The sequence below is a fragment of the Trematomus bernacchii genome, unplaced genomic scaffold (assembly GCF_902827165.1).
Source record: "Trematomus bernacchii unplaced genomic scaffold, fTreBer1.1, whole genome shotgun sequence".
Lineage (NCBI taxonomy): Eukaryota > Metazoa > Chordata > Actinopteri > Perciformes > Nototheniidae > Trematomus > Trematomus bernacchii.
Genome location: NW_022987714.1, coordinates 668,656 through 791,829, shown reverse-complemented (window position 1 = coordinate 791,829; position 123,174 = coordinate 668,656). Strand labels below are relative to the sequence as shown.

At 41.4% G+C, this 123,174-nt stretch overlaps 4 protein-coding genes across 5 annotated transcripts; 1 reads left to right on the top strand and 3 right to left on the bottom strand.

The window, feature by feature from the left end:
* The first annotated feature begins 33,084 nt into the window (after positions 1-33,084).
* On the top strand, positions 33,085-67,938 carry tjp1b (tight junction protein 1b). Its single transcript, XM_034141320.1, is given in 29 exon segments — positions 33,085-33,292; positions 46,846-46,902; positions 47,442-47,566; positions 47,667-47,769; positions 48,599-48,914; positions 49,609-49,715; positions 50,341-50,509; positions 50,612-50,756; positions 53,124-53,260; positions 54,317-54,422; positions 55,039-55,189; positions 55,717-55,825; positions 55,917-56,136; positions 56,886-57,070; positions 57,156-57,251; positions 57,352-57,434; positions 57,520-57,730; positions 57,847-57,947; positions 58,051-58,401; positions 58,700-58,879; positions 59,945-60,802; positions 61,842-61,933; positions 62,873-63,091; positions 63,195-63,263; positions 63,265-63,332; positions 63,625-64,087; positions 64,264-64,481; positions 64,992-65,135; positions 66,221-67,938. Coding segments are annotated over 28 exon segments (5,169 nt in total). The 5' UTR covers positions 33,085-33,292; positions 46,846-46,854; the 3' UTR covers positions 66,316-67,938.
* A 1,347-nt stretch (positions 67,939-69,285) lies between these two features.
* Positions 69,286-78,633, bottom strand: LOC117491375 (very long-chain acyl-CoA synthetase-like). Its single transcript, XM_034141319.1, has 10 exons — positions 78,111-78,633; positions 76,413-76,622; positions 75,631-75,789; positions 75,429-75,553; positions 75,130-75,324; positions 74,344-74,434; positions 73,885-74,083; positions 72,055-72,152; positions 71,809-71,939; positions 69,286-70,792 (listed from the first exon to the last, which is right to left on the bottom strand). The coding sequence occupies exons 1-10, from the start codon at positions 78,586-78,588 to the stop codon at positions 70,616-70,618; spliced, it is 1,863 nt and encodes a 620-aa protein (XP_033997210.1). The 5' UTR covers positions 78,589-78,633; the 3' UTR covers positions 69,286-70,615.
* Positions 78,634-86,306: 7,673 nt separating this feature from the next.
* On the bottom strand, positions 86,307-102,329 carry LOC117491882 (very long-chain acyl-CoA synthetase-like). 2 transcript variants are annotated; one of them, XM_034141996.1, is made up of 12 exons: positions 102,139-102,329; positions 95,630-95,641; positions 95,176-95,495; positions 94,397-94,606; positions 93,748-93,903; positions 92,916-93,040; positions 92,637-92,831; positions 92,453-92,543; positions 91,808-92,006; positions 91,621-91,718; positions 86,925-87,055; positions 86,307-86,824 (listed from the first exon to the last, which is right to left on the bottom strand). In XM_034141996.1, exons 1-12 carry the CDS (start codon positions 102,288-102,290, stop codon positions 86,648-86,650), a joined length of 1,866 nt encoding a protein of 621 aa, XP_033997887.1. In that variant the 5' UTR covers positions 102,291-102,329; the 3' UTR covers positions 86,307-86,647. The 2 variants fall into 2 exon arrangements, with proteins under 2 accessions (XP_033997887.1, XP_033997886.1); XM_034141995.1 differs by lacking the exon at positions 102,139-102,329 and having other exon boundaries at positions 95,176-95,660.
* On the bottom strand, positions 97,095-104,126 carry LOC117491883 (centrosomal protein of 152 kDa-like). The gene is made up of 8 exons (XM_034141997.1): positions 104,070-104,126; positions 101,179-101,254; positions 100,914-101,081; positions 100,744-100,828; positions 99,747-99,826; positions 99,361-99,517; positions 99,171-99,274; positions 97,095-99,051 (listed from the first exon to the last, which is right to left on the bottom strand). The coding sequence occupies exons 2-8, from the start codon at positions 101,183-101,185 to the stop codon at positions 98,303-98,305; spliced, it is 1,350 nt and encodes a 449-aa protein (XP_033997888.1). The 5' UTR covers positions 101,186-101,254; positions 104,070-104,126; the 3' UTR covers positions 97,095-98,302.
* Between the last annotated feature and the right edge of the window lie 19,048 nt (positions 104,127-123,174).

The following is a 123,174-nucleotide window of genomic DNA, read 5'->3' as shown; positions in this document are numbered from 1 at the left end:
CTCCGCCTATATGGCCAACTCTCCACCAATCAGGGGAATGAGAGGTTGCCGTGGCATGGTAACAGCATGGTAACAGCATGGTAACATGACGCTCGTAACTCGGCCCCTCCTTTGCAGGTGGGCGTGGTCAGCTGCAGCGCATGCAAAGACAGGGTGAAGGAGAGCGAAATAGAGCGAAATGAGGCATGGCTAAAATGCATGATCTGTTTGGTATTTTGAAAAAGAAAACTTATAAATATACCTTATATAGGTATGGCCCTACAATATATTATTCAAATATAGCATGATAGGTCCACTTTAAGTTATGAATAACTATTAGTCATAATTTGAAGCTCTTGGCCATCATTTTCTAACAATATTCATTTTTCCTTTGCCGGAAGTAAACTGCGCAAGGGTTCCCTCAACAAAAAAGCAAAAAGGATTTTGGAACATTGTAAAAAATAAGATCTGTGGTAAACGAACCTCATACAGCATCTCTGTATAGTATGTGTATTCACTCTCTGTCCTAAACGGCTTGTTGGAGCTCCTGCCCCCCCTCCCCCCTATGAGCCCAGTGGCCGTCTGCGAGACAGCGAGACACAGCGAAACCATGCCCGAACACACACACCCGCAGCCTGGCTGGGAGTTTGTGTCACAGCCTCGCCGCGTCACGCCGTCTCAGGGAGGAGAAATCGGCGGAGCTGCAGCTGAGAAAAGATTGAGTGTGTGTTAACCTAACGGCTCCGCGGACGTACTGTAACGTAACGGCTCCACGGATTGGTCCATTTGGGTATGGGCACGTCACTGTACCCAGGAAGAAAACAATGGAAAAAGAAAAATCTCCAACGAGGCGTTCTCGGGCAGCATAGACAGGTCTTTTCTGTGTTAGAGTTTTACTCGCTACAGGGTGTACTTTGAGGGTTTGTGACTTTTCAGACCGTTTACATGCATAACAACCTTTATAACACACAAGGGGACGGGTAATAACCGGAAAAGCATGACATGGGCCCTTTAAGATCGTTTCAACTTGTATTTGAATTTCGCGCGCTTGCATATTTTAACAACGCTTTTCCTTTTAGCCACACTAAATTGAACTAGAAGTCATGGCTGTTTCAGTACCAGTCTGATATCGTTTTACAAAGATGACAAAAAGAGTGTAGATAGAGGAGAGAACCACTACAAGTCAGGACACGTACAGCAGTGCAGCCTAGATAAAGGTGTGCTTACCGGTGTTGTCAGGGCTGGCATGAGGGACAAGGTCTATCAAGTGTCGGTGAGTAGTGATAGCAAGAGAGGGAAGAGTACCATTAACCTAGAGTTCATTTATTCATAGGCGGCCTATTCATAATAGAACCTATGATAGGCCTATTAGTCACATGAAATCTTTATTACAAATATTACACACCAGAAAACACTTAGGCCGAACAGAAATATATATACATGAAATAAACAAACAGGATAAACAAGTAAAGGGATAATTGGGAAGGCAATAAAATGTAAATATATTTTAAATAATATAACAAACCCACCACCACACAGGTATCTGCCTCTACAGGAGAAGAAGGAATTATCTCCACAAAATGTCAATGCCCACGTGGAGAATGGAAATGCAGTCATGTGGCTGCATTAGCCATCTTTGCCATCCACAATTTCAGCTGCACTGACACGGTGACACCACCTGTCAGTGGAAGAAGCAAGAGGCAGCTGACAGTACGCATTCAGTGGAGGAGCCGTTTCCTCCAACCAATATGTCATTTAACCCGCTGGGCGCATGTTCTCAGGACTTCCTTGGCTTCTCTCCCCCGAGCCAGAAGAGGAACACCACACCTTGGAAACACTTACTGTTCCTGAAATTCTCTGAAGGTTTTAGGACTCGTTCCTGCACCACTCTATATTTCCTGTGCTGAAAAGTTAAAATGCCCAAGCCTTATACGTAACCTAGCGCAAAAATGCATCGCCATTACTGAAGCTCTACACAAACGTAAAGGAGACAAACGTAACCACCTACGCTACAAGCTTAATTGTCGCAAACGTTATATGCAACTAACTAACTATTTACTGCACTCTATCTTTGGACAATTTAAAAGCTGCAGTGATACATGCATATACTGTATGTGGTTTCTAGGTCGTTTAAAAAATGAATCCTTAATTTACCTACATTTAAGAAGCTTAAGTGCATGCAATTACCTGAATCCAGCAAATCCAGGGGCCGCAGAGACAGCATTTATTGCTACTCTGTTGAACTAGTCTTGTCAGCTTATAGTGGGAATAGTTTATCTCGTGATGTAGGCTACTGCCTGGCCATGTTATTATAGCCAAATGTCTTTATTTTTTTTTTTTAGATTGTTTTAATAAAAGACCTAGGCTACATGACATAAGGCAACATGCATTGTACAATCCAAAGCCATAAATCCTAAAGCAGTTACTGAGCTGCTCTTAAAAGTCTGATTTTAAATTAGCTTTATTGGCATGACATGTTATGGCATTTGTTACAGTGATAACACGGGTCTGCGGCTCTGAAGCCAAATGTTTGTACTGGTCAGTTAATGCACATAAAAACTGTCACCCTATGATTTACTGCATATGATGCTCACCGATCAAATGGCACCCTCTCCTGGTAAAGCGAGTAGACCATCCTCCATCATTTTATACAGAAGCTGGATAAAATGTGATTCAAGGTCATGCTGGGTTTTGCCGCATTACTTAATTTTTTCAGTTCATTGCATTAAGCTCCCCTTTAAATGCCCTTGCTCCATATTATGATATGTTAATGCTTCTCTTCAATGCAAGCCTGACATCTCAATTTAACGGGTCAATGCTCATGACAAAATACTTTAGTCTTGCTTTAATCAGGTGTCACACTCACAGCAATAACCAGAACTATGAGTTGTTGGAGAGCTGGTCAGTGGAGCCACTGGAGGTTAAAGAAATACTTGACCCACAAAATGACTATTTGTAAATTCAATTACTGGCCCTGTGTTACCTCAAATTTGTGATGAAGGCAGTTTTTCGGACATGCATCCACAATGAGTGAAGAATTAAAAATCAAAGAAAAGTCTAGATGAATCAAGTCGGGTATAGCCTGCAGGCACAGTTTTCCGTCTACTGATCATGCAAAAAGAATAGTAAGGTTATAGATACATGACAATTGGACCATACAGCACGATTTCACTGAGTGTGTAAACGGATCTAATTTAGAAAATATTGTAATTAAAGGTGGCGTATGGTGATTAAATGGCAATTTAAGTAGCTCAAAAATGATGTAAAATATGTTGTCTGCAGTGGTGAGCCGTTTGCATTGGTGTACTTAGGAGTCTGGTAATCTTCTTAGCGTCACTAAGTACCCAGCTAGAAATCAGCCACTGTCCAGATTGTCTCTTCCTGCCTCAGATAAACGACTCGGACAACAACAAAGCCAGGCTCCAGGAAATATGTGGCATGGTCGCTTCACTAGCATAAAATATGCACCTCCCCTCCTTTGGGAAGTGTGTTGACGGAGCCGTGGATGAAGTTTTGTTGGATCTCCTGAAGTCGAAGATGTTTGGCAGCGGCACCAAAAGATGGTTTGTGAAGAAGCAGAAGAGGCACTACCAGAGGCCTGGCAGGAGGCCATGCACCAGGAAGAAGAAGAGATGGGCGGCTAAGATCCTCAAGAAGCATCGACAAAAGATCCTGAGCGAGCTAGATGTCAACACAGTACTTCCCCACCTGGTGTATGACAAGGTGTTCTCACTTGGGGAATACAAGGAAATACTGGGACACAAGTCCAGGAGGAAACGGACGGAGATATTTTTGGACCATCTGTCTTCAAAGGGGCCTTCTGCATTCTGCTCATTCTGCTCTGTTCTGGAGGAAGTGTGTCCCCACCTGCTAACCTCCTTCCTGCTGGATGACAAAGGTACATCCATTGATAATCAACTAATGGCCAACACAAACAAAATAAGGCTCATAGAGGGAGGGCTGTGTCTGTTGTTGTGCTGTTGTTTTCTCTGGAAAAACCTTTCAGCGTGCATCAGAACAACACACATTTACAGCTTATCAATTTCTAGCCAGCCTTCCTCTTATTGTTAACAGTATTTTCACTTATCTTTTGCTGCATTTAATATTATGTGAGAAATTGATTAAATACAAACAATATCAAGGTAACAAAACGACTTTGCCGTAAACCCGCGCCACAGACTAAGAGCCAGCAAAAATAGCTTCTTAAATCTATATGGCTGAGGGGATTACTGAGCCGCCAGCGTCCCTAACCAGCCGCTGACAACATATGGCCTCAACGTGGCTGTAGTGCGCAGACCTGTCTGTGCTGCACTATTCAAAATCAATATGCTTCACTTACATTTACGTAAAAACTGAGTGCTCTACAGAAAATCCCTCTCAGTGTTATCTGTGGCTAATATTCTACTTACAAACCTGTGAATCCTTCTACTTACTCAAGCAGTCTCAGGGGAAGAAGTGTAAATTAGAATGGCAATTTAAAGTGATTAATATATTAATCTGTCTGTACAGAGGGGGACCCAGGACAGGGCAGGAATGGGGGCCTCCCTGTGCCCCCTAACGGTTCAGCAGAGCCACCTCTGTTCTCCCCTCCCATGTACACCGACGCTGTGTTCAAATCCAGGTGAGAGACATTTTACATTTCACTGAATAAAAGCCTCACATGCTTTAATGTGTTCTTGATCACCTAATGTTTTTTACGAGTTGTTGAAATCAGCCCTGTGATACTAAGTGTTGTTTTTCTTATGAATTGAGCTATCTATGTTTCCCCTGCAGTCCTCCAATTAAAGGAATGACTTTAATAAACGATAAGAAAGGCTGCATGAAACCATGCATGGCTTGAGGGTCACTGAATGCTTTAATGAAGGAGTATGAAAATGATTGCTTTGGCCTTTGCAGTCCCCCTTCTCAGCCCATCTGAGCTCCTATGGACGATTTTGACTGAATGTATATTTTAACCCATATGTCCTAATGCTTTGAATGGCTAATGTGTGCAGTGTGGTCAATCATTTGTGTTCTGTTGCTTTATGATGCTGTCACAAGCTGCATGTCCTGGATGATGGATGGTTTGTCGTATCAATGCATCAATGCTTTGCTGCATGATTTCTGCACGTCTTGTGCATGCTAATGTTGTTGATATTGCTGTCAAACTGTTTCTTGCTTTTCTTACTTTTCTTAACCTTACGTCATTGGTTTTGCAACAGTTTGCCAGTTAGCTGCACACACATTTACAGAAATGTTGATCTTGTGTGTTGTCATTATAAATGCATGAAGAAATTAAGAGATGAAAAGATGTGTTGGAAGAAACGGTATGAACTATTCATGCCAATAAGCACTGAGAGGATTCAAACCGCTTGAGGTGTCCTAACACCTTATGTGGTTTATCCTTAAATGTTTCAGGCCATCTGCAATTTGACAAATTTGGCAGAACTCGACTCAATTGCAGCATTTTATTCTTGTCTAAAAATGGTGGTACTTAACTGCATATATAAATGAACAGACAGAAAAGAGGCTCATAAAATGACATCTGCTGAGCTATTCCTTTGTATATGAGAGTGACTGGTACTGTGGTGCAGAGTCCTGCGAGGCTGCTTTTGCCACTGTGTGTCAGCTCCTGAGATTGTATATTGACTGAGTGTTGGTGTCGTTCTGATGTGTGTGTGTGGACCCCTGGAGAGTACCCTTGGCCGAGCAAACAGCAGGGGGAGGGGAGAGACAGGGAATGGTTGACCGTGTGTATATGTGTGTGTGCGTGTGTGTGTGTGTGTGTGTGTGTGTGTGTGTGTGTGTGTGTGTCTGTGTCTGTGTGTGTGTGTGTGTGTGTGTGTGTGTGTGTGTGTGTGTGTGTGTGTGTGTGTGTGTGTGTGTGTGTGTGTGTGTGTGTGTGTGTGTGTGTGTGTGTGTGAGGTAAAGTGCTTGCTTGGATGTGATGCCTGAAGTGACGGGACAGAGAGGCTGATATGCTCCCTAGACCGTTAAGAAGGCCTCTTTAATATATGACAGCGAAGTCAGCATAGAGACAGCTATCCCAGTGGTCTGGCCCTGGGCACTGACACACACAGAAACAGGCTGACAGAAACAGACCAACACACACAACACAGCATAGCAGCACACACAGCCAGAATAGTCACAGTGCCTCAACACGAGATGCAGAACGCTAACATGGCAATGTAAGTCCTCTTAAAATTGAATGTCAGAGTTATTTTATCTATAAATATACCGCTCTATGCTAACATCTGTTGGTGTTAGGAAAGGTAAAACTTACGGAGAATGTTTTGTTGCTCATGTTTTGTATGTATTAATGCAGCCTGTATATTTCATGTTCTTACAGTCAGTCAGATACAGTGTCTGGCAAGGTTGACAGCATGCATATTTAGACAAAAAACGACATAATCTTTTGTTTATTCACTCTTAGAAGAAGTAGGACAGAAACTGCCTCAAGTCGTGGATGCTTGGCTTCCAATTTGTGTGCCAGCATGTGTCCCCCTGTGACAGAGTGAAGCATGTCTGCAGCCGTGCCTGTTATAAATGAGAACCTGGGAATATCTTCCTCCTGGTGAACTGTATCTCCCCTTGAAGCCGTGCGTTTTTGTTTTTTTACCTTTCTGATCCGCACACTTTCTCTGATCCACAGCAGAAGAGCCGATTGATTGTCAGCTATGTGGGTTCAAAGAGACACTGTGTTTATTAGTTTGGCTTTTCTTGTCCGCCTCTGGTCAGTATCCTGCTGACTGAGAGTGAACATGCAGCATTTAATCACATCTCACAGGGCTTCTGTTTTAAAGGGCACAAAGGACCTGTGTATCGCTGTAAAGGAGCAGCGCCGGAACTGATGTGAAGCTGCAAGAATCAGTTTTAAGGGACAAAGACTGCAATAATGTTTCCATGGAAAATCAGCATATAAAACATCAAGCGCGGTCTCAGTCTGACCTCTGGAATTAAAATGCTGATTTCAGTGCATAAAATGCATGATAACGCAGGAATATTGATTGGATTGCTGGCAATGTCTTAGCTGCAGGGTATATCCCTGCAGAGAGCGTGTGAGTGTGATTCTCCAGGATGTGTTGGCCATGTGTTCGGATCTGTGGCCTTATATGTATATGTGAGGCTGCAGCTATGATGTAAGTCACCGTGCCTTCATCCATAAGTGGAGAAAATGAGATGCTGGCAGGTTGAGGAGGAGGAGGAGGAGGAGGAGAGAAGAGATTAGCTGGAGCTGTGAGGTTATGCTTCTCTGTGCTGATGACTCACCTCACAGCACATATAGAGAAAGCACTGCGACAGCACCGAGGTGTGACTGTGTGTGTGCGTGCGTGCGCGTTTCATTACTCTTGTTCTTCTTGGTGCAGTGCATTCATGTGAAGAGGACTTTCTCTGTGAACTTCTCTTTGTTTGGTGCAAAAGTAATAAATCACCGTGTTACAGCGGTAGTGGTTCTTAGGGCTTTCGTCCAGGTTTGTCTCCTCTGGGAGCAGCCGAGCTCGGAGTCCTACAAACCAGCTTTGATTTTGCTGTGCAGAATAAAGTGGACAAGAGAGTGTAAGGACACAGGAAAGAAGGGCAGCCCTGTCTGTCCTATTTACTCGCTGCAAAAAAAGGACTTTGGTGTGTTATTAGCCCCCATGCATGCTCGGTGTGGACGTGCTTGTGTGAGTCGGTGTGTGCGAGTGTGCGGTGTGCAATAGAAGATGTCAGCAGTGGTTTCTCATGTGAGAAGGGTAATGATGGGGCAGGCTGCTCCGAGCCATTATGCTGGAGATGCAGAGGGGGGGGATGCCAATGTGAAATCAAAGTGCTGCAGTGGAGTGTGCATGGTGTGCAGCGGGCTTCAGACTGCAGCACAAACACTGACCCACTGCTGTCTCAACGCTTCCCCACTGACACACTGCTACTGGTTCCCACTCTCCCATTGTCCTGTAATGTGTGTGTGAAAGAGAGAGAGTAGGCTTGGTGTGTTTCTGTAATCATGAGAGTGTGTGTCCATTGCAGTTTCTCCATCCACTAATGACTGCTGTGTCTTACATGCCTGATAATGACGATGCGTGGCGTCTGATTTATCAGCAGAGATTTCTGAATGGCGTCCTAGTCAATGGGAGGTGACAGAGTGCACTGCTGGTAGGTTTGCTGCTACTCTGATGATTCCATTAGTGGTGTTATTAGTTGAGTGTTGACTGGATTTAAGAGGCTACGAACAGGAAGCGTGCCAGCGTGCAGCAAAGACTCGATGGTGACGTTTCCTGTGTGTTAAAACTGAATTATCAATCCATCCATATCTTCAGGGCGGCACCATTATGCAATCTAAACTACGTCCTCCTAGAGACAACTTGTATGTCATTACTCACACTCCAATACACAACATCTAAATAAATGCAGGTTTTACTGTGATCCAAAACTATTGCCAGAAAACTGATGTCATTCTGTGTGGACTTTTCTTGCATATTGAGTTTGCTGTTTACGTATATTTTCTGTAAATTAAGTGGCTTTAATCGCTGCAGAGAATTAACAGTGGTGAACACAGTGCACCATTAAGAATGTTATTGGCCAGATTATTCCGTCAGGATTTGGTAGACACCAAAAACTAGCTAAAAAAGAACAAGTGATGGACTTGTATTCACCAACCTGAAAACAAATGATTGGCAATGGTGCTCTGTAACTGCTGGATCTGTGCCAAATAGTATAACCAGAAATATATTGATATATCAACGTTGTGTTTTTAACTTGTTTCTGCTTCCCCCAAGTGGCAAAGGGAAATCCTCTGTTAAAAAAACCTGCTTATTAACTTATCTGTGTAAACTCAACTTAACTATCTGAAGTCTCACAGGATAGTCTCTATTTCCAGTTCATTAGTACCAAATTGCACAGTTTTATTTAAATATTTATTAAACGAAAGTAGGGCTGCTCGATTATGGCAAAAATCATAATCTCGATTATTTGGGTCAATCATTGATATCACGATTATTAAAAACGATTATCCATTTACTTTGAAAACATCCATTTATTGAAAAAGAAAATGTGAACAGTATGTTTTTAACAGTTGATTACCCTGAACTTTAAGTATAATTCAACTGAAAAACCAATAAAAAAAATAGTTACAAATTAAAAAATTAAAATAAATAAAATTATGTTGTTTTCATAATCGTTGCAAGCCAAAATCGTAATTGCGATTAAAATACGATTAATTGAGCAGCCCTAAACGAAAGTGATACCATTTGATAAACAAACCTCTCTCGCTAAATTCCCCCCAAGAAGAAATGTTTCCCAAATGCCACAGACTTGCTTATGACATATAACATGATATTTTTCTATTTCTTTTTGATTATACTAATCCCTTAAAGCATATTCTGTTTCAAACCCAGACTTGTGTAGACTCCACTCACCAGCAGATACTGCATGGGAGAATTTGTTGGCATGTGAGCGCTGGATGAATGTAGGTTCCTTTAATGCCCTAAAGGGCTTCTGCGTCCAGTTACCCAGAAGTAACTAACTGGCAACCACAAAAAGAGCTGTTTTAAATCTCCAAGGATTATATAAGGCTTTGTTGTAAATGTGATTTCATAAAATAACTAAAGCCATATAAATGTGGGTATTTGTTTTAGAAATATTGACTTTAACCATTGATTTCATGTTACATAAACACACACTACAGCATATTTAAGCATGCAGTACTCTATGTTTACCCAACACTTGCCAAAGGGAGGTTTACACTGTCTGTACGGCAGGTTAGCATGACACACTGGGGAGGATACTGTCATCCTAAAGCACTAAAGTGTGATGGGTGCATACATTTTCATCAATAAAGGCCACAGGGGGATTCACTCCCCTGACACTGATGATGTCAAAGCCATGCTCAGTCAGTTCAGTAGGTATTGTGGAAATCTTCTGTAGGACACAAGTTAATTCTCAGCATATCCTTCAGTCAGATTTTTTCTAATTAAAGGGCCCATGTCATGGCCATTTCTACTGATCATAATTCCATTGTTGAGGTATACTAAAATAGATTTATATTGTGCAATTTTCCAAACTCACATTGGTTTCTCATACTTACTCAAAGTATGTGTATTCACTCTCTGTCCTAAATGGCTTGTTGGAGCTCCTGCCCCCCCTCCCTGCTCCTGCCCCCCCTCCCTGTGAGCCCAGTGTGCTCTGATTGGTCGGGAAGTTGCGAGGCTCGTTGCTGCGATCTGCTGCGAGGAGCGGACAGGCTTCCGGGTCGGCGATACAGCGAGAACAAGCGAAACTCATCCTGAGCACACACAAACACTCACAGCCGAAGTAAAAACAATAAGTGTGGCTTGATATTGAGTAAGAAAAAGGTTTATAACGCTGTGAGAATGGGTCTGCGGAGAGCATTTCTCCGCAATCCCAATTTAGCAGGCCGAAAAACGTTTACCCATTTAAACAGTCGTGGTAGGTATACCTTGTTTGTTTTAAACATCATAAATACACAAACAACAATGAATACTTACAGGTTGTGTACCCAAATCTCCCGCTGGTCCAAACAAAGTAGGAACAGCATCGTTCTTCAGTGCCCTACGCTGTACATATCCGGCATGAATCGCTGAAAGGTTTGGGAAGCTTTGTTTCTGATATGCTGGCAGAGGGTGTGGCCTCTGGGTATGCACACGTCACAGTACCCAGGAAGAAAATGAGAAATCTCCAACGAGGCGTTTTGGGGCAGCATAGACTGTGTTAAAGTTTTACTCGCTACAGGGTGTACTTTGAGGGTTTTTGACTCTGCAGACCGTTTACATGCATAAAAACCTTCATAACACACAAGGGGACGGGTAATAACCGGAAAAGCATGACATGGGACCTTTAATGCACCAGATAATCCCCTTATCACATAATGCGTATAATAGCTATTGTAGTATTGTATTATGGCAGATAGATATAAGATCCTCAGTTTCACTTTATCTGGCCTCACCACGACCTCGAGTGCTGTTCAGCATCTTTGTGTAAGTCCGTCTGGTCTAGTGAGAGTGAGAAGTGCACCTCTGCTCAGGTGAGCACTTCTGTACTCCTCTAAGACTTCAAAGTCTAGACTAATCGACTTACTCAGAAGCTTAGAAAGGCACCAGTGTGTCAGTCTATTGACTGGAAAACAACCCACGCCAGGCTCTGTTTGCTAATGACAGGTGGTGTGGGCACAGTCCACTGAGACAGACTGTACTGCACCGCTATGAATTTAACAAATACCAAGTCACTGTTTAATGTGAAGCAGGACTGAGAGGCATATTTAATGTGTCAAACATCATAAATATGTCACTTTAATAATATATTACTCATAGACAAGATAAACATATTCATTATGATTTAGGCAGAAATAAAACAGGCCTTGATTTATAACTTAGATCCACAACATCAAGAGTTCCCAAAATGGTCATAGCTCAAGTAGACAGGAAGTGAGAAACCATAGGGGGCAGTTACTATCTTTCAGGTGTGAATTAGTGCAAAAGCGGGAATAAAAAGTAGCAAAATGTATACAGTACAGTATATGACTGCAGGTAGAGCTTCAAAACACAAGGGGGTTATAATCCAATAAGGGAATTATTATAAATCCAGAATGAGTGTAATAAATCCATTAAAAGTAATTTGTTAAAATTCTTACAAGAGGTGTTTTAATTGGAAAAATTCAAATAAAATAAAAAGAAGGTAGAATAAGTTGAATAAAATGTCCAATAGTTGGCGTCAAGTAGTTATTTTGGCTATTACTTTTCTCACCCATTTGTCTTTAAAAGAGTTATACCTCCTCTTACGTGGATTCTCATCTCTTGAATTTTAAATGATTTTTGGTACTATTGGAAATCGATATTTGCTCTGCCCATTTCTTTGACAATCAAATTCATTATAAATGAATGGCAATGTTTGGACAGAAACATGATGGTGCAACTTGCAGTTTTATGTGATGGAAAATAAAGCAAGTGTAACAGATGTCTATGTGACAGTGAGATCTACTTACTTGGTCCAAATAGCATATTTTATTTTATAAAATGTTTTACTTTTCTGTGCGTTCCTGGCCAGAGTCAAATAAATACAACGTGAAGTGAAATCACACTATAGCATATGTAAACATGTAGTACTATATTTAGTTGTTAGTTATGCTTTAGTTTTTCATTTTAAGCTTTAATAGGCTCCATATGGTCAGTGTCAGTGTCAGGGTCACTGGATGTTTCATGTGTGTGATGTGCAGAGTTAAAACGCTCTCCGGCCACATCATTACATTACTGTCCACTTCAGGAAAATATGACGTATGAGATTAAGGATGGTCCCTGACTACTATCTATAGTCTGCCCCCCTATTTCATTATGTCTGACATTTTTTTAATCAACCACTAACTCCATCTTATTACCATCTGCCATTTTGTGTCACACATAAATAAAGCTAACAGAAATACAGGTTGTTTCCTTTGACATTGAGATGTGCTGACTTCATTTATTTAATATCAGACGGACACAGAAAAAAGGGAACTAACTGAGTCGGACTTTTAGGATTTAGATTAATCACTGAGGCCTATTATAAAAAAAACAACCTCATCATTACACTCAGAGTACACTTTGCATTGACATTGTTCAAATGGAGTAAATAGGGCTTCAAATGAGGTGAAGGTTCAATATTGACCTTGAGATTTGACAAAGAAAATGTTAGTGCGATGTTCTCTCACTGGAAATGTGCTGATGAAGGAGTTGATGAGATTTAACTGAAAGCTCATGAAAAATTCCCGTTGAGCTGTTTGTTACATTTTATGGCCGTCATCAGCAGATGTATAACCAAAGATATGAGATGTTCACGATTGATATTCCAAGTTTACCCAATTAACTGATGAAGGTCACAAAGTGTAAGTGAAAGCTCCTAAAATGTTGTGAATTTGTTTTTCTTGCAAGGCATTACTTTAAATATGTTTAAAGAGTCCCTATTACGCTTTCTGGGGTTTTCCCTTTTCTGTATTATGTTTCCCTCCAGAGGGAGTTTCTCTAACACACTCCACCTGCCTGAAACGCCTCCATTGGACTCCTTTGTATTCTTCCCTGACATGGTGACATCACTATGAAACACTCACGCTTTTATTGGCTAGCACTCCAACACATTGTACGTGATAGGCAAAGGCCCACCCCTTTGCTATCTCCAACTGGTTGACCAATCACAACCATGCCGGCCAGCTAACCATCAGTGCAGACTGGGCTCTGGTTTCAGACAGAGGGCAAAAAGAGGTGCTGCAGCACTGGCAGTATGAGGAAAATAAAGCTATGAAACCTGAAAATTAGCAGAATATGTCCTCTTTAGATGTTAGAGCAACTGCTTATATTTATTATTCACAGCAGTCTTTACCCGGAACGCACAGGTGTTACTAATGACAATGGCGTCGCTCTCCAGGAAGCTATCTATTTGTTATAACCTGAGGGAAAAATTTGAAATAAGCTTGATGGATCAAATTGTTAATTTATACGCATGACTGAGGGTGAAGTTTCTCTCCTACGTTTTTTAGAATCAATTCAAAATTTGCACTAAAAACACTGCAGAAAAACTGAATTCATGCATCGCTGCTTTTTTTTTTTTAACCACTGCGACATGCTTAAATGTATTTTGGGAAAAAACCACAGAAAACAGGAAATTACCACAAAAATATTCCCTACCTCCAAAAAACAGGGGTAATGGGAAGGGGGCTCCGACTTTCTAGTTCCGCCCCTGTTAGTCATCCCTTGTTCCAGGAAGTATTGTGTGACCCAAAAACAATTAACTTTCTAAATAAGCCCTCGTTGACAAGTAATTCAAGACAAACCGTAGACTTCCTAAACAGATGTGCCACAACTGAGTCCCTTTCAAAATGAATCGGTCCCTCCCTCCCTCCTCCTCCTCCTCCTCCTCCTCCTCCTCCTCCTCCTCCTCCTCCTCTTCCTCCTCCTCCTCCTCCTCCTCCTCTGCTCTCCCTCTGCTCTCCCTCCTCCCTTCTGACTACACTGTACACACATTCTCTCCCCTACCTCACACACACGGACGCCTGGACGCTGCAGCGTTTTTAAGAGAGTGTTTCCAGCCCTGGATAGGAGGGAGGAGGAGGCAGGAAGGGAAGGAGAATAATGTCCAAATCCTGACCGTATTTTCACACAATAGACAGAGAGACACGCGAAGAAACCCCCCCATCGGATGGATCAGCGCTAAAACACGGTGTCATTGCAGACATGGGTCGCAGCGGTACGGCACCTCTTCCTCTGCTCCTTGGGGAGTGTTTTCACTGTCAGTCCTTCAGCGCTGGAAATGGCGTTGTGATGCTGAGCATGGAAGACGCAGCGGAGGCGGATGCCAGGGAATAAAGAAATATATGATCACCTGTGCTTTTCTTTGGGTTGGATTTTTTGTAGCGGTGGACAGTACCATGGTGAATTACCAGAAATACATTACTGTTATGCAGCTGGCTCTGGGGGTGACCGCCTCCAACAAAGAACATTGTCTTCCACCCAGGAAGCATATGTGGTGAGTATGAATCTTGGTGCGGATGATGATGATGATAGCGATGATGATGATAATGCAGGTTGGGAGAAAAAATAAAAAAGGGGTGCTGCGATAAGCCGAGCTGTCGCCTCACACATCTCTTCTAAAAAATGAGCGGGTCACGGATCCACGGTTTGCACCCTCACTCTCCAACATGACATAATATCGCGTTCAACCACTGCGGCCGGTCTGCACCATGTTGATCACAAACCCCACTGAGGTCGATACACAATGTGAGGCAACTGCTGGGTGTTTGTGTGCATGCATGTGTGCGTGTGACACTTAGTCCAGTGGCTGTAGATGTGTCCTTCCTCTCCATCAGTTTGTAAAGTGGAATGCGTAGGGTGATGTCATAGCCTTTTCATTGTTTCTTTGCCTCCAACTTCATGTGCTTTGGATGTATTATTATATGGCTGCTGTCACTGGAAATGTCATCCTCAATAAGCTAACCATGGTAAACCATCACCCTTCCTTCTCTCTTCCTTACCCCCACTGCTGTGTTGTAACTAATGAATAAAATGTAAAGCATGAAACATGATCCTCTCCTGTTTTTATTTCCTGTGCTGCAGCCAGGCCTCTGTACACCTCTCATTGCCATGTCTATTAAACATTTTCCACCCATACTCTGCTCTCAGCATGTGTGTTTGTGTCTTGTGTTTCCACCTCTTCAGTGTCCTCATTACTCTGTGTGCCTCAGTATATCGCATTGACCACCTCTCATTGTCCCTCTTTCTCCTCCTGCGGCCTCGTACATTTGTTTACTTTAAGACAGGCCTCCTTTCATTCCTTCTCCTCGCTGTAAGCAGATTGCTGCTGAGGCTGCATCGTGTGTGACATATAGTATCCCTAATTACAGCCGGATTACCATCTTGTTTGAAAGCAAAGACGGTTAATTAGGAGTCAATAGGCTCAATGGCACTCTGATAGCAAGTGTTTCACACAAACTCAAAATGTATCGCACGGTGTGGATCATTTAACCACATAATACAGTTACACTGGCGTGGCTCCAGTGTGTCAGAGGCTTAACTATTATCATCACCTCTTTAAATCCTAACTAAACCATTTCCGTGTCTGAAGCAAGGACATAACACTGATGCTGAAAATCTCTTGAGGGTCATATTTTCTTTAGTGATATTATCATGATCAAAGGAGATTTACCGACACCCACACAGCCACAACCTGATTTATATATAACATGTGAATACCTCCAAGTTCAAATAATGTGTCTACAATGAGGTGTTTTAATGGCGTAATAAAGGGTTTTACTGTATCTTAACTGTATTTTGATTCTAGCATTCACAAGAACATGACCACCATCTGGTATAAACTCCAAGTGGTGTGATGTCACCAAAGTCAAAGCGTTGCTGTAATCTCACCAGGGGTCATATGCAGCTTTTTTTATCTCTTGGTCTGTTTTGCTAATTATATTGCTTAGTTATCTTATAGCCTAATTGCTCCCTGAGGAGAAGAAAGGGGATTTCACTGAGACAGAGGACTCCTTTCATGTTTCTTCTGTCATTGTTGATCTGATACTCTCATCTCCATATGCAAGTGGGTTTTCGCAGGAGCTCCTCTTAGCAGTGCGCTGATACAATAGGCTAACCTAATTATGTAATTCTTAGAGCAAGCTCTGACCTTAAATGGATTTGTTTTCACTAGTTAGATTTTAAAGCAGCATATCCACCAACTGACTGATCCATAATGTGTTCTATTTCATAAACATTTTAGTGTTATATGTAATTTAAAGGACCATAACAGGGATCTTTACATGTTTCACTTCATTTATGCGATGTGTGTTCCGCTAAATACAACCATTTTGTAAATTACGTTGCTGTGATTTTTATATTTTAATGTTAAATTAAACAGAACATAATTTAAAGAAAATGACACACAACTGGCGAAAATTGGTAAGGTAATTTAAACCCAATAATCAGCGCAAACCTTTTATAAATGGTGGTAGAAGAGGAAGACTGTTCAGATGTCTTTCTTAACTATATATTTAACAACAAAATATGACATTACACACAAGAAGTGTCCATCTAATGAAAGTGTTGGCATCTTATATAGTCAGCAGTTTCCTTATTTAATAGTTTTTGGGCATTTCTGTATGGATAGAGATTTGTAAAACAATGAGTGTCCACCTTGCTTAAATGCAGCTTGTCAACCTTATAGCAAGCCATTTAAATTTGTTGGATTCAGGTGAAATCAGCCGCATGTTTCGACACCTCATGAATCATTAAACACTCAACGAATGCTTCATTTTTTATCAAAGCCAATGTGCATGCGTCAAGTGTTTTTATAGTTATAAGACATGTAGAACCACATTTCTAACTATCTTTTGTACACTGTAGATCTTCATATTTGAGTTGTTATTCATATTCTTACATAAAACCTGGCATTGTTATGTGTTGTGAGAAACTAGTATGCCTCATTTTGCCTCTGCCCGGACTTAGGAGCAGGACGCTCTATTGGTTTAACCTTTTTCCACAAATGATATTGATAACTTAATTAAAGTGACCTTTAAGATCAATACCACTCGATCCACGTTAACAATCTGTGGCCATACACAAATTCAAAAAATAAATACTCAAGACACAGTGCTGCATCTGAGCAATGAAAAAAATACAAGTTTGCTATGTTAGCTCCATAAATACAATAATGATGTTGTATTTGTCCGCTCTACATTCCCCCAAGGATTTGGAAAGGCACTATGTATTTGCAGATTACATTTTGGTCATTCACAAACACAGTTAGCATAAAACAGGATTTGACATCACTGAAAGACACAGATTTAAACAGCGGAAAATGCTTTATGGCATTTTAATTAAGATTTTAAGCATCCTGTTTCTAAGGTTGCTCTTTACGTAATTGCAGCGTTAACTCTGTCCCAGTTCTGATCAAATGATCAGAGCTAGCTTCCTGTTTAGCTGATCTCTCAGCATGTGGCGGTGAGATTACACACGGCTCTGCCCGAACACTGACACCATCCACCCAGCAGAAACCTTGTGCGCCATGTGCATCAACATTCTCCCAAAATACGAGGAGGCACAGCTCCGTTTGCCTTTGATAAAGACTGAATAGCAGCAGCAGCTTTCTAAATTAGGATTAGTCTTTGCAAACAGATGTTCATCTTGCCTGGAGTCTTAAAAACGCATTCCCCGGTGAACACAGCCAAAGATTAGCATTAACCTGGCTTAATGAACTTTACACTCTGTTGCAAGCCTGCAGGGATATTACAACAAGTCTATTGTGTTTATGTAATGCTTCCTCTTATCTTTAACCTGCATCTTTACTACAAAAAAACAAAACACAAACAGCCCAGGTGGTTACAGAATAGAAGTAACTAATTTAGGCCGAGGAACAATGTTGAATTTGATTGTGAGTGTGTGTCTTTATGTGTTTTATTGTGTCTGTGTGTGTACCAGTCTCTGGTCAGGATTGCTCTTCTTGTTAAGTGTTATATTAGCAGCAGGAAAGATGGGGGGAATGAAGCGTCACATTGCCTATTGACCTGCTGATTAAGCAGTAGCAGTTATTGCCTCAACTAATCGTACTTGAATGCTCCTCCGGGCGAACGGGAAACAGAGGGACGGCATAAAGTCCTGCAACTGAGTAATGTGTGTGTGTCCCTCATCCTTTCTTTGTAATAGCATCATCAAATGCTTGACCTTACTTTATCTGTGAACTACATTACCACACTTCTTTATTTTCCTTTGAAGCAGATCTTTCTTTGTTCACAGAGGTCCAAGACATAATGCCATCATCAAACCAGGGTCAAACACACTCTTATTGTGTTGTAAACTCAAACATCAAGTGCCTACTCTGTTTGCTGAAACAAAACACCAAATAAAGGATCCACGCTCCTATTTAGCACATTACTAAACAATAAAATGTATCTTTAAGTCTTGACACTGTGAAATCAACCAAGCAGTACACCCTGCTTTTTCAAGTAGCTCAGTATTATTCTTAGTTATTGCCTCATTTCTCTCTGCCTAATAAATACTGGAAACAGCAGATAGCCTGGGTGTGCCGAGATTTAACAAAAACTGCTTACCAGCTCCTCCAACGCTCACTAATTTACACATTATATTGTGTTTGTTAAATCCGTACATTAATCAAAGTTTAAAAGCGTCAAGTTGTGATTTTATGGAGAGTAACTGCTGGGAATATTTCTTGGCTGGGAGCAGAGACAACAGTGATGACAAGACTCTCTGAAGTCACTGCACCGGGGCGAGAAATAGTCCAGCATATAACCCCCTGTGAAACTAAAACTAATTTATACTCTGTACAAATTAAACAAACAAGGTTTAGCTTTAATTAGTGGGCTTTTGAGGTGCTGTTAGGAGGATTTTGTTACCCTTCAGACCCATCTGTTTCCAGTCTTTATGCTCAAACTTAACCATTTCTTTTCTGTACCATTAATGACTAACATGAGTCTACTGTCTCCTGGCTATAGTTTTTTATAAAGCCGTCAGACATAAAGTGGACTCGAACTTCTAATCTACAGAATTTACAAAGGGAACTATCTTCTAAGATTATATCCTGTTTCTGGAAAATGTGTCATAAAAAGTTAACATTAAATTGTCTTTTGACGTTCCATAGCTCTGGCAATATGGTTTTGGGTCACCTGCCAAATGGCGCTCATCCATTATTGTGATAAAATGAAAAGATGATGTTAACATTCAGTCCCACAGTTTTATGTATTCTCCTGAACCTCAAGAGAAACACATTATACCTGAATATTTAATAGAGAAGAAGAATTCATCACAAAAGTGATGTGAAATCATTCACTGCACATTATATCTGAGTCGGCACAGTTGCTGGCACTACGTTACGTTCTGCCTTTGTGGCCTGAAGTGTTTTGGCTGAAATCCATTTCCGAAAATGAGCCTCTGAATGCGCAGGACTGCACCGGGCCAGTGAAACAGTCCAAGCTGCTTTCTCATTAGTCATGTTTGCTGTATTGTTTATGAGAACAAAGTCAGGTTGCTTGTAATTGACTGCATGTATTGCAGAAGGCTTTTTACCTTGCATTTCCAGCCAGTAAGCAACTTGCATCGCTTCAGGCAACTATTGACTTAATGCAAAGAGAAAGGGGAAGGTGGTGTGCTCTTTCCTCCCATCTTTGTTCATTCCTTTCTCTTGTAATTTACCCTCACTGAGTCTCCAAACCTCGGGAGCTCCTCTGGGCCCGCTGATGCGCACGCTAATGGATATCCACTGTCCCCGAGTCGAACTGTGTAGACAGGATTTTCCCTCATTGAATATTGTGTTAGGTAAATCCTCATTGAGACCGACTGTTCTCCATAATAGAAAAGACTGAAGAGAAGAGAATGAGTTAGTTAATTTGAACTACACTGTTGAATGAGCACTGTGTGTTTATGGGAAACAGCTTTTGCTGCATTACATTAAGAAAAAAGAGACCGTCAATTGGTTAACACAATTGTATTAAATGTATATTGGTGAGAAATACTCAATTTTCCTTAAGCCCAATGTGTCTTTTTTAATAGAACCAGTTTTGTCCATCCAACTCGGCTTAATATTTTAGTTATCAATGATATTAATTATCCTTAATCAGTTAAGGCAGTTAGTTACGCAATTCATAAATGGTGTGTTATCAAAGTCATACCACCATATTGTATATGTTTCGTTCTTATCAGATAGATAAGTCTTATAAATTAACCCTGCAGTAGTTGGATTGATAAACTAATTTATTCATATCATTCCCATTTTTTTCATGCCTATGGGGAGAATTCACTTTGTGGCAAACAGCAAATTACACAGAAATTAAGAAACGACCATGGAAAACACAAAGGAAATGAGGGGTGGAGAGTTCTGATGTGGTCAACAGGCTTCCTACAGTGCTGCTTAAGTATGTCATTTGTGAAGGGTGAAACATTTCCTGAGAGCATTCGTAATAGGTCAGCCAAGTGGGCCTCCTCCCCACATCTCAGCATGACCCAGCTTCAGTCTGGCTGCCGGGGCCACAGAGCAGCTCTGGCCCTCAGAGTCTGAAGCTGCAGTGCAACCTGCTCCCCTACAGGGCTCTCTGTGACATTAAATCCAATTATAGATTTCTTTAAATGCCATTTTATCCAGCGGGGGACTGTGGCCTTTTAAGAGGCAGAAACATAACCACTATGTTCTTCCTCCTCTTCTTCGGTCTTGCCAATGGCATTGTGTCCTGTTGTGATACATTCAACAAGATGTGACTTACTTGCCCTGATGTAGTGTTTTTTGTTTTTTTTATCATCCTCTTCCTCCCACCCCCTCCTCACTGACCTCAGGATACACCCCCAGCACCCCAGCCCGACCGCTGGCTCCATCACAGGAGCCTCCTCAGTGAGCACCATTCAGGGCAAACCATCACTCCGCCGCATCAAGGGCCGCATTCACAGGAGCAAGAGCCTGGACTCACTCGACCTCCTGGACTCCAACGTAAGTAAACTGACGTAAAGTAAAACGCAATGCATTTAAGATCTGTATCACCTAACCACAGACACTATAATGTATGATCAAAATGTACAGAAAAAAAAAGTCACAGTCCTGAGATGAAATAGATTTGGTTATAGTACTGACAGATACAAACATGTCCCGCGAGAATATCCTGCAGGATAAATAATTTGTCTCTGTATTTGATTATAAAAAGTGACTGAAAGAAACCACAGGATTATTGTTTAAATATATCAAACCATGCACCAAAGCTTACATCTCAATAGGTTGCAAAAAGCAACTATTTGTTCTTTTGTTTAGAGTAAAGGCATACACACAGTGAGATAAACAGGACACAATGACAACAAATTATCATTGAGGACCACATAAAGAAGAGATGCAGCAGATTTGGATTATAGAATCGATATAGGAATCAAGAATCGTCTCCTGCAAGTTGCACACATTGCTGACCGTTTAGCAAGTCCTATGGTTCCTTGCATTATCTGCCCTAGTATGGAGTTTGCTTTATTTATTGAAATGTGTCTTAAAGGAACATTTAAATAGTGTTTGTAGCCCTGAAATGGTAATATTGCATCACTCCACAGGATCTTCATTTACTGAACTTGTATGCATGTGCATTGCTAGTTGTTCCTGTGTCATGTCAATGTTTTACATAATTAAAGAAATGTTCGACATTTGTGGATGCGCTCGACTAAATATGAATTTACAGCCAATGACATATTGTATTTTTGGGGGTTTTACACTTTTTAATAAAACAATTAACTATTACGCATTTTTTGGGGAGCTGTAGAGGTGCTAAAGGGCAGATTTAGTTTTGTATAGTATTGAGTAAAGAGCCATGCTAGCTTTTCCCCACTGTTCTCCGCCTCTTTTCTAAGCTGAACCAGCTAACTACTGGCTGTTGCTTCATATTGACCACACATGAGAGTGGTGTCAATCATCTCATTTTTATATTTCCTTAAATGTCAAACTATTCCTCTACTGTGGGACAAAAATGTGTGTTTCCACATTTAACTGAAAAAGGAAACGCATATTTCACCCATGCTCAAATTCAGAAAACAGGTGTCTTGATGGTTACAAATGTTCCCAAATGCTCGAGGCAAACCTATTTATAGTCTTAATATTCACACTAAATGATCATGAAGTATCCTTTGATGAGTGCTTTTAGATTCAAAAGGCATACTAATTTACAAAGCAGTGTTTTAAATTCAGAGATCTGATGTGCATTGATCAAAGCAGACATGTTTGTAAAACACACGTACTTTGTTATTTCCAGACAGAGCAATAGACTGCTGGAGGGTATAAGACTCGGGGGAATAATCGTGTTGACAGCTCAACTATAACCTGACTGTGATTTCAGCTCAAACGTTCCATCTCATTTAAGATTATCGCAAAAATCACTGAGATGGTTGAGTCATTGATGCATTGGTCAGCAAGGTTAACATTACTTGTTAGACGCTTTTATCCAAAGCGACTTACATACTCAATACTGTGGACAATCCCCACAGGAGCAATTTGGGGTGAAGTGCCTTGCCCAGGGACACAACGACATGCTGACTGCAGTGGGGTTTGAACCTGTGACCCCCTGATCCCAACACCAAGGCTCTATCCACTGCGCCACACGCCTCCATAAGAGAACATTTGTCATTGCCTCGAACACATACATTTGTTTTCATAGATTCTATTGTTAAATTCTTTGAAATACCATTTAGCGTACCTCAAGGGTTTATCTTTAACTCGTGTGTAAGTAACGACTCTCAGCTTAGCGTTGCTGTGTGTCACAGCCACAGAGCTGGAAGCCACTCTCTGATTTATTAACGAGGCGGGGAGTCAGCAGACGCTCGTGGGGCTCTGTGAGGCTGCATGCTAACACGCTGATGTAAAGCTTTTGTAATGTTAACCATGTTTACCATCTTAGTTTAGCATGTTGCTTATATTTGCTACTCAGCACTAAATACAGCTAAGGCTGATGGGAATCTAGTTAATGTTTTGTACCAAATTGAGGTACTAGATGGAAAATCTGAGAAGTTATTGTTTAAGTTATTACAATTCATGTGTTATGGTCTGAATTTCCTTTTATTTAGTTGAGACACTTCCATCAAAGTCATAAATGTCAACCTTGCAGATAGTGAGGGGACCACATAATCTGTGCCAATCACTTCATTAGATGTTATTTATTTTACTAGGAATAACCAAATTCAGTAGGATATATCCTCTGGGCAATATAGTTAAATGTGTCAGATTTAAAAGCAGAAAATATACTAATCTAATTTTTCCAAATGCAAAAATGTCAACCAGGAGGGGATCACAAAAGTAATTACTGCTGGATTCATCCTCTGAAGAATATTAAGTCTGCTAAAAATGTAATGGCAAGACCTCCAATATTTGTTTAAACATTTCCGTTTCATGCAAATTAGTGAACCAACAGACTGACATTGCCATCCCTAAAGCCACTCAACTAGCAAGGCTAAAAACTCTGAAAATACTACGGCAAAGACTATTTGCATAAAATGGTTGATTGAACAAAAGACCTATAAGATTTATTACAAAGTCACCATTTACTTCCCATCTAGTAAACCCAACAGTGGATGCGTTTAGGCTGTAATTGACTGATTAATGGTGGCCTTGGTTTTGTGCCATACACAGCATCATAAACCTTCACCTGAGAGGAAAAAATGCAGTGTAGTGTCACTCACATCCTCTCCTCCCCGGTAAGTCATAGAGAGCGGCTCACCACATCGATGTCATTTGTCTTCATGGCATGCCACTCAGAGGCCACTATCTCACCAGAGACTGAGAGCCCAGCTCAGGGCTCCTGGCTTTCCACGGTATATTTCTTTTGTACAGGCTGTGTGTGCACTAGAGGAAAACTTGCTGACTTGCCCAAACTCAAATGCAGCTGATGGAAGTAACGGTCCGCCTTACAGTGAGTGATGAGACTGCAGGATGCTGAGCTGAGGAGCAGCTTCCATTGCATCCCACTAAAATGTCACAACAGACACAACACTGCCTCTGAGCCTCTGGGATCTGCGTTCATTTCCAACAGAACATGTCGCCTGATTGGTCATTTTAACAGAAAACTGAAGATATTAATCAACTGAGTGTATGAATTTAGGTCCATAGCTATCATTGCCCATCAGTGTAGAGCTATACAATCAATAGTAGTTAGGACTTTGTTTATATCGATTGCTTCTTTTGATTGCTTTTCTCTCTTGATAGTCAGGGGAGGACTTTGGCGCCTGTCCCACTCTCGCTGTCATTTGTGTTGGCAAGCATTGCACTTGTTCACAGAAAGCTTGAATCAGATTTTAGTGCTAAGGCTGCAGAAAGCACAACAGAGATGGAAAGGGGGGGAAACTAGAGTCTTTAATGCACCCGGTGCCTTTGTGTTTAGTGGGAGTTATTTTTCTCTGTTCATCAACAACACCGCATCCCATTGCGAAGCAGCAGTGTTTACAGCATTGCTTAAAGCTGTAGGGAGATGCATTAGTCCATCTGTTCTAACAAACAAATCCTATTATTATTCACACAACTAATCTCATACAACCAACCACTCTGTGACTTTTCTATGTTGTACTTAAAGACACAACCTTGGGCATTAATGATAATAAATATTACTTGTCACTGTCACCTTTCCCAGGGGATGCGCCGTCCTTGCCATCTGTGCTTTATATGGATCAATGTTGAGATGATCCTCAGTATGCAGCTTGTTTGTCATGTGCTTTTCACTCCATCATAAAAATGGGAAAAACATATTTTACACGCAGCGCTCATGGTGCAGCGGGGATGCTAAACTGAGGTTGCTGTTTCTGTTTCACGAGCCTTGATTTGGAAAAAGATCTGTTTTGAATGCAGTATTTTTCCTGCCCTCTCAGCTGTTTTGAAAAATGTTAAAGGAATGTTTGCTGCAGAGGCTATAACCAGGTGAGTTGCAGAGAAGCTAAGAGTATAACAGCAGGAGCAGATGCAACTAAGCCAAGATGAAAAGCGCAATTAAACAAATGACTCTATAACAGATCAGGATCGGTCCCCAACTGGGTGTTGAGCTTTGCCTTGGTCAAAGTCTTAATCTCTTATTTGTTCTGCTCGCCCCATCCCACATCTAAAATCCCATCCTTGGCTGCAGTCTGCCGTGGACAGAGGCACTCTCCCCCTAACCAGCACCAAAAAAAGCCCCAGCGTAAGCATTTATTCGCTGCTCAGTCTTCGGAAAGTGCTGCAGATGCATTTACGGAGAGAGCAACTGCAGCTGAATTAACCAATCTGCATATTCAGGGCCGGCTAGAGAGAGATGGCTCCCGTGTGTTGAAGGCGTGGAGGTGGAAGCCGGACCTGAGTGAGACACACCACAAGGCCTGTGGAAAGAGACGGAGGGGAGGGGGGAGCAGAGCGCGGGGGGTGGGTGCAGGAGATTTATCACGACTACAGTAGGAGGCCTTATTGGAAGGAGGGGGAGGGGGCAGCAGCTGATTTTCTTTTTGGTAAGACAGGTCTGTTATGTAACACAGTCGCGTGGATGATTTATTTATTTTTTTGTCCTGTAGGTTACAAGCTTGGGGGAGGGTTGGAGGTGATGGAGGGGGTTTGTGTGTGACACTGAGGTGGAGCTGGTCATGTGTGATGCATGTGAAGGTTGCGTGTTTGATCCCACAGGCTGCGAGGAGGGGGTGGCAGATGTTGAGTATATTTCTGGAGGCTCTGACTCAGGAGCATTGGCTGCCTATGTGTCCTCTGATGAGACATATGGCAGGTAACTGTAGGCACTCTGCTGTGTGTGTGTGTGTGTGTGTGTGTGTGTGTGTGTGTGTGTGTGTGTGTGTGTGTGTGTGTGTGTGTGTGTGTGTGCGTGTGCGTGTGCGTGTGCGTGTGCATGTGCGTGTGCGCAGGACAAATTATGTCACACATCTTGTAGCAAAATGTTGAGTTTGCAGCCACTGCAGCAGCAAAAGTAAATTCAATTGAAAGTGGGTAATTGCTATGTTAATATTTAATGCGTGATTATTCAGTGTGTTTAATGGTGACTGTTCAGTTTTACATTATATCCATAAGTCGGGACGCCCTCAAATGGATTTCCTGTTGCTCTCAGTAACAGAGTTGGATCAGAATACGCGCTCATTCATTTCTCAAAGGATGCCATAAACCGCAGAGACCTTGGTTGTCGAAGATCTGAAGAAAATGACTGGTGCTTCTGAATTGTTTTTATGGTCGGGCTTGTGTCCCCCATCTACAACAAATCATTTTGAAGAGAGAACACTCAAACCCACATAAATCTCAACAACTCTATTGACTTTCGGGCATGATTTATATCAGGAGAAGAGACCTGGGCGGTAAGCACCACCCGGAGCCGAGGATTAGTGACAATGTAGAACTAAACCAACTTCACATACAATATTTCCCAGTCCAATAATACAGTCTATTAATACCCTAATAACAAGCTTTCATTATAATGTGGGCTTATTTTTTAGGAGGGCTTGATGCTATCCCCCCATTTGAGCCCTTGAGTGTGGGGTCAAGTGAAGGACAAGCAGCATGATGATGTAATGTTTGTAGGAATCAAGATGGAGGCCTTGGTGGGGAAGTCAAGCATGAAGAATGAAACACCGGGAAGGTTGTCCCTTAAGACAAGTTAATCAATCGCAGGATCTGATGCCCGCAGTCGTGGTCGCTCTCTAGATTACTTTGTCCTGTGATGGATTTTCATGAGGTGACCATGAAGTGTTTTTGTGTGGGGTATATTTTGTATTCATTAAAATTACATTTTACAGGTAGCTATAGATTTACCTACGTTTATCTGCTGTCTCAAACAAATATATAACATTATATCCAGGATTGGACATCTCTTTATCCAAAATATGAACGTAGATTGTTAATTAGGGCTGCAACCAAAAATGTGTGATGATAATTTCCTTATTTATGTATTATTTGTTTCGTCTATACATTTTTAAAACATCTTTAAACACAATGCCCACTTTTTTCTGAATTGTTCAAAACCAAACATTTAATTTACAATAATATACATTTGATTAAACCAGGAAATTGTCCCATTTAAGAAGCTAGTAGCACAAAGATGAAGGTTTTGCTTGTGATTAAAACCATTAATCGATATCCAAATTATTGACGAGTAATTCTCTGTGAATTGACTCATGAATTCATTGAATTATTGTTTCAGTTCTCCTATTGCTATCAGAAATAAAATCGTAATGACCTTAATGAGCAACATGCAATGTGATGTAAAAGCTGATCATTTGAATGACGAATCAGACAATACTGGTTTACATGTTATTAGACTAAACATGTCACAACCCAACAGAGATCCATTAAGAGTCAAATGTATGAACACACAAACAAATTCAAAGCACATTTTATTCCCATGTGCTATATTTGGCTAACATGCTGTATTTGAAAATGAATAATGGAAGAAGTGTACATGTTGTGTATTGAGAAATGTGTGTGTCTGCTGTGTTAGTGTGTGAATCACGCAGCCTGCTGTGATGCTGGACATGTAGGATGTGTGCTGATGCCCAGAGAGGCGCCATATGCTGCTTAGACTCAGGAGCATCCCATCACGGCAGACCCGTGGGTGAACAACCTCGGCTCCTTCTTGTGTCTCTCTCCATCAGATCACGCGTGCACCATAAGCCAGCCAGGGTTGAAATCAAGCAGATTCACTTTCCTCACGCTTGTTTTACGCCACATGAATAATTCTTCTTATAGATTTCCTCTTGCACTGGGCTGCAGACATGCATCATGCTCGACACAGATACATAATGTTCATCTGGAGTCCTGCAGAGGGCAGAGTTTTACTACCTATATGTCCAGGAACACAGAGAAACATCCATGTCTGCATAGCTGATGCAATAACACAGAAAGGAGGGGTTGCATGTGCAGTTGGGTTTTATGAATGTTCAGCTTCATGTGTGAATACAAAAGGTGGGTCGTGCTGCTGCTTCAATGGGAAACACTGTGAAGACTCTTGATGCTCATCTGGTTGATGAAGTCCAGCAGGCATTCATTCAGTTTAACCTCACACTCCTCTGCTGTGCTGCACAGGGGGCAACCTTGCAGTGTTCCCCACATAATAGTGGTTTCCTATTGTATTCATCAATGGGCCCACCTGTAGTTGTGATGAAAAATTAATTTCCAGTTGAATTGAGAAGCGGTGGAGATTTATGGCATTGTCTGGCTTCCCTCCGCAGTGCGGTAAATTACCACTGGGTGATTTTTCTCCCTTTTTCATTCCTGTCTCCCTTACCCCCATCACCTGCCCTCCACAATGCCCCCTCGGCCCGGTCCGAAGAGAGCACCTGATCCCCCCCCCACCCCACCAACGCCTCTAATTGCTTTCCTCTCATCCCGACCAAAGGGGCTCTCTTGGGAAGAAGCAATGAATAGACAACCTCTTATTAATCCAAACTAATGTAGAGGTCTGCTTAATGGAAAATGAAAAAGTATACAGCCACTTCCTTAATAATTTAACTGGTAGGTTGCATCATTTTATATTGTGCTTTTTTAAACAACATTTGAGGTTTTGGAGATGATGTCTCCCTTGGCCTATGTGAAAGGAGCTGCAGAGTATTTATGGTTAATTAACATAGATGATTAATCTGCCGTCACGGTTTCCAGCTGTCTGTGAAATCACAATCGCATTGATCAGGATCCTGCTGCTCTAAAAAGCTTTTATTCCCTTCCCTTTTATTAGCTTCATGATTACTGCTGCAAAATGGTGTAGTCTTCAAAAGCAAAATGATTCCTAACTCACCATTTTGCAATAAAAGACCTCTCTGTCATACACGTGTCCACATTAACTGATTGGAATTGTTCATCTTTATTAGCATTAGTGCTTCCTCTCCTGGGATAAACATACTTAGGCAATTGCTTCTTTGCAACTGTACATGATGCTGTAGTTTGATCCAGGGAGGATTTGGCGGTTGGAGGCCTGTTGTCACATGATACGCGGCGCCGGGATGTGAGGTCATTTCATGTCACCTGCTATGTCTGAGCTCTCAGCTGTTGGTGGGAAAAAATGAGAGAATGGAGATTACAGGTTCATTTGGGAATTTTGGAAAATATGTAGTTCCTCCCTGTACATAGATTTAGATTGTATTTAAATATAAATTTTAGTTTGGGCAATGTCATCCTGTACACCTTTATTTGTAATCCTTTTTCCTACCTTATTGTAAAATACTAACCTTTTAAAGTGCTAGTGCTTTAAATGTTGCAAATTGATAGACAGATATTTTTTTATTTGGACACTTATACTAATTTAATAATTTAATTGCAGCATATCCCCTCCGGCAGGTGCATCACAAAAAATGACAAACATGCATCTCTTTGCACAAAATATATAAACTATTCATTCCATCTGAATTACAAGAAAGAAAATCACAAATAACTAAATTAGTCCTTTGCAAAAGCTGTTGTTTATTTGCTTTAGTTGGCCCTTACATAACATCTGAGTGCACAAAAGATGAAATTAAAGCCAGCTGCATTTAATTCAGAGTCTAAATGTTAAGCTCCAGATTAAAGATGAACTATTTTTTCTTTTGTGGGACAGGTGTTACAATCACATGCTGTAAAGTCAGCTGCTAATACACTGGACGGAGATCAGGAGGCTGCAGCCAAACTGTGCCTCCTGCATGCTGCAGCTGCATTTCACTGCTGTACATCCTCAACTCTGCTTCACCGAGGTCACACTTCATTCCTCTATAAAGCACCTTTTGATAAGTGCTGACTTTACAAGATATCTTGTACTTGCTGGATCACGGACCCTTGTCTCTATCCTTAGCTCGGAATGTGCTGCACATAATAAATGTAATGGTGAGATATTATGATGACACCTCGTGTAAGGAATTTCTGTCCTGAGTAAATGGGTTGGCTGTCAAGTGAGTGTGCTGCTTTCTCATGGTAGAGGTCAGTGATACTGACAGAGGACGACACAGAAATCTCAGAAATACAAGCCTCTGTACAGTAGCCAGCTCACTCCCTTATGAGATTACCTTGATGTACTCCAATTTGTAAAACCAAAGACTGGATAACAAGATAAGTTGCAAAAAGTATTGAGTCTCATCTTGCAGCTTTGGCAACACGGAGTCACATAACAAAATCTATTCTCTCAGATTGCTTTTAGACAAAAGCATTTAATTTCCTCTGCTGCAGTGCTATGTTTAACGTCTGTCACGTCATTTGATAGCTGCAGTCATTAAAGCTCATAGATAGCCACGCCAACCTTTGCTTAGTAGGCTGCTTTCCTGACCTGTGCAGCTGAGAGGTGACTCACTCGCCGTCAGGGGCAGAGCACTCTAAAAGCCAACCTGCTGTGAATTTCTAATTTGCTTTCCCACTCGTGTGATTTGTTCTTGCAGTTATACTCTGGTTTGGATCCTGTCTGTGAGTTGAAATGTGCTGATGGGGGGTGAGGGCCTGCATAATTCTGTTGCACGGCATGTGCAACTCCCTCTGTGCTGTTGGAGCCAGTGATGCAAACACTGCTGTAGCATTAACAGAGGGTATTTCAAGGGCTTCAACAGAGATACATTAAGCAGCATAAACTCACATCAGAGCCAGTTTAGTTTCATGCAGACTGTAAAAAACGTTACATTCATGCAGTTCAGGAGGGGGTGATTACATTATTCTGCTTCAGTACTTCAGCTAGTTTTAATACCGTGATGCATGATGATTAATGCTGTCGTCAAACCGTCATTCGTGCTTAGTGACATATACTGTCCTGACACACTGCCAAAGGTTTGCATGTTATCACTATCACTGAACACTCAACAAAAATGTGGAGGTGCAGGTCACATTCACTGGTTTCAGAGCAGTTTCCTTGTTCCTATATTTACAACTGCTATACATCATATTTTGTTTTTCCACAGGGTATATATGTTTTCCTTATTCTTATGACCTTGTACAACTCGCATTCTTCGATTCAAGAGGCCCCGGCCTCCCCCCTCTTCTCCTTCAGATCCTCCAATGAAATCTGCAGCAAGTCTCCCTACGTCAGCAACATTGCGGGACCTCTGTGCTCCTCCAGCATTACATTCAGCCCCTATCTTCTCCTGCGCTCATTAGTGCCAGAGGTAGAGGTGACAAGAACGGTCACACAATCTCAAAGTGATAAAATGCACAAGTAAAGGTTCTGCAAAGAATTAGGAACTTCTAGGAAAGGCCAGCACAAAAAAACTAAAGTGCATGCGATGGAGTCTTAAGAGTGGAGTTTGGTGCAGTGCACAATTTACATTCTACTGTATATTGATTAAATCCGTATACCCCATGGGAAGGAGTATTGAGCATCGTGACTGTACGGTGGATTTTAGTTCTATCTTCTGCATTTTAAATGGCTTTATGCAGCATGTCATTACTACTTAAGTAGCCTACCTCAGCTTTCCCTGTAAGGAGTTTTGCGGTAGTTAAAAGTGATATCCAAATAGATTATTTTTTTCGCAACGTCTTTCGCATTCAAAACAAAAAACATCAAAGTGAAATATCTTCCACATTAAGGGCCTCTAATCCTTATCCACCACAGCATATTTTGAAGGAAGTCATCATTTTGAAATGAATATAGCTCTCTTCTTTATGCACGTACCCACCCACACACACACACACACACACCCACCCACACCCACACACACACACACACACACACACACACACACACACACACACACACACACACACACACACACACACACACACACACACACACACACACACACACACACACACACACACACAAAAAGGTAAAGCAACTTGTCCTTGTCCAGCCTTTTGTCTCAGAGAATACTGAATCAATCAAACGCCTCAGTTTTGAAATTTGATCTGTGAAATCAATATTAAGGCTTTCCATACACGAGGAAGTTATTGTCTCAAATTAGTTTCTTTTTAATTGACAAATAGATTAAATGCTTCAGAATGTGAAGAAATAATCAGGATGTCTGCTGTATCTGCTGAAAGTTTTCATACCAGGTGTAAAATAAGTATGCTTCATCAAAGTTTGTTAAAGTATGCAGCGCTGTTCAGAACCTGGATGAAATGTATTGTTAAAACAAATGTTCAAAGATGATTAAATAACGCTAAAGTTATAATATAAAGAACTATTTCAAACACCCCTCTCTTATGGTGCATGAGGGTAATGTAGTTTCACTCTCACTGCAAACAAAGCTCTTGATAGCTCTCTGATCCTCAAACCGATTTATTAGCTCTCTGTTTGATCAGGATGTCTGTTAAAAGCTCTTTAAAGATAAATTATAACCCCTTACGTCACTTGCAGCAAAGGCAAAGCTTACAAGGCTTTGTGTCCACTTAGGACTGTTATAGGCCTTCTGCAGTCTAGCTTTAAAAAAATATACTGCAATATTGGGGCACTAGAGAAAATGTAACATGGAACAGGAAGTTATTTTAGTAGCTCATATACAGTTAAAATATAGATTATTAAATATTTTAGGATATATTGTTGAATCTAAATCAAATCAAAATATTTTTGGGTGATTAAGCTGTTAATTACTTTGCTGATCATCCAATTACCACCCACACTAAAAAAAAGTTGCTTATTGTTTTGCACAAAATTGGCCAATGAAAATACTTTTATTAACCAAAACACAATGCAAATCTATTTTTCATTTGCGTATAGCTATGTCAATCCTACATGCCTGACTCCTGTCATTAGTCCACAAATCAAAAATTGGTTGGTCGAATTATTTTTGTCACAACTCATAAACCTACCCTAGAATTAACGTGGTTGTAATATTCGTTTCACAATATTATGTCTAATATGTGAAACTGTGATATTCCGCAGTGAGGATGCCATCAATGTGGACGTTAAGCATGCATTGGGTCTTTACTGCAATGCAATGCAATAGACTTCTGCACTTTCATTTTTTAGATTTAGGCATTATTTTTGTTTCCCTTATTAATTTGTGTATTTCAAATATATGACACTATGATAACCGCCGCATCCATTCGTACATATAAATAGTGGGCTCCCCTGTGTTCTCGAAGAGCTGATAACGCTTCCTCGGTGTATTTTCATCCTCTCCGATGAACGCTTGTTCTCACGCTGGAATGGCGCTTGATGCTGCTGCTGCTGCTGCTGCTGCTGCGGTGCTGTGGACAGCCTCTTTCTGCAGCCTCTTTCTGCATCCCTACCCCTCCCCCCGCGGACAGATCGGAATGGTTTCTTCCAGGCGAACCTGTCACTGTCACCGCGGCGGTGACGGCAGCCGAAGTGTGAGAGCAGAGGGGGGGAGAAGCTTCATCCACTGCCTGCCATTGCAGTGCGGCGGCTGCTGCTCTGGAACCACACCAGGAAGACCTTTTAATTCCCGTTTTCTGTCAGATTATCACAAGCACGCCGTGAGGAGGAGCATTGCTTAAACAAAAGGTGAATGGGGTTTCTCGATCATTCCGTGAGTACGTTATTTGAGAGAGAGTGTTTCTCTGTAGCCGCAGGCGCTGACTGGATGTGTGTCTGCGGGAACAAGCGAGCAATAACTGAGGTAACTCCGCTCCCTCAGTGCTAGCGAACTGCATCTACGCGCAATGCTAGGTGGTTAGCTAGTTGCCCCAATATGCTAACGTTAACTTCTGGTTGAAAACGTGAATAACGGTGCCCTATTTCCGCGGAGCTTGCATAAGCGGCAATATGGAGTCACAACATGCCCTGCGGTGGAGCTGTCATCACCGGTTGTTCCCATGTCAAGTGCGCGGAGCGTCCAGGTGACGTTAACCGGGATGAGCTAGCCTAGCTGCGGGAACAAAATGTCGGCCAGCTAGGGGGTTGATTTGACCAAGAGGGTATAAAGGGGGCACAATATTAATAAAGTGTCAGACTGAGAGAGGGAGAGCAGGGAGTGGTGTCGTGAGGTCAGCTGCTACACATATGATATCCTGGTTTTTAAAGGAAAGGGAAGGTCAAGCGGTGGCTCACCTTTGTTTTGATGGTCCGTTTGTAAACCCAATGTGGGTCTTTGGTGAAGCTAGGTAGCAGTTGGCTAAAGTTAGCTTGTTAGTTTGGTGACACTGTACCAGCTGTCATAATAGCGTCATGTCAGCTGTGTTTTGGGGGTTTTCCCGTAGGCTTGCTTATAGCTCATCTATGCTAAACATCTCACTATTTACATAAGGGATGGATACTGTTAACTTGAACAAATAGCACCAGTCATCACCTGTTGAATATTGTCAACACTGGACAGTATTGTTTTGTAGATAGTTATCGTTTTTCGTTACATTTGCTGTTAACTAGTCATAACTACAACTGGTATGGTCAAACAACATACAACATTCATAGTCTTTTCCCATTTATCTGATTTGCAAAAGCATTATGAGCCTGGAGATGAATACCAGGTGTAAAGCAGATACTATCTAGCAGGTTTCAATATATTTACTCCTTTTAAAAGATACAAAAGAGATAAGTAAATACTGAAGTAATTTGAATGATGTGAGAAATAAACAATGAAAACCTTTGCCTGATTTGCATATATACATGAATATTAAACATATTTCACATCCTTGGATTGGATTAAATAATGTCAGAATCATGAATACTGTCAGGTATTAAATATGCTCTTAAAGTTGTCATTATGGCCTACCTCAACATTCATGTTTTATTCACTTACGTTGTGAATTGTATGAGGTAGATTGCTTGCTCATAGAATTGAGTTGTCTCTTGTTTTTCTTTTAGTTGTCTGGTTTCTATAATGGTGTGATGGCAGGTTTCAAATTGAATGGACGCCAAATGACTACTTAAAGCATAAAGAAACATTACATTTCTTCTCTAACAATAAGATACATTCATTACAAAGTATAATTGGTATATCTTTCAATTAAAGTATCATGAATTAGTGGAGGTTATCTCTGTATTGTACTCTGTAAGAGCTTGAGTCAATGACTTGAATATGTCATCACTCGCCTCATGATAGAAACAGGTTTATGAAATTGAAGCTGAGCAGGTCAACAGATCTTTCAAATGAAGTGAGGTTGGCTCACACACACACACATATATTTGTGGCAGCCATTAAGTGTTTCATTGCACAATTAAACTATTTAAAAAAAATTCAGATGGCAGTGTTAGACAGGGGATGGGTCTGAAAGCATGTCCCCTGAGACGAAGACAATATCTTGCAGCTCAAGGGCAGCCATACATGTTGGCCTGTAAATCATGTTGACCTAAGCTGTCATGGGATCAGCAGTCATCTGAGTCATCGTGCTTTTAAAGGACACATGTATTTGATATTTTGCCTACTTAAGTTCAAATTACAGTTTTGTAGTCCTGTTTATTTGTAGAAACGGAGTGAAATAAGAGGCTTATCTACTCTTGCTGGTTATATGGTTATAACAGACCTACATTACAGAAAAACTCACGAGACTGTATTAATGCATTATTATCAAATGTTGAGACTATTATATTGTTAAACCTTATCTATGCAAACACGTTCCAAACCACATGGCCTATTTTATGAATATAAAAGAGAATGTCCTCAGGTTTCTCTTTGAATAGATTAGTGGTCTAACTGTGAAAGGGAAAACAATGCCTACATATTGGTGTGAGGATGTGAAGATAGCATGGGATAGTGATAGCCTTGAGGTGCCACTAGAATAAAAATGAAAATGATTTAATGACTTAGCCTTCACTCTCCTAAAGCACTATATCTCTGCTTACACCAAGGATTATTATGTATAATTAGAATCACTCTGATATTTTCATCCAATGAGAGGTGTAACTTCGGAACGAAATGAACTTTTGACACTCCTTGTTTCGCCCTGCTTCAGCTAATAGATCTAATCCTTTTTTTTTCAATTTAGCTGGATTTCTGTTCTGCATTGCAGCCCAGTTTAATCCTGTCGTCCTCTTCAAGTCCACTTTGCATTCTCTATTGGCTCAAGATGAATTATCAGTTAACTGGTGCCATAGAGAGTTTAATAGAAAAATGCCAACAAAAAAGTCACACATCTCAGCATGTATACATCATATACTGACATTATATATTTTTGTGTTGCCTATGTTTTTTAAGCTTTACAAACAAACCATTGAAAAAATATAATTCAAAGTAGAGACACGTACTGATAGACCTGGTCAATTACATATTTTGGGTCTGGATTTGAATAGTTGATATCCATCGATTTATCTTCTTTGGCTCCTTACATATTTTATAATACCTTGTTTTAGGCTAGTTTTTGGAGATGGTTTGAGTTGTTGAAAGATTAATTGATAGTTGCTTCAGACATTGAAAGGTCATTGCTTTGGTACATGGCCAAGCTAAGACTTCCTAGCAAACACTTCTTTAAAAATATGACATTAACCTCCATGTCCTCAACGTACAGTAGGTCTCTGTGTTAACAAATGGCACATATACATTATGTTTATAGCTCCAGTAATACAGAAGCTTGCCTGTGTAAATCAAGTCCATCGTAAATTCCCTTTTGAAAGGGGTGTGGAATTATCAGGATAAGGAGGCTTGCACAATCTCTCATCAATCACATTTCAACGTGAACCTCCTTTCTGGTATAGTGCAGAAACATCCCTTATCATCATGGCTTTTCATGGGCTGCGTCATCCTCATTTCAATCACAGTGACGGGGAGGAGGCGGGCTGCAGGTCAGAGGCTCAGCTTATCAGCACATTCGTGCCCTCTTATGTGCTCTGTGTGGGGCACTGATAACTTCCACTGGGCTGATTGAGTTCAGGAGCTGATTTCCAGCTCCATGTGCTCTGGCTATGATCACTGACTACAGCATACAAATCAGTCCACAAATAGACTCAAGGTTTGAATTAGATTATTTTCTTTTGTGGGAAATTATCTGTGAAAATCCACACTGTTATAATGCCAAATAATAACACAACATGGATTGTAAAACGTGTTATAACAAATGAAAAGATGACCAGCGACATAATATGTGCCCTTCAAAAGGTGGGATTTTTCTTGTCTGAGGAACCTGTACCAGGTCTACACTGTTGGACAGAAAGTGTTAGCATCACTAATATGACAGCTATCTTTGTAATGAAAGCAAATGATCATACTGGCTAAACACAAATCTAATGTAAACATTAATTACATACTCAATGTTTAGCACATCAAGTAATGTTTGCATGCTGCTGCTGGCTTCCTCATTTTTGAAATTGAAACCTCATCCTTGCTGGCTCAAAGTAATGCGACGTTGTGTATTTTTCAAAGCAGCTTTGATTGTTTTTTTATTAGGTATCTGTGTTTTCAAGACAATTTCTGCAAGACAGTGTGTGCCGTTTGGTCAGATGGACTGCCTATTGGACTCATCCTGCACATATTTTGCCACTCCAGACAAACATTAGACCTTTACATAAACATTAACATGTGTGCAATGGTAGCAGAGCTTTGAAGCTTGGATAGAAACTCCAGTTGTCTGGACTACATTTATTTTTGAGGTTCTTGATAATTAAATAAATGTGCTGGAAAAGAGATGAGAAGGAATGAGCATATTTATTTATTTCACAGAGCGTAATCACACTTTAGCATTCGGTATTCAGGCATGTGGTATTAAAAAAAGACGTAGTAGAGGCTTAGCTTCTGACTTGAAGCGTTTAGCAGCTTGAGTTCCCTATATGCCACTTCAGGTTGATGTAGAAATAATTAATTTGGAGGCTGATAGGGAGAAGGTGGTGGAGAAAGCAAACTATGTGTGGAATCTGTCACAACTCTCAGGCTCCGCTCTGTGGGATGTAACTTGTTTCTTTAGCCAGCGGTGATTGGGTGTCTTTCAGGCTTGTCCAACTCAATCATTATCCTGACTGATAAGGGGATGTCATGACCCACTGGCCTTGATTTGGTGTTAGAGCCACGTTCTACCTTAATGATGAATCTGGGCTAAATGTTTGGAAAAAGACATTCTTATAACAGGTTGGCAGACTAGAATGGTTTATTTTGGGGTATTTCTTTTCTATTTATCTACCTTTCATTTCAATTTGTGTGTTTATTGCATATTTTCACTGTGATGCATTTTGTCTTTTACAAAAACATCTGTAACAACAACATGTAAACACCTTCTCAGCACACTGCGGTCTTGTTGGTGGTCCTTGCTGGTTTACCTCCATGCTGGAGAACTGAATGACAGGGTATGCAAATCATGCCCTTACATAAAGTTTTAATAAACTGTAATAACAGTCTCATAAATGTCAAGAATGTGATGAGGAGCAATCAGTGTATTACAGGCAGTAAGGGATGTTTAAGTGCATGAGGTTGAGTGGATAGTTTATAGTTTAATGTCAAACTAAGGCGCCCTGAGCGGCCTTGTAACCTTCTGATCATGTCGGGCATTAATATGAGGTGGGCAGTAAAATGTTGCTCACCGACAACGAAGTGCATTCGTTTTTCTTGTCTTGCTCTCACCGGTCTCAGCACGACCTGGGACACATTGTTAAGATATGGACGGCCCAGCCTTAAATATCAACTCATGTATTTTGTTATGCTGGTGAAGGAAAATGTAGTTCTTCATGGACAACAGGTGGCGCCTCAGCACGAATGCTGTTGGCACATACTGCAGATGCTTGGAGTTGCCACAGGATGAATTCACAATCCTGTGCAGCCATGCAGTATGCCACTGAGTCTATTGAAAACATACATCTTCACAGTAATGTGGTAAGATGATACCAATATAAACACTCCTGAAACTTTGTCTAAGTGTTTCCACTAAATACTGTTTGATAATAACCAATCTGTTTCCCACTGGAGGGAACAATAATCTTGGTTTGTTTTCTGTTTTGGTCTAAACTGCACTGCAGTAAGCTTTTTCCTAATAAAGCTGCTGAAGTTCACACAAAAAAACCCATTATACATTGGGAAGGGGTCTATAAAGTAGTGAACAATTGCTGGAGGGGATATTAAATGCAGGCTGTTGGGCTTATTCTCCTGTAGAACAGTTTAACATCTTGTACTAATTTGAAAGATAAAAGAACAAAATAACTATTAGTTCTGCTCACATTAAAGCTGTCCAACAAAGTGAAAATATAATCAATACATCTACTAAAATACTTGCTGAGAAACATACAGTATTGTGTTGCCCTACAGATTGTATAATCCTCAGAATGTCCTTCCTCATTGTACCTGGGATGTTACACAAGTCACATGTGCCTCTTTTTATCTCATCCTCAGTTTTCACTTTTTTTGTTAATTTAGCTTTTAATTGCTTTATTAGCAACCTGTTTGTGTTGGAGGTCATATTTATTAGGGTTTAAGAAAAATGTCCTTGTGTGTTGTATATGATTAACTGTCATTTTGACGGACAGTAATCCTCGATGGGATGTCACTGACATGCTGAGCATAATTTATGCATGCAATGCAGCACACCTGGGGTGGAGGGGCGTATTAATGTCCCACATGCAAAGAGGTTTGATGATTCCTGCTCCGGCTCAACGCGGCGCCTCAGGGGTTAAGTCCGATACAGCAGTTTACACTGCGGATGGATGCTAGTAGAGAGGAGTCCCATGCTGTAGCGGAACTGCAGATCCTACACAGACCGCTGCCAAGCCAGAGGGGATTTGCTCCGATCCCATGAGCGTTTAAGGAGAGAGTTGGAGCGAGGAACACATTTTGAAGAAAATGATGTTGGGAGAGGACACAGAGGTTTGCAGAGCAGAGGAAGCTTTAGGGTATAGCTTCGGGTTGTGTTTGTTAACCCCTCACCTGTGGTCGTAATTTCAGTTGTTTCCGAGCCAAGGAAAGAGAAAGGAAAGAAAGGCGGGGGCAGGTTCCTGCGAGCACTGATTGGTGCGGTTAAACACTGAGGCTGCTGATGTTCGTCTGCAGGAGTCTCCTGCTGGATTTACTGAGTAGTCGCTTCTGTTTGTGTTCTGTAGTCACCAGGATGAACTTGTGTAAGTACATCTGATCTTCAATGCATCAGGATTTATCTGATTATTTAAGCAACAAATCAAAAAGATGAAAGGAAATTAGGTAGAAGTCTGCTTTACTGATGCTGTTAAATAATGCACGTGTGTGTCTTTGATGGCTGTAATGGTTTGTAATTAAGTTTTATGTCAGAGTTAATAGGTTTCATCCGTTAACCTTCCTATCACGCATGCTTTGCTGCATCCCTCCCACTATCTGCTCTCCATTAGAGGATCCACAGCACAGTGTCTAACCATGTTGTATGTGCAGAGTGTCACTTCTCTCTCAGGGGACTGGTGCTAGGCATGGGCCCTCATTAGCATCTGAATATGTTCTCCGGAGCAGGGGAGTTTTAGCAGTTGTCAGCACATCGTTTTCAATTCCTGAAGTGATCAATCATCTCATTCTACTTGTTTGCTGCTTCACTGCCAGCAGCCACAGTGGAGTGTGATCCTGTTGTTTTCTGTATTTGGCCGCAGTGCCACTTCCATACTGTCCTAAAAGTATCCTTGTTTTGAGTAAGCAATGTGTTGCATAGTTGCATAATTTAAATGATACATTTAAGATTTTCTAGAGGGAATACGTGCACTAAAGTCTTTACTAACTTCTGGAAAACCCTGCCATTATCACGGTTTAAACTATCTACAAGTTATCTTCTTAAGTTGATTTTGTTTGAGCTAAACCGCAACATTGAGTACTTGAAATGTTGTTCAGTCCCACTGTTTGTAAAATACAGTTATCTATATAATATCCCAGCTTCCTCTATTGTCATGTTGTTTGAATAGCCATATTTGCCGTGCACTGGCACTGTAAAGGTTTTGTGAAAATGATCGACATCCCTTTGTTTTCCTCAGGCCTCAAATGTGCACTAAAGAGAAAGTAAATGTTTTCTCTATGCTGTACTGCATCATTTGTTTCAGTCAGTCTGTGGCATTTAATCCAACATGAGATTTATAAACGTACTCCAGTGTTCATGCTGCACATTTCCCTTAAATCACTCTGTTGCAGCATCACAACGGCAGAATTAATGAGAGCTATTTTTAGCTACTCTTGTCCCAGAGCGGTCAAAATTGAATAAGGTTCTGCCTCACCCCTAAACCATACTACAGCACAACATTTATTCTCTGTCAGAGAGTTGAGCACCCCACCATAGTGCCTCAGCTCCCTTTTCGGAAGAGAAAGATTTCGTTTTTCTGCTGAATAGAGAGTTGGTGAGCCAGCTCTCTTTAATTGTAATGATACTCCAAAGTGAATACAAAATGAAACACCATCTTAGCTTCCCTCTTCATGGGTCGTGTTAGGTATTGTGATGACTCACTGTATATAAAAGATTTTCCTCTCCAGGTTGAGATATCCTTCTACTTTCTTTTGGTGCAGATGTGTACCTTACACCACATATGCATTAATCCCTACTTGTAATATATCAAAGCAGTTGGATACATCAGTTAGTTTCTGAGGGTTAGGGTTTGTATTAGCGACAGTACAAAAATCTGGAGACGGATGAAAGAGATGTGAGGCTAGCTTTCAATGCGACCCCAAAGATCAGCTCCTTTTACTGTTTTAACAGGCAAATCTGCAATTGAAAAGAACTGTCAAAAGACAAGTATGCTGCCAAAGTGGCTGGTAGACTTGCCAATAGTCGCCAAACAGCAGGTATTATTTTATTGCACTTGATTGAAATGGTCCTGCCAGGTCACACAACTACTTGTTTTTGTCATTGCTTCATTTGAAATCAGTGCCTTATAGATTACTTTGAATAATTGACTGCCTATTACGAGGTACCAAATACCAGTTTGGCCATATTTGACAAAGATACAGTTGAAATGATCAGTATATGGATTAATTTAGGAGTAACCTTTTGTATTTTGCAGTGATCTATTATAGCACAATTAAATCATTTGTGTACTTTAGCCATTTTTGTGAAAAGAAAATGGCTAAGGTAATCCGGTTGCAGCTTTTCCAATGTGAATATTTGCTAATCTTCTCTGATTTGTGTACGGTAACTATAAACCGAATATTTTGGGGTTTTGGATTGTTGGTCGGACAAAACAATACTTTAGCCTATGTCAATGAGGACTTTGGGTAAATGTGATTTGCATTTGTTCACCATTAACATGTTATGGACTTAATGTTAAAGCAAGACAATGGTTTGCACATCTAAATATAATGAAAGTAACAGTCAATATACAGTACAATGTCGAACCAAGAGTGCAAAACCCATTCGAGAAAACAAAGAACTTACACTCGAAAAGCTTGAACCAGTGAGCTTTTGCAAGTTTTGCTAAAAACATAAAACTCAAGAGAAAATAAGTTATACTTTATCAGAGTAGTTTCTGATCAAATTTCAGTCTAGAAATAAATAGCCTAATCATCTCCACAATCATTTCTGCTCTACCATTATGGAACACAATCATTAGTTGCAGCCCTAATTTGATTCATGAGGTAATTAGTGGTTTAAACTGCTGATGTGAGAGAGTTTCTTCGACAGACATGCTTTAATAGTTTGTTCTGCTGAGCAATAAAGCCCATCTGTATGGGTTTATTGAGGAGTTGTGTCATTAACAGTCTGTGTATTGACTCCACACAGTCCATTTCTGACCACAGCTTTCCTGTCCTCTCTGTCCTCAGCTGTGTGATCCATCTGTGTTGTAGTGCTGGCTCCAAAGTTCCCTGGTTGTAATCCCCCAAGCATGACCCAACCAACATGGTGTGTCTCCGCTGAGCAGCGGCTGCCAGCCCTGGCTCTGGCTTGTGGCATGAAGCTTCTGTTGGCACCGGGACTTTGTGGCCATAAAGGGCGTACACAACAGGGCCACAAAAGCTCATCAATCTCTGGATGCTGACACGACTTCAGTACAAACTGTACACAGAGCAGTGCAGAGTGGACTCAAACGCTGGCTTTTATGTTGTTTACTTGACTTTTGAGATTAGTGTCCCTGGCTCTGAATAGGGCAATAAAGTGTTGGATTGGTTGTAGGGTTGAAGTCAAAATGTCATGTGTGTACAGTATTTGTATTTGATTGTACTGCCAGTCATGTATCTTTGTTAATTCCTACAGTACAGATATCAGTACTTTTGAGGCCATGGAGCCTTTTGTGTTGAATGTGTTAGGATACACATTTAGCAACTAATAAAGAGTGCTTATTTAAAATGTGAAACAAAAGTTTTGTTTCTAAATTAATTCAGCCGTCTTTTTTTAAACCTCCCACACACATTTGGGAGGAACCTTCAGACACGGCCTGAAAATGTCAGGCCACTAGAACAACACCACACTGTTCCCCCTCTGTTACCAGAGCAACGAGCTCTGCAGGAGGAGAAAGCAAAATTACATCCCTTCAAAGTGAAAGGTGTGTGTGTGGGTGTGTGTCTGTGTGTCTTCTGTTTTCCCTTCCTAAAATTCTGTTTAGTTTTAATTTATTTTCCACTTCCTTCTGTTTTGCCTCATTTGGGATTTAACATTCCATTAATTGTATGGAGATGTATTTGTATTGGATCAGACACGGTTTGCATTCTCTAATCATATTTCCCAGACACCAACACATTTCTCACAACCCGGCTGCAACACAGGGCGTAAAATGTATACGTTTGTGTGTGCGCTGCATAAATGCTAATAAAGAATTTCTGGAAGTAGGGATGTCAACTGGAAACGAGCACCTCCTATAACTTTGCAGTTCAGTGGCACACCATCTTTAAATGTAGAGGAAATGTGGGAGTTCTCTGCATCAGCGTTTCCACAGCGCTGATGAAGAAGATACGGGTATAAATCTTCTTCCCCCGAATAGAAAACTTTCTGCCCCTGTTTTCAGCCGTCTTGTTAATATTCAGATGTCTTTTTTTTCTCTCGGAAGTGGGGAAGTGTATTCAATATAAAAAGCCAGGGGGAGTTCCCCTGTGCAGACTTTTGTCCCCCCCCCCCTCCTTGTGTGAATCCAACCATAAGCCGATTGAGGAGTTTGAGACTGTTGCTGCCAAAGCTCCAAACGTCTGGGGCCACTTGTGGCGATGCATTCAGTCACCTGTATCCCCAGACACGGGCTAACACTTGGCACTTAGCCGACAGGTCGAGACAGACATGAGGACGACGTGCTGAAGGGCCTGGGGGTCAAACAATAAACAGGACGGCAGCAGCCAGCTAAATTACATCCTTAGACTTTTCTATCATACATTGACGTTGCTAAAAATAGCCCACATTGAAGACATTATCTCCCTGAAAAGTGTTTCCATTTGCCTGTGACTCATATTCACTTGAACTGGTTGGCCCTACTTTACCACATTTTTATGGTGATGTGCAGATTTATCTTCAACGTGAAGACGTTCGATGTTTGGGGTTTGAAGCTGCCAACAAGGCGTTTAATTAACAAATGTAAGAACAATGTTGATAATGGAATTGTAAACACACGACACGAGATATGTTTATCAATTTGTATGAAATGGCTGAAAAAGCTAATTCTTCTGTTGACCTAGTAGTGAAAGGGTTGCCCATTAGGAATATATTCTAAAAACCTTTAGCCTACTCCTTGTTGCCAATATTTATTGTTGTTTATAATCTTTTTATGCATTCATTTTGGAAAATAAGGAATAAAATAATCTCAGTAAGGACCAAAATAAATTACTACTACTACTAAAATGTTGTCAGCTGAGAGTTCGAGCACTAGAAGTAATGCTGCCTTTAATGTAACGTTCATCTCCCTCCACTCAACTCTCATTGCACTTTAATGTGCCGCAACATGAGATCACTCTTCCCAACGAGTCCTGTAAGTGTTGGAGGTGCCAGAGAAATTACCGGCAAAGCAGGAGGGAAATGTGCGACAGTCTCACCCATTAAGGTCACACTCGTCGGATCAATTTACATAACAAATGGGGGTTATTGCATTAAGTTGCTGTGATGTGGGTTGTAATTTCCCCCAAAGGAATGGACCTGCTAGTATTTTATACGCAGTCATTGAATGTCTAATGTGTCGTGAGATTGTGGTGGAGGTGAAATGATATAAAAGGAGAGATAAGATAAGAAGTGGGGCGCAGAGGACAGTGTTGACCCAACAGCTGAAGGAGGCGACCTTCATCTCATCCTCTGTGGTGTTCATGTAACGGAGGCTGTGCTTTAATTCAAAGACTTACTGTCAGTGTGACCTCATTGTACCTAGCAGGGTTTTATCAATCAGAATCAGAAACAGGTTTATTGCCAGGTAGGTTCACACATACGAGGAATTTGACTTGGTGCAGACATAAAATATAAAACAAGAAATCTAATATAAAACAAAAAATCTTTAAGGACACCGTAATAAAATATAGTTAAAGGTGGGGTAGGTAAGTTTGAGAAACCGGCTCGAGATACACTTTTTGTTATATTCCATGGAATGCTCTTAACATCCCGATAGCAATGAATATCTTAAGTGCTTTGGCAAAAAAATCCCTAAAAAAATGTCATCTGTGGAAGCAGTAGTACTGTAAAAAGCACGACCAATCATTTTAGTCGGTCCGGCTAAAATAACTGGATGGCCTACCTGCCTGTCAGCCTTCCATCTGTGCACAAACTTATCTCGTGCCCTCATTGGTCATGTGCGCGTTCGTGTGTGTTGGAGGAGGGGCTCTGTGAGGAAGTGGCAGATTTTTTCCGGCTGTGTATTTTCAAATTCTAGCGCACTCGAGCTGGTTTCTCCAAAATTACCTACCCCACCTTTAAATAGCAATAAAATAAACCAGTAATTTACATGGAAATAGAATGCTATGAATGAATTATAGGACATAAAATATGAAATATGAAACAAGAAATATGTGCAGTAAGCAGTATGAACATTGTGTGCATTAATGTAATGCATATAGAGTATGTATTGTTGTGTGATTGTATTCAGTGTAAACATGGCACCTCTCACTGTGGGTCTACTTTAGTGGAGAGGATGTTGACGGTGTGTGGTCTGTTTGGTAACGTGTGAGTGTACTGCAGATAAAAACCAAGCACAACACAGTGCTATCTGTATCACTGTAAATAGGTAAAAGTGTTAAACTTGAAACAAACTCAATAAGCTGCTGGGTGCAGCGCTGTATGTGTATAGTGGATGTGACAGTTCCCATCCTTATTAGATTTCGCATGTGAAGAGGCCAGAAACACTGAGACTGCCTCTCTCTTTTAATAGAAACTCTTAACTCAGTAAAGGGAATGAAGTGGAAATGGGCTTACCTGTCAAATTATATGATTGTCGTTTAAAATGTGTATGATACTAGTCCGTTTATTGTTTTCAGTGTGTGTTCTCTATATTTGACAGTGCAGGCTTTAATAGTATTCCTTCCATTCCTTTCTTTGCAGTGCAGGAGTGATGCAAATCATTTAAAAAAGCCTCTTCTCCCTCAATCCAAGATAAGATTAATTATACTGCAAAAGTGCACTTACTGTACATAGCGTATACATTATGGAGGCAATTAGCTAGATTGTGCTAATCACATCCACATTATTCACATGGAGAAGCTCCTGATGGACCATGCTGCAGACAGAGATAAAGGTTAAAGTCACAGTTGTGCTGCAATGCTGCTGTGAAGATCCATTAAGGAGCAGATGAGCTCGAACACTGAAATGTTACAATTCATCAGTTTGAATAATTATTTTTTGCATGGTACATGATTTATTGTTTTCTTGACGGGGGGAGGGTCTATAGATTAATCAATAATGAAAATCATTGTTAGTTCCGATACATTTAAAATGCAGTGTTTTGACAACCACTAGCCCAAATCCCAAAGATATTCAGCTTACCATGATAGAAGACTTACATTTGAGAAGCTTCAACCAATTATTTTTTGCCATTTTTGCTCAAAACATCATTACCAGTAATCAATAATATAATGGTTTCCAATGAACTCTCTGTCATTCAACCAATGTCTTGAGAGAAAACAATAGGTTTGTCCTTTGGATAAGTGTTAAATTGATATATTGTCGGCTGTATTGAAGATGTTGAATGACTTTGAACCTGTTTGGTGTTAACTCGAGGGAAGTGTCAGGTCACATGACCGACCCTCTGTGTCCCTTTGTCAGGAGACAAAAGGCCGTCTCTTGTTAATCACGCTGTGCTTTATCTCTGTCTTCCAGAGCGCCGCAATGGAGGAGACTGTCATTTGGGAACAGCACACAGTAACACTACACAGGGTACGTATCTGCCTTCCGCCCTCAGATGCTCTCTACATCTGTCTTTGTTCAAACTCCTCCTGCTCCCAGTATCTCTGTGCTCTGCCTGTTTCTGCTATCTGTGCTTTCTTTCTCAGCATCCTCTAAGTGTGCTTACTGTGTGAACAGATGCAGGTGGAACAGACGAATCAGAGCTTTTTCTGTTCATGTTTTTTGTCTATGAAGCGTACAGAAATACACCAAAACTGCATTTTGTGCATGTTTTTGCAGACAAAAGCTAGCTGGCTGTGAACAAATAATATTTGGAGTATGTTTCGTAATAATGTATATTTTTGTACCGTTTAAAAGAAAGTGGAATATGCCAGTCGACTATTTCACTTAGCTCTGTCTGTCTGTCTGTCTGTCTGTCTGTCTGTCTGTCTGTCTGTCTGTCTGTCTGTCTGTCTGTCGGTATTCAGACCTATTTATATCATGCATGCACCAATAAAGGTATTCTGATTCTGATTCATAGTATTTTGTTCCACACATCAACATCCTAATCTTTGTCTCTCTGCATGCAGGCACCAGGGTTTGGCTTCGGGATAGCCATATCAGGAGGTCGGGATAACCCTCATTTTCAGAGTGGCGAGACCTCCATTGTCATTTCGGATGTGCTGAAAGGAGGTCCAGCAGAAGGCCTGCTGCAGTAAGATGTTGTTCTATTATTGACATTTATTAGTATTGAATTACACTTCCTGCTACAGAAGGACTCCGGCATGATGCCTGTCTCTGTGTCCTCTCTCTAGGGAAAATGACAGAGTCGTTATGGTCAATGCTGTCTCCATGGACAACGTGGAGCATGCATACGCAGTCCAGCAGCTTCGCAAGAGTGGGAAAATTGCCAAAATTGTAAGTGTCAACATCCTACTTTGAATTCCTTTTGATTTGGTTAATGTATGTTACCATGCATGGTATAGAGTGCCACAGTGACACGTCCTAAAACCCGGAAGTAAGCTTCTTCCGGTTCCTTCGACAAAAAAGCAATGCAATTTCTCCATAGGATTTTGGAAAATAGCTCGAAATAAGGTCTGTGGTTTATACACATTTAAGAGACGGATCACATTTGGTTCAGTCGGATAATATTCACATGTCTACCCTACTTTTATAATTTTCTAATCGTAAATCTAATTGCCAGATTAGATTTATGCTATAAACGAACTACAGCAGGGTCGCTGCTTCAACGTCACGCCAACTTAAGATCCATATTCAAAAATACAGATTCAAAATTGCACAAGTTGAAGCGTTTGTTCTAACAGTTTGCAGGAGGCATGTACTTGCTTTCAAGTAGAACAGGGCAAACAAACTTAGCGGGAGTATTTACGTGTTCGGTGTAATGACGTACAACGGCCTCGCCAATTTCTGTAGTCCTATTCAGCCACTTGTTAACAACCATCGTTTTTCAGACACGTAAACTCTTCAAAAATCACCAGTGGGGTCACTGCCGATGTATTTAATGTCGTAGAACAAAACGTGATCCGTCTCTTAAATGTGTGTCAACCACCAGACCTTATTTCCAGCTATTTTCCAAAATCCTATGGAGAAATTGCATTGCTTTTTGGCGAAGGCGTCACTGTGGCACTCTATTAAGACATTTCCTATATATTCCAGAATTGCCTAGTAGGAGAAAGTGCATGATGAGTGATTGATTTCATATTCCTGTAACTGATCGTATTTCCAGACAATCAGGCGAAAGAGGAAGGTGCATGTCCCCATGGGCCGCCTGGGGGAGAGGGAAACGATGTCAGAGCATGACGAGGAGGAGGACAGCTACGATGAAGAGATATACGAGACGCGGAGCGGACGCAGCGGGGCTTACAGCGCTGTGGGCGGGGCTATTAGCAGGCGCAGCGGGCGTGGCAGCGGGCGGAGGGACAGGGAACGGGAACGCAGCGGCTCGCGGGAGAGGAGCATCTCCCCACGCTCAGACCGCCGCTCACACAACCTGCCCCCCCGCCCCGCGAAGGTCACACTTGTCAAATCCCGCAAAAATGAAGGTGAGGCTCACAAAGTCGGGGATGAAAAAGGAGGGCACAAAGAAGATTTTCTCTTTTGAAGATATCTTAATTGATTTCTCAGTTTTTTTCCACAAAAGCAAGTGATACAAGGCATGTACATTCATCTCAAATTCACAAAGTAATGATATATGCAGCACATTCCGAGCAATCAAAATGTGGCCACACCCCTTTAACAACCTATTGAGTTACAGGTTACAGAGCACATTAACAATAAATAAAAAGGGAGATTAATCCGATGGTATTGTTTGTTACTAAATAAGTGCAAGGGGGGGAAATAAAACAAGAACAAATAAAGAAATAAACTGAAATAAAGACAAAAATGTTAATAAAAAATAAACAAATAATTACAAATTAAAATACAAAGAAGATTTTCTGAAGTAATCAAGGAAGTCACCTTCCCTTTTATTAACCCCACTGTTAGAGCCCGGCTTTAAGGAGAGAATAAGACCTCCAAATCAGCCTTGGTCAACTGCCATGGTAAACACAACTTGCCAGACGCAGCAAAATCCAAGTTCACTAAAGTAAATCTAAGTAAAAGAGCAATTAATCTTCTTTAATCAGTACTGTTAATCCCAGCGGGAGCAGCGGCTTGACAGTGAAGTGCAGGCAGTGCGGTGTGGTCACGTGAACTCTGTGCTAACATGCTCTTTGTTGCTGTCGTTCACTTTGTAAGCAGAATATGGCCTCCGCCTGGCCAGCCACATCTTTGTCAAGGACATTTCCCCCGAGAGCCTGGCAGCCAGGGACGGCAACATCCAGGAGGGAGACGTGGTACTGAAGGTGAGGAAGACAGGAAGCATGATCAACATTTTGATATGGAGAGATCATAGGATGTTGAACATGAACAAAACAATTTAAAATAACATTATTTTATGGATTTTTCTATTGTTACTTGTACAGTTACTGCTGTTCTAGTCGCTGTGCTTTTTATTCCTTATATTTATTTTCACAATCTAATGTTGCATAACAGCACTATTAGTATAGCTGCAGCTTGACCTGCTTGATGTAGCTCAGTGCTTTCACATTTTGGAGAACGTATCAAGTGGATTTTTCTGTTCACTAGGTTCTTTTTGAACTGTAGCTGTCCTGAACCAATCGTTTCTCACATCCAGCCTTCTAACACATGTCATGTGATCTTATTTCATGTTAGCACTTAAGAGCTTAATCAAAAGATAAAAGTAAAGAATTACAAATGTTCTACAATACAGCCCATATTTGATCTTACACATTGATCTAATTCCGACAAATCAGTGTGCCTTTTACACAAAGCATTTGTAACTCAAGCTAAACTTCTTATATCACCATTTTATTGCATTCAAATGTGAGGAAGTCTTCATTTGATCTCTCTTATTTTGCATATCTTTGTCATGTCATGGCTAATAGCTTCTTTCTCTGACTCCCACAGATTAACGGCACAGTGACAGAGAACCTCTCCTTGATAGACGCCAAGAAGCTGATAGAAAGGTCAAAGGGCAAACTAAAAATGGTGGTTCAGAGGGACGACAGGGCGACCCTGCTGAACATCCCTGACCTCGATGACAGCCTCGCTTCAGCCAACGCCTCCGACAGAGACGGTGAGAGTGGCGTTAGCGTTCGGCAGGAATGAGGATCGGCTCAAAAGCCAGTTTTTCCGTGTGTATCTCAGTCGTTGAGCAGTGTCTCTTTTGTTTGATCAGACATTTCAGATATCCATTCGCTGGCATCCGACCATTCCAATCGATCGCATGACAGACATCGTAGCAGCCGCTCGCGCTCTCCAGACCGAAGATCTGAACCCTCAGACCACTCCCGACACTCGCCTCCACAGATCAGCAACGGCAGGTAAAATCCATACAAACATACATTAATATATATTTATATTTCAGTCTCTTAGCTGTAACGGAGGAAACAAAAACTGTGTTGAATCATAATCTGTCATTTTAGTTTTGCTTCTTTATTTTTGCTACTATCTATCTCTTGTTTGCGCAGAAAACAGTAGCATCACAGCAGCAACAATAATTAGGATTTCAACAAAAAAGAAATCACAAAAAGTGAAGAAAATGCATAATCTGGCATCAAAGTGTTAAGAAAACAAGCAATGTGATTTTTTACCACCAGAGATGTAATATTAACACAACTATATTAATAACAGCAAAGACCTATCGTGTGATCAAAACTAAACATTTTCATATTTTAAGGTAGAGCTGAAACACATTTCTGACACATTTGAAACTAAATGATTAGTTGAGGAAATAATTGGCTCATTAATTAATATTTTATTAATAATGAATGGTTTGTATAGTTATAGTAGTTATAGTCAGTTATATTATTATTTTAAAGAGCTATTCATATAACTGATTTTGTCATTGTGTTTGTGCTTTTACCTATCAACGTTTATTAAGAAGGCTTCTTTGTTTTTGTTGTGAAGGACCTTCGATTTTATGTTTGGGTTAATAAAAGCCATCAGCCCATTCAGCACTTCTGTGACTGTAACCTTGTTTAAAAGAACCTCATTAATTCTTCATTTAAACTCAATAGAGCACCAGAGTGGTTCCCCTTTCACACTGCTTATTGACCCGAGCAAAATAAAAGTCAACTGCTAAGCTGCAAAGAGAGACAACCTTGGTCAAAATGATGGTCAATGCTCTGCTCTACTTAGTGTAAAAGTACAGTGCTTAACCTAAATTACTTTGTGTTTAGATTTTAACATCCTCTGTGTAATGTGGTACCTGGAAAAGTCTTTCAGATGATGGTGTATGCCAAACAAAGGGAACGGCATTAGCAAAAGTACAGTCTCACCAACACTTACTAAATGAGATTTGTCTGCCCTTTTTATTCCCTTAACAGCTGGAGAATACCGTAAGTTTGTCACCATAACTCGTGTGAGTAGTTAGCTATAGTGTTGGTAGTAAATCCTGGATAGAATTAATGTAGATTAATAGACATGTAGATCTAGTTTTAGTTGAGGGGGTTTCAGAGTCACAGATTTCACAGATTTTCTTGGCAGAAATGTTTAGTAAAGATGTTACTTCATAATAATGCTGATAATTTTCATCATCAATTATTCAGGGAGGTGTCTTGTTTTGACTTGAGATGATAGAGTCCGGTGGAAGTGTCATAGGATCCTCGTGTCTCTTAATGTTTTGGTAGGCAAACCACACGTTTGGCACAAAGACAACATGGCTCCAACAGGAGAGGAACAAAGGCCCGTCAGCAGCTATTAGTGTCAACTGTCATCCCTTTTCCATGTGGCTGAGCTTTTGTAGGATTTTCTTTATATCTGTGGATGTCTGGCCACATTTGGTTGAAAAGATTGTATTTTTGGGCACTGTTCACATTTATGAATATTAGGGATGCCAGAAACTGACCATGATCAAATTCGAAAATCGGACAGCCCTGGCGAATATTAATCGATTATGTTAATGAACAGGAAGGATTAGTTAGGACAGGATGTTATTATTTATTTGAACGTGAATCAGTGACCTGTGACCTTTTCTTTCAGTTCAGGAAGTTGGCTGTTAAAAGTAGGGCCTCCTCCTGGAGGGGTTTAAAAAGGGATGTGTCGCTTTGCAGCCGGTTCAAACCGGATTGTTACCTAATCACAATTAAAGCAGTGTTTTGCCAGTGAAGTTGTGCCAGTGAGCAGGAGGTGAGAGCCTTAGATCCTGCTCTGCTTACTTCATTTCCCGTCTGATTTCTCATTTGAAACACATCGGGAAACTGCATTTATCAAAACACGGGGAAATTCTATCATCATTTACTCACACGCAATTGGCCGGGGTCACTGTGAGTTACAGTTTACGCAGCCTGACTGTTTTCTATTTTTTTTTTAACTGGCATCAAAGTCAAACCTGTGCTGGTTTACAGCCAAAGCCAAACAGTGAAATTCACCTGGAGGACAGAATCCCTCAGATAAGCTGCTGTAAAACAGAGCATAAAAGAGTGAACTGACAAAGTAGTGACCTTCAAGACTAAGATAATATTTTTCTTTCTCAGCTAGTGCGTGTCCACTGCAGTCAGGAGAGAATTGAACTCATCTCAGGTTTTGTGTTTGAGTGGTGTTCAGCTGTAGTTTTGTTGCTTGTAGTCGAGATGTAGCCTTAAAGTTCTCCTCCTGCCTCCGAGCTCTACATCTGCAGAATACACTATTTATAATCTCACATATTCCTTTTCTAAAGATAAATTGTACAAAAACATCTATTTCTGTAGCAGTCACAGAAGTCGTGATGACGAACGAATCTCGAAGCCGTCTTCAACCCCAGTGAAGCTCCCGGAGGAGGTTCCTCTGCCCAAACCCAAGGAGGCGGCCGCTGCTAGAGAGGAGAAACAACTTCCTCCACTCCCAGGTCCGTGAGAGAAGAATCTGCATTTAAATGTGATTCGTTTGTGTACTTGAACGAAATATGTTTGTCAATTACCTTTTTTTCAAGGAATGTGAAAGATCTTTTATTTTGTTGATAAAAAAACGAACAATTATAAACTGTTGTTTCCTGTACATCTTGCACCATATCATTAGAACTCACTCCAAGTAACTTATTCAAGTTAACAGAGATGATAAAAGGCCTTAGGATAAAGAAACAAGGGGATATTTTAGGCTAGTGATCTGATGACTTAAAATAGACAAAAATGTTTTAATTGACTAAAAATGTACAAAAATAGTGGTGGTTTTCTTTGACTAAGATAACACTGAAATGCTCATACTTTTGGTCAGCTGACCTTGGCAAAAAGAGAATAAGGTAGACTTAATATGGTTAAAACTAACAAGGACATTTGCCAGAGGACAAACACAAAAATATACCTGACAGAATAACACTATGTAAATAAATAATTTGTAAAAAAAATAATGAACTCATAGACGAGTCCGTACATCCTTACATTCTGTATTGTTGTGGCTTGTGAGCAAATGCAACATGTAGCCTGGTTTTCCCTGTCCTTCATGAGCAGCAGAACATTTATTTATTTCATTATAAAATGAAGTCTTGTTTGAACCAGTCATTTTTGCCCTTTTTAAAAGCACGACTAGAGAAAAATAAAAGTTGGATCCAATCGCCTGCTGAGCCTGGCTGAGTTCGCCCGGAGCCAAGGGAAAATAAACCGTATGAGTTGATCGAGTCTGACGTTCCTCTCAGCCTGCAGCACTCTGCTGCCTTTCTGTTCGACCTCCGCGCTCAGGACACTCTGTGCCTCCAGCGGATTTGTGTGCAAGCGTCTGTGCGATAACACTGCCTGCTTCAAACACTTCATTAATGCACTTCTTCTGACTTTAACATGTGTGTCTGCAGTATTGTTTCAACTGTGTTTCAAGGAGTATATCTTTTGTTTTAAGCATGTTTGGTGCAGTTTAACATGTTTATCATCTGTCTGCAGTGATAAATGAAGTTTGTGGTTTTTTTTGTATTCAGAGCCAAAGCCTGTGTATGCTCAGCCTGGACAGCCAGATGTTGACCTGCCAGTCAGCCCCTCTGATGCCCCCGTGCCAAGCGCTACCCATGACGATGGCATCCTACGGTAATATTAACAGTATAATATGGTAACCATTAAAGTCTCCTGATATGTGGCATTTGTGAGTGCCTCCTTCCATCAGCCTCTGTTGACTTAATACAAAAAGGCAATTGTGAGGAAGGAATCGTGACTGCAGGGCAAACCACAGCACACATCTTGGAGCAGCTCTTTCAGTTTCCTAAATGCTCCCTCAGTTGTCTGCACAAAGCATTTTGGCTGCCCAAGGCATAGAGTTCAATGCTGTTAAGAAATGTGTTTTTCTGCACACACGGGTTTGTTGGCAAGTTGAATAAGCAGCTTTTATTATGGCTGGATGCACAATGTTTGTGCGTGAGAGAAACGGTTTACTGTGGCTACTTCTGTCTACAGCAAAACTGTTAAATGATATTCAAATGCCCTGTAGGAATGTTTCCCTCTCTTTCTACAGAACAATTTTACATCTATGCTTCTGTACGCTCACTGAAGACTAAATAAAGTCAACAAAAGAGAAATCTGGAGGGCATCCAAGAGTCACTCAACGATGACATAAATGGAGGTTTACATTGAAAAGAGGGAAATGCCAGCAAATGGTGTCATGTTGAAATAAATAAGCTTAAGTATTGTCTTTATCCCCTTTCCTCAGGCCAAGCATGAAGCTGGTGAAGTTTAAGAAGGGGGAGAGTGTGGGGCTGCGTCTGGCGGGGGGGAACGACGTGGGCATCTTCGTAGCCGGCGTGCTGGAGGATAGCCCAGCTGCTAAGGAGGGCCTGGAGGAGGGCGACCAAATTCTCAGGGTGAGATACTTTATGATTTAACAAAGCAAGGGTATGACCTGACCGCCTGAAATCAAGTGGTTGTTTGTGAATGAAGGTGTTGTTAAATTGAGATTGAAATGTCAAAAACTATTTCTATGTTCCTCTCCTACACCCTATATTCATGGTTTAAAACACTGGGTGCTTAAAAATGCCTGTACCTTCAGGCCGGTCTCTTAGCAATGACCCAGAGGGAGCACACACAAAAAAAACTGTTTCCTCTAGCTGTGTTTGTCCCATTTCCTTAAAGCCATATATCTTACTGTTTGTACCTCCTCCTCCTTTCTACAAGTACAAAGAGGAATAGTTTGAGTTCTTGCAGTGCAGTAAAACCTGCAGTTACCTAGGCAATACTGAGAACAGGAAGAGCTATGTAAACCTTTATCAACTTAGAGATTCACACCTCCTGTCAAGCAGGCTTTGAACAATGAAACTACTTCTTCACTTAATAGTACTACACTGTTCTGAGGAAAGCTTAATGCAGTAACCTCTGTTTTCCTCAATTCCAGGTAAATAATGTAGATTTTGCAAACATAATCCGAGAGGAGGCGGTGCTGTTCCTCCTTGACCTTCCTAAGGGTGAAGAGGTCACTATTCTAGCCCAGAAGAAGAAAGATGGTAAGTGAAGTGAGTAAGGAGATGAGGCGAGAGATGACTGGGTTGTTGGTCACAGTGGCCAGAGGTTTTTGACTCGATTTATTCTGTTCAGTGTACAGACGGATCGTTGAGTCAGATGTCGGTGACTCCTTCTACATCCGGACGCACTTTGAGTACGAGAAGGAATCTCCGTATGGGTTGAGTTTCAACAAGGGAGAGGTGTTTCGTGTGGTGGACACCCTCTACAACGGGAAGCTGGGCTCCTGGCTTGCTATTCGCATCGGAAAGAACCACCAAGAGGTGGAGAGGGGGATCATCCCCAACAAAAACAGGTAGGGGCGTCCAGACAGACGTGTTTATGAGCTTTAGTTTGAATTGTTTGTCAATTATCTCAAACAGTGATGTGCATGTAGGCTGCACCAAATAGTTGAAAGACTTATTCATTATGTGGTTATTGAATTATAAATCAACATTTGAATGCAGCATTATCTTCTTCTTTTTTCCGTCTGTTTATTCTTTATAAGCCCGCTATTTCTGTACAGTTGCAGAGGGTAGACTTGTGTTATAAATATTATCAAATGGGCAGAATTAGATTCCAGTAGAGTTTGTGTAGGATTGTTAACACCTTGTGTGAAAAACAGCATTGTCAGTCAAGTATATAAAAAAAATGAATATGATGTGTTAGACTTAATTTAATTTACTGCAATACATATTTGTTGGCGTTTATCAAATCAAGTTTTATTTATAAAGCACATTTAAAAGCGATTTTTGGTCGAGCCAAAGTGCTGTACATGTAATAAAAACACATTACTACAATCACAATAAAAGACAATAAATTACAACAGATATATATAAAAAAAAAAACAGTTTATCCTTTAAAGCCCTAATTTTTGACTGCAGTCTAAAAATATTTTAAAAACATTAAAAAAAAATCGTAGTAGTACAGCCCTACACCAGTCAGTAATTTACCTTATTTATGATAAACATGTTAATATTATCATTGCCATCTAGTGTATTTGGTTAATCGCAATTGTATGACACATCCATTAGCTTTTGTTATAATACATCTGTTTGTCAACAGAGCGGAGCAGCTGTCCAGTGTGCAGTACACTCTTCCTAAAACAGCAGGGGGCGACAGGGCCGACTTCTGGAGGTTTCGTGGTCTTCGCAGCTCCAAGAGGAACCTGAGGAAGAGCCGGGAGGACCTCTCCTCACAGCCAGTCCAAACAAAGTTCCCGGCTTATGAAAGGGTCGTTCTGAGAGAGGGTGAGGAATTGATCAATGTCCAATGGCCTATATGTCAACTTGAAATGATAGCTCAGTCTGTTCATATTTTAATATTTCTGTGCAGCTGGTTTCCTGAGACCTGTGGTGATATTTGGCCCGATCGCTGATGTTGCCCGAGAAAAAGTCGCGAGAGAAGAGCCCGATCTTTTTGAGCTTGCCAGTATGTTTGCATGCATTATACTGCACATACATTATATGTATAACATCAACTGACTACATCTTCGAGTAACTTTCTTAAATCTCTTCAACCTTGTTTTCAGAGAGTGAACCGAGAGATGCAGGAACAGACCAACGCAGTTCAGGAATCATTCGTCTTCACACCATCAAGCAGATAATTGACAGAGTGAGTAGGCCTCCTCTACATATGAAATGCATCATAGCTTTGATTTTTTTGTCACTGATATATCCCTATTGTTTTCCTCATGAAGGACAAACATGCTGTCCTGGACATCACCCCGAATGCTGTGGACAGGCTGAACTATGCTCAGTGGTACCCGATTGTAGTCTTCCTTAACCCTGACACTAAGCAGGGCGTGAAGAACATGAGGACCAGACTGTGTTCAGAGTCCAGGAAGAGCGCCAGGAAGCTCTATGAGAGAGCCCTCAAACTGAGGAAGAATAATCACCACCTGTTCACCAGTGAGTGTGCAGAGAGTTCAAACACAGAACATTCAATATGCAAACTGTCTCTTTTGCTCTTAAATCTTATTCTTCAGGAAGTGACTGTGGTTTCATTTGAAAATATTCTCTTTTAGCCACCATCAACATGAACAATATGAACGATGGCTGGTACGGAGCTCTGAAAGAAACGACCCAGCAGCAGCAGAACCAGCTGGTGTGGGTGTCAGAGGGCAAGGTGAGAGACCCTTTTTATATTTTATTTTAATGAGCAATATTTCTATCATTCTTTTAGTGTAACTGAGTCACACATGGGATGATCATTTCTTTGCTTTTCTCAGGCTGATGGCACTACAGAGGACGACTTAGACATCCATGACGACCGCCTGTCCTACCTGTCGGCCCCGGGCAGTGAGTACTCCATGTACAGCACCGACAGCCGCCACACCTCAGACTACGAGGACACGGACACGGAGGGCGGGGCGTACACGGACCAGGAGCTGGACGAGACTCTGAACGACGAGGTGGGTCTGCCCACGGAGCCCGCCATCACCCGCTCTTCAGAGCCCGTGCGAGAAGACCCGCCCGTGATTCAGGACACCCCTGGTTACCCTGGATACCAGCACCCTGTGCAGCCCGACCCAGCCAGCCGCATAGACCCTGCTGGCTTCAAGATGGCCGCTCCACAGCAGGTAAAGTTCATTTCTAGCTTTGCAGGCTGTGCTCCTCAGAGAAGGATGAATGGCTTTAAGTACTGCAGCACTGAGGAATCGCTCTTTGTGTTCAGTGTTGTGTCCTGACCTTTGTTAAGATTAAATGTCCTTTGCTAAGTTTTTGTACCTGTTTTAGAAGCTACTGGTATGTTATCATCTAACCACATTCTCTGGCTGGTGTAAAACTGATTCAGTGTAAGTAAAAAGGTCTGTGTTGGGGTGAGCGGTACTGTGTATGCAGGCTGTGTTATAAATGTCTCTTAACAATACTTCACAGCAAGAGGAGGCTGCTCAGACGGTGGTAGCGCCCCCTGCTGTTGAGCAGTCTATACAGATTGAGGGTTTGCACCTCGAGGAGCCGCCTGCTGCAGCCGCAGCTCCTCAGGCTGACTCACTTAGCAGCCCCAGCTCTGCCCCTGAGCTTATTGAACCCCACCAGTCTGGTCCAGAAACAAAGGTACCCGCTGTTTCACCAGCCACTCGGACCGGGCCTGGGCCCCAGCCTGCTGTTTTAACTGCCTGTCTTCTCGCACATGCTTTCCACTTGCTCTCTGCATGACACGCCCACACTGTGTGCCTCACTGAGCCCACTGTGTGCCTCTGGCTCCCAGAAGATGTGCGACAGACTTGTCCACATGCACCACAGTGGGCTGGGAGACCAGAAGGACTGGGGCATCTGAGTCTCTGACGCGGGTGAAGACATCCACAGCCAGCCCTAACTGTTGCTCTTACTTCCTTTGCATGGCTCCTAATGTTTTTGGGTTCCTTTCAGCTTTAACTCTCTTCTGTAGATAAACGATAGTAGCACTTACATTGGCATCGTAATGGTAGATGTGTCATCTGTTGTAGTTTGACGTTGCATTAGATGCAAATTGAATGTTGGTTGCATGATGAACGCTAACCTGCAGACAGTACTCTTGGTAATGATTTCCCTCAAGCAATTCTCCCCACGGAATAACAAACTTACATCAGCACACTGCATTGTGTCTTCTGTTGAGTCGTTTCGTCCGGATATGATGCCAACAAATCAACACTCTTCCATAGGAAGTACTGTAACTATATTTGCTGTCTACAGGCTACACATCATATGTTTGAAATGAGGCCTCTCAGAAATGTGCAAATTGCTTGTTAGTTTACTATTTATAAATGTGTTAATGTGTAAAACCAAGACGTGTCCACATGGATTATTATCATTCTTGAGAGGCATCTTGTCAAACAGGCATTCAGAACAGTTTTTGAACAATGGACAAGGGTTTGCTTGTGTAATTGCACTTTGAATTGATGTTTGCTTAATTTAATGGTTTGAGGATTTTATTTTCTAATGATTTGGTTATTGTTTCACATCTTCAGTTCTTCAAGGTTTCAGTTTATATTGAACTATTCATCTTGAAATTATTTGTAATCTGGTGTTGGGAAACTATTGTTCTCTGAGTGCTTTCTGTCCTCCATCATGGTGATTTGCTGAAACCTCGACATGATGATGATGTAGTGTGTGTGTTAATTCAGTGTTGTTTCTTCACAGATGTACAAGAAAGATCTGTACAATATGGAGGACCCCGTGCGAATCAACCATGGCCTGAAGCAGTCTCTGAGCTACAGTCACCAGCCGCCGTACCAGGACAAACAGCCATACCGTGAATACGACCACCCGCCTTACGGATACGACGGCGGCGGCTACACAGAACCAAAGCCTCACAACTCTGACTCTCACCTGCACTACGACAACCGTGTGCCTCATTACAACGAGCAGTGGCCCCCCTACGACCAGCAGACCTCGTCCCAGCCCGGGGGGGGGTACCAGCCGGGCCACCAGCAACCCATGGCCTACAGCCCCCGCTCCCCCTTTGACGACTGTCCAGGGCGGGACTACAGCCCCCCTCAGCCGCGCTACGATGAGGCCCCACCAGTGGGCTACGATGGTAGACGCCGCCACAGTAAACCCGGGCCCATTCGTTACGACGAGCCCCCACCCCCTCCCCCTGCTGGCTATGACGCCCGCTCTCCTTACGATGCAGAACCACACTGCTTCCCGATTAACTCACCCCGATCGCCGGAGCCCCCCAAGCAGTATTACAGTGACTCTGGTCTGAGGCCCGCCTACACTCCCGGGCCTCCAAGCAGGGGCTTCAAGCAGGGGATGCACGACCCTATGATGAACTCCGAACCTCCACTTCCCCCCCATATATCGGAGACCCTGCCCTCCCCAGGTGAGCCAGCGACCACTCCCGGCTCCAAACCCCTCCCTCCTCCGCTGAGGGAAGACCTGGAAGATGACCCGGCCATGAAGCCGCAGTCGGTGCTGAACAGAGTGAAGATGTTTGAGAATAAACGGTCTGTGTCCATGGACCGCGCTAAAGAAGGACTAGAATCAGCACTCAGGGTAAAATCCTCACACACAATCAATCACACATATGCTATTTATTCTATTGGTGTGAATGTATTTAGGTGGTAGACCAAGTCATGTAATAACTCTACATTCTACACTAATACTGCAACTAATGATAATGTTTCAGTAGCAATGAATCCTTGAATTGTTTTCTAGATTAATTGATAAGTGGTTTGGTCTACGAAAACTCAGAAAATAGTTACAAATGTCCATCGCAGTCCAAGGTGTTGTCTTGAAATGTCTTGTTTTGTCCGAAACCCAAAAATATCTAGGTAAATATGATATTAAAAAAAAAGCATATTTTAGAGCCTGAAAACAGCAGTTTGTGCCGTTTGTTGGATGACAAACTATTTAAGTAATTAATTGATAATCAAAACAGTTTGAGATCCTTCTTTGTTGATAGACTGATCAAGAGGTTTACCCCCCCTTGCTACTCTATTTACAACTCTAAGGTAACATTACAGTTACAAACATTGCTAAAGGAAAAAAATAGGGTAGTAAGAGACAGGCAAGTCGTACTCAAGGAGGTAGATAAAGACATAGGAAAATAAAAAAAGATAGCTCAAATCTAAGCTATGACCTGAACTAAAACTAGTTACTATACTATACTTAGTTAAACTATTAGTTAAACTATAACTAAGGACCGTACTTATACTCAATATATATTTACCAGTAGTGCCTGGTACAAGGTGGGTCATGTTAGGCTAAATGTTAAATTGGAGCATTCATTAGCTGTAACAGAGGTTTAAAAATGTGTTCTTGGATAAGCAAGTATTTGAAAAGCAGCACGCGAAACCGAGAAAACTCCACAGAGGCCACATTATTTTTCAGCAGCTGCATCAGTCAAAAAAACTGCAGAAATGCAAGACTTGAAACTGCAAGCTTGTTTTTGTGAGAAAAGCGTCTGCTTTTTGATCGTCTGGCCTGTGAGATGTCAGGCACAGTGCTACATATCCGTGTGCATGCAATTCATTCATGTGAACAGAACTCTGGATCAGATGCAAGAAGAACTAAAGAGACCTTTGCTTTCCAGCCTGCAGATGTTCCTAAACCTGTGAGTGCACCTGGCCCAGTCCTCAAAGCCAACTCCCTCAGCAACCTGGAGCAGGAGAAAAGCACCTATAGGTAAGAGTCCTCACAACACCCCCGGCTGCAGAGGAGGCTGAAGGACACTTCAGATCCTGCAAAGGCTCGTTGTTTGAGCTCCACCTAGTGGACACAAGGCGCTGTGCAGCAGGCCAGACTCTGGTGTGGTGTGCAAAGACAAAAAAACACATGCAAAGGCCAGTGCTGTGGGCAAATAGTCTTTGAGATCAGAAAATCTTAACTGAGTGAAATGACCCGAAAGTAACTAAGTGGCAGCCATGATAAGAGCTGGTCAAATTCTCTGAATGCTAAGGAAATGTCCTTCAATGTCTACTTTCTTATCACTTTTAGCATAGAATACACTGGACCACACTTTACCAAAGAAAAGGAGATAAAACCAACACACAATTCCTTGCAGCATTTAAAACTACACACCATCCGGCAGTCAATAACATCTGCTGTCACTTTTTAGTAGTACCATTTCATGATTGAGCATTGTGGATTAATTTAGGTGTGATTCTGTATTTTATAGGAAGAATTTCTTGAATCATACAGCGTTGAGTTTTTACTGTACTAATATTTAATTGTCTTAAATAAATTCAATGGATTTTCTTAGCACCACGGTATCTTTTCCTCAAGACTTTTTACCGTTGAGGAGAAGAAAAATAGGCTAACTGACAGCAGTTTCTACCAAGATGACCAGTTCTGCATGTTAGCAGGATCATTGTGAACCTCATTGCTCCCTGCTGTGAGAAGCTCGACACCAGTCTTGTTACAGACCTGAGCTCCTCACTCTGTCTGCGATGTCCAGATGGTTTTCAGACATATTTCATAAATTGTTACCAACATTTAGGCTGAAATGACAATCAGGATATATTCCACCGAAACATTGTCTAGCGGGCTTTAGGCCAGACCCCGCTGTCCGTCCCTGTTGTTTGAGTCTCTGCAGCTGTTTGACTTGTCTCTCTCCCTCTTCAGAGCCCCTGAGCCACAGAAGCCCCACACTAATAAACCCCTGGATGACATGATGCGTTCCAACCACTATGACCCAGATGAGGATGAGGAGTACTACAGGAAGCAGTTGTCATACTTTGACCGCCGTAGCTTCGACAGCAAGGCCATGGGCCAACCCAGCCCTGGCATCAACCGCTTCCACGACCTTCCCAAACCAGCTCAGCTGTCCTACCCATACAACAGGTAGAGCCGCGCCTCCTGCCAGCACTGAAGAGTCCTGGAGACACACCCGCTGCACACCTTTTAATGTTTGGTTAACCGTCTTCTTTGTGTCTGCCTGTTGCAGAGTTGAGTCTGCAGAGAAAGTAAGTCCAGTGGAGAAAAGATATGAACCCCTGCCCATAATCAGCCCGTCATCACAGTACGGCCCCCCCCGCGTCCGCCATCCCGCCCAACACACTGCCCAAGCTCAGCCCCAACGAGGGTAAGCTCACACAATTGTTCTTTTTGTCTATAAAATGTTCTTCACAATTAGTTATACAGCTTTCATTTATTCTTAGGTCAAAGCTAAATGATAAGACACTACACTGAGACATTTATTTTTTTTATTTATTGAAAAAAGGATAAATTATAATGCAATGTTGTAAATGTAACAACACAGTTTTATTGTGCTTACTGTAACTTAAATGAAAAGCTTAAAATTGAAATTCTACAGTGCAAGGATATAATAGATTAACAAAGACTATATTTAAGTGACTGTATCCTCCTTGATCCAGTGAACTCCATACCGGAGCCGTTGACCTCCCCCATCCCTAAACCTGAGCTACCGGCGCTGCGGCCGCCCAGCAGGGACGAGCCAGCACCGGGGGGCTACCTGCCCCCGAGGGGCCTCCCCGACAAACCCCCGGTCAACGGCACTGACACAGCACCGCCAAAGACCCTGGGCGGTCACGCTCCGACTAGCTACAACCGCTACGTCCCCAAGCCGTACACCAGCACGGCGCGGCCCTTTGAGCGCAAGTTTGAGAGCCCCAAGTTCAACCACAACCTGCTGCCCAACGACACCCAGCTGAAGACGGAGCTCATCGGGATGGTGGGCAACAGCGGGGGGAAGCCCCAGCTGTCCCCCCAGCCTCTGGACCACGACAGCGGCCTGGACACCTTCACCCGCACCATGGACAACAGGCCCAAATACCAGCACAATAACATCAACGCCATCCCCAAGGCCATCCCTGTAAGGTGAGACTGTACACTTTCACATCCAATATGAGCAGGGGGACTACTGAGCCGCTGAAAGACAGAGAGAGACACGTGTTTGTCCACAGGGGGTCCGTCCTCTCGTCCCCTGCTGTGCATTACTCTCTGCCTACGCATTTATGAGTGATGATGCTGACTTGTGTGCCTCCGTCCCTCAGCCCCAGCACGCTGGACGATGACGACGAGGATGAAGGACACACCGTGGTGGCCACCGCCCGGGGGATCTTCAACTGTAACGGAGGGGTCCTGAGCTCCATCGAGACGGGCGTCAGCATCATTATCCCCCAGGGGGCCATCCCCGAGAGCGTGGAGCAGGAGATCTACTTCAAGGTGTGCCGGGACAACAGCATCCTGCCCCCCCTCGACAAGGAGAAAGGTGAGTCCTCCTTACGTCCTAGAAACAGTCACTGCATCTCAGAGAAAAAACTACATTTAATTGAATGTATATTTGGCTCCATGCATGTTTTTTCTAATGAATTTCGACATTATATATTATGTTTACACTTTACATCGATGCTGCTGTATAATTAAACAAACATAGAACTCTGTCTTTATGAGAAGTAGTATGAAGCTAAAAGCCCTAAAGAGATGGTACTGAATACATTGCTGATTTATCTGCAAGACTGTAGTTATGTAATTAAAAAAAGCTCTTAAATAAAATAACATCCTTGCCAGGAGATATATTTAGAGGACTTTTAAAAATTACCATTAAGCAGCAGGGGAGTATGATAATGTAATTAACCTGGCGGGTCAGTTAACAGTTCATTCTCAGTCAAGAAGGCCTGGCAGCCGTCTCCATGTCGCCTCCTGATTGGCTCGTAAATAATCCTGCGTGCTGATTAAATCCTGCATGTTTGTGGAATTTAAATCTTGTTGTGTCCTGCAGGAGAAACGCTGCTAAGTCCACTGGTGATGTGTGGCCCGCATGGACTCAAGTTCCTGAAGCCGGTGGAGCTGCGCCTCCCTCACTGTGCGTCTATGACCCCTGATGGTTGGTCTTTTGCTCTAAAATCCTCCGACTCCTCGTCGGGTACGCTGTCCTCTGTCCTTCTGGGGTCTTTGGGCTGGCTTTTGTGATTATAGACGAAAGTTTTTCAGTGACCGACTCATTTGAATCACTCATTTGTTTTCCATATTCCCCTCACTTCTTCTTCATGCATGTGCTGTTTGGAGATTTGAGTTTTCTTATTTTTTTGCTTGTGAAATGAGGCGCCTTGTTTATTTAACCCTTGGGCTTCTGCATAGAAAAAACATTAAGCGGATTAATAGATTTGAGTCAGTCACAGAAAATGTTTCAACTATTTTAAAGTAATTTCGACTGACCTCTCTCAAGCTACATTGCATCACATACGGTCCAAAATCCTCCATTTCTGCTACAATCATCAGAAGTACAACTGGTGATGAAATTAATGACTATTCTTAAACATGCAAATCAATTATTTTGAGGAGCAACATTCTGTTAAATGGTGTTGGGTTTTAAGAATAGCTTTTCCTTATGAATGGATAAAACAATCTTGACAATAATAATGTAATAGTAACAATAATTTATTTTCATTATTTCTCTCCACTGTTTCAGCTTTGCAATCCTATACATTTTTTTGACTAAAATAAAACTAAAAGAACTTCAAACATGTTTGCAGAGACAACGCTCTATACATTCTTCTTGCTTGTCAAAACCTGCTGCTCAGATGACTCAGAACTAAAGTTACTGTAGGAAAGGACTTAAGGAGAAAAAAGCCTGAAGCCGTCCGCCTCATGAAAGATGACACTACATGTAGAATTTCACGTCTGACCACCAGAAAAACACATTTCTATGAGAACTGGTAGTTTGGTGCTTTTACAAAAGCTAACCAGACTCTGTAACTTGAATCCAACTCATTTGGAAGCATATAAACATGCATGAAGTAACTGAGTTAACATTCATTAAATGGTCCATTAAGCATCAAGTGATTACATGAAGTCATGATGAGCAAAGGGATTTCATTTCCTGCATTAATGTATGCATTCACTCATCCTCAAATGTGTGTTTCGAGCATCTTCTGTGTATTTTATCTGTTATTGAAAGAGTAAAGCAGTTCCTCCAGCGGCTGACATCATGTCTCTGTTTCCCTGCAGGTGATCCCAAAACCTGGCAGAACAAATCTCTCCCCGGAGACCCCAACTACCTGGTGGGTGCAAACTGTGTGTCAGTGCTCATTGACCACTTCTGAAGAGGGCGACAGCTGGCCTGTTACTGAATGTGAAAACAGAGGAGCGCAGTTCCCCCTGCCGTGCTCCCTCTCCACGGGGGGGGGGGGCCCGATGAAGTACCAACCTGACACTCTCACGTTGTTTACTGTGCCCAAAAATTAAGAAAAAAAGAAAACACTACACAAGAAGGAGTCCAGCACCCCCAACGCTGTACTCTTGTTCTTTACTTTGTTTTTCTCCCCCGGTGCTTTCAAGGCTTGCAAAAAATGAAGATTAAAAACAAGTTATTTAAAGGAACTGAAGTTGGAATGCATGACCCGTGCCACAGACTGAATACTCTCGTTTTGACATTTTTAGCTAATTTTGTAAAAGGTCAGAGCAGTGCAAGAGAAAGGAGAATTTTGGAAACTCATTTAATATTGCAATGGGATTTTTTCCATACTGTAAAAAAAAAAAAAAGAAACACTCACAAACAGCAAAGTTAGTATATGCAAAACTTTTGTTTGTGAGTTATGTGGTCATGCGTTTCACTCGTGAAGGATCTCTGAGGACTTGAGAAATGCTGAGCCTGACTCATGAAGGAAAAAAAATAATAATAAAGAAGAATGAAGGTTAAGTATTAGTCTGAGACGCCCGTCGGTTCTGACGAGGCTCTCTCTGTTTAAACTGATGTTTTGTAGCAATGTTTTACCGTAGATAAATATACTGACTTGATTTTACAAACTCCTGCTGTCTAGAGATCTATGCATGTGCTATGACTCAGGTCCAGAAGCCTGCTACTACTAAGTTCAACACATGAAAATCCCATCGTACACTGCAAGCAGTGATGCCTTATCTGCATATTAACTTTTCAGTGAAACTTTAAAAACATCGGATCCTTCAGTTATAGCGATCACTACGGAAGATAAAGTTGTCTCTGCATTTTCTCATAAACGGTGAACTTGGATTTAGCACACGAGAATAATTGAGGCTGATGAAAAGGTATGCTTTCTTTTACTGCTATGCATATGAAGTCTGAGGAAATACAAAAGGCTAGAAGATGTTTAAATTGTGGCTGTACATATTGCTAGTATATGGCCTTGGTTCTCTGTAAATGAACTTTTGTACATCTTTGTTATTTTGTATAAAAGAGAAAACGTTTGTTTAAAAAAAGAGAAAGCGGTTACATTGGTTATGTTTGTATTCTGGTTATACCCCTGAGCCTTGGAACTGACATAAGCAGTAATAAGTCTGACTTTTCTACCAACATATACACACACTACTTAAGGCATTTTTAAACAGTCAGAAAACTTTTTATTCTTATTTACAAAATAGAGAAGTGCTTGGTTTAAATGATTTTAAAAGATGTACTTGAGGGGGTCTGCTGTGAAGAGTGGTCCCTCCCTTTATTTGTGATACTGGATGCTGTATTGTGTGCCCTGAAATGTATTTTTGTACTAATAGACAATTTATTATGGCACATCGGTACTACTTTCTTTTGATATGATAACACTGCTTCAACCCAACACTAGTTTATTTCCCGTGTGGCTGACATTTATTTTTATTTATTTTTATTTTTATTCGGTTCAACTTCTTTTGTTTTCCTTTGCAACACATTTCTAAGTATACCACTGTATTAATAAATAAATTCATTTTTAAAGTAACTGCTGCTTGGATGAGTGTGTTGTGTTGATGGAATCTTCCAGATGTTTTACATAACGACACACCCTCGCTGTCTTCTGGCCCAAAGGGTTCCTGTGTGGTTTCTGAACTTGGCGTCTGTTTTGTCAGAACGCAGCGCTTGATTCTCGTTTTCTGCCGACCTCAGCTGCTTCACTATTTATTCCACATGTTCACTCTGAGTTGTCAGGTGTATGATTCTGCTTACACTAATATTAATCTAGTGCTGACAATCTTTATTTAACGAATAACAGAGAGAGTGGAATGCATCCCATTGCTTTGCTAACCACAACAGTACTGATGTTCCAATGAATTTTCTGGCGTTATTTCTGATTCACTGGCTGTTTTGTGCCAGAAATAAGTCCCTTTTTCTAAAGAAATACCCCTCCAGACGTGTTTTGAGAACATCCTCTCAGTTGCTAGCTAAAGCTAATGCACTCTTCTATAACAGTCTTACAGTAAATGTTACCTTCATGAAAGTGTTTTTGTTTCAGAGAAGTTTAGGCTGCTGTTGAACTCTCAGTGTTATACTGAGAGGTATTTGTTAACCTTCCACCAGGCATGTAAAAAGGGAGGACAAAATAACAGAAACATCACACAATACAATCCAACAGCATCACAGACTCCAGCCTCCAAAATGACCCTACAGTTAAAGCATTATAACTTTCCTGAAGGTGGGATTTATTGCAGGTGTATTAGACTGCATTAGCTAGGTACACTGGCAACTAAATGTATAAAGCTGGCTTAAAGGATTCACCAGTTATGGTGTTTCAACAAAAAAGGAAGTTAAAATGACATCTACCTCCAATTCTAAGAATATGAAAAAATAACTAGTTACAAGATGTCTCCTAATTCGGTGAAAAGTCATTTCAGGTTTTCACATCACAGGGCTGCAGTTGACAAATTGGCTTCAATTTGTATTTACTGAGTAATGGGGGGGGAGTAAAGTTCAACTTCAGATAAAAGAAATTATGTCCAAATATTTCAACATGTTGATCACGTGACTAAGCTTGTGACAATGTCTGAGTATCAAATGATGTTAAAAGTCAATCACCCCGATTGACTTTTGACATCATAACTGTGTTACAAAGGCTTCTAGATTAACAGAGGATTTAGAGGCAGAATAATAAACTAAGACCAAAACACTCCCTCTTACAATACATCATAAACTGAAGTCTGACAGTGTGCGATGTTCATGCTCACAAGCTGATAAAAGAGTGAACAGAAGATCAGTGCAAAGGTTCACTGATAAACAACGTTGCTTAGTTGGTATTGAAAAGATAATTTCAAGAGCTACTTTATCTAAACAATCATTAAAAAAGGGTCAGGGGAAAAAGACAACCAGAGTTTAATTATTAAAAGTAGCTTGTAAGACATAGCTGTACCTCACATACTGTCAACATTATGGACCAAATTCACACACACTGTGGACATGCACTAAAGCCGTGTCAACTCAACATAAAATCTCTTATTCCTCCTATTATCTTTGACCCCATCAAATATTTAACATATCTATACAAGTACTTGAAATAACAATTTTACACTTTTTTTTATTTGGGGGTCAATCAGTTTAATTTATAAAATGTACAAGAATATAATCATTTCACACACATTTGTTAAGGCTGATTTTCAGGTAATTACCACATGCACTATTATAATCTTTAGGGCCCTAACCTGCCATATCTATACTTGTAGAATTGTGAAAACCCTGGATATTCACATTTTCTACCAATGAGGTTTAGTTGTGGTTCTTCGACAGTGACAGAAACAGTCTTACGCTGTGGAGGTGATGAGAGAGACTCTTAACGGTCGACGCTCCTCTGCTCTCTCAAAGTCGGGAGTGGATGCGTTAAATATGGAAAGTCATATTCCCCCCCACCCCGTTGACAATTGACTAGCGGTACCGAGTTGGGCCGGTCGGCCGTTCGAGTTTCCCGGGCTGATTTTTAGTCCCAGTCCGCCCCTGCTTGCAAGCCTACATTGAGTCGCTCCTTTTGGCCTGAGTGTCCAAGTGTAGGATTGCTTATAATATATAATATATTCAAGTAAACATGTATCTGAAGTACTCCATGTTTTCGCCTGTTTCGTACGCTTTGTGGTACAGGATGTATGGGAAGAGTTGGTCCAGGGATTGCAATTTCTTTACAATCCAGCTCTCATATGACTGTGGATGAATGTCTCACCGGACAAAATATATAACAAACCGCAGAAAAGATATGGGCAGCATTTGTTTTTCACATCGTACAGCTTGGGTAAGAAACTGCTGAAAAGGAAGTTTACCTTGTGAGGGGAAGTAAGAAAAAAAACGTTCACATGTTTAATTTAAAACAGCTTAAAGATCTTTCCGGGTCAACAGAAGGATTTAATGATGATTTGCACAATTTTCTATATTCGGGAGGTAGACATATTTGATCTAAAAGGGGTATTTAAATAAAAAAGAGACCAAAAGTTAGTGTAAATGACTTTCATATTCTTGAGATTTAGAGCTGAGGTCAACTTGAAGAATTAAAAAATATGTTAGTAAAATTAGGTTATTGAAACATGACGTAACGCTTCATAGTCCGTCCGTTCCTGAGATTAGTTCATTGTTAAAAACAAGCTCCATGAATGAAATGTTGCACCTTTGTAAACAATCGTCTTATTCAACAGTGACTGACGAGGTTATAGTTTGATTTCCCTTGCACCGATCGCTCTGTAGATTTCCTCCGTCAGGGGAACGTACGACTTCTTCTCCGGATCTAAAAAGTACAGAGGATCTTCGATGTGAGCCGGGTCGAATCCCTCCTCCACCAACTTCACTTTCTTCATCTTGAACGTCCCCGTCATCTCCAGGCAGGGCTGCAAGACACATAGGGGGATCTTTAAAAATAGTTTTCTCTTATATTTGAAAGCAAACAACGAAACGATGAACGACACTCGAGGGACGCATAATGAGCGTATCGGGTAACAGCCAGGGGTCACAGATCCACATTTCACACCTCACACATGCAGGCAGCTGACTCTATTTGTAACACCACAGAAGTCTCATGTTAAGCTATAACATCCAGCTAGTTCCTCGCAGTGAAGTGTACACATTTTAAATTTGGGAAAACAAGAGCACTGATAGCAGATCTGTTATCGGTAACATCAGACATCCTGACTCTCAGTTGCAACATGGGTGTAGGTTAGGTATCAGATGTGGTGTAACAATGAAGTCAGAGTTTCTTAAATAAAAAATTGTTTAAATAGTAAGTAAATAACAGTGATGTTTGAAATGGCTTTCATACAAAAAGCTACATATATTGCTGCATAATATAATGCACTAACCCGATGATTACGTATAATTTCATTGATGTAGACATAATACTTTTCGATTAATATTATTGTTATTTTTAAAGTATTATTTCCAAGGTCAACAACATACTTGAAAACTGTTTTATATCTAACTTCACTACTAAGAGCCTTGTCTTATACTGTTTTATATTTTTGACTGATGATCAGTTCCAGCCCCTTTTGGGAGAAATATCTGTGAATAAAAAGGATTTTATTTCTACCAAAGAATGCAGAGGAGTTGAGGGCATTCTTTCAGACCTGAGTAGTGTCTGTAGTTCTCCTTACAGAGTACAGCCACAACAACCTCCAACAAGTAGAGCTTGTTTGCTGGATAAGAGGCGATGCCAAATACTATTGATTGTAAAAGCCTTTAAATCTTGCTAAACCAGATATCCGAGTTTAAAAGGGCGAGCTGATCTGAACAGAGAGGTTCAGAAACAAACAAAAGAGGTCAAATCAAAACCAGGTTGGATCATGTTTGACCTCACAAGACAGAAGGTGCATGGGAAAAGTCAGAAAAGCATATACATATATTTATTTACCTGAATCCTGATGAATCGAGGTCTTGCGTACGCGGGGAGGTAGTTGACGACCTGCTTGTAGGCGTGCGAACAATCAAAGTCTTCTCCTTCTTTCAGAGTGACAGCTGCCATGCCGATCCGCCCCTCGTGACCTTAACACACAATTTATTAAAAAAATAATATGAAAAAGCAACAAGGGGAATACTGCATTTAACCTTGTCGTCTACACTACAATCTGTAAAATGTGGTTTCGTTAAGCGTTTTTACCTTCAACTTTAACACCGTAGACATTTGCCTCCAAAATGCTGTTAGCCAATGTGAGAATATCTGCAACCTCTGATGTGGCAACGTTTTCTCCCTTCCATCTGCAACAACATCAACCATCATGAATTAAAATAAGAGACACTTGTGCAACATGTTATCCCAAATTACTTGACCTGGCTAGCACCAGACTTTAAGAAACTGGAATTGCTGACTCACAACTCAAGCTGCAGTTTACAGTTGCATCAAATTGTCAAACTTGGCATATCAATTATTGAGTAATTGCCAATAATGTGTTTTGTGAGGTCACAGTGACCTTTGACCCCCTAATCCTTCTTTATCATTAGAGTCCGGGTGGATGTTTGTGCCAAATTTGAGGAAATTCCGTCCAGGTGTTCCCAAGATATTTCGTTCACGAGAAAGTGACTTTTGACCCCCAACATAAGTTCCTTTTTAGGCTGGTACAAATGCCTTAAAACTAAGAAGATGCAGTATCTGGATTTGTGTGGAAATTAATGGAAATAAAGCTTATGATGTATAAATGGGGGGTAAATGGTAGATTGCACTATGTCCAGTCTTTACGACCCCTCAAAGCGCTTTACATTTAAAAGTCATCATTCACCCATTAACACCTCATTCTCACAGAGCAATGTGCCACTTGCTCAAGGAAGCTAACATTCACACACATTCACACACATTCACACACCGTTGGCGATGCCATCGGGAGAAACACGGGGTTAAGTATCTAGCCCTGGGATACATCAACACATTGACTGCAGGAGCTGGGAGCAAACAGTTGCTAGGGGCAGTCCAAAGGTAGAAATGATTTAACTGCAACCCTCCAATTCAGCCAGTATTATAATGCCGCAGTTCCACTACAGCCCGGAGCTCGCTTTAAGCGTGCCGTGTCGTGCCGTACCCGTTTTTGGTTGCGCTTCCACTAGGCCTAGTTACGGCCCGGCCCGGCGCCACTTTTTCACCTCTTTTCTGGCCCGACAAAATTGTGGTTCTATCGGGGCCAACAAACAGGGCTGAGTCGGGCTGAGTATGCTAAACTAGAGAGAGGAGCGCTGGCAAGAGGGCTCCAACTACAACAAGATGGACATATTTGACCGTGATTTAATTGTAATACACGTTTCAAAATGATGCCGAAGTAACAACATACTGATACCGGTTAGTAAAAACCATGAATTAATGCTTTGTCAAGTCTGCAGACAGACGGCAGGCGAAAAACCTTTTAAAATTTGTGTTTTTCTAGATGGAGATTGGCTAAGCTAACGCAGTATATGCCCCGACCGTCCACACTCACAACAACAGCCTATACAGACATAAATAAAGCAGCGACTGTATTCACCATGACACAGGCAGTCTGTGGTTTGTACTTGTTTAACTTTTGTCGAGTTTCTGAACATATATAAGGAGCTGTGAGCTCTGAGTGCTAACAGCTAACGGCTGTGTTGTGTTTTCTGGAGTTCTCATTGAAGATGACGTCACGGCTCCGCCTACACTGCGTTACTATAGTAACTACCCCAGTTCCTAAACTGTAATGGAAGCGCAGCATGAAGTGAGTCGGCCCTGTTAAGGCCCAACGCGGCCAAGCCGTACCGAGTGTGGCCGAGGCCGACCGTGTAGTGGAAATGCGGCATAAATGTGAAGAAAGAAAATTAATTGACTCTTTAAATTGTATGCAGCTTCGAGGCATCATCCCAAAAAATGAAGGGTATCTCCACACAGAGCTGTTTAGATCTGATGTATCCATGCTGAAACACTTAAAATAAAACATACTATTCAGAGACAAAAAACTAACACATCAACACAAAGTGAGTTGCTACTTGCCTGAAAGTGTCACCCACTCGATCCATAAAGTACACAAAGTTCATCTCATCAAACCGGAGTAAATCTCCGGTGTTGAAGTACAGGTCGCCTTTTTTCCTCACGTCACGCAGCCTCTTCTTCTCGGTCTGCTGATGGTTGCCAGCGTATCCAACGAAGGGAGACCTCTGAGTGATCCTCCCCACCATGAGCCCCGTCTCACCTGACAACAAGATGCATTCAAAATGTCAATCACAGTTTCCCTGAGACTCGAGGTCACGCTATTGACCTACTATTGAGCTACTTTTTGCTTAATCAAAAGAAAAACAATAAATATATATTGTTGTAAATTTGCTTGATTTTATTCGACTAATTGGGAAATAGTTTGTGGTTTTAAGTCAACGATGAGGAACTGCTGGTCTTATGTCAAAGAAAGTGCAATAAGAAAATAGATACGTTTTTCCAACTGTGAATGTGTCTCACCTGCGATTGCCTCGATACACAGACCCTCAGAGTTCCTCACAGGTTCCTCCTTCTCAGTGTCAAACTTGATCAAAGTGTACGGGAAGAAAAACTAGACGAGAGAAAAAGTTATTCAGTAAGAGTCGTATTGTGTCTGACAACTTTAACAGCCACGCTAGCATCTCTGTGATGATGTACTTAGACACAGTGGGGATTTCAGCTAAATGCTAACATGCTGATACTAAGGAGGTATAATGTTAATCATGTTCAACATCTTAGTTTAGCGTGATAGCATGCTAACATTTGCTAGGTAGAACTAATAACAAAGTGCTTTCGGCTGATGGTACCAACATTAATATTGAGGTTATTTGGAATCTGAAAATGTATACCAAACTGATGGTGGCACAATGGAAAAAGTTAAAGAATGACCAACATAAAACATATCCTGCAAATCACAAAAAAGCCCAAGGCACTCTCTTTTCAACAGTTACTAGTATAAACGATGTTTATAGGTCTAACATGACTAATGCCATATAAAAAAAATATACCCCTGGAGCTTTCTTGTGATTTTCAGTGTCTACATGTAGGCTTATCCTTATCCAAAGAACACTTCAAACCAACTATTTGAGTTCAGGAAATGGTGCTCGCGATTAAGGAAAAAACAGGGGATAAATAAGCAGTCTTATTAGGATTAATCCGTTGGAAAGCAAGAATGTCTGCACAAGTTTTCATGACAAATAATCTCATAGTTATTAAGATGTTTCAGTCTTTACTAAAACATTGCTGCAAACATATTCCTCTACGTACCCTGTGGACGAAATTGACCCGCCCCACGGCTCCGATCTTGGACGTGTAGTTGATGAAGCCGATGTTTCCCTCGGTAGCAGCGTACAACTCTCTGACTTTAATCTCCCCGAAGCGATCCAGAAACTCCGTCCAAATATCAGTGCGGGCTCCGTTACCGATGGCGACCTTCACTCCGTGGTTCCTCTCATTGTCTTTCTGCAAAAAGTAAGATTTGAGTCAAATAGGGACATAAAAAACTTCATAATTTCCATCAAATTGATACTTTAACAATTGAACCAGCCGTTTGAGGTCACTTTTACCCTGGGTGTGTTGCAGAGGTAGCGCATTGTTTCCCCGATGTACTGCATCACGGTCACATTGTACTTCCTGCAGTCGCCCCAGAACTGAGAGGCAGAGAACTTCCTCTTCAGAACAATAGTTATACCTGCAAATACATAAATACAAGTATACATCGGCTTCTTAAATGGTGAGTGCTTTTCAGTTTTAGGAGGATTATATTACCTCTCTCGATGGCTCCCACCATCCCGATGAGGAAGCCTGCGCTGTGGTAGAGCGGCAGGTTGATGTAGAAGATGTCCTCTGATGTGATGCCACTCACTGCCTGGATGAAGGAGGCGGCCCAAACCCTCTCATGGGTGACAACGGCTGCTTTAGGCAAACCTTCAGAAGTCAAAGAATACAGTCATCTCTGGTTCTTACATAAAACAGGCACAGCTAGTACAATACATTTTAAAAAGGAACATCGCACTCTAATTTGCTTTTTTGGGTTTTTCCTTTCCTGTAGTGTGTTATATCGGTTTTTTGTGCGTGTAATTGGTCTGCAGAAGCTGAAATCCCCCGAGAGGGAGTTTCTCTTCGTGACACTCCCCACCCTGCCTGAAATGCCTCCATTGGACTCCTTTTTTAAATACCGTAACATAGTGACATCACTATGGCACACTCTCAATTATATTGGCTAGCGCTCCAACACATTGTAAGTGATAAGCTAAGGGGCCAGACATTTCTGACACATCTCTTATAACAACAGATACGGCCGGCTAACCAATCAGAGCAGATAGGGCTCTTGTTGACAATATGTCACGGAAGTAAACAAAGGAGTCCATTGGAGGAATTCAGGCAGGGGGGGGGGGGGGGAGTGTGTCAAAGGGAAACTCTCTCTGAAGGGAACCCTCAGGAAAAGGAAAACCCCCCAAAAGCATTATCGGGAATCTTCAGGATTACTTGCAGGATATAAAAGTGCATCAGTTTTAGCTACAGGTGTTTCAGAGGAGTTCCTGGTGTACCTGTGGTGCCCGATGTGTAGATGTACAGAGCAGTGCTCCTGATGGTGACGTTGGCCCGGAGGTCCCGGGACATTGGCTGATCCGAGGCATGGGAGATCTTGTCAGACAAAGAGTTGATTCCCGGGGTGCTGCAGGCCTCTGACAGGAGGAACACACTGATGCCTTGCTCCGTCAGCGTCGGTAGAACCTCCTCCACAGCGCCCTGCAGCTCTGAAACACAGAGAGGCATTCAAGTTCTGCACAACAATGTCAGAGCGCTGTGTTGCGCAATGCAGCTCATGTAAGCTTGGATCGGGTTACCTCACATCCCACTGGGACATGAGCACATGGTGCAGGATATTCAGCCTAAATGTGTGTATTTCTCCTGGGGGGGAACTCTAGCTCCAAGGTGGGAGAGCGGAGAAACAAGTTCTCAGAGTGCCTCGAATGAACCCAGCATCCAGGACTGAATGTACAGTGAAGTAACTGAAACCATGTGGGGGGGGAAAGTGATTAAACTACTGTTGGAGATTAGGACTGGGTGATATAACTCATTATTATCAAATGTGGCCTTTCATATAATAACAGTTAACACATCTTTCAGGTTCTATCCTGTTCATTTGTTTTAACGTCTCACCGTTAGTGCAGACTAAAACAAACTGATCATTAACAGCCTGTAATCTGTAGGACAAGGTCTTCATAAAGGCTGATTAGAACCTCTACAAACCTACAATTGCAATATGTAGCCTTATTGTTGATGAGAATATTAAAATCAAAGTGTCTTTGGGTTGTAATCCAGCAGAGGAAGATCAACTCAGATCTGTTAATTAGGTTTAAGTAGCAGCACAGTAGCAAACAAGTTTTACAATGTTCTAAAACGGTGAGTAATCCCAATAATTAAATGACAGGGCGTAATAGCGCTACAGAACAGCGGGCCCAGTTTGTAATGTTAAGAAAGTTGAGTGTGTGTGTGTGTGTGTGTGTGTGTGTGTGTTAAAGGTTCAGGAAGGACAAGCATACAGTACATAGTGTGTGTAAATTATTAATAATCATAGGATATTACTTAAAAATCTCACAACTCATGTTATTTTTCATTCTCTAATAAAGTTACAACCCAAAGTAGGAATGGTTGGTTTCTCGGGCTCAATTCAAAACAAAGGAGCTACCTTTGCAGTCTGCTGTCTGTTGTGTACCTGAAGAAAACTTAAAGGTCACTATGTTGATAAGATCATCTTATTATCTTGTCAAATGTATGTAAATTGCATGGCTAAAAAAAATCCTTTCCTGCAAGGGGAAAATTCCCTGTTAGAGGGAAATACAGTAATGAAGTAGGGCTGGGAAATATGGCCAAAATCTTAGATCCACAAATCTGAATATCCCATAGCATTTTCCAGTAATTCGATAAATAAAAAGAATATGTTACTATATTATCATATGGTACTACTTTGGTACTAAACATGTAGTATAATGAATTAGCATACAATCAAAGTACTGTACTTAGTTAAATCATCTCCAAACTGTGATTGGAGTACAGTATTTAAGTAAAGGCAACACTGGAAGTTGCACAAAATGTAAACACTGAAAGAACTTGTACCTCATTGTTGGCCTCTGTACTTTGCACTACTGTGCACGCTTACAGATTAACTGGAAAACCCGAAGACCCCCACTCTCATTTTATGCGCCCCCCTGACACTTTTTTACCATCTTTCTGCAACTCACCTTCAGAAGCAATGATCACTTTTGCCCCGCAGCAGGAGAAACAGTGCAGCAGAGACTTTGATCTGATGTTAACGTTGAGCAAAGCAGCCGGACAGCCCAGCTTGGCCAAACCGAGCCAAGTCCAAATGAAACTGGGCTCGTTGGCCAGAAACAAGGCGACCGCATCCCCCTCCTTCAGCCGGGCTTCAGTCTGCAGAGCCCGGGCCACCTTGTTGCTCTGTTTATCCACCTCTCCATACGTATACTCCCGCCCTTCAAAGTGCACAAAGATCTTATTCGGATGGCTCTTCACTGCATCCAAAAAGCAGTCCAAGACGCTGTAAAACTCTTTGCCTTTCTTGTACTTGGTGAGCCTGATGCCGAGTTTAATGCTCCTCAGGATGTACGCGCAGTCATCGCCTAAGTACGGCAAAAGTGTCCTGATGAAGGAGAGGGACAGAAGAGCCAGTCCGGCTAAAACGGTGAACCAAATGTACATTTTTGCAGAGACCACGACGCAGGAGGCATGTGTCACGGAGAGGCAGAGAAATGAATGTTTTATTCATGTGAAATTTGTGACAAGGTTCACCCACTCAACCCGGGGCGGTGCTCAACTCTGGCCCGCTGACCCCTCCTTCATTCCGGAGTGTTTTCTAGTTGCCAGACCGGGTGTTTTTCTCAGCCACCGTGAACTGATTTCACTTTCATTTATATCCAAATTCATTGCTATTATCGTGTTAGATTATTCTCCAGCTATGCTGCACAAACACAGGGGCTGGAGAAGGTTTATTATTGTGGACAACGATGTTCCCTTAAAGTCTATCTATATGCAGGTTGCTACTACGATATGTTTAGCGACTCCTAATATCAGCCTGTAGTAAGGCTACGGTTTTTATCAAATAATTCAGTTAATGCTGAGATAACTACTAACACATTTCTGTTTATGTGAGTCTGTGGGGAATAGCCTTACGTTGCTGACAACAAACTACAAAACAGCTGCCTCAGAAACTGTTTATCCCACGAGCTGCATCGATACTGTTTGTTAAAGTGTCGCGAGACCAACGCATATTTCTGAAGTTCTTACACGTGCTGGGTACCTCGGGCTGCAGCGAGCAGGATGTATATAGTTAAATATACTTTTTGCATGTTTATGTTACGTATAACAAGCGTTTGTGCACAAAGCAACAATTTTTATTAAATCCACAGCTGACTATGGTTTAGATTGTGGTGTCTGTTTTTGGAATAAACTTTGCATTTTCATTCTCTTTCTGTAGTAACTAGTAAGCTATAATATACATATTATCAGTGGCGACTGGTCATTAGGGGCAGGTGGGGCACAGCCCCACCTAGTGTCAGCAGAAAGTATTACACATAATGATTACAAAAAATGGAAAGAGATGCAAAAAAAGAAATAAAAAAATATATAAAATATATTTTAAGGTCATGTTTAATCATCTGATTCGTCTGTGCATTGCTGTTTTAGTCTGTGTTCTTCTAATTAGTGTCTACAGTGCCGTTTTGAGCCATGTGGGACAAAACCTGATCATGCCCCACCCTTTCACTGTCAAAGTGAACGGTGACTGTAAAAACTACACTGCGCATGCTCAGAGTATTTTTCAATGTAATGTGTGTGGCAAAAAAAAAAACACCATAGGGGCACAGAGCTGCCATCCCCACCATACGTCATCTCACATCATTCAGAGCTGATTGGCTGTAAGTACGTGTGCCGCGAAAAGTGTGGTGTGTGAAGAGCATGGATGTATAATAAGAGGAGACGAGAGCTGCAGTGACGCGTCCTAAAACCAGGAAGTAAGCTGCAAAAAAGCAATGAGGTTTCTCTATAGGATTTTAGAAAATAGCTTGAAATAAGATTTGTGGGAAACGTACCTGTTAGATAAATGCACGTTTTGTTCAGCCGGATAATATCCACATGTCTACCCTACTTTTATCATTTTCGAATCATAAATCTATCGATTAGATTTATGATAGACTTTTGAAACTACAAGATGATAAGGAGGACTTTTACAAAAAAGTTATAGAATTTTTTGTCCAGAAGGATAGGCAAATGGACTTCATCTTCAAGTCAAGGTAAGACCGCAATTTTTTGAAAATGGGATCTTACTTAGAGAGAACAATTCAATATTTAAATGATCAAATTACATTTTTTGGGTATCCTTTTGTTGAACTGTCTGTTTAAAATTAATCGAAGCATCAGACAAAAAAAGCTTTTGAAAATAATATTATATTTTGGTTTAGGTCAAAATATAATATTTGTAAACCTGAAGAGTCAGTGCCAGTGCCTCACCAGCCATGAACCTCACTGCACGTCACTGCAGAAGCTTATATATAGACATCTAAGTTTTTTGTGCCCCACCACTTTTGTACATATAAAAACGCCACTGCATATTATACTGTTGAGACTAAATGCATTAGCACCTGCTATAAAAGGTCCTGTTGCTGCATTGCTGTTACAAACATATTAGGCATAGTCTTCTGTGGTGTTTTAAAAAGGTATGATAATTTGTCAAATATTAACCCCCACAATCCAAGTCTCTACCGCCGTGAAAGTGGATTGAATAAGATGATAAACAAGGAGAAAGTTTTTGTTTTGCACTGATTTACACATGCGACACCTCCAGGTTAAACCCGTTTACTGCAGTTTTATTATTCTGCTAATAATTGTAGAAAAGGACATTAAGTTCCAGCTGCAGAGACTGAAATCCATGAATTATATTCATATCAGAAGTCATAATAACTATTCATATACTAGTCATAATAACATAATAACATAATAACTGCTAATGGCAACCTATACTATAACCTTGATATTTAAACTGTTGGGTTTATGATCCTAGTGATGCACAATTTTCAACCTGTGTTTTTCATCAAATAAGGACAAGATATAATCTTCTATAATCTTCTTCGTAAAATAAATTTGACTAAAATGACAAATTATTGGTTTTGGCTAGACTAGTTTGACTGAAATGTTCTATATAATCTGATGGCTAAAAAAGACTCAACAGTTTTCATTGACAAAAAGTAGACTAAAATAATTCGTTTTCTTTGACTAAAATAAGACTAAAATGCTCAGACTTTTAGTCGACTAAAACTTGACTAAATAAAAACAGGATGAAGGTGACTAAATATGACTAAAACTAAAAAGGAAATTTAACACAGGACTAAGACTAAAACTAAATAAAAAAAATAGCTGACGAAATTAACACTAGTGTGAACGCAAAATTCCTCCGCAGAAAATCGGCCCTTTTAATGTTGGTTCCCCATAAGCCAATCTTCCTTTCATAGAAGGTTTGGCGGAGGACAGGGCCACCAGAAAGTACCACAGCTTCTTAGCTGCGGCTCCACAGCTCCTTGCATGTCCCCTAAAACACAGTTTTAGGGGAATGGAAGCTCAGCTGTGTACTGACAGAATGGGTGGACAGGATACTGCGACTGGGTTACTCACTCCAGTTCTGCAGCCTCCCTCCTCCATTCAAGGGTGTAAGAGAAGCAAATCTATCATCCCAGGAGGAGATAGGTTTCCTTTCAACAGAAATTCAGGCCCTGTTGCAAAACAAGCTGTGTCTGTTGTGCACTCTCAGGACAGAGAAAAGGGGCTTTACTCCATGTACTTCCTGGTTTCCAAGAAGACAGGAGAATTCAGACCCATTCTGGATCTTCGCATCCTGAATCAGCACATTGTCTGCAAAAAGTTCCATATGTTAACCATAAAACAATTACTGGAACTGGTGCAGCCGGGCGATTGGTTCACAACCATCGACCTGAGGGACGCTTACTGTCATGTCAAAATTGCTCCAAAGCACAGAAAGTTTTTGTGTTTTGCCTTCCAGGGGATAGCCTACGAGTACAACAGATTACCGTTCGGCTATTCCCTATCCCCACGCACGTTCAGCAAATGTGTGACCACAGTGCTCCAGCCGCTTCGCAACCATGGCATGAGGGTTTTATTTTATCTCAACGACCTCATAGTCATGGCCAGGTCCAGGGAATGGGCAATGTTCCACACAGCCCAATTGATCTTACACCTAACCAAGTTGGGGGTTTGTGGTCAATTGGAAGAAGAGCAATCCCATACCTCACCAGCAGGTGGGGTATCTGGGGATTTTGCTCAATGCAGCCCCCATCGAGAGCGAGGGGTACGCCCCCATCGAGAGCCAGGTGTACGCCCCATCGAGAAGGAGGGCAGGCTACGTGCCACTCTGTCAGAGGACAGACAGACGTGGTGCGAGGAAGGGAGTCTTGAGCCTCTGTCCTGTACATTGGGCTCTATTCTATCCTAGCTATAGCTACTGGTGGAAACGGGGCTTGCTCATGCCACAGTCAAGGTGTATGCAGCTGCCATCTCGTCCTGTCATGCGGGATTTGTCGGCGGACCAGTCTTTAGCCAACCGCTTATGAAGCGTTTTTTGCAGGTGATCAGGAGACAGCGCCCAGTGGTGCATGTCTCCACCCCGCAATGGGAACTCTCATTGGGGCTCGAGGCTTTGGTTACAGAACCGTTTGAGCCTCTGGAGCTCTCCTCCCTGTAGGCGCTATCATTGAGAGAGAGAGAAGCAAAAAGAAACAGTTTTGCTGCTTGCTTTGACTTCTGCCAAGAGAGTATGCAAACTGACCGCTCTATCGGTGCACCCGAGTTGCCTTCTGGTTCGTGGTGGCTGTAGCAGGGCGACACTCAGACCGAACCCCTCCTCTGTTCCCAAGAACCCTAGGAGTTCTTCCAGGTGGAGGGCTATACAGCTAGATGGCTTTAGTCGTCCACCTATGCACGGCGGCGTCTTGGTCTACGCCAGGCTCGTTCATAAGGTAAGTATCTCTTAGACATGTCTGGCTCCTTTTTCATCGTCAGTGCTTGCTGGGGCAACACAGGACTGGTGAAAGGAGGAGGGCTGTGGGTCAGTAAGCTGTATCTGACCCCCAGGGATAGGGGCGGACTGGCCATCTGTAGAATCTGGAGAACCACAGAACGGCCGGTCGTCAAGGGCCGTTGACGGCCGGCCGGCCCTTTACATTTTTTTTGTTTAAAGTCATCATTTAAGTTGCGCTTACGGCCGACAGAGGGCGACAGCGGCCGCTAATGCAGTTGTGTGGTTCTTATCTGTCAAATAATCACACACAAAGAAGAAAAAAGACCGGCCACACGAAGGCCCTCGCGCGGAGGGTCCGCCACATTAAGTGCTGTTCCAAACCAACGAGTGTGGAGCGGTGTGGAGGGGGAGTGGGTTATCAAGCCCTCAAACAGCGAGTCTGCAGCGGTGCTGACTGGAGACCGGTCTCTACCTGACCGGAGTCACGCTGTGTGTGTCCGTCAGGTAACACGCTGTTTACAAACAGTTCCAGCAAACATCCACTGATAAACTCGCAGGTGATGCATATAAATGATGCATATAAATGTCGCAAATTGACAGACCTTTTTGGCAGCAGCGCTGCTACAAGCACTATCAGCAGCAGCTTAGAACAAGTGCAAGATGATGAAAAGAATGATGAGGGCGCGAGTTCAGATATACAGCCAGCCTCCTGCGTTCATGATGAGGGACAGAGTTGAGCTGGTGGAAGAACCAGCTCAACTGGCACATACAAGTGCAGGGCAAGAGCAAGAGGTGGGTGAGAATTATCCCTTGAACTCAGTGGCGTTTTCTCCTGGAGGCCAAGGGAAGCCAGGCTTCTCCTGTTTTTTTGGATTGTAGTTATAATTTTAATAAATAAATAAAAACACTTCGTTTAGTTTCGGTAAATATTCTGCCGGCCCATCTCTCCCCCATTCTCATTGAGTATTTTACAAAGAGTGAAACAGCGCCCCTCTAGATGTTATGGTGAAACAGTAGATTGCACTCTGTTGCGAGAGGAGGCTAGCCAAAATTGGCTTCCTTTGGTGAAAAGAAATTGAGGGATTGACCAATCAGATGAGGCTCACGTCATGCCTCACACTCCAATCAAATCGCATCAACTTCAGTTCGTACTGTAACGGACCGTCCACACAGCAGCGTTAAAAAATCTTGAAACGCTTCTGCCCATTCACTTTGAATGGGGTCACGTCACTTTGCCTCACTTTTCGCCGAACTGCACTGTGGGCAGGCGAGCGGAGATTTTCAGGATTTTCAGGATTCAAAGTTGAGCAATGTTCAACTTTTGAAGCTGAGGTGGAAGCGTCAGCCATTCAAATCCCGTGTATGCAAATCTGACAGTTCAAGCGCGAGCCAATCAAACCGCGTGTATGCTGGGAGAGACATACCGCAGGTCATTTCCTCATATTCCAAAAAATTGAGGAGAAATTAGCGGTAGGGAATCACCCGGTGCTTTATGACCAGTCCCTATTTACCTACCGGGATATAAACCGGAGGAGCCAGGCATGGAGGGAGGTGGCAGAGACAGTGGTATGTTTTCGCCTGTTTGGGGAGTTTATATCCAGTTTACTTCAAACTTTTTTGCTTCGTATGTCGGGGGCGGGAGATTCATGTGATTGGTTGTTGGTGCCTTGCTCGCAAAAAAATCCCCAAGCTTCAGATACGCCCACCTCCAAGATTTTTTTAACGCTGCTGTGTGGACGGTCCGTTACCGTCATCATCGCCCTTAAAAAGTAGCAAGCAACTGAAGCAAGTGCAATTATGGAGGGTGGAGATTTGGATTATTTCATAATAAATAATTTTACTAAACTTCCGCTACTACAGCAGCAACTCAAAATGAAATCTGATGACAGGCCAATGCCCAAACTGGAGCTGTGTACAGAGAGGAAAAAAGGAGCGAATCGGACGTAAAACTTTAAATAATAAACAGCGGATTTCTAACATTTTACATTTCATGTGGCCGGACTGGGTCAGTTTCCAGGGCTGAATTTTAGTCCCAGTCCGCCCCTGCCCAGGGACATAATGCACTTACGTTGTCCCATGCTCCTTAGGGACCTGGGAAACGTGGTGCGCAGTAAGCCCCATATACAGGGCTGGAAGGCGGGAAGAGCCTTCCCCGCTACGGTCCATGCACACTCTACACGAGGTAAGCGTGTGTGAGTGTGGGGGATATGGTGCACTTACGTTCTCCCCATGCTCCTTAGGGACCTGGGAAACGTAGTGTGCAGTGTATAGTCACTTGCGCTGGCACCTGCATGGTGGAGCTATGGGCTTATTCAGACCAATTAGGCTCTACCCAGCCAAGTAAGCTGCGGCCCCGATTTCTCCATGGTCACAACCGGATCATAGGAAGTTGGGGTGCGGTGGCTGTTAACCAAAGGCCGGTCAGGGGCAGTATGGTAAATCGCCAGAACGCCGACACCTCCTCATCACTCCACCGCTCCCATGTTTTTTTTTGTGTTGCCATAAGTTAGTCTCTGTCCGTTGGTGCGAGGGGCTAATGCTAATGCTAATAATGCTAATGCCACAAATACAATGGCGGCTTCACAAAACTTTTCAGAGTTTTACGGGGTGTGGTTTGCAATTCGCCCAGCCAATCAGAACTGGGGCACTTTTTCCCCCCAGGATAGTACCACCTCTCAGCAGGCACTAAAAATGTAAAAGTTCCCGGCACTAAGTACTCTTTTTGGTGTGAACGCAACATAAGGGGTACTAACGGAACTAAAGGGGAAAAGTACGGAGAAAAGTACTCCGGTGTGAACGCGGCTCTTGATGAGAAACTCTAAGAAATGATCGGGGAATCCCTCCGGAGTGGAGTCATGACGACTGGATCTGAATTATTTGTTTGTATTGGGTGGTTTGTGTTCCAGCTTTCGATCAGCAACTATATATCCATAATCCACCAGTTAAAGGAAATACAACTAATGTGTTGTGTTATATTAGCTGTACAATTTACCACATATGGTGTTCTTAGTTTCCATACCTCCTGTGTTTTATGAGCGACTTATCAAGTCTTGGCAAACGGCATAAAACACGATTAAACGTGATAGTATAAAACCATGCTCGTATCTACAACCTATAGAAATGCAAAACGGCGTCAGTTTAGACGTAATTCTGTCCTCCTGCTTACCGCATCATTTATGAGAAAACATTTCATAACATTAACACAACATATTCGAGGTGGTTTTAAATAACATATCCGTATTTATTTATTTCTCCAAGTTATGTTTTTGTGTGCACTGAGGAGTCGCAAACAGGCGTTTGTTTAATCATTTTAAGATTGGCTTTAATCAATGTTTGAAAATGAATTCTTCATATATGATAAATGAGAGGTAACATTTTATTTATGGTATTATTTCCACATATTTCTCTCCATTCTTCCTTCTGCCAACGGTGTCGCAGTTTCTCGTCTCTCCTGTTTTTGTGCTTAGTGCGTACGCATGGGTTAGAGTTTGCGTGGAGGACCGCACATTTTCCCGTCAAGTTAGTATTTTATAAATCGCAAACATTGCGTAGAAACTATAACTATGAAAAAACTATAACATTTCATCTCAAATCAAAGGTTTTAAGTCAAATAGTAATAAACATATGAAATTACTGAAAAAGTAGAAGTACACATTTTAACGAATATGATAAAATCGCAAGACTCCACTGGACATCAGAGGTGGCTGATATGTGGCAATGCATCAGGTGAAGACTTTACATTTTGATCTGGCCTGATGTGATCAAGTTAAATTTGTCCACGGTAAGTGGGACGTAACTCTTGTCTTTTTCATCCAGAAAGTAGAGCGGGTCGGTGATTTGATTTGGGTTGAAACCCTCCGCCACCAGCTTCATCTTCAAATGCTTAAATGTGCCTGTAACATCCAAGGAGCTCTGTAATCACAGAACAATGAGTTATTAAGGGAAGGAAAGAATAAAAGGCTATAAACCAAAGCAATCTAGTAAAGTATAGAAAATACTGGAGTTGAAGTACCTGAATCCTCAGGAATCGTGGCCTTGCGTAGGCCGGCAGGAAGTTTTCAACATGTTTGAAAACAGCTGCCGAGTCAAATCTGAATCCTTCAGTTAAGTTAATGGCAGCCATTCCTGCTCTCCCCTCATGACCTGGAATAAGTTAAACAGAAGTGAAATAAACATATTCTGCAGAGGTCATTTCAGCTTGAGCTTCAAAAGAATTACAAAAATTACAAATTGTGAGCAGGGAATGAATGTTATCAGGTTGCATGTGAAGGAGTAAAGTGACGTTACAAAAATTGCTTTGATGTCCTTCACAGGAGGTCTGTGTAAAAGAAAATGACAACATTGAAATATCACTTGATATTATATTGAGCAGCAATGCCCCTTGTGGAAACCAGAAAAATAGCATGCATTTAACTTGTAGGCAGAACATGTCTCAATCTAGTTGAAAACAGTACAAACTACAATTGTGAAGCAAGGGCTCTAGATTGTAAGCCTGTTACAATATAATGCTATAATGGATCATAAACAGATATTTTAATAGGTAAGAACAGGTATATTTTTGTTTTAAATGTCCGAAAGTCGGTTTTTCCACTGCACAATTTATTAACTTGTTGGAAGACACTCGTGACTTCAGTACAGGTGTGACGTGACAGGTGTGACGTGACAGGTGTGACGTGACGTGATTCAAGATGGCGCCTGTGTCGGCTCGCCGCTCGCTCAGCTCTCTACCTTTAGCTATCCTGTTTTTGTTTTATGTTTGTCAGAATGTCTCTGCTCTGCTCATTTATGATCGCCAAGCTCTCCTCCACCTCAGACCCTCACTGGAGTTGATATTGCTGCCCAAACCTACATCTGGCAACCATAAATCGTCCCCCCCCCCTCTACTGTCGGATATCCCCACCCACCTGCGCCGATCGCCCTGCATCCTGCCTCGCCGAAAGCGCTTTCGACGACGGGGAAAGCGTGGTGGTGCACTGGTCCATCTTAAGGCATACCTGACGGCTTCTTCTGTGAATTATCCACGCCTCGGATGTCATGGCCCTCCCGCTGCACGCCATGTGAGGGATCGGTGGATTCGCCCCGTTTTTCCGGAGCTCCGTACTCTGATGGGCCCGCTGGCAGCTCCTCCTGCCCGACTGACTGCTCCCGGCCCGCGCGGCGTTCAACACGCACATCTTCGTCAGCTGAGACGCACTACACCTTCGGCAAGCCCGGAGCGAAAACTTTGCATGGCTAGGTCGATAGCAAACAAAACGTTCCTGCTAAACGACTTCTTCACCTCTCGTGAACTGGATTTTATGTTCCTGACGGAGACCTGGGTCCACGCTGGCGAGTATACACTGTTCTCTGAACTTCTTCCTCCTGACTGTACATTCTTCAGCTCCCCCCGTGCCACTGGCCATGGTGGGGGCATAGCATCAGTGTTTAGAGCTAGCCTCCAATGCCGATTGCTTCACCCTGTAACTAGCTATGCCAGCTTTGAGTTGCAGCTTTTTGAACTGAACCCGGCCTCGCCTATACTCTGCGCAGTCGTGTATCGTCCGCCAAAGTGTAATAAGGATTTCATAAATGACTTTTCTGACTTTCTGTCCGGGATCATGGTGAAATATGATCGTGTTTTGATCTCCGGAGACTTCAATGTCCATGTGTGTTGCGAGTCCAAACCTCTGGTTAGGGACTTTTTAAATCTCCTTGATTCTTTTGGTCTCGTTCAGTCCGTGGCTGGCCCAACACACGAAAAAGGACACACTTTGGACTTAGTATTATCGTTTGGACTGTCTGTATCTGTGGATGAAATATGTGCAGCAACGCGTATCTCAGACCATTTACCGGTTCTGTTTACAACCTACATCCCTTCCGCAGGAGTCGAATCACGTGCCCCGGCGCGTCGTCTGCGTTCGATTAACCCCTTGACTGCCTCACAGTTCTCTGATGTTTTGAATGCTTCTCCGATCTGTAAATTAGATGTGAACTGTGCTTTTAATGCTGATGAGCTTATCTCCATGTTTGACTCGACATGCACACTAATACTGGATTCTGTTGCTCCTTTTACGCTTAGACGCACCAAAGTTCTATCAGAGCCGTGGCTCAATGACTGTACTCATGCTCTCAGACGCGCTTGCAGGCGTGCAGAGAGAAAATGGAAAAAGGATAAACTCCATGTCTCCCTAGAAATCCTTCGTGCTTGCCTTTCTGACTACCAGACGGCAGTCAAAGCAGCCAAAACAGAGCACATTTCTCTGTTAATCTCCAAAAACAGCCATAAACCTCAGGTTCTTTTTAATGTCCTCAACTCGATCATTAATCCCTGTGATGTTTCTTCTATTGTGCCATCGACTACTCTCTGTGATAAGTTTCTTACATTTTTTATTGAAAAGGTATCTGCTCTTAGGCTAGCCCACACTAGTGCTACCCCAGATCCTGCTCCTTTTCTGTGCCCTGCTGTCCTCGACCACTTTGAGCCTGTATCCCTCTCTGCTCTCTCGGATGTGGTCAAGCACCTGCGGCCGACAAACTGCACCTCAGACAGCATTCCCTCTCGCCTTCTCAGAGATGTTTTTGATTCAGTTGGAGCAAGTATTTTATTACTTTTAAACACCTCTCTTACCTCAGGATGTGTCCCAGCTGCCTTCAAACATGCCGTGGTTAAGCCACTCCTTAAAAAGAAAAATCTCGACCCCTCCATTCTCGCAAATTTTAGGCCCATCTCCCAGCTACCTTTTTTATCAAAAGCCCTGGAGCGAGTAGTCTACGCCCAGCTGCAGTCTTTTTTAACCATCCATGGAATCCATGAAAAGTTTCAGTCTGGCTTCAAACCCATGCACAGCACTGAAACAGCCCTTTTAAGAGTTTTTAATGATCTGCTCCTAGCCGCCGACTCAGGTAGCCCAGCTGTCTTGGTGCTGTTAGACCTGACAGTTGCCTTTGACACTGTGGACCATAGCATCCTGCTGTCACGGCTTGAACAGTCCGCTGGCATCACAGGCTCTGCCCTTGCATGGTTCAGGTCCTACCTGACAGACCGTAGCTTCTCAGTGCAGCTAGGTGCCTTCTCCTCTGCCAAAGCCCCTCTTACCTGTGGGGTTCCCCAAGGCTCGATTCTGGGCCCCATCCTTTTTCTACTGTACATACTGCCCCTAGGTTCAATTCTCACAAAACATAACATTCCCTTCCACTGCTACGCCGACGATGTACAGATCTATCTGCCTCTCAAAGCAAATGTCAAACACTCACTACAGCAGTTGATGGACTGCTTAGCAGAGATAAAATCCTGGCTGAGCAAAAACGTTCTCAACCTCAACGAGAGCAAGACTGAGGTCATCTTTTTTGGACCGCAACCTCCAGCCTCTCCGGTTGATATTCTGGGCTCTATCAAAAAAAACATCCTCCCCTCGGTCATGAACCTTGGAGTGACCTTCACTGACACTTTTAAATTCGACAAGCAGGTCAGCACCGTAGTAAAATCCTGCTTTTTTAAAATAAGACTATTGGCCAAAACCAAGTCGTATTTATCTTTTAATGACTTAGAAAGGGTTATTAACGCCTTTGTAACCTCGAGACTGGACTATTGTAACGCTCTGTATGTGGGTATGGACCAGGCCTCAATTAAACGCCTACAACTAGTCCAAAACGCTGCTGCACGTTTGCTGACTGGCCACAAAAAGCGTGACCACATCACCCCTATGCTGGCCTCACTACACTGGCTTCCAGTTCGGTTCAGAATTGATTTTAAAATCCTTTTATTTGTTTTTAAAGCACTAAATGGGCTGGCTCCGGCCTATATAGCTGAACTGCTCCAGCGCTACACCCCAGCCAGAGCTTTAAGGTCTGCTGACCAGCTGCTGCTGGTAGTGCCCAAGACCAGGCTAAAAACCAGAGGGCACCGAGCCTTCGCAGCAGCTGGCCCTAGGCTCTGGAACACTCTGCCCCTCCATGTGAGGTCGGCCCAGACCCTAGGGGTTTTTAAATCTAAACTAAAAACTAACTTCTTCTCTCTGGCTTTCTAGTTAGAGCGGAGCACGACTCCTGACTTTTGTGTGTTTTATTTTTATTTCGTTTTTAAGATATATCTGTTGTAATGTATTGTCGTTTACTGTGTTTGTAGAAATTGTGTTTTTATTACATGTACAGCACTTTGGCTCGACCAAAAATCGCTTTTAAATGTGCTATATAAATAAAACCTGATTTGATTTGATTTGATTAAATACTTTTTATATCGGAGGTTTTTCAACTAATGTCCAAGTTGATGCCAACTGCAATTGTCGACCATGTTAGTGAGCAGAACAAATCATAGGGTAAAATTAAAATAACGACTTCCCCCATGTTTTCTGGAAAGCTTTTCAGCTCACCTATTTGCACTTTGCCCTGACTGCTTTATATAACCAGGGTCCTAGTTAAGCAAGTGTGAATACCTGCTATACAGAAAGGGGTAATAAAATGTTACTGACTGTTTACTGATACACTCCAATATAAACCTGGCAGACCTGGCGCAATATAAAATACAACACTGAGGTATTGAATTATAAACTTGTGTGATCAAAGACATTCTCTGTAAATTAGACAGGCCATTACTCAACAGAACCCGTTGATGCTGATTATTTAATGATGAGAACAACAGTAAGTTGCGGCTGTAAGTAACTTCACTGTTTCTGCTCATCACTTTTCTGCTGTGACAGAAAGAACAAAGAGAAGATATACAGTGAGGTTACCTGGCACTTCCACTCCATAAACGTTGGCTTCTTTAATGCAGTCAACCATCGTGATCACGTCAGCCACCTCAGTTGTAGCCACGTTCTCTCCTTTCCATCTAGCATTGGAAACAAACACACATTAACGCTGTGTTCAAGGTCTTTGAACGTCAAACATCAGGTGGCTGAAACTCCAAGATGCACTCACCTGAAAGTGTCTCCCACTCGATCCTGAAAGTAGATGAAGTTATCCTCCTCAATGCGCAGCAGGTCACCAGTGTTGAAGTACAAGTCTCCTTTCCTCAGGACGTCATGCAGCCTCTTCTTCTCAGACTGCTGCAGGTCTCCCATATACCCAGAGAACGGAGCCATCAAGGATATTTCAGAAACCAAGAGTCCAGGCTCACCTGCAGTTAGTTCATCACAATCATGACCCCGTACTCACTATAGCACAAGGTCAAATATATACACATATGTACGTGTTTGTAATATATACACACACATATACTGGTGTGTTGACCTTATACATAAGTATTTTGCTCAATAAAAGAGCTGCTTGCATGGCTGTCGTGTAATCTTTATAACTAACAACTTGAGTAAAACTTTATAATAATTAAAAACAGCTGTATGTCCAAAGGTTCACCAAAATAATAATATAAAGATTGTTTCTAAGATAATTCTTTACTCCATCAGGTATAAAATATGTCAAACATTTGTATTTATTCCTGTATTTCTTTCTTGGGGGGGCGGGGGGCTCCCAAATGGTACAATATTTGTACATTGAGTCTACATTTCTTTACATTTTAAAATGTGACTTCTACTTCTGTTCCCCACAGCCCCGGTAATAATGCACCTTTGGCAGCCTCTATGCATAAACCAGAGGAGTCCCTCAGAGGTGTTTCTGTTTTGATGTCGAATTTGATCACAGCGTGTGGAAAGTATCTCTGCAAGATAAAAGAAAGAAAAGTAAAGCCAAAACATTGCTCATTGATTAAAAGCTTTAACCTCATAATGTGAAATGAAACCTGGGAATTTACCCTATGGAGGAAGGAGTCTCGGCCCACAGCCCCGATCTTGCCGCTGTAATTCATCAGACCAAAATTCCCTTCAGTCGCTCCATAACACTCTCTGATTTTAACGTTTCCAAACCTGCTGATGAAGTCCCTCCAAACATCGGCTCTGATCCCGTTGCCTACTGCAAGTCTCACTTTGTGGCTTCGATCATTAGGTTTCTGTCGGGGAAAAAACATTTAAAAAAACAGTTATTTTTATATCTGGTGAGCACTAAAGTATCATCAATGTTAGTTCTGTGATACCTTTGGTGTGTTGCACAAGTAACGCATGATTTCCCCTATGTACTGTATGACGGTGACGTCATATTTCCTGCAGTCGTTCCAGAACTGCGACACAGAGAACTTACTCCTCAAAGCCACTGTGATACCTACACACAGCAACAGACAAAAAAACAACTGAGAGGATACGATTGGTAATTTTGGCCTCTCAACAAATCTATGATCGACCCACAAACACATGTCTGTGCTCCAAACTCCAATGTTTCCTAAAACTATGATAAGAGAGAGAGTTACGCTGATCCATCTGGACAAAGATGGAGTCAGACTCAAGGAAGGATGCGGCTGCGAGGTGCCCAGTTTTCCACTGTTATTCTGTTCCAGAAACTCCGTGTTGAACTTGATGGGGTTGAAAAAAAGAGGCAGCCCGTTTTGGGCCTTTCACAATGTCTCAAATGCTACTCAGCCCACTGGAGGATTTGGATCTTCTTTGGGAGGAAGCAGATCAGCTGAGCCAGGCTGATACACATCCTGTTCTTCTGGTCACTTCACTTGGTGGATCTTCAAACCGAGATCAGTCTTTCAGATTCTGCCACATACACTGCTCGCTTGTAATCGTTTGTTCATTGCTAGGGTTCGATGCCATTGGGTCAGTCTGACTGGGTTTCTCCTCGACCCCTCTGTGCTTTAATCTTTATATTTTATTATATGAGATTGAAAATAACCAACTTTGTATTAATTAATTGAATTAGTGAGAAAAATACAATATAACACCACCTATATTGCCTAACAAAACTACTGATGCTGTTAAAACGTTTCCTTACCAGATAATTATATATATACACCCACAAGTGTTTACCTCTGTCAATAGCTAAAGCAAATCCAAGGAAGCCGGTGGTGTGATAAAGAGGGAGGCTGATATAAAGCACATCATCAGAGTACATTCCTGCTATAGACGGGAAGCAGGCTAATCGCCACAGTTTGGCATGAGAGACCACAGCTGCTTTAGGGAAACCTGTTGAAAGAGAAGCCAGAGGCATGTTGTGTTGTACACTGAACATTTTAAGAAATAGGCCTATTTCACCCACAGAATAACCATTGTACCATTTGTATCAACTCACCCCATGTTACTTTAAATTCTTGAAAACAACTTGATAAATATCCACTGGGGACAAAGATGTTTTGATGAACTTAAGTAAATGTTGGCCTTGTATTAAAACAGCAAAACAATATGATATACATCATTTATATGCTCTCTACTTTCCGAAACATGTGCATTTTCAAGTGTCCTCAATGACTTTAATTCATCAAGACTTTCCTTTCTTTATGGATTTTTGTATTCACATTAAAGAAATACAAGAAAAACAAAGTTCCTTCCTGGAATCAAATTGAATTCCTCAATACTTTTTTCCTACTATTTTTTTTACAAGAAGTCAAGGTAACTCAGGTCAGTTATTGATATACAAATGCTCATTCAAAAGGGGATTTCTGCACCTGAGGAAACTCACCTGTTGTCCCGGATGTGTAAATGTAGGCTGCTGGACTCCGCAGGGTTAAATGTGACCTTAAATCCTTGGACAGCGGCTCAGAGGAGGCCTGGCTCATTTGATCTTTGAAACTCTTCACATCTGCAGTCTGGCATCTGTCAGTCAGGATGAACACAGTGACCTGCTGCTCCAACAGAGCGGGCAAGACCTCATCCACAGCATCCTGTAACTCTGACAAGAAAACAAAATGAGCATCTCCTCTGCGCCTTTGTGCTTCCCTGCAGCTGAGGCAGTGGTTAACTGCACATGCACCAGTGTTTAGAAGTAAAGTCAAAAATACCAATTATTTTTGACCTTATTTAATCTACTTGTTTTGTGAAATGTGGATACTTTTACCTCCTGAAAAAAACATCTGAGAGGTCAAGGGGGAAACCATTATTTAGTGGAAGTGGAAATTGTGACAAGGCACTGCTGTATTTAGATCATTCCACGTGACACAAGTTTACTTTTAGTTACTTCTTACTCGAAAGAAATGAATTAGGCCTAGTCGAAAGCAAATTGCATCTCCCAGAGCCTTTACAAAAAACAAAAACAAAAAAACTGACTTAAAACAGTGACATAGTTCTACTCCGAAAACATTTCTTATTATTAAAACAATTAATTGAGTTAACTAATTAAAATGATTGATTAAAAGAAAGACTGATCTCCCTAAAAAACCTACACTGAAGTTAGGGCACATCACATAGATCCAGCACTTAATGTTTTCATGACGCCCACAACAAGTGATGAAACCTGATTACCTTCCGCAGCGACCAGAGTCCTGGCTCCGCTGCACTTGAAGCAGTGTAACAGGGACTTGGATCTGATGTTGCAGTTGAGGAAAGTAGCGGAACATCCGATCTTCACCAAACCCAGCCACAGCCACAGAAACACGGGCTCATTTCCGAGGAACAGCGCGACCGTGTCTCCTTGCTTCAGCAGGCCGCTCTGCAGGAACACCCGGGCCGCCTTGTTACTGAGCTCCTCCGCGTCTCGGTAGGTAAAGGTCTCATCTCCAAACAGGATGAACGGCTTGTGTGGATGCTCCTTCTCTGCGTCTATGAACCGATCCAGTATGGAGTAGTTGGTCTGCATGTATTTCAGGATGCGGCTCGTCATTTTCAACTTTTTACGCACGAATTGGACATCCCGGAAAAAGTTCGGATTGCGGAAAAATAGGGCGAGAAGACCCACCGCGGCAAACACTATCCAGACAAGCATGGTGATCTGTGATCAACTCCAGCTGCCTGTGGAAGTTTATAACAGAGATACAACAAAGGTGGGAACAAAGGAGGAGCATAGCCAGCACAAGGGTTACCAATCTAGTAGGATCATGTCGTCAGATCACTGATTAACAAAACATAAACATTACAATGGAACAACATGAAGATAAACTGAGAGTAAAGTTGCAATATTTTCATGATTGTCTCCAATGTCAGCAAATGAAAAACGCCCCCAAGTCGGAAACCCCAAAACGTTGTGTACTTATGTTAGAAACTGAATAATACAGCAAAAAACAATCTTGGAGAAACTGGATCAAGTGTTTGAGGATTTTTGGCATACAAAATTACTGAAATGATCAATAAGCTGTCAAACATGTCAAATGATTATCTAGATGGAACAGCATGCTTGTTTATAAAAGGAAGGACAGAACACTTGACCTAGTTAATGATTACAGTGTTTGGGCAGAGCTGCAGCTTTGACCTATGTTCTGTGACCCATTTGAAAACATTAGGTTTGTGTCGGGATGAAACAGGTCTGAAATAGTTGTGTTTTTGGTGAGGTTTGTAGTATCACCAATGTTAGGTCTGTGATACATTTGGTGTGTTGCACAAGTAACGCATGATTTCCCTTACATTGGGTATGACGGTGACATCATATCTCCTGCAGTCGTCCCGAAATTGAGATGCAGAGAACTTCCTCCTCAAAGCCACTGTGATGCCTGCACACAACAATACGAAACACAATCTGAAAGGATAAGATCGATTATATCTGAGGTTTTTCTGCTTAACATATCAATGAAAAGCCCAAACCAATAATACATGCATCTACAAACACATCCTTGTAGCCGAGCCTTTGAGGACTCCAGTGTTTTCTGAATCTATTGGTTTATATTATAATTGGTTTATATAAAATGCAACCTGTGGAGGAAACTTCTGTGTAGTAATGCATGGAGTCACCGACTCAGGAAGGAGACACGGTGAGAGTTGGAGCTTTGATGTCAAACACTGATGGGTTTATTCAGAGTATTCGGCCGGAGGATTCACATCACAAATCAAAGACTCAGAGGTTCTGACCACACGGTAGAGTTGCCACGTCAATTCTGAAGAACCTCTCTCTATGCTAGACCTTTTAACAGGTTCACAGAGAGAAATCAACATCTCTGAAGGAGTAGACTAAACACTGAATCATCTGCGTCCGACGCTCATGGCCTCAAGGATTTCACATCCTAGAGCCCACAAACACAGATAAAGAAGTGCCTCAGTGTTCCCACAACAATTACCCTACGTGCCAGTCAAGTTGACCGGTCACACACTGGTGACAACAACACATATGGCACCAAGGCCTTTGGAGATAACACATGTCAGAGTAAAAGGTTAGATATCTAGAAGAATTATTCCTTAACACAACCCTTATTGCTGAAGAGGCTCGTCCCTCACGACAAATAATGTATTCTCTCTTAATTTGCAAGCATATGATAATATTTATTAAAACAAATTAAATACATTTATAAAAAAACAAACATTTATGATCTACGCACAGCATATCTCATTAACGTTATATAAAATATATGAAAATATAAAAACAGGCATAACGACGGAGGTGCAGAACACTTAATCTAGTTCTCTGTGGCAGTCTACAGTACAGGGTGCAGTGACCTGCCAGTATCAGTCTTCAAGGTATCACAAGTTAAATATTACAGTGTGGACAGCGTTTGACCTGTAATATTTTTCTAAAAATACACATATACTTTATGAAAGGATCACTTCTAAGTGCCTCACTGACATTGCGAACAAACACCTGCAGCTTTAAAGCTACACTGAAATGTTCAACAGGCATATGAGAGATCTAATAAACAAATCACAAAACAAATATGTTGTTTTGTTTAAAGGAGTGTTACGCCTGTTCTGAGATGATCTGGACCAGGACATAGAAGTTGTTTCTTTGGAAACACTGGAACAATTTCTGCATTAAAGAAAAAGTTCCTTTTGGAACGCTAACTTGCTTTCTTGTCGAGAGGTAAATTAAGATTGAAACCACTATCATGTCTGTAAAGTTAGCTTAGCGTAGCACAAAAGCTGGGAACATGTGGAGAAAACTAGCCTGTGTCTCTCTGAACCTTATTTCTTGTGTAAATTATATTTAATTTGTTTACTATTTCTTGTTTGGTTAACTCACAGTATTACTGGAACTATATCATCACATAAGCCCCCATAACATTACAATTTGTTATTCTACTCAATTATATTCGACACTGTTTTGTAAACAAACATTCTGTTCTGGTGGGTTGTTTTTAGCGAACTTTGGAAATCCCAATTGGATTTGATTTTCCACCTCATTTCCAGTTTGTACGCTAAACTTAGGTTACTGGCTGCAGGTTTATATTTTGCGAACTCAAGACTGAGTGTCTGAGAGTATCAATCTCCATCAATGTCTCTTGCCAAGAAAGCAAATAAGCCAATTTCCTAAATGTCAAACTATTCTGTTAACAATGTTAAAGCAACACAAAGACACACACTGCAAACATCCATGAAGGCAACGGTTCTACATCGAGTAAACTTTAAACACTTAATTAAAAAAAGGCACATTAATGTAAGTTTACTGAAATTGTTAGAACTTAGTTCAAAGTTTATCTGCCTACTTCACTTCATACCTGCCCTCACTTTGTCATTTCTGCTGGTAGAACGGACTGTCGAAGCCGCTGTCCTGCTGCCGTTGTCTCAGCTCAGAGAACTGAGGCCGGGGACGGCCCCCCCGCTGCTCCTCGCCCTCGGAGCCAGGCGTGGGCTCCCGGTGTGTGCTGAGCTTTGCATGCTGAATGCTCAAAGTCTGGGTGTGAGGTGTCTTTTTGGCAATTTCATTATAGACAGTCAGGTCAGAAACGTTCGGGGTGAGTCTACCAAACTCTCCCAGGTGACAGGCTGACGTAGCAGAGACAGAAAAAGGCTTCACCTGCTCCACTTTCCTCCCTGAGTAAGAGAGTGTGGAGGCCTGGAAGCCTGCGTCCGAGTCACTGCTGCTCATGCTCCAGTCCGTCCTCCTCTCGTCTCTGACAGGAGCCTCCTGGATGAGGAGCGGTTGGCTCTGTCGCTCTGAGTCAAGGCGGTTGACTCCCTGCAGGCAGAGCTCTCTGTTTTTACTCCTCACAGACGCATCGACAAAATCCCCCTGGCATGAATTCGTCTGCTGTGAAGGTTTGTAAGAGCGGAGATGTGCGTTACCAGCAGTTTTCAGTCTTGCATCTACTGCCGCTGCCTCCTTCTCAGTGGCAGGAAGGTCTTTGTGACTCGAAGGTTTCGTCCTCGGTGTGGCGACTTGTTTCTGCTCTGAAGTCTTTTCCCTGTGCGATCTCTCTGGCCTGATGTCAGGGAGCTCAGGGAGAGTCGACGGGTTCTTACTGAAACCTGCATTTCTACCTGTGAACACAGCCGTCAAACAACCAGTCAATACAAACCACATATTCCCAGCACATTGACAATTGAAAACCTAAAAGGAGACACCTTGAATCAAGCAGTTTCTACTCGACAGCACTCACTTTGTAAGCTGTAGTTCTTTGAAGATTTAATTCTGACAGGCGTCTCCAGTACTTTAGCCATGGCTGCCAGCTTGCTAGCAGCATTCATTATTTTCTTCTCAGCCCTGCAGAGGACAGGAAGATCAATACAATTAGCCGGAGGAGTCCTGAGGAAGCAAGCAAACAAGTTTAGGACATTACGGTCTCTTGCCCTGTATTCTTTCCCCCGTCCTCCAGTAACTCCTGCAGACAGGTCAGATAATAGCGCCGCATCCTCCTGGCGGTGTCCTGCCTCTCCCTCTGCACCTCCACGCGGATCATCTCTGCTGCTCGCTCTTGACTCTCCTGGAGGTAACGCAGCATGTCTCCTGCGGTAAAACACAGTTATGATCTGTCCTTTTCACTAGTTACATTTACATGAAAATAACTGATCAGATTCACAAGTGAAGACATAAATGAATATTATGGTACAGGACATCATAGTGTCTAGTTTAGTCTTCTTCCTCAGTCCCTCCAGGGCAGTTTTATATTGAAATCTGGTGTGCCTGAATACAGAATATTTTAAATGTGCACACAATAAACACATCCATTACCAACCTCTGATCTTTTCTACAGTCGTCACGTATTGCTGCTCCATCTCTTCTAGGCCTTGCGTATTTTGTTGGTGATCAGAACTCCTGCAAGCAAGAAAAAAACATATTCTTCCATGATTTAATCTAAATTAAATGTCAACCTGATCTTTGGTGTATTTTCAGCTATTTTCAGCTATTTGAAAGATTTCCCCCAAAAACAAAGACAAGAAACCCTAAAGACTTTGCTGCTTTCTAGCAATTTGCCCTTACTTTGAATAGTCCAAGGGTTAATTACTATTTGGGATGGGTCAAATGTCTGGAGGGACTTGATTTGACTATTACTGGAGTAAAAAGTCCAGCTTATGCTTGGCATCATTAAGATGACAGGTAATGTGAGATGCTTGGTCCAAAAATCTAAAACCTTGTGTTGGATGGAATGTTAATCCCAAATGCAAAATGCATGAGCAAAAGCACTTAAAGGTGGGGTAGGTAATTTTGGAGAAACTAGCTCGAGTGCGTAGAATTTGAAAATACACAACCGGAGAAAATCTGCCACTTCCTTATAGAGACCCTCCTCCAACACACACGAACGCGCACATGACCAATGAGGGCACGAGATAAGTTTGTGCACAGATGGAAGGCTGACAGGCAGGTAGGCCATCCAGTTATTTTAGCCGGGCCGGCTAAAATGATTGGTCGTGCTTTTTACAGTACTACGGCTTCCACAGATGACATTTTTTTATGGATTTTTTGTCAAAGCACTTAAGATATTCATTGCTATCGGGATGTTAAGAGCATTCCATGGAATATAACAAAAAGTGTATCTCGAGCCGGTTTCTCAAACTTACCTACCCCACCTTTAAGATAAGGGACAACATTTAATATAAAAAATATATACATTGGTTTAACTTTTAACTAACACGTCATATAACAACAGAACAAAACAATAAACTGGAGCAACTATATTTTATTTAGCTTCATTTGACTTGGAACTGAAGATAAGAAACAATAAAAACACTAACCCTGAGGATTCTTTGGCTCTCTTCACCTCCTCCAGCTGCTGCAGATGTTCCTCCTTCATGGTTTTCAAGCTGCTTTCATGCTCATCTGCAACACACAGACATATTGTATGTTGAGTTGAGTATATCCATTAGTTTGACATTTAAAGAGAGAAATGAAATGCCTTTAATACCTTTCAGATGCTGCATGGCAGAGTTGTGCTCCCGGACGCGGTGCTGCAGCTGACGACAGGCTTTCTCTAAGTGTCTCTGCAGCTCCTGGTTCTTCTTCTGCAGCTTTCCTAAAGTCTCAGCGCACTCCTTCCTGCAGCGGGCCGGCTCCTTCCTCTGGGACAAAGAGCCTGGAAACAGTGGAGAATATAAGCTTGCTGGTGGGCACTGTAGTGATCAAATAATGAATAGTGTATGTCATACGGACGATCAGAGGGCAATACATACTCTGCATTTAGTCTATTTCTCTCTCATGATGCTCCTGTGTTTCTTTTAACACAAGGCTCAGTCTCTCCTCACTTATCTGTAGGGGAATAAAGGAACTCATAAGCAAACTCATAAGCAAAGTACCACATAGAGAAACAAAATAAAAACATAGCACATTCATAGAAATCATAACTTACTACACTTTGAATTGCCTTCTGTTGAAAGGTGCTATATAAATGAACTTGCCTTGAGGATTTAAACGGGGCTGTGCATGATTTGATAAAGGAATAAAGTAACAGGCTGATTGTAATGTTTGTGATTTGCAAGCTCCCAAATACTTTACTAACACTATACTAACTACCAAAACATTCATTTCAGTGCAATTCTGCTGTTCATTTATTTCTTTGTCCTGCATTGTGTTCCAACAACCTTCGCCCTCTGCAGACTCAGCAAATTGATCATTGAGCAGAGCAAGTCCTCTTAACCTAAATCATTAAACTGATAACATATGTGACCCGCTCTATCGAAATCAGTCGGAAGTCGCAACGGCTCATTTAAAAATAAACGTGGATTTACGTAAAAAAATAGTTTTTCGGGGTTCGGGTGTTTTGTTTGATTTTAAATAAACAAATTCTTGGCTTTCAGAATATGAAACTTTTATTTCCAAAATCACATGTTTGAAGCTTGTAAAGGGAAGATGACAGGCACCTCTCACTCGCACCAGGCACTCTCACTCGCTCTTCCGCAGCGCCGCCCCCCCCTCCCTCTCGCTGAAATTATGAATGCAAGGCGTATAGTAATCATAGATAACACGGCAGGGCCCGTTACAGTTTGTTTTCATCTGATTTCAAATAAACAACTTTGAAGCTTGTAAAGGTATAATTACAAGCAGAGAACGGAGTAACTTGACGTCACAGCAGGCATAACAACAGCCGCGAGCTTCCCCCAGACCAGTAATCTAAACGAAAATGGCTGTAAAACTGTTTGCCTTTCTTGTACTTGGTGAGCCTAATGCCGAGTTTAATGCTCCTCAGGATGTACGCGCAGTTATCGCCTAAGTACGGGAAAAGTGTCCTGATGAAGGAGAGGGACAGAAGAGCCAGTCCGGCTAAAACGGTGAACCAAATGTACATTTTTGCAGAGACCACGACGCAGGAGGCATGTGTCACGGAGAGGCAGAGAAATGAATGTTATTCATGTGAAATTTGTGACAAGGTTCACCCACTCAACCCGGGGCGGTGCTCAACTCTGGCCCGCTGACCCCTCCTTCATTCCGGAGTGTTTTCTAGTTGCCAGACCGGGTGTTTTTCTCAGCCACCGTGAACTGATTTCACTTTCATTTATATCCAAATTCATTGCTATTATCGTGTTAGATTATTCTCCAGCTATGCTGCACAAAACACAGGGGCTGGAGAAGGTTTATTATTGTGGACAACGATGTTCCCTTAAAGTCTATCTATATGCAGGTTGCTACTACGATATGTTTGGCGACTCCTAATATCAGCCTGTAGTAAGGCTACGGTTTTTATCAAATAATTCAGTTAATGCTGTTAACTATTAACACATTTCTGTGTGTGTGAGTCTGTGGGGACTAACCTTACGTTGCTGACAACAAACTACAAAACAGCTGCCTCAGAAACTAGGCTTGTTTGAGACAAGCGAGACCTGCGCAATTGCGATCAACGTCTTGCTAGTGCGTTGCATGCGGTTGCATGATGGTTAGTCATTTTGTCCGACTTGCTCAGGAGGCTCGCCTACATGAGACGTTGCAATCTCGCTGGACAAAGACGCCCGCAGACTTGAGAGCGAGGCGCGGCGAGGCGGCGCAGTTTCTCTCCACGGGCTGCGGAAGCGAAATGCTTGATGGGAAACGACTCGCTGGTATCTCGAGCTGAGCGCTTGGTGGTTTTTACCCCGTGCTGGAGATGAAACTCTCCATTGGCTCGGCAAAAGTTTGTTGTTGTTTTGTGTCAGTTTTACGTCGCCACTTCCATTCACATTTTTCATCATTGTTCCACAATGTTTATCATCATGACATTAATATCTATATATTTTATACTATACTTGCACTGCTTACCGTTTTCATACTTTATATATCTTAGCATATTCATATCCCTCACTGTGTATTCATCATTCAATTCATTCTATATTTTATTCTGTAGATTGTGTACATTACTTTTCAGTTTACTGCTTTTTGCACTCCTGGTTAGAAGCTAAACTGCATTTCGTTGTCTCAGTACCTGTAATCTGTGCAATAACAATAAAGTTGAATCTAATCTTGAGCAGGAACAAATGTATTTACTTAGTACATATCTGACATTAACGATTAAACACATTTGTGCATGAAGAGAGAAACTTGCTCTGTCATAGGCCTACTGGGTCAGGCTCATAGACTGTATATATAAATGGACGTAGGGTCTGTGACGTCACCCATAGGATTCTGCAGAGTTGCCGAGAAGCCCTTAGTAGGCGGAGTCGGCCACTAACGGCTCGACAGTGGCGTCAGAGTTCCACTCCCGCCTGCTCCAAATAAGGGCAAAGAGGCGGAGCCGAGGCGGGACCTGCTGCCTCCGAGCTGGAAGTAACAGAGCTAGCTCAAGCTACCAAGCTAAGCTAACATGCTCCCCATCTGCACACTGCCGTCGCATTGTACGTTTCTAAGGTAAGCGGACATGAAACTATTCAGCAAAACTATAAATAATAATCTAAGTTGAGTTTTTAGCATAATACTTCAGAATCTTAAAATCCCTTAACGTTTGTATGCAATGTGCTAAATGCAACACTGGAATCAAGCAAGTATTAATATGTTTGCATGACATTAGTTATTTATATTTTGCCATCACTTAATTTTACGTTTAATACATTTAAGTTAAGCTAAGGTGCATGTGATGATAGCTAGTTAGTGCTCTTACCTGTGAGGCCTCTGTTGATAAATCGTGATCTTCTCGCTCCCAGGAAAGAAACTTAAAATAATGAGACTAATGGAGTCTCTGAAAAGGTTCAAATGGGTAGTTTAATTAAGTAACGTGGTTAAAGAACAAGCATAGGTAAGGAAAAGACAAAGCCGGTGATGTCTTCAGGTGGCTGCAGCGAAGGAAAGGGCCGAGTTGTCCTCTGTCATCCCTTTTTATCCTCGTCTCGTTCTCCCCCGCTGTGCAGATAGTGGGACCTCCCTTCTCATCTGCTTTGGTTCGATATCGCGAGAGAACAGATGATTTCGACATTGGTATTCTCTGCCTACTTCCTTAAGCCTTTTATCCTCCTTATCTCTGTGATGACTTTCTAGTTAATACCTTATAAACAGCTGTAATACTTAGTTTAGAAGTTCTAGCAACACCTCTACGGCACAGTTCTCATTTACGGTAACTCCCTCTGACGTCATAGCTACTCACGTAATGTGTAAACACTCTATGATCAACTGTACCTTCATTTAATATTCAGCAGTAATAATATCTCAACGTCTATCGATGTAGTGTTAAATTCTGTACGTTTTGGTGTATAACACTTGTTAGAAATTAAAATTCAATGTTTTATGGCATGATTTAGTCTAAAACATACCGTCAGTTTAAAAGCAGTCAGATGAAGAACTTATTACTTTTAGTATTGTGTTCACACCTTAAATGGTGTGAAAGGAGGGATTGTTAGAAATTAAAATCAATGTTAAACAGCATAATTCAGTCTAAAACATATTGTCAGTTTAAAGCTGTTTTATTGTGGAAAAGCCCGGAAGTTCTCAGGAAATCAATGCCAAGCTTTTATTCTGAAAAATCCTTTATCCGGTTAGCTTGTGACTAATGTTGCGTTTTCTGAATGTAAAGTGAAAATGACGGAGTGTTACACACAAACGTACGGACTTTAACTCTACATCGATAGACGTTAAGATATTATTACTGCTGAATATTAAATGAAGGTCTAGTCGATCGTAGTGTTTACAGATACGTGAGAAGCTATGACGTCAGAGGGAATTTCCGTAACGGAACCACTAGGACTTCTAAACTAAGTATTACAGCTGTTTATAAGGTATTAAATAGAAAGTCATGACAGAGATAATGAGGAGAAAATGCTTAAGGAAGTAGGCAGAGAATATCAATGTCGAAATCATCTGTGCTCTCGCGATATCGAACCGGCAAATGAGTAGGGGGCCACCCCAGAGTTCCCGTTAGCCGGTAATTACCGGACAATGACCGGTAAAATATGCTGAAGTCCGGCAAATCTAAATCTCTCCGGTCAAAATGTCCGGTCAAAATAATTTTCCCTTAGCGCAATACCGCATCAGTTGCGCCACTTATGTGACAGACAAGAATAGTATGTGACAGACAAAAGAGTATGTGACAGACAAAAATTGTCAATTCTAATGTCTAACACTTAATGTGGAGAAAGAGATGTCCTGTATGGGTTGATTGTGCGTTGATCTGTTGGTAATGCCTCGGGGTTCCGGTGGGCATGTAAACAAATGCATAATGCTGCGCTATACTTTGTGGCCTCATCCGGTTGCATAGCGACGCTTATTGTTTAGGTGTCTTTTAACAAGCAGGTAGTCATATCATTAGCTAGAACTAGCTAGATCTGATCGATATGGACATAAATGCGAGTAAAGTCTAATCTGACAGGAGAGAGAGATCGGCTGCTGCTGACGAGTCGACACGCAGCTCTGCATGATCCCCTGCAGCGGCGAGCAGAGCAAAACACACTTCAGGTTAGAAAATCACACGTAGCTATTTTAATTACCTCTCAAACTACCTAAACTAGTTATAGATATGTTTAGTTTTACTGTCGGGTCACTCATTACTGGATCCGCGAGCTGCATGATACTGACGGGCTGTCAGGAGAAGGAGAGAGCGCTCCGTTTATTATTCCCGCGTTTTTGTAAATTACTGTACACTTTTGAATAATGTAGTTAATCTACTATAATTAGTTTGTTTAATGTCGAATCATATCAATTTGTTTTAAAGCTCAATAAATAACAAAGAAGACCTTTAACCGGCACTTATCTAATTTTGTCCGGAAGATTTCAACTTTAACGGACATGTTGACCGGCAAAAAAATATTCTAACGGGAACTCTGGGCCACCCACTATTTGCACAGCGGGGGACAACGAGACGTGGATAAAAAGGCAGGACGAAAGATAACGCACGCTCTTCCCTTCGCTGCAGCCTCCCTCAAGACAACACCGGCTTTGTCTCTCCATTCACCATGCTTGTTCTTTAACCACGTTACTTAATTAAACTACCCATTTGAACCTTTTCAGAGACTCCATTAGTCTCGTTATTTTAAGTTTCTTTCCTGGGAGCGAGAAGATCACAAATTATCAACATTTGGCTGACCCAGACGTGTGATATCAACACTGGGAGAGAAATCGCTAGTTTCGACGGAGATTCCGCCAACCAAAAGACACACAAAGGGCCCATACACAAACGGTAAGGAGAAGCCAGTTATATCAAATTCTTCAATAGCTTATATAGAACCATTTAGATTTGTGTGTTTTGCGGCGAGCAGGACATCCTGAGAACAGCTGTTAATTTAATGTTAAATATAAATTTAAACCAAACCACGTGGCGTTGTTTTACAGCAAGCAGGGTGAGTCTATTTTCCTTTCTTTGATTCATTAACCAACTGCATGTTTTTTTAAACCAACTGCATGATTATAATGTGTGTGTTTTCCAAGCCGGATATATTAATGTGCTTTTAAGCCGGTATTTATATAATCTTTTTAAAAAAAAAAAAAATTAAAAAAAAAAATAAAAATAAAATAAAATTAATAAAAAATAAATAAATAGATCCCAGATATTGTTCGGATGACATAGGATATTTGTTATCAGGAGCGAAGGTACTATTCAGTAGATTAGTGATTCATCTTTGATACATTTAAGGACTATATCCAACTACTTATTATATTGTGTTTGACGACTTATAGATGGACTCTTGTCGTTTTGTATATTCTCAAGACAGATGGTATCTTCTTGACAGAGAAATAGATGGTATCTTTTCTCGTTATTAGCAAGTTAAAGATGGAATCTTCTTGTTAAAGAGAGTTGATGGCATCGTCTCGTTTTTAGTCTCAAGATCAGATGGAATCGTCTTGTTTCATTGTCCCAAATAAGTGAGATGGTCTCTTGTTTAATTGGTGATAAGAGTCTGTGGAAGTCTGAAGTATACTCTTTAATCATTGCGTGTGCATTACGGAAAGAAATGCGGCATTCGTGCGTTAGATAGACGATATTCTCCTAATAGTGTTTGACTGGCTTCCCATTTGGTCGCATAATAGCGTGAGAGTTGCTCAGACGACCATAGGCTAAATAGTTTTGATGGTCTCTAACTATTTTGTATTAACTTGTTTAAATTGTATAGCATATTGAGAGCGTCGTGCTGTTATACTGCTCTGAAGTTTAGCCTGGAATGAGGTCTCCTTGTTGAGATCAACACCTCCAGGATTTCAACGCATCAGAGACAGCCATTCTTCTTGCAAAAAACTCTTTGTTCTGCAGGTCAGCATTTGAAATCAGTTGCCATCTTGTTTTGACCTCATGTTGACAAACAATGACATGGCAGTCGCCATTCTGTGAAATGTAAATTCAGAGGACCAGTTGTTGTCTTTTTGAAATCCATTCAGTTTCACTCACATGAGGCTAATTCAATATTCATGACCTCCATAGTGTGTAGAAAAAAATCATTCTTCTTGAGTCAAAGTTGGAATTAGATATTCCATTTTGCTGAATCAGGTTATCTATACCGTTGGAGTTTGGTTTTTGAAGAAAAAGATTATTGTATTTTCTAAAAAGCTCAAATCTGATTTTTGAAATATTAGTCCTTGCAAAGGAGTTTTACCTGCTTATGCTTATACTGTGCAATGTGGTGTGGCTGGGATATGCTTTGTTGATTAATCCTAAAAATTGTGTGTGCTGATGGCTGTTTTTATGCTTTGTCCATTAATCCTAAACATTGTGATTGCAAGTGTATTCGCTGGTTTAAGTTTGACTGTTTAATCATAAAGTCAATTTCTTTCCCATATCAAAGGTGGTTATTAAGAAAATAAGCTTCTTGTTAAAAAGAAGTCCGTTTTTAGAAGAGCTAAAAAAGGGTGGAAAAAAGCTGAAAAATTACAACAGCACACTCTGCTGGTTGTACAGAATTGTTGCACAAGAAATAGGGGTAAAAGGACAAACGTATAAATACAACACCAATTGATTATAATTATGCTAAGGTTTACTTTCAAGTATTATAGATGAACACGTACTTCATCACACATAGATAGAATCACAGGTGGTTCCTGATATTAAGATAAGAAACCTTACACAAGTCTTTCAACCTAGACTGTAGAATACCTAAACACCACACAATTGAAGTAAAAACATAGTTTATGACATTAGCATAATTTCATGCACTTTGGAATACACTATACACAGTAAAGCTAGATTTTTACGAGATTTCTATTTGCATATTTCAAAGCCAAGCCACTGTACAAGGTTTAAAAAAAAATTAAAAAATTAAAAAATTAAAAAAATTAAAAATTAAAAACTTTTTTGCATATTTTTATTTTACTTTTTATTAATCTTTAAAAAAAAAAAAAAAAAAAACCCAGGTATTGAAGTTAAGTTCGGATGACATAGGATATTTTCTATCAGGAGCGAAGGTACTATTCAGAAGATTAGTGATTCATCTTGGATACATTTAATAACTATATCCAACTACTTAAGCAATATGTCGCCAAAATACACTAAGTTAGGAGCACCCGCAGAGCCAGGGTCAACTGCAGACATCAAGGCAAAGGTACATGTCAGATCAGATGCCACAACACATGCATCAGACAGACAAAAGAACTGGAAACAGATACAGGAATTGTTTGATCAATGGCAGACGAGAGGATTGATTCCAGCAGATGATCAACCTGGCCCAACAAAAGCCCATAGAAAAGCTGTAGTTGCTTATGAGAATGAGAGATACTTAGACCAGCAAGAAGCATGGATCCACACCAGACACCCCTTTTGGTATGGACCTGAACAAAGCGCTATGAACAAAGCTGAAAAAAGAAAAACGACAGTTACAAGTCTGCTGCTCCATCTGAAATATGCCAGCCAGGGATTGACAAACAGCATACATGTGTTAAAAGCGGCAGATCGGCCAGTGAAGGAAGACACAGCAGGAATAACAGAAGAGGCTCCAGTTATCCAAACTCAAGAGCAGAATCCAAGTCTAACTGAAGTGTCTTTTTCCAACATATCAGAGAACAACCCTTTTCACCAAGCCCCTATAGGAGAAGTATTGGAGTTGGATGGACTCCCCACAGCTACACGTGTCAAAGACTTGGAGTATGAAGTAAGGATGCTATCTGGTGAAGTTAACCAGCTGAGGGAGGAACTCAAAAGAAGAGAGGAAGACGGATCTCAAGACGCTACAACAGTAGCTATAGCTGGAAGACCCAAGAACTGCACAATCCACATGTTACCGGTGATAGCAGCTGGAGAAGGAGGATTTCAATACCAACCATGGACTCACAGGGACATGGAAACATTAGTGTCCAAGCTACCTCCACTCACCAAAGGAGGTCAGAAGTGGGTGGATGATCTGGAGAAGTACACTGTCCAAGACGACCTGTGCTTGGGAGACATGAGGGCACTGCTAGGACGGATAGAAGGAAGACTAAAGGCAAGAGCAGTAGATTTCGAGGCCAAATGCGCCAACTCTGCAGATGACATTTCATTCAACAAAATCAGGTCGAGCTATTGGGCTGCTATTCGTCACATCTACCCGACAGCATACAGTTTACATGCCCTCACCAGCCTGAAAAAAGGAACGGAGGAAGACATGCATGCCTTCTTGAAGAGATGTGAAGGAGTGTGGGAGGACAGCACTGGAGAACGACATGACGTTTCTCCGGCTGTCGTGATGTTGTGGAAGAATGCGGTCATTAAAGCCCTTCCCCAATCCGTGCAGGCATGCCTGGAAGACAAGGTGGGATTAGACATTAAACCCATTGAAGAATGGAGACAACATCTCATTCACCAAGACATGACATACCAGGCAACACAGAGGGAAAATGACGAAGTGATGAAAGCACTAAAACTAAGACTTTTGAAGATGCAGGTAGCTGAGAAAGACATTGAGGCTTGTAGGAAGAAGACAAGGAGAAGGGAGGAGAAGCTTTCAGAGATAGCCATAGAACCAGAGAAGGCAGGGCGAACACCTCTAACAGTTCAAACTCAGGAAGAACCAGAGAATCAAATGCAGAACCAACAAAGCGGAGGAGGAAGTTTCAGAGGAAGACGTTTCCAGAATGGTGGCTGCTACACATGTGGTCAGACGTCACATTGGTCCAATGCATGTCCCACACAACTCCAGCAACAGCAAGCACCTGTGTATCTTCCTACCCAAGTACAGCCACAAGCACCACAGTATCTTCAACAGCAAACACCTGCATATCTGCCTACCCAAGTACAGCCGCAAGCACAGGTATACCCTCCCATACAACGAAGGGGCAGAGGAGGACGTTTTCAATCAACAGAAAGAGGTTCCCAAAGTGAAGGATGCTTCAAATGTGGTCAGCTGACACATTGGTCCAGAGAGTGTCCGCAGAACATTGCATCAAACAACGGCCCTCCACAAAGTTACCCCAGGGGAGGTTTCTATGACTATAACAGAGGCAGGGGGTCTCAGGGATGGCAAAGAAGAATAGTATTTCCAAACATGAATGTTATTTAACAATAGTGAGTAGCATATTGCATTTAAATATAAATCATCCACAGATTAGTATAAGAAGATTAAAACATAGTAGAACATTTAGCAGACTATTTTTGTAATTATGAGAAGGAAAGAGATTACGAGTGATGTTGTTCCCCCACACAGAAAACTATTGTGCCCACACAGCTAGAGAGGTCAAGACAATGGTTTTCGCCCAAAAGATGAAGATGAAAGCCTAGTCCTTGCCCAAGACGGAGGGTCCTTACCAAGTCCTCCTGTTTAAATCGACTGCAGTTCAAGGGGCAGTACAGGCTACACCTGATGTGCAGCTGCTAAGAAAAAAAACAGAAACTCGATTCTGCTGTGGTGAAGTCTGGCTACAAAGGGAGGTGTTTCAATAAGATCGCTTGTCTCAAACCAGTGAAGAAGTCAACAAGAACCCAGCAGAACTAGAGAGTGACTGTTAGCGGGAGAACAGTGACAGAGTGACAGAAACTGGCACAACATTTACCAGCCACCATAGATAGACCCCGTCAGAAGACCGGGGCTGTGTTTAAAGGGGAACTTCATTTATTAAGTTGAGGTATATATGGAGTCAGATTACATTCTCTCATAAACACATTTTTATAATAGGTCTGAAGTTTCTGATTTAAGGCATGAGCTGCCAACTAAATAACATAACACTGAGCTTGGATGAAGAAGTTGTAGGGTTTTTTACAACAGTTTCAAGAATCAGTCTTCATTTATTTATGTTCAAGTGAATTTGTTGATTTATAAAGTAGTGCATAAAGCAATATCTATTTTTAAGTGAGGGACATCAGCCCTTCATGTTCTTCTGCGTGCAACCCTCTGTGAGAGTAGTTCGTATTTCCCACTAGTTTAAAGACATATTATTCTGTCATGATTTGTTTGTTTAACAGTGTCAGCCAATCTCTAATACTAGAGCTATTAAGACGTATTAGCAACACCAGTGTGGTTTTTTCGCAGCAACACTGATACATAGTACCATGACAAAAGCCATTATTGAACTAACAAGAAGTAAACTATATTTTTGTACTAATGACAGATTTTTAGTCAATGTGCATTTATACCATTGGAAGACGATACATCACACAACATCTTTGTATGCCTTGTGGGTACACAGAGGATTTATATGTGTTTGCTACGACGTTATGGGTTTTCCATGTCCTATTCATAATAGAGTAATCATTGCGATATTAATTGAGCATTTTATGCTCAAAGGAGGGAAGGTCATGATTAGTCAGATAATGGATTTCGGTAACGTTGTAGTTGATAAATACTAACATGCTGTCAACAATAGGTCGCATAACAACAAAAGGTATACCAAAGCTTGGGCCTCCTCCAAAGAGGGAGTAGTCCAGTTTTAGATATTAGACAAATAGAAGTGGATGAATATGTCAGAGCTCTGAGTAATATTTTCCAAGTTTTTGTCTACACAGGCTAGGAAAGACTGCACAGATACCAGACGAGACATCAGAAGAGACTCCTGTTCGGCCAGGTGATTGGGTGAGGGTGAAAGTTCCCAAAACACAGTGGGCTGATCCCCGGTGGTCGGAACCGTGACAAGTTGTAAAGAACTTCCCACGCGCTCTGGTTTAAAGGTAAAGAAAAAGGAGCAAATTGACACCACCTCACACATTGTCACCCTTCACTGGCAACTTCCAGAAAAGTTATTGGAAGCTAGGACTGATTTGGCAGAGCTGGAACAAAAACAATAAATAGAAATACGATTAAGATCAACAGCTCAAGAGACGAATTGTCTTTAGATTTTTATAGATTGTACACTAAAGTGAAAACCTATTTTGTTTTTTCACCTGAAAAAGAGTCCAACGTTTTGTTTCCATTTTCGTATACGTTATTTTTGTACTCATTTACATTTTATAACTGACACAACCATGGATAAAATGTCAAGAACAAAGCCAAAGCAATTATGGGGTCCCCTAGGGATAAGAGTCAGAATGGCATTGTTGATTGTGCTCATTACACTTGGCACCTTTCTGGTTGGATGGGGAGTACAATATCATGAAAGACATGGATCCATTAGTTCACTCGTAGAAAATGCCCACATCACTAACAAAACACCAGCTGTGTTTCAGAGACTTTCACTTATCCCCAGAGCCAAAAGATCAGTTGAGCAACAAGAGGAGGAGTTAGAAATACTCGTTCCCAAAGATGAGGAGGTTACAATCAAGATCATTCACCCCCCCTATATGCAGTTCTTGTATCAAATGATGAGATGGGTTTAAGTGATCGGAATATTTAAGTGATGGGAATTTACAATTTAGGGGAATCTCCAAATACACTGGATCCATGTTTTAGTCTGTACCAGAAACACCCCCGTTAAGACTATGGACAACCGACTGGTGACCTGAGCAAAATTATTGAAAAGTTATTACAGTATAAACAGGGTACTAACCCACGAGGACAACTGTATGTACAAACTCTATGAACAAAATTCCCCAACAGATTGTGGCGACTGCACAGATGTATCCAGTCACAAAAGTTACTATTGTTCTAAGTAATAGTGAGATTTAACATATTGGAGAATATATGGAGACGTCCTTTTATAGTGTGTGAAACATGTGGTGCTTGAAACATGTAAGTATTTCAATTTATAGAAGAAAATGGTTTCCTGAAAGAGTTATTTGGAGTAGATGTGTTACAGTGGGAGAAAAAACAATGTTTAGAGATATAGTACATTTATTAGTAGACATTAATTGTGTTTAGATGGCATTTAACATTTAAAACAGATAGTATGATTAGAAGATAGAGTGGAGAAGGTTAGATTTACTTTACCTCAGTGTGTTAGAATTTCTATAGGTAATGCGTCCCGAGACCTGGACTCTCTCTCTCTCTGCCTGTCAGACTGCTACGACCCCTATCAGACAAAAGACCTCACTACAGGAGACTCCTCCTCCTCCTCCATCGAACAGACAGAGAACCAGAGCTGAACCAACAACGACAAGACTGCATCCAGAACCTTCTCCACCTGCGGCATCCAGAACCAGAACAGCATGCTGACATAAAGAGGCATACTCTCATCAGTCCCTAACCCAGGACATGAAGTTCCAAGCTGAGCCACGAGATTTGGCACAAGAGCAGAGTGTGGGACATGAAAGCAGAATACGCCCTCCATACAACAGCGAAGAGACTGTAAAGAAGGAGATGAAATGCAAAGCAGTTGGGCCACTGAAAAGAGTACCAGCGAAAGGATTTAAGAGCTGATGGACTGAGGAGAAGACGGAACCAGAGGAGTTGGCATGGTCTAACAGAATGTGAGGGGGTCGTGGCTTGAGACAACAAGAGGAGGAGAAAAGGAAAACGGGAGTGAGTGAGTTTATACATAAACACACTTATTCACAAACAAACTTGAATTGACTTGATAAATACGTAAAGACAAAAAGATTTATTAGCCATGAATTAATAAATTGGTAAATTAAAATAGTAATAAAGAGGAAACTGTTAAAGTAAAATGAGGAAATAATCCTAAAACACACTGAGGGTACTGTGAGATAAAGGGGTAGACATGATGGAAATATTCACCACACTTTACACTTTAAGCAGTGAGTGTTGTGGAACGTAGGAGGAGAACATATTTTTCAATCTTTCCATCATGTAAACGAAATATTCCCTAAAAGATTTTATTCATGGGTGAATTTGGTAGAGATCTAATGTGTTACAATATTGATCTACAGCTAAAGGGATAGTTTTAGTGACCACTCTATAAGAACAGACAAATCTGTGTTAGTTGGACAATGTTAAAGGGAGAGCTAATACCAAGCCAAATATAGTATCCCAATCTAAAGTATTGTTTTCGCCATTGTAGCATAGTTATTACCATAGGAGAACTGTTAAGGTGGAAATAACATTTGTTTGTCCAAGATGTAGAGTTTTAAAGGACACTGGGCAAAGAGCGATTGCAAATTTAATTTTGGAAAAAGCAATATAATTGGGAGTAATACATGCGGGGCCTTGGATCACTCATTGCAATGATGCATATTTTTGACAACCCATATCGTTTAGAGAGAAGGGGTCACTCAACCCACCCAGCAGTTGTTTTAAATCTTACTTGTAGCTTCACAGGGAGCGCACGGCACCAAATTATGAGTTTAAAAGACAAGCGCCACCACCTCCTGATGGTCATCCATTTAATCAGGGATGACCTGAAATTTAGAGATGTTATTTAAAGTAGAAACATATCCGCCATAAGTGAAAATTCCTAAATTGAACTACAAACCATGGATGAAATAACTACTGTTTTTAAAATCCTTGATAGAGGAGGGAGTAACTGTTACATGCTCGGACACCCAAGGTTCCACACACTGTTAAAGGGGTTAGCATAGTTCTTTAAACAGACTAGAATTGAAGATAAATTAGTGAAATGAGTTATTGATATTCCACCGGTTTTCACACCATTTAAGGAACTTTATCACTGCATTAGAACGGACCACCAAAAGGTACTGAAGTAGGAACCATAAGTGATGAAATTCTCCAATTGTTGTAACTGACCAAAATCTTCTCCCAGAAATGACTGTCTGAAATGCCGTATCCCAGAGTAGATGTTTGATGGTATCATGGAACTAAACCCTTGTATGCAGTCTTGCTACAGGATTAGACTGGGACCTGTGCACTTGTACAGCCAGTGATGTTTTATATGCAGTACCAATGACAGTGGGGCAGTTAATTAACATGGCGAAACGCCCCAAAACCAGTAGGGCTAAGAGACCAGTCAAAGGAGGGAGTTTAGGCTCGACAGTGTACAAGGATAGCATAGGGGTGCCCAGGGGAGTGCTAGATGTTGGAGTTGCATTCCATGTACCCGCACCCTAACGTACCGATTGATCACCACGGCCTTTTCTAGAGAACATATTACTTTCATACTTTAAAAAGTATGAAAGGGGGGAGGGTAAATTTCTCATAAGGGAACAGTTTCAATTGCTAGCAGAACAAGACGACTCAACCCATATACAGATATTGATGAAAATGAAGACAGTGTGTAAATGATGTTAAATGATATGGATGATAAATGATGAGATTGTTCAAAGAATGTCCAAATCATGTGATATTTCAAATGATGAAATATATTTCAAATTATGAAATCATTAGAATGAAGAACCAGCTACAAAGTGGTATTACTTTGCACTATTCAAAAAAGGTTTCTAACTTTATGTTTTATACTGTTATTAGTGATGTGATTTTTTAAATAGTATGTTTTTATACTTTGTAAAACAAGTGCCTTAACACTGAATGTGGTATGGGAACGGTTTCTGTGAAAGGAGGGAGTAAGAAATGTTCTAATACCACAAGTTGCTGCTATTTTAAAAAGTGATATTGAATGTTAAAACTAAAAGTTATGCACAAGGGAAAACTTTTACACCAGAAGACCAACCAATGTATTGTTTGTATTTTTGATGACGGTTATTTGAACCATTCCATTTTGATAGTATGTTTTTGATATGAGTTATGTACTATGCAAAGTTCAGATGAAGAACTCATTGATTTCAGTATTGTGTTCACACCTTAAAAGGTGTGAAAGGAGGGATTGTTAGAAATTAAAATTCAATGTTTTATGGCATGATTTAGTCTAAAACATACCGTCAGTTTAAAAGCAGTCAGATGAAGAACTTATTACTTTTAGTATTGTGTTCACACCTTAAATGGTGTGAAAGGAGGGATTGTTAGAAATTAAGATCAATGTTAAACAGCATAATTCAGTCTAAAACATATTGTCAGTTTAAAGCTGTTTTATTGTGGAAAAGCCCGGAAGTTCTCAGGAAATCAATGCCAAGCTTTTATTCTGAAAAATCCTTTATCCGGTTAGCTTGTGACTAATGTTGCGTTTTCTGAATGTAAAGTGAAAATGACGGAGTGTTACACACAAACGTACGGACTTTAACTCTACATCGATAGACGTTAAGATATTATTACTGCTGAATATTAAATGAAGGTCTAGTCGATCGTAGTGTTTACAGATACGTGAGAAGCTATGACATCAGAGGGAATTTCCGTAAAATAAGAACTGTGCCGGAGCGGAACCACTAGGACTTCTAAACTAAGTATTACAGCTGTTTATAAGGTATTAAATAGAAAGTCATGACAGAGATAATGAGGAGAAAATGCTTAAGGAAGTAGGCAGAGAATATCAATGTCGAAATCATCTGTGCTCTCGCGATATCGAACCGGCAAATGAGTAGGGGGCCACCCACTATTTGCACAGCGGGGGACAACGAGACGTGGATAAAAAGGCAGGACGAAAGATAACGCACGCTCTTCCCTTCGCTGCAGCCTCCCTCAAGACAACACCGGCTTTGTCTCTCCATTCACCATGCTTGTTCTTTAACCACGTTACTTAATTAAACTACCCATTTGAACCTTTTCAGAGACTCCATTAGTCTCGTTATTTTAAGTTTCTTTCCTGGGAGCGAGAAGATCACAAATTATCAACACACTCCATGTCATTTTCACTTTACATTCAGAAAACGTAATATTAGCTACATGCTAACTGCTAACCGGATATGAAGGATTTTCAGAATAAAAGCTTGGCATTGATTTCCTGAGAACTTCCGGGTTTTTCCACAATAAAACAGCTTTAAACTGACGATATGTTTTAGACTGAATTATGCTGTTTAACATTGATTTTAATTTCTAACACCTCCTCCAAACAGCATTATAACCAGACTGTATCATTAAAACTATAAGTACCAGTTCTAGATCCTTGACTTTAGACAAACAATTCAAAAGACAAAATGTATTTAAAGACCATCTTTATTTGAAGGTGCCTCTTAACCTGAGATATTAGTTATACAGTAATAGTATTGACAATCTAAAAAAACTGAGCAACTCAACGGTTCACTTTTATATTTCTTATTGTCTAAAGCATTTATTATTTTCATTTTTCCCCTCTCATATTCAGTGTGGATGGATTGAGACAGCGTGGTGACTGAGGGTCTTTCCTCTGTGAGGAGGATCAGACCTGATGGAGGAGCCCATGCATAGCTGATACCAACTGCACAGGCCTTGTCTGTCACTTTATTTGACTAAATGTGTTTACTTATACATTTAATAGGTTTACACCTTCTGTCCATATGTGCTTTTTATTTAAAACATGTTTGATTAACTTTTGGTTCACATTTCAATAAATTGAATTTGTATTTGCACTCCTTTTGTCCATTATTCTTACTGAAAATGTTAGATTACACATTCACATCTGACTGAAGATTGGCTCCATTTATTTGCGTTGCAAACTCTGCGGTACAAGGTACATGTTGTGAAGCTCATAAAGTGAGGCAAATAGAAATAATCAGCTGATGGAGTGTAGATGTGGAAATAGGTGCATTCGATCAGCTGACTGTGTTTTCACAATAAAAGTAGTTTCTTAGTGAATGTCCTGTACTGGTCTTAACATCTCATAACATCAGCTTTTAATTTTCCTCTTGGATGTTCTTCTTGACCCTCAGAGAAGGAGGAGATGCTGAGTTGTGTCTTTCAGGCATGTCCTTTCCTAACAAAAATTACAGGAAACATAAAACATATTATTGCAGAACAAGTGTGTTATTTATGAAAGAGGTGTGTTTGTGTGTTTAGGGGCTGTAGATATAATTATTTTGTAATTGTAATGTTTTTTTTTATTTCAACAGTGAGCTACAAAGACAATCAGATTATGAATGAACAGTATGAAATTCATCAACATTGAAATGTATTTTATTATCAAAATAATATTTAACTGTTATCAAAACTTAGTGCAAATGTAGAAGCTTGCTCTGTTGTCTCACTGAAAGAATAACTTTTACCACGTTTTTACAGACAATATTGAGAGATAAATAGCAGTTGTCACTATGCGTTAAATACCTTTGCCTTCAATACCTTAAATTAGAAAGCTGACAGTCATATTGCTTGTTAACATCTAAATGTAACCCTTTGCATGGAAAAATCCCTCAACTTCACTGATGTGTAGGTGATCTAGTATTTAGTATTGTTTAATGGAATGTATATCAGTGTATTAAAGTCAATACTTCATTTATTTAAACCAATATCTTTCTTGATTCTTTGTACAGTATGAAAAAAGAGTATTTGTACCTGTGCTGAAGTTCACTGCTGTGAGGAGTCCAGTTCTGTCTCTCACTCTCTGGTCCAGCCTGTCTGCATCACCTGCACACTTTAAACAAACAGATATATATGTAAAGTACCATGTGTACAAACAATATAACTGATTATCTTCTGTTGAACATGTTGGATTGTGTATTGGCCGAGTCAGGGTCCTTTTTATTTTACTGTAACTTTGGAAGTTGTGTTACCAATGCTTACTGTTTATTTGATACCAATTTGGCAGAGGTGGGGACTCGAGTCACATGACTTGACTCGAGTCAGACTCGAGTCGCATATTTTTTGACTTGAGACTTGCTTGACTAACATTGATAAAAGACTTGACTTGACTTTGACTTGGTATTCATGACTTGAGACTTGACTTAAGCTTGAGACAGATGACTTGAAAGGACTTGACTGTTTAAAATTAAATATTTGCGTTTGTTTTTGTAGTGAGATATTACGTTTAGTTTTTTCGAAAAACGTGATTGGGTGATCATAGCGCCGTGCGCGCAAACCTGGCAACCCACTAGACGGCAGGACTGTCAGTTAACATGGCAGCGGCTAGCGTTACTCCAAAAATAGTGAAGTTTGGATTCAAGGATTATGTTGTCGATGACGCTAATAAGAAGAGAACAGCGGTATGCAGGGTCTGCAGCATAAAGATCAGTGACACGACCACCACAACATCCAACTTCATTCGTCACTACAAAAAACCCACAGAGAAAGGTGCGTGAATGTGTTGTGTTAGCTAGAAAGCTAACGTTAAGTTTAAGCTACATTAGACTTGGTTTCAAATCGATTAAGCATTACAAAGAGAAGACAAAACGGTAAATTAACACTAGAACCGCCAAGGGATTCATTTGTACTAACCCTGATACTGACGGGCTGTCAGGAGGGAGAGAGAGAGAGAGAGAGAGAGGAAAAGAGATGCCTCGTTTATTTCCCGTGTTATTATCAGAAGTTACTGTAAACTGTTGAATAATGTAGTTCATCTACTTTTAGTAGTTTGTTTAAATGTTTTAATTATGTTGTTTTTGTTTGTAGAAGTGCATCATTCCTTGATTTATTGTAAAATGAATCTGAACTTTTTGATCTGTTATGATGATAAACTGAAGCCATTTCAAAATTAACTGAGTTTTAAATCGTCCTACTTAGTTTATAAGGAAATTATGAAGAGGAACAAATTAAATGATTTGAAAATGATATCTATGTAGGTGCTGACGCTGTTGGCGGTTCTAGTGTCAACAGACATTTAAATTAAATATGTGTAATGGCAAATGCCATATATGATTTTCTTACCTGGTATTCTGCCTTTTTGAACAGACTTTTTGACTGACTCCTAGCTATATTGTCTGCAGTTCGAGGGTTAATATGAATCTAATATGATTGTCATCGGTCTAAATTAGATTTCAAATGATTAACTGTGTATGTAATGAAGATCATAGTGTGGGTTGAATCCATTTTCATAACCACTGTCTTTTAACTGATTTAAATGCGGAAACTGGGCTTATTCATCAGAATTTCGTATGACTTGACTTGACTTGCTTGACCTGAGCAATGACTTGACTTGACTTGCTCGACTCTCACCACAGTGACTTGGGACTTGCTTGATACTTGTAGGTCAAGACTTGAGACTTGCTCATGACTTGCACATGTAGGACTTACTCCCACCTCTGCAATTTGGTAATGCAATTAATAAAAACAAGGTTTGGGTTTGTTCTTCAGATGACTGTGATGTTAACGTGTAAGCTCAATAATGAACTCCAGCTCAACCAACCATATTGTAATATCTAAGTAATCATCTTGAAATATGACATTAATAATTGTAATATACACACATCTTATTGTGAGGTTGATTTCACATACACTACTTCGACGTTAGCTTGTCTACATACTCGAGCATAGCCAATTTAAATTAACCTTAGCGATGCATACAGTTCCTACCTACATAATAAAATATCTCTCTAAGTTACAAGGATGACCTTATTTTATCAACCTCAAACAGAAGCCTTTTGTTCTCCAGTATTATCCCACTTAACGCTTAACACTTGTCTATTTCGTTTTAACCTTTATATATACGGTCTATGGTTTTAAGTTAACTTGGAGGCTACGATTAGCATCGTTAGCACCAATGTAGCTACCACTCGCTTACACGCTAACCCAAGCCTTAACATTCATTACGTAGCTGATTAAAATCATAAACACATAAGTACTCGAATTTCACTTACCGCAAAACGGCATTCATGCACCGTCTGTTTTAACCGCAGAGCGAGTCACAATAGTCCGATATATAAGCATGAAGAACAAATAAACACGGCCGGGGTCAAGTTGTGTTCCCTGAATGAACTGAGCAGGCACAGTCCCTGTAGCTTCACGGAGACGGAGCAGCTAGCAGAGAGACAAGAAGCTAACAGCAGCAGTCACTTGACAGAGCTGTCACTCAATGTGACCACGCCCTCATTTATAAAAAAACTTTAAGACCTAATATAAATAAAAGGGTCATGTTAGAAAACAATTCACTCACAGATTCATAATCATGAAGGTGGAATCTAACTATATACATAATAAAATGTATTGCAGCCAGGGCTAGAAACGTTTTTTTTCTGCTGTGAAATTGGGCATTTTAACATGGGGGTCTATGGAAATTGCTCCTGTCTGCAGTCATCGCCTATCGGCCAATATATGAACTGCAGTTTGTGGCACTTCCGTATTGGCGTCCCGGCTCTTCCCCAGAGTTTGCCGCTTGGTCAGGCTACAAGGAAGTGGAGAGGAAAATATCACAAACAGAATACTACAGGATTGCTGGGAATATACAAAGTTCCAGGGGCGTGGGTTTGGCTGGACAAGTAAGGAGAGAACGAGGGTATATGGAGTGGAGACCATAAAGTTTGCCAAAGCAAGCCCATTTAGCAGTGTTCCCCCATGGCTTTCCCCAGAAGCTAACATAGATGTGAGTTTCATAGAAAGGAACAAAGAGTGGCAAATAAATGAAGTGGGAATTAAAACGAGTATGTACCTGAAAGAAAAGTATTACAATGACCTCAAAATGTATACAGATGGATCTAAGAAGCAAGAATGTGTGGGGATAGTATTAGATATTCTTCAACCCCGAGAGCAGGAGAGACTGAAAAGAGTCAAGGCAAGCTTATAAAAGTTAACAGCATTTAATTACACTAAAGATGCGGTGGTTTACAAATGAAATTGCAAGCGGAGACACTCTCCCCATGCCTTGGTCAGCCCAGGGTTGCATTCGAATAGTCCATTTAGCTTAGGAACCTTCCTAACGGAGTGAAATGACCCGGAAGTCCCTCAGTGGCAGCCATGATAAGTGCCGTTCGAATTCTCTAAATTAAAAGGAAAGGAGGTTTCAAACTTCCTTTATAACCTCCTTTAGCCTAGGAACCACTGGACCTCCCTAACCGAAAGGAGAGGAGAAAATGCTGCCCCACAATGCCTTGCGGCCGCAGCATTTGCCGTCACACAACAGTCGGCCGTTCACGGAAACAACCGATTATGAACGAGAAATGATATCATGAAAGTTACGGTGCTTATTAAGCATTTTAAAACATATGTGGTAAGTTGCCAAAGTGCTTTGTTTTGAACGTTCATCAGTATTATAATCAAAAAGAGAAATATGAACGTTAGTTTTTACTGAAATGATCAAATAAAGTCAACATTTCACAGTCTTTACTGAGCTGTGTGGGGTTTGTTCAACTTTTAAAAGATGTTTGAATGGTGATATACACAGTGATAGATGTTAAGGACTAACGTTTATAATAAATACATTTGTATTGATTTTAAGATCTTTTCATACAATCATATGTATTGGGATCATTTGTATTAATGTGGACCGGAGGGAGAGGGTGACGAGCATAAGTTTCACTTTCCTTTTTTATTTCAATTCCAACTTTGGTCATGAAGAATATGTTTCTCTGTTGTCCCCGTTCATAAAGCATAAAACAACAGCATCAGAGCACGGTGCAGAGTCTCTAGATGAGTTTACAGTAGTCCCTCGTTCTTATTAAACATCCATGTTGTAGTCCGCTGTATAGAAAACTGTAGTTTCCATAGTTTCCCCACAGCAGCAGGCGCACATTTATGACCTCTGCTGGCGCATCATAAACACGTCGGATAGTGAAAGTGCAGTCGGATTCTCTAAAGTGCCGCAGTCTCTTCTCCTAAATCCTTTTGAATTCTCCTATCCACTATCCCTTAACCCCATGACGTTTCACTCCG

What these genes read in the sequence shown, in the direction of transcription:
- LOC117491375 (XM_034141319.1), bottom strand. Translation starts at nt 78,588, where the DNA reads ATGTACATTTGGTTCACCGTTTTAGCCGGACTGGCTCTTCTGTCCCTC. An exon ending in ACCTCTGCAACACACCCAGG is followed by an intron (nt 75,325 to 75,428) that starts GTAAAAGTGACC and finishes TACTTTTTGCAG; the next exon opens with AAAGACAATGAGAGGAACCA. An exon ending in GTGTATCGAGGCAATCGCAG is followed by an intron (nt 74,084 to 74,343) that starts GTGAGACACATT and finishes TCTTGTTGTCAG; the next exon opens with GTGAGACGGGGCTCATGGTG.
- LOC117491883 (XM_034141997.1), bottom strand. An exon ending in GACGGGGGAAAGAATACAGG is followed by an intron (nt 99,275 to 99,360) that starts GCAAGAGACCGT and finishes TGTCCTCTGCAG; the next exon opens with GGCTGAGAAGAAAATAATGA. An exon ending in AAAGAACTACAGCTTACAAA is followed by an intron (nt 99,052 to 99,170) that starts GTGAGTGCTGTC and finishes CTGTGTTCACAG; the next exon opens with GTAGAAATGCAGGTTTCAGT.
- LOC117491882 (XM_034141996.1), bottom strand. Translation starts at nt 102,290, where the DNA reads ATGTACATTTGGTTCACCGTTTTAGCCGGACTGGCTCTTCTGTCCCTC. An exon ending in GACTCTGGTCGCTGCGGAAG is followed by an intron (nt 94,607 to 95,175) that starts GTAATCAGGTTT and finishes TTTTCTTGTCAG; the next exon opens with AGTTACAGGATGCTGTGGAT. An exon ending in ACTTGTGCAACACACCAAAG is followed by an intron (nt 92,832 to 92,915) that starts GTATCACAGAAC and finishes TTTCCCCGACAG; the next exon opens with AAACCTAATGATCGAAGCCA.